This window comes from Anoplophora glabripennis, unplaced genomic scaffold (genome assembly GCF_000390285.2).
Source record: "Anoplophora glabripennis isolate ALB-LARVAE unplaced genomic scaffold, Agla_2.0 scaffold1, whole genome shotgun sequence".
In the NCBI taxonomy this organism is placed as follows: domain Eukaryota; kingdom Metazoa; phylum Arthropoda; class Insecta; order Coleoptera; family Cerambycidae; genus Anoplophora; species Anoplophora glabripennis.
This window is the reverse complement of record NW_019417028.1, coordinates 243,847-364,627: the sequence shown is the minus strand read 5'-3', so window position 1 is coordinate 364,627 and position 120,781 is coordinate 243,847. Positions and strand designations below refer to the sequence as shown.

Genomic DNA, 120,781 nt, shown 5'->3' with positions numbered 1-120,781 from the left:
AGAGTCACTTTTCGCTAAAATTGATGGTTTTCCCTGCAAAGTGAAAAAACTGTTTTCCTCACTTATTTGTTTAAATAGAAAAGTTAGCTAATAAAAGTTTTTGACTCACGAGACGAGAGATGTCTTGTATTATGTTCCTTTATACAATTTTACAATAATATAGCGGATAGGACTTTTTTCGAGTTTCTCTTTTATTTTCGCTAATTTTCCTGGTGTAATCCCTCAGATGTTTTTTCTTTGGAAAGGGTATTAATTACAGAAATTTGCTAATATCAATGTTCTAATTGGGTATAAATATTGTTTTGAGCCTTAGAACCATATACTACATGGAATTGCATGTTAAAAAGTGTAGACGCTATAGAGAAACAGGGCGATAATTTCGACACTCACTCTCTTTGAGGAAGAGTAGGGAGATCCCGCTTTTCGCATGAGCGTTAGCCAATCAAGTGTCTCCGCAAGATAGAAAAATAGTACCCAAACTATCTCTTTCTCTCTCTGTCACTCGTCTATACCCGTGTACCATAAAAATGAGCAGTGATTCATATCCAGCACTTAGACCAGTAAGGGAGGTGAGGGGTGCAGGGGACAAGATTGCATTGGCGTACTACGGTTCAAAGAAGAGAAAATTATAAAAAATAAGTTCATCTTCTCCACAATTGTTGAGTGCCGTCCTTTCGGGAGGCAATGGCCCACCTTCACCTACTTGCTGAACTAGGTATATACAAAGTGTCTCATAATTAGTGTCCAATAATTTACCACCTGGTTCTATTGTCAAAAATAAGAATATTTTTTCATATAAATATTTGTCGGGAAATGCCTCCTAAGGGAACGTTCACGATATCAAAATTCATAATTTTCCTTCAACCCATTTCAGAAATATTAAAAAAAATAATTTTTTGAGGCCCCATTTAAGGGGGGCGTAGCTCCCTTATTAAGCATTTCTCGACCCATGTTTATATGAAAACATATTCTTATTTTTGGCAATAGAATCAAGTGGTAAATTATTGGACACTAATTATGAGACACCCTGTATATACAGTATACACTACTGCCTACTATCACTTTACTATAATGGTCACTATCTCTATTACTATCACTGTCATCACTAGAACTGTCGTCTTCATCAATAGAGCTGCTATCATCTCCAAAGGGTATTATCAGTGGATCAACCAATACATCAACTGTCGCGTCGAGATCCCACATGCGTTGTTCCTCTTTGTGGACATGCATAATGCATTTACTCCATGTTTCTGCTGTAACCAGATTAATCTGTTTGTGCAAGAGTAATCTTATATCCTGCAATTTAAATGTCGTATTATTTCGTGCCACTCCATTTTTCATCTGGGTCCAGATTAACTCAATGGGATTTAGTTCACAGTGGTAGGGTGGCAAGCGAAGTACTGTAATCCCATGAGCTGCAGCATTTCATCCACTACATACTTAACGTATTGACCATTTTCTCTCTTCGTGATTTTCAGTTATTCGGGTTTAAGCATTGTTTCGTCGAATTCGATCATTTTCGATTTTAATCACTCTATAATTCCGCCTTTCTCTATGCTGATATTAGCAACTTCTCTAATCGTAGACTATGATACATTTCAACTGCACCACTTACACTCATATGTTGGTTTCGGGTTATAAGCTCTTCATACACGTTTTTTATCATCCGATATCCCTGCCTTGTTGGATGAGTGCGCTTGCCATTACGATAACACGCTGTAGAGCTTGAATTACTCTCCATTTTAAGAATACAAACACAAAATCTCTAATAAATTACAATCACAATTAAATTAACGGAAAGATATCGTCTGACTTCTCCTGCGCGTACGCCTATTTGCCTGTGCTGACAGAATTACCCGGATCCGAATGAATGCAACCCAATTGACTTCACACACCAAACGCCAATGAAAGTCTAGAATTTGATGCAGCAGAAGAATTCTTAAAACTGTGCAGTATCGACTGCTGTGGGAGAATGCGGCACACATAGTTTTATACGAAGAATTTACAAACGACTCGTACTTCTCTTTGTGTTGACTGCTAAAAATGATGAGCCGGTTTATATATGAAATCACTGCCTATTATTTTGACATACTTACACTGTCGCTGTAAGCATACTTCCTCTAAGTTTTGAGCATTTAATACTGACTCTTCCAAATGATAATTATTTTCTCCACTTCTGGACCAGAATTGGACGTCCAATGAATGTTGTGTGCTGTTTGGGTGTATTAAATGCATTGGGTGCAATAGCCATAGATACAGTGATGATGACAAACGCTATCTGCCAAATTTATATGATTTTCTGTACCTTTAATTAAAGGTTTTTGCGACGCATTATAATTATTAAACTTTCGGTGTGATCTTTAACTAATTTAACTTATTTTTAATAGAAATTACACACCGCACTTAATACAAATGCGATGATTCTCCAAACTTTACGTGCTCCACTGAGGTGACAGATAGATTAGTTGCACTCCTTGGATTAATTAAAACTAACTTTGAATATAGATATGTGTAGCCGGTTAACAGTGTTACTGCGGAAACTTACAGAACTTTGACGCGAATATTACACAACGGAGCATCGAAATAATTGGCACATCCCCAGGCCAATATTATCATTGCTCCGGTTCATTGTGTAACTGCGGTAGTTCTGTTCCTGCCTCACTGCAGTTCGTTACGGGAAAGAGGTGAGAAAATAAGGTAGAAATTGAAAAAAAGGATATTTCTGCTACCGTGCGTAAGATACAGACTACGCATTTTACAAATGTAAAAAGTCAATATTCGTTGGACGAAGGGTTTTGTTTTTAAAACCCATGTGGACCTTTGAGCATGTGTAACGTTTTGTTTCCCACTGCAAATTCTCATTAGTGGTCAATATTTCATGAATATTTGTAGAACTATATATTTTTCTGTGCACGCTAAGAATTGATCGTTTGTGTCGTTTCTGAACCGACATATTATTATTAATGTAATTTCAACAACAAATTATTTAACAATTACAATTATTTTTAAGCAGTATGCTGAAGATATTGAGCTGGGTGTGACGAAACCAGATATTTCAAAACAAAACTATTTTAAATGAATAATGGAAGAATTTAGATCGGTTAACGGCTAGAGGAAATGTTGAAACGGACGATGTAACAGATAGATGGAATATCCAACATAAATATTTAAATACTTAACTAGAACGTAAACAATAATGTGGTTAGAAATTAATAGAAAATCGCCTTAAGGAGTCTCGTACTGTATTTAATGAACTGTTTATTCATATAAATTTCAGTTATGCATAATTAATAACAATCCATTTACAAATCAATCTTATAGAGCTTGTTAGCGTCTCTAACAAGGCTAATGAATTGCTCGGAAACGCCGATTAGGATTTTTTGACATATGAAAATTGTATACAGGGTGTCTCAAAAAGAACATATGCAGTCATCATTGTTTTTTATGGAACACCCTATATATTATGCCATTTTTTAATTGTACGGTAAATTCTGAACACTTTTTGTATAACATATCATATCTCTAAAATCAGCGGTTTTCATAATAATGATGTTTGAAATGTGATAAATGGGAAAAAATAATATTTACTCATAAAACATTATTTAAATAACAATTGCTTTATAATAAATGTTCAATGTTTTGTCCGTTTACTTCAATACATTTTTGGAGTCGAAGGATTGTTTTCCGTTGAACGTTTTCAATTACCTCTGCTGGAATAAGTCTTATTTCCTGGCGTATTCTCTATTTCAGGTCATTAAGATTAGTTGGTCCATTTACGCAAACTTTAGGTTTCAAATAACCCCATAAGAAGAAATCTAAAGGGGTAAAATACGGTGACCTTGGGGGCCACTCAATAGGACTTCTGTGTCCAATCCATTTATTAGGGAAAGTTAAGTCGAGAAATTGTCGAATAGCAATTGCAAAATGAGGAGGTGCCCCATCGTGTTGGAACCATAATATATAATTATGGGGCATATCTGAATCTTGTGGATTAGGAAACACAACAGCTAAAGTGGGCAGACTTGTGTCTGTTGCCCAGTACCTACAGTTTTGTCTGTTTAGGTGTCCATTTAAAATAAAAGTAGCCTCATCAGAAAAAATCTAAGGTGAAATCTAAGTTTTGATTATTAATCTCAATATTCTCAATTATCTGCTCACAAAACTACGTTTTTCGGTCAAAATCGTCTTCTAATAGTTTATGTATCAAATGAACCTTATAAGGATGATATTTACTTTTTCAGAGTATTTGTGACACAGATCCCGATGACAAATTACAATTCCTGGAGATTGTCCTAACGGCTACATGGGGAAGCATTTGCCTGTGTATCACATAACATTCTAATTGACAAATTAAAATCATATGGGTTTACTGTAGACAGCTTAGAATTGATGAAATCTTATGTCACAAACCGTCAACAATATGTGGGGTATAAAAATGAAAAAGATGTCAAACATGGATTACCTCAAGGCTCTGTTCTTGGACCATTACTTTTTTTAATATATACAAATATTTTCATGAATTCGTTAAATGATGACGTCTTAAATATTTTATTTGCTGATGATACTAGCATATCAATAAGAAATAAAAACTTATTATACTTACTAGAAGATATTCCTAATTTACAGACTAATGTCCAGAAATGGTTTACTAGTAACAAACTCTCTTTAAATATAGCTAAGACTGATACCATGATATTTAGCTTACGAGAAATTGATAGCGATATAAACACACATTTTGTTAAAATCCTGGGTTATATTTGGATTCTAAATTGTTGTGGGAAAAACACACAATATATATTTGCAAAAAAATCTCTAAATATATATATTCATTACGGAACCTGGTGGGCAAAGTATCATTAAATACTTAAAAGTTACCTACTTATTATAGTTTTATTCATTCTAGTATATTTACGCTATTCTCATCTGGGGTCATGCAACTTCTTGTAAGAATGTATTTGCCTACCAGAGAAAAGCTGTTAGAATTATGACTGGATTGGGATATAGAGAAAAGTGTAAGGAAAAATTTATTAAATTAAATATACTTACCGTTCCATACATATACATATTACAGTGTCTCATGTACGTAAAAGAAAATCTGGGCTCATTTCAGACTAGAAGTGAATTCCATGCGTATAATATTAGATCACGAAACAATCTGGCCACAAATTTCTTGAGATTGAATTGGACGAAAAATGGCACAGAATACATATAAGAAATTATAAGAAATCTGAACAGTTTAAAAACAGAATAAACATGTTTCTTATGAATAATGTTTTTATGATATTGAACAGTTTTTTGTGCGTAATGTTAATCTAATTTAATTTATTGTATTACCCTGTATATATTTGTTATTATTTTATTCTATTTACGATTTTAATTATGTACATTTTTTTATTATTTTAATATGTTTTATAGAACTATTGTTCAGTCTATGATCTATTTTACTTTGTTTTAATATGTTTCTTTCTTTCTTTTTTTTTCTGTTTTGTAAACACTTTGTGTAATAACTTGAAATTAAATTAAATAAATGATTATTTACAGTTTCTAGTAAAACGTTTAATTTAGAATCTTCTGATATTTCTGCTGGTCTTCCTTTAGGTAAATCTCTAACGTAGTAGTAATTGGAGGTCGATCAGGATGAGTAAAATGAAATAAAATACACACTTCTTGTTGAGTACGCACTCTGTCTTCAAAAGCAATCATCATAACTACTTCAATACGTTCTTTCTCAGGTATTCCAAAATATCAATTTTCAAACGTCATTATTACGAAAATCGCTGATTTTAGAGATATGGTATGTTATAAAATAGGTGTTCAGAACCGTACAATTCGAAAATGGCATAATATACAATCAATCACGACTGTATATGTTCTTCTTGAGACACCCTCTATACAATTTTCTTATGTCAAAAAATCCGCAACTAAAAATACTAGTAGACGTGTCCGAGCGTTTTTCCACAAAATAATTACCTGAATCTTAAACGAATGAACGGACTGGATAGAAGAAATCTTGTCTTAGTTATTGATCTGTAGACCATCAGAGTCGACGTTCAGTCACACCGCTTGATGTCTCCGTCAGATTCCCATTTTGGACTCGCATGTCCGTGCTCCTAGAACGGAAGAATTGCTCACATTGTATTGTATTTTTGGTGGTCACTAAGCGGTTACCGCGAACTTCGATCTGATTTCCCTAGGAAATTTGAAACATCAGCGATTTTTGTCACAATCAGTAGCGGTCTTCGGAAACCGTGACTTGGTGTGTCTAAAACAGTTTTCAGTTCTCTGAACAACACCGCAAAATCAACGGTTAGATATCTGTTTGTGTATTTACATTTCTGGTATCTAAAAAAAATATTTGACTTCATTTGATAAGATATTTTTAGAAAAAACGTTTTAATTCGTTTAGATTAACTTAATACTTTTATAATAGGGTAAAAATACGGGAGCTGACTGAATATATACCTAACTAAAAAAAAATCAGTTGCAATGTATGTTCATTTTGGCAACATTTTCAGACAAATGCTTTTAATTCGGAACAATAACTAAATAAATATATGAAAATACTGTTGCGCGAATATCAAAATTTAATTGCAAATGAAAGCAACGCAATTGATTTATCTGTGCTTTTTGAATATGCAGCGGCTCATAATAATTTTTTTATTGTTCCTGTTATTCGTGCCGAAATTTTCCATGACCATGTTTAATTAAAAACAAAACGAGATTAAATTCTCTTCTCAATTTCAGCTGAATGTTTTCTACTGGGCGATTTATTAAACTTACACATCTTAAGAGAAGATGGCTGACGTCAAATTATTACAACTGAACTGCATACTTGTATGACTTATTCAAACATTGTTCCGTTTCGTTCTACAGGGCGTTAAAGTAATGAAAATATTTTTGATTTTTTGTAATATTTTGAGTATCTTACTAGTTACACTTTCCTGTTAGTATAAAAATCTGGAAGCAAATTATTAAACTGAATTCAAATGTAAATAAACCGTTTTAGAATTACACAATTAATATTTTGGAGACTATAGGCTGAAATGAACGACTTGTATCGAACTAGACAATTAAACATAAAATAAGTGTTCTTTTCCAAAGATAACCACTTTTTTTTAATCATAATCAAATGCGAACGAGTTGACTTGGCCCAGAAGGTGGTTCCCATTCGCTGCACCGTAAATCGGTCATATTAAGAAACATTTTCATTGTAACGTCTCAGCGAAACACACGGTATTGGTTAATAAATATGGGAAGTGGGTGCCCAGGTACTTTCTTTCTCATGCAATCTGATCTGTGAACGCACAGTGAATGTAAACATTTTTATTATGCAAAACCGCCCAAAATTAAGAAACAGGTCTCGAAATTTTAATAGCCTCGTCTCGACCGACGTGACTTTGAACGTGTTCATGAATCGCGATCTGTACCGAAACAAGTGAAAGGGTGAGCTTCGGATTTTTTTCTCGACGAAATTTTAAATAGGTACGGGTGAACCAAAAACTTTTTCTCTGTTTATTTGTGTATTTTAGGCAGATATAAAGAAATCAAGGTTAAATATAATAACATATACAGTAGGGTGGCCCAAAAATAAATGTTTTTTTTTTCGTGTCACTCGCGAAAATATGTTAGTTTATTATGTTTTAAGAGCCATTCAAGATTTTTAATAATTTTCGAAATCGTCAAAAATATAATTTTTTTAAATTTTTTTCTCGTTATATAATTTTCTAGATTGAAAAAAATCTCGATTCTGAAAATTTCAAATCGATATTTTAATTTCTAAAGGTCACTCATAATTATTTTAACTTTCAAAGGACCTATGTTTTCGAGCTACCTCTAAAGTTAAAATAATTTCAAATCGATATTTTAATTTCTAAAGGTCACTCATAATTATTTTAACTTTAAAAGTAGTGTACCTAAAATGTTTTCGGGCGACTTCTAAAAATAAATATGAACGAACTAATAATTTTTTTTATTGAATTTGATGAACAAAAAATAATAGAAATAAATCACGAGACAATTACAGTGTGTATCAGCCAAATGGAATGAATTCAATAATAAATAAATGGGGTCGTGTTCGAAAAAACGCTAGGATACGTCGATTGGTATTTTTAGTTGCGCATTTTTTTCAACAATAACTTTTTATAGAGAGTGTAACGGTGATCAATACCAACTTTTTTATTTTAAGTGCAACACCTTGTATATTATTCAATTTTTTGATTCTTCAGAAAATTCTAGACATATTTCATGTACCTACAATGTCCCATACCTATATTTATACTAATATTCCCTAAACAGTTGAAGATAGGTATAGGACATTATACATAAAATATGTCTAGAATTTTCTGATGAATCCAAAAATTGAATAATATACAGGGTGTTGCATTTAAAATAAGAAAGTTGGTATTGACCACTGCTACATGACACACCCTATATAAAAAGTTTGTGTTGAAAAAAATGCGCAACTGAAAATACCAATCGACGTGTCCGACCGTTTTTTCGAACATATATTCTTTATTATTGAATTTATTCCAATTAGCTGATATATGATATATAATAATTAAATAGACCCTTGCTCCAAAGGAATGTTTTTATGAAAAGGATACAAAAAACGAAGATAAATATAGTAATAGAAATGTAGGGTATATAATAATTTAATTAAATAAACCCTTTCTCCAAAGGAATGCTTTTATGAAACAACTTTTGGTCAACTAAATATCTCTCATGAAAAAGTAGACAAATAAATAATACGTATCAAGCACTTCACTTAGGTAAAGTTTCGATGATCAATCCGATTTCATTTACAAAATTGCAATCGTCTTTACGAAAAAATTGTTTCATAAAAACACCGTTGACTAATTTTTTTGAAACATTTTTAATTATTACGAATTTTAATCTTCTTTACACTTTAGACAATATTTGAAAATATATGAAAACTAAAAAGATATGGCGATTTAGTACTTATTTTAGAAGGAAATAATGTGGCAGAAATATCCAATTAAATACAAGCAGTAACAAAAAATGTCACAAATCAATAATTACAGTATTATTTCCGAATATGTATCTTCAAGTAAGCGTAATAATGGAGGTCAGGGAGTTATTTAGCTCGCCCTGTACATAAACTGTTTCGGTTGGTCTTATTTTAAACAAATAAGAATAATAAACTGGAGCTAAAGCAAAACTTTCGTTAATTTGATTTATGTAAGACCTAGTTTTTGTGTCAATCCGGAAATCTTTTCTTTATTATTTGTTTATTTAATTTAGGGATATTAGTCTTCATAATATTTAATTAAGTAAGTTAAATAGTGTGTATTGAAACATATTATGTAATTTGTATTCGTATGAAAAAAAAATAGAAATATTAACTTGGAAGGAATTGCGGTTCATTGATTTTAAAAATATGTTTCCAAATCAATATTTCAATTAAATTATATGGAAAGTTGAATACATTGAGTAGATTGTTCTTTTGCGTCAAAACTAATATAGACATTAAAGTGAATACTTACGTATTCATCTTATAACTAGTTGATTGACAGAGTGAGACAAATTAAATTTAGAAATTTAAATTCTAAGGATCAAATTTCTCCCAACAATAGAAATATGTATGACATTTTTACGTACCTAATTAATAGAGATGTATATTTTATGTAAAACGGGGCAAAACGAACACTTTTGCTACTATAAGCACAGAAAACATGTTTAAAATATTAAAATCACACTATTCTTCATGCTTTCGTAATCAATCTTCATTTTGTATAATTATTATAATTTTTTGATAGTATAATGAATTTTTATATTTGTAAGAATGCTGTTTTGGAAATTGTAAAAGAAATGGTTTATCTGAAGGAAAAATAAATAATTTCTTGGAAAAAAAGTAAAATTTCCAATAAATATTGCTTTTCCGAGCTCATATGAACAGCTAAGTACATTAATTTAATTTGCAGGCTTTCGGCAAAACTTCCAAAGCTGCGTTAAGAATGGCCCCCATGACAGTCAGGCCAAATAGCTTTTGAATACTCCAAAGGAAACTTTCCCCCTCCACTTAGCACCTTAGGCCAAGAGGATTCAATAAAAAAATTATAATTAGTTTAATTTATTAATACATTCTGTTCCTCACAAAACGAAAGATTACAACTTGACTGACTATTTAATGCTTTTATTAATTCTTGGTGATATAATAATCGAAAGTAATAAATTCTTAGCAAATTTAACACCATTGCGTATTATGCTAACATCGCAGGTATTATACACTCATTTAGAGCACAGAAATCCATAACCTGTGAAGTTAATAATTTAAATGTGTAAACGTATCGAGACTGTAACAATTTTAACATGCCTGGAACCCAATTTCACTTTCGAAGCAGGGAAAATATCTGAATAATTATATAAGGAGGATAACAACACAAACGAACAAAATCAGTCTTTATTAACTGGTTTAATTATGTCTTATTTAACGACGAATTAAATCAAATTGTTAAATAATACTTCTGTGAAGTATTGACAATATAGACCAGGGCGGATCTCTTTTGAGGTGGATGTGAGAAGGGGCAAGCAATTTTTTTCTGGATTACCTTCAGTCTTCAGTACAACTCACATAATAAAAGCGTAGATCCCTAGATCTGGGCGAGGTCCGGAACATTTTCAAAATTGTAAAAATGTTTAAAAAATTTTAAAAACTACCAATTTTATCTGGCAAAATAATCAAGTTTTTGGGATATTTTTCAAAAGTATTTTAATTGCTCCGAAGGCATTCTAATTTTGATAAAAAAAACTTTAGATTATAATAAATCAACACACCAAATTTCATTAAAATCGGTTTTATAGTTTTCGCAAAATAATTTTTTGAAAAAAAAATTGAAAAAAAATTTTCGAATTTTCAAAATGTCGCACAGCCTCAACTAAAGCATCTAGATACTTGAAAATTTTTTCACATAGAAAATACCGCTCAACCTTTCAAATGATTTTAGAAAAATTGACATCGGTTGATTAGAACGGCCACAATAAATTTTTAAAGTTAACACCCTTTTTTTAATTTTTAAACAATTAGATTACATTTATCAATTTGCAATTTAGTTTTTTTCAAAAATTATAATTTTAAAGTACTCAGAAAGACGCTTCCTTTTTTTAAATTCCGTTCATTGGTTCTCGAGCATCAATTTTCACGAAAAAAACAGCGAGAACTAATTCAACATCCCATTACAACTATTTACTTGTGTATTTCTTTACATTTTATTGTAAAGAAGTAAAGGTTACGACATTGCTCCGAATAATATAATACCAAATGATTCATTTAAAAATAAAAAGAAATAATCGGACCAATCAAGGATTAGTTGTAATAGAATTGACCAATTAAAATAATTAGGATGCCTTATAAATAGATTCCCACGAGCGCCTCCGCCAAAATCTCTCTACATGCGGTCTACCATACACTATAATAGAAACTTAGCCTACTTTGCTAATTATTTTTCAACTTGACGTTGCTTTCAGTTTTTCTCGATTGCGATAGACAATAAAATTCGACACTTTTAAATTAGTTAATTATAATTAATAGGTAGTAATTACTTAACAATAAATAAGAAAGGTGTTATAATTCTATTTTTTGTACAATTTATTCTATCTTCGATTAATAACGGAATATTTTAAGAAGAAATATTGCGGAAACTTTAAAAATTCTACTTAGATAAAGTAATATATTCGTATAAGATTAAATGATAAAGAGACAAAGAGAAATACTAAATTCTGCTCCTACTTAAAATAAAATTAATTATTCAACATTTTTAGCTTATTCCTACTTCCATTAATCTTCAGATAGCGCTTAGAAACAAATTTGAAATTAAATAGTTACGTACCTCTAGACTCTAGAGGGATTGTGTAAAATAATCTGAAATGAAAATTTAGCTGTAATTGATTCCGTTATAACTTCTGAGAAAAGTTTTCTTCGGCCCTTAAAAATTCAGAATAAGTTCATAATTTATACAGGTTAATAAAAAATATCTAGGAAAACGATATAACTTGTTAATACTGTACATTGTAATAATCATCCTATTAAGAGATGCGTTCAATACAGGGTGTTAATGAACTTATGTCAAATACCTTTGCCACATGTCCGTTATGTCAAAATGAGGTAAATACACGGATTTGTGTTGCGTAAAACGTAATTTTAGAATTCGACTTACCTCAACATTGCAAGGTGCCACCTTTTGAAAACTGTTGATTTTCGTAGAAGATGTTTGATTTGACCCACCATTTGCTTGCACACAAGCTTCAGCGCGACGTATCCAATTCGCTCGCACGCGTTGCAACATTGCCACGTCCTTTCGAATCGTATTACCAGTTCCAGCAATACCATGTCGCATTTGGTCGATGTCACGAACTTCCGTGAAATACACAACACTTTTCACATATTCCCATAAAAAGAAGTCTAAAGGTCCGGGGATGTGATAGTGTATTTTCCTGTAAAACTTTCCAACAGGTAGGACGACGTAGATCGTTTGTTATTTCCCTTTTGAGCAAATGTGACATTTCATTTATCCCTACGTTCTCCAACGCATCTTACAAATTTTAAATCATAATATAAATAAACGATTTGATTTTTCATCCTCTACATTTTATTATAACGACTTCCTTATTAAAAATTTGTATATTGTTTTTTTAGAAAAATATTTTACGTATCGAAATAAAACAAAAATAACTAGACATGCTAATAAAGCAGGAATTAATGCATCATGCTTTGCTTAGAAGTAAAGTCAGGAATCAACAGTTTGTCAGAAACTGCTAAATGAATGTAAAAAAGAGGACAAGCTTATGAAGGAGATAAAAATATCCTTTCAATGAATATCATTTGATATAGTTTTCAGTTTAAAATCTTCAGGGCGGTCAAGGTTCCCTTGAAACACCCTGTATGTAACTAAATTATAAATTTTCTTATCACTATTATATGACTTGTGGTATTAAAAGGTACTTTAGTTTACATCACAAACAAAAAATGAATGGATTCTTTTCAAGTTACAACAAATGATCGAAGAAAGCCGTGTACAGACGGACACCAATAAGTTTGCGTCTGAGATAGCTCCGCCCACAAAGCGCACTGGACGCAGTAAATGCTCCCATGCCAAATCGCGCAGGTCTGCCTGAGCCAAAAACGCAAACTTATTTGTGTCGTTCTTAAACTCCTTAGTGACTGGCATTGCACGTAAATGTCAAAGTGTAATAATAGTAACAAACTTGCATATGTGTAAATATCATTTCCTGAAGAATATATCCATGTACCATTCGGTTTACCAGATAGCTGTATTTTTATTTCCAGTATTATTTAAGTGTTATTAGTTTTTCTTTGAAAGTAAAACGTAACTCACTTCATAAATTCTATTATTTTCATTTTCATAGCAAGGAGAGAAATTAAATTTAGTATTTCATGAAAGCGCGACATATTGTATTAATAATTTAATTTCTCAAAGCACAGTGTTAATGTCTTTTAAGTAGATATTAATATTTATTGTATAACTAAAGTCCGTCATAAAGTCGTGTAAATAATACTTTATTTCATTCATAGATAACCTGATTACTTGAATTATTTAAAAAATAATTTATAGTGACAGTTTTAGGAATAATTGGTCTTATATTACATCATTTAACTGAAATGCATTCTATCAAAATTCAGCAAAAATACATTTTGTTAAACTTCTAGTATCTGAAATAGCTTGGAAGAAAAAATTAAAGCGAAAATGTGAACCTTTTCAGCGGTTTTTTACAATTAAATTGTTTAATTAAAAAAATTTAAAAATTGTAGTTCTTAACACTCTGTACCTCAAAAACGAAGTACTTCCGAATCTGTACAGAAACTTTTTTCATTTGTGACGTAGAATCAGTAATTAAAAAATGGTCAAATACTTTAGTTACACCCTGTGCATATAAAATTGAAAATTATTTGCATGAATTATTTTAATTACAAGCTAATATTCCTTAAAATGGTAAAGACTATGAAATGGAGTAGGTCTGAGGTGACATTTCTCAGCAAAAAATCCAGGATTGTTCACCGGCACGCTAGGCCAACAGGGCAGGCCTTAAGGTGGCGTTAGATACGTATCGAATAAATTGATCGATGCGATGCTTCAGATCTGAGGGAGACATCCACATGTTATTGTACAATGTCGCAGATACTGGGATTATTAAAATGCTAATCAGAATAATTTGAAACTGTCGCTACTGACAAAATAATCATTTAAACACAGGAACAAATCATGTAACTAATAATGACCAACAATGTAAACAAGTGAATTAATTGCCCGCTAATGCATACTTTTACGTGAACATGCCATTACCATTAAACATGCGGTAGTTCACGAAGCAATGAACTTGAATCGTCAGATACCCATTTGCAGCATCTTCATCGGTCGACAGCCAGCCTACGTCCTTCTAAAGGCAACGTCCTAGCGATAGACATGGAAGCTCCCGTAGCACCTTGTCTCTGTCGCAATATCACGTGCTGCCTCGTTCATAAAGCATCGTCATGGTTGACATTGCTCGATATACATAGTGCAGGTCTTCAGGAAGTACGTGTGGGGACTGCAACAGCGCGACGTTGTCAAGTTTGCAGAAGTTCTGTATACTTGCTACTGAGTTGATGTAATATAAAACAAATGTTTAATTTAAAAAATAATATACAATCATCAAAACATGTATAATTATTGTGTTGGCTGTAGTCTTTTCGGGGATTTAGAAATATATTTTTTATTTTTGAGATTTTTGATATTCTTAAAAACTTTATTGCAACTAGATACTTTTTGCAAAGAATTGTTTCTTATGGAAATCCATTATCTTTTTTCTTACGTATTTTCGGCACGTTATAAAATTTTTTTGGACTTGAACGTCATTCAAAAGCTTAAAGAATGCGTTTTTCGTTCAGCGTAATATTTAACCACAAGAAAATCAAAGTTGGTTGGTAAATCTGGATCACTAAGAATTTAAATAAACACCAATTACGGTTTCCATGTAAACGTGCAAGAAAGTGTCATTATAAACACTTACCTAGTGACAGAAAGTGACCTACTAACCTAAAGGGATCAACTATAAGATTTTGTTAATGGAATATTGCAATACCCTGTATACGCATTTAAATAATGAAGTTAGAGGGTATGTTTTAGTTATTCACGAAAGTTAAATAAGCTTAATCACTAATTAATTTTTAATCTGATAGCAGGTCCTCTCTTACAGAGTATAACCATGGAAAGGTGGAGCCTAGTATGGTTTACAGATGGCTCCAAAATGACCAGAGGGACGGGTGCAGGAATATATGGACTCAGACCCAGATGGCGTGCAAGCTACAGTTTGGGGGAGTTCCCTACCGTATTCCAAACAGAAATTTTCGCGATAATGACGTGTCTGGCAGAGAATGTACATAGATGTTATAAACGTAAACTCATATATATATTCTCTGATAGTCAAGCTGCAATTAAAGCTTTAGGCGAACACAAGATAAGTTCAAAACTGGTGTGGGATTGTTTACAAATGCTGACTGAACTGGCCACCAACAATACAGTCGAACTGTGTTGGCTGCCAGGACACAAAGGCATTTGTGGAAATGAGAAAGCGGATGAACTTGCTAGGAAGGGATCCGAGACAGAGTTCATTGGCCCGGAACCCTTCTGTGGCACATCTCCCAGTGTGGTCAGTCGGGACTCTGGGCAAATGGACTGAGACAGAACACAGGAAATACTGGACTTCAAGGCCAGGACATTCTAAGGAACTCATGGAGTATCCTTCGAAGGAAAGAGCGAATGATTTACTGAGCTTGAACAGAATCCGGCTCAGGAGAGTGACAGGACTCATAATGGGACACTGTCACTTTAGGAAACATCTACATAAGCTAAAGCTTGTAGACAGTCCGGTCTGCCGAGGATGTGAATCGGCGAAACTTCTCTGCACATCCTGGGCGAGTGCCCGGGGTTTGCACGTAGCAGAATGGCGCTCCTTGGGAGACCCTATTTGGAACCCAAGGAACTGAGAGAAATGTCAGCAAGGAAACTTTTGGACTTTGTAAAAAGGACAAATCTACTTGCTGAATAGGACTAGTAGTGGGACGCACAATAGGCCTAATTAGGCCGCAGTGCTATGGGATTTATTAGGACCAACCACTAGGAGAAGCAGAAGAAGATAACCCGAGAATAATAGAGGCAGGTAAAAGATTCTTTGCCAAGTCTGTAATTGGTGGCGACCAGATAGTTAGGCCACTGCGTAACCCAAAAAACCACGGTATTTTATATACCAGCACGAGTTGATAAAACCACTTAAAAAATCTCATATACTTTTTTTGTTGGTTTAGTCAACATGCTGCAAGTTTATTTTGGTTTTTAACAAATTGAATTTTCCATCAAACGGAACAAGTCTCTTTCCCAAAAGAATGCACTAGAAGGGAAATATGTCGGACAAGGATTTGATTACCTGTTGATCGCCTTAGTACCTAATAAGTGATTATTAGTATCCTGTAAGTGACCGATGAATCTGGCAACGTAGCGAGCGCAGTAGTACTTTTCGTTCTTCGCGGACGATGGTATATTATGGCAGGGAGTACTTTCCAAGAACGTTATGCTTTCCACTAAGATACCTCGGACACTAGTCTTTTATCACATGTCCCGAACACAATGCTAATAGCAAACTCCGACGAGCTATCTCTTCGCCTATTTGTGTGTTAGTAAACCAAGCGGTTTCTGTTTTATAACATTTTCACGAAGTTCGCTCCGATAAACATGTATGTGTGAGTTCGTCTGAATTTTGTTTGCTAACCGTCCTCAAGTTGGTGTAAATTAGGAAAATTCGCATCGTTATAAACATGTTTGTTTATTTCCTTTTCTACGTGTTGATTGGTAAGTTTTAATGTAATTTGCTTGGGAGCCGGTATTAAACTAGAACTTTTTAATGTAGTTGAAGTGCGACTGCCTTGAAGTTAATGCATTCAACATGTTATATTTGAATTTAATAATCAAATATTTTATAAATCTATTTTGTAAGCGTTTACGTCGATGACTCGGCAACTGAAAAGTTATTAAAACTGCTTTGTGACGCCCTTTGAAGCAAATTAGTCAAACTGATTTTTACATATAACGGAAGTTTACTAAATTAATGAAACAAGAATTTTTCACAGTACTCCTAAGTATTTCTGATAATTCATATTTCTGTTATTATAAATGTGAATTGGAATACGCATTATATTTAAGATACAGGATGTTATGCAACCTAAATACATTTAAATCTAAGGTTTAGCTCTGTCAATTCAATAATTATTTGTTTGCACTTTTCACAAACTTACTGTCCTGATTACAAAGGAAAGGATAGATTTAAAAAAGTCTTTTTTTATTTTGATATGAATCGTTTTGAAGCCAGTTCAGTCCCATACTTTGAAATTTTGACTTTAAAAGTTAAAAATTTTCAGTTTTGTATACAGGCTGTTACAAATTCGCTTCTCACTTCAGCTATCTCGGAAACGGTAAGAGATGCGAAGTAGCTTAAATGGAAGCAAAGTTGCAGAAGCGAATTTGTAACAGGCTGTATATGTGATCGTAGAATCAATCCTATCAATTTTTGATTCAATTGAATAACAAGAACTTTTCCAAAAGTTGCAGAAGTAAATGTGTTTTAAAGTTGTAATAACATAAACATCTGAAAAATTTAGAATTACTTAATTTTTGGGTGAGAGGAAATTCCTATTACAGAACAGTTTGTGTTTGATGTTGTATGTATATTTTTAATTTAATAATGTAAATGTATGCAACACACTGTATCGCTCGACCTGAACGCACAGAGGTGATCCCCACCACTGGTGGTATGCACGCGGTAGAGAGAGAGCGAGACAGCTATTAGTATTCGTAAAGCAGCAGTGGAGAGTAGATGTACGCTAGATCGAAGAATAAAGTTTATTTTTTTTTTTTTGAAGTTACACGAGTTTAAATCACACACACACACAAAGAACTCATACATAATTTTGGTCCATTCGAGCCGATGGTTAAACAAGAACATTAACAAAACAATAATATTTGGTTGTGAAGTTTACAGTCCCTTCGCAATTACATACAGTTTAACAATTCTACACAAGGAAAAGGAAAATAGTACTCAGCCAACGAGAACCTGATCGTCTTAACTACAAGTTTGAAAACAAAAAACGACGAAGCGAGGTTTTCGCAGACTCCTAGACAGAAGAGAAGCGGCGCTTGCTTACACGTGCACCGGGACCCAGGGCACCGGCACCGGTTATCAGTTACAGGCGGCAAGGTCGTGAGTCACACAATCCCTTTTTATTTCCTACGTTTTTTTTTACACAAACACACTGCTTCAATCTGTTTAAGGTTATTGCGATTATAATACCAACAACTTAATTTTAAGCATTTATTATTTTTTAACAAACATGTCTGAGTTAAAAAAGCTTATTGCACGCCGTGGACAACTGAAAGGTCAATTAACTAGGTTTAACACGTTTATTGAAAATCTTGATACAAGTAGCTCGGAAAAAATCATTGAACTAGAAAATAGGTTNAATCTTCCCCCGCTATATTGGAAGTTGGGTAGGATACTCCAAACACATCCTGGAACCGATAGTGTAGTGCGCGTCGTCACTATAAAGGTCGCAAGTGGTGTAGTGAAACGTGCCGTGAGAAGTATTTGTGTTTTGCCCATCGAATCTGCTTGATGAATGTCTTATTAATGAAAACTGTTATTTGACATATTTGTTATGTTGCCTAATGTATGAATATTTAGTTGAATTTATCTTTATTTCATTTATGTTGAAAGCCCAGCCTTTCAAGGGGCGCGGCATGTTTGATGTTGTATGTATATTTTTAATTTAATAATGTAAATGTATGCAACACACTGTATCGCTCGACCTGAACGCACAGAGGTGATCCCCACCACTGGTGGTATGCACGCGGTAGAGAGAGAGCGAGACAGCTATTAGTATTCGTAAAGCAGCAGTGGAGAGTAGATGTACGCTAGATCGAAGAATAAAGTTTATTTTTTTTTTTTTGAAGTTACACGAGTTTAAATCACACACACACACAAAGAACTCATACAGTTTGCAATAGATATTTTGTATGAATCATTATGTATATCCAAACAATAAATCTCATCGTAAACTAGTTCTTTATGTTAATTATAGTTGACTTCAACATTTATAATTGTATTTTTCTACACTGTAAAAAGGAATTTAGTAAAATTTCGAGAAGAGATTTCTTGTTGGCAGCAATCATAGACCAAAACAGCAATACACTTTGTGTGAACTGAAATGGAAACAGAATTCACAATAATTAAATACGCTGTGAAAATATTATGTAAATCTACTTTTGATCTCAATGGAATTTCTCATTTAAAATTAAAAACTGGTAAGTTTGCCAAAATAAAGATATGAATCATTATATTGAACTCCCACGAGTGTGTGAATAAATAGAAAAATACTGTAAAATATGATCGAGATTACATTAAAATACATTATTCTGTTTCATCGGCTGTGAATCAAATTAAAATTGGTATTTCTTAAAATTATACAATCCAGTTAAATAACAAGTTAAGGTTAAAAAGAACGTAGTTTTAGGTGACATTAATTTTTGTTCTAAGAACGAACAAATGGAATAAATGTTAGTTAAGTTAAAGTTAAAAAAAAAACTGAAAAATATTTATAAGTATACATATTCATGGTTCTTAATAAAATACTAATTACCTTCTCGGCAACATAATAATGTAATAATGTACATATTATTTAAATTAAGTAGATAATAAATTAATTATTTATTTTTATTTCTTTCTGTAGGATAATTGTAAAAAATCTACAAAATTTCAGGGCACAATCCTATTCGTTAGAATAAAAGTAAAAGGTTAACACTTTCGAGTTCTTAGTATTAACTTATTTAACTTAAAATTAATTTCTGTTCAATTAATATATTTTTATCGACAATCACCTTATAATCGGACTTTTATCCACACCATATGAACCGTCTAAAGTGATATTTTATCAACTAGTGAAATAAAGTAACTTTATTTCACTAGTAGAATAATGAAAAAATAATAAACCTATAATAAATCAAATTTAATTTATTTACTTATTAACATTAACATTTACATTTATAGTAATAGACATTTCGTTTTTGGTTTTATCACATTTAACTTCCTTTCCGTTAATAACAACTCTTGTAGCATTGTTGGTTGCCATCATTTTCGGAACGCATAACATCTGCCGAAGTTTGTGAAGAATTTGCACAAGTTTCGGATGTCTCTTCTTGTAAGGAACAGCTATATTTTCCTTGGATTTTCCTTGAAATATCAAGTTTGTTAGATATAGACTCCTCAACATAACTTTCTGCTACAAGGAAGCTTTTCCATTCACCATGCCGTTTGATGGTTGTAAGATCAGCACCTTTATTGGCCAATAAAGTTGTTGAAGTGCGCCTCATATAAAGGACAGTAAGCATTTTCGATTAATGTATCTTAAAAATAATCTGTCTTGTATTAGGCGAATTGGTCGCAGAGAAATATATTTTCTGCATATTTCAACAGCATTCACGCAAAATCCTTCTCCTATAATTGTAAATTTTCTTGAAATATCCGTCTTGGTGTCAGGTATTGAAACAAGTAGGTACCTGAAAACGACTTTTACGTAACTAATTTTCAAATTTGTCAATTCGCAGCATCGACAGGCACCAGGAATCCCCATTGTGCAAGTTAAAATAATTCAAAGTTCACTATATACCTAACAACATGTAAAAGGTAATGATATATTACCGTAAATATTCTTTATCGGAAGCCCCATTGAAAAATTCTTCAATATGTGCTCTTTCCAATACTGCAGCTTTTTTTGATTTGTATCCTCTCGATTCACTCTTCAAATAAGCAGTAAGCTTGATATTTTTCAATATTTATATTTTTATAGACCTTTATAGTAGCCTTCAACATCGAATACTTTGACCACAAAGATTAAATTGAATATTCTTTCTTCTAATTTAAAAAATACGACAGCATGACTTATTCATTTATTGTCATTACTCTCCGTTTTTCCCTCCATTCGTTAAATTCGGCGAACACTTTTTCGTAACGTTCCCTGGATTTCGCTAGCAATAAATGGAAAATTGCTTCTTGAGCTTCTTCAAAAACAGCCATAGGAACACAATTACTCTCTTGCATTTTTACCAAATTTAGATAGAATTATTTATTAAATAATTTATAATAAACAACGTACTATAGCAACCAGTAGGTATAACAAATCCTACCACGTTTCATTGAGTACTAGTAAGAAATATTAAGCGAATATTTTTTTATTAAATTTCAATAATTCCGAGTCCACAAATATGATTGTGATGTGATTATGGATAAAACGATGTATTGCATTCGTATTTTAATTGCCTTTTATCCACTTAAGAATATTAAACCCTCGAACTACGTTCTTGCGTTTAAACATTCTTGCGTAGATAAAATGCTACTTAAAACACTCATACAATAAATAAATTTAAATAAACAGCACCAACGTAAAAAATCTTAAAAAAAGTTAAAAGCCTCTATTAATTTTTATTTTGACATAACAGGGGTTACCCTTTCAAAGATTTAATATTTTCTGAAGAAATGATAAAAGTTATTGTCAATTTTTGCTTCAAATTAAATTTGCCTGCATCCGAAAATGGATATGTTTAAATTTTTTATTATAAATATTATAATTATATTGATATCTGAACACACGACGTTAAAATATCTTATGGAGTTTGTTCCAATATAGCATTTTTTGTTCAAATGCACAGATTTTTTATCAAGAAACTCTTTCACCGGAAAAGATTTATGCATAATACTCGAGGCTTGTTGTCTTGAAAATTTTAATCATTTTATTCCTAGCTGCATTTTATAATGAACTTGTAATTACTTAATTTAAATACAAAGTTGTTTACTTGGTAAATTTTAATAATCGAGAATTTTTTAATTATACCCATCCATATATACATCTACTTTATGAAACATATTTTAATTAAACCCCTTAGTGAAACTAAAGCTGCAAGCAAAGGACTGGAATAATAATGGATATTTAAAAGACTAGCTGCCTTGTCAAAGGATACTCTATTTGAACTTGAAATAATCTCGAGAATAAATTAGTTTAGTTTCACTTCACCTCCCATTTTAAATTAACGCTTCGGCTGCTCGGTTATACAGGGTACCTCAAAATTCGCTGCCAACGGGCCGCATTTTACCAACATATTCAAATAAGAAAACAGTTGTATAAACCAAGTAAAATATGACAATAATACGGATATCGAAGTTTATGATGTCCTACATTTTCCTGAATGTTGACGAGTCGAGGAAGATTTATGTACAAGAAATTGTACTGAAATCTGTGGTGTGAAAACAAAGGCAGAACATCTGTTTTAGGTATCACTGCAAAGTTTGCAGAGTAATTTGGCTCAATGAATATACAGTATGTTCCACCTAACAGGGATTCTTCTGTAACTCTGCAACTGTAAAATTTATAAAACATGGTTTTAATTAAAGTTAATCGTGTGGGCCATGTAAAAAAATATTTTTACCCTTACAGAGTGTTCCATTTCGCGTGGCCGCTACATAACTTTGTTATTTTAAATGAAACATCCTGTGTATTATTGCATTTTTGAATTCCTTGGTTAATATTAGGTAGAGTTTATTAAATGTACATAGTGCTTAAAACTTACCGTTTTCGAGATAATCAATTGTTTTTGAAAAAATCACAATTTCAGCTCTCTAAATGAGGCTAGATAGCGTCCAAATCGTAAGAGTTAGTAACCTGCAGTATACATATTTCGGTTTGGCATAATTACTCTATCTTGTCATCTGTGAGCAAAACGTGTATCTTATTCAGACTCGGAAATACTGAGACCTACATTTAATAATCTTATAAGCTGAAAAACTTTTTTTTTGTTAAAATGGGTGAATGCAAAATTGAATGCCCTTTCAACTGATATAAGATTGTCCATATCTACTTATCTCTAAGGTTCTTTTCTAAAGACCGAGCTATGTAACAGCGTCAAGAAGACATTGCAAAACCACTTTTCTCTCACTTTTATCAGGCCTGGGACTTACAGTGTCAATATTTACTGGCATGTTTAAAAAGTGGTTTGACGCAAAACGAAACAAACTGAAACTCGGAACACAATAAGGAGAATAATACTTAGACCGCTGATTTACATCCATTGCTCGAAGTTGCTCCATTTTGATTAATACACAAACGAATTCGGTTTTTAAAAGACTGTTCAACATTGGTCAGCATGTTTTTGTTGAATTTCTTGAAATTACGCCAGACACATATCTTCCGCTATAGTTGGTGGTGTAAAAGAAGAAAAATTTCGTGTAAAAACTGACGAACCGCAGCGGTATTGTGAGGTGGAGCACCATCATGTTGAATCCACATACTTCGAAGTGTAGCTAAAGGAATGTCGCCTAAAAAATCTTCTAGAGTGCTTGTTAAAAAGTATAACTGCTCCAGAAGATGCTGGTCCAAAAAGAATGGTCCAATGACATGGGTTCCCAAAATTGCTCCCCACACGTTCAAAGACGATCGTTGGCTATGAATTGTTCGAAATTGGTGAGGATTTACTGTGTCATAATAACGGCAATTATGACTATTAACGAAACCATTTTGATGAAAAGTAGCCTCATTGGAGAATATGATGAAAAATCTTCATCTTTTTTTAACATCTCACTGTGCCCACTGACAAAACTCCAGTCTCAGCTGAAAGTCTACTTTTAGTAACTCTTGGTGTAATTGGATGCGATAAGGATGTGCTGTGCTGCGCTTTTGTAAAATCCTATGTAGCGACTTTGTACTAATACAATTACAAGGCCTTCTTGACGCTGTTACATGGCTACTTTTCCGGACTTTAGAAAAGAACCTGATTTTTCTGGAAAACTGTTAGAGATAAGTATGGACAACATTATATCAGTCGAAAGAGCATTAAATTTTGCATTCATCCAAGACTACTAATATGGGTCATTCTATTTAACAAAAAAGTTTTTCAACTCGCAAGATTATTAAATGTAGGTCTCAGTATTTCCGAGTCTGAATAACGTACACGCTTTGCTCACAGATGACAAGATGACAAGAGTAATTTATGCCAACGAACCACGAACTGTGAAAACCGCAACTCTAACTTATTAATTCTATTTTTGTATCCTAATTCCCAATATTATGCATGTGAAGTGATGTTTCATAGTAGCTAGGTCACATATAGAGAAAGATCTTAGATCCACTCCTTAAGCGTCTTTATAGAAACCTTTACTTCTCAAGAATACTGTTGTAAGGAATGTGTACCACGAAAATGAGAGTTTTCTCCAGAGTTCTACAATAATACACAATATACTTTTTGAGCCTGCGTCACATAATAAAAAAATATGAACAAATTTATCAAGTGCGTGACGAAATAATTATTCTAGGCACTGCACCTAACCGTACTACTATCAGGTTACCCAACGTCACAGAATATGATACCACACGCAACCACATAAAACAACTTTATTGACACGAGAATTGCTTTTAAAATTAGTGCTATTCGAATAATTTGCATTCGAAAAAATAAATAATTAATATATATTCAAACAAATTCGTGCTCTGATGAACACGAGCAGCAAAAGCTATTGAGTAATCGACTGTATAATGCGCGCAACAAACTCCATTACATGTTTATAATAAATATGTTATTAATTCAGTACGCAGATCGCAGCATCGCATGGGTAAATGGATTCCGGGCGAATTTTTCGAGCATAATTTGTCCACCTCGCGTATTGATAATCGCGGCCTGCGGCTTCGACGGTTGCACCGATTGTTTTATAAAAAAAATATATTTTACAGTGAATGAAACTAAATAATTTCGCACGGCTCACCGGCGCCAAACGGAATTTAAATGCGCGAGGAAATTGTTTTAACGAATTAAATATGGGATGTTCGATTGTTTACTAAACGAAAATATTTTTTGTTTGATATCCATATCACATTCAGGTGAAGCTCTGGGTATTAGATATTTAAGCTGGAATACACTGGAGTACGTGCAAAATTTAGAATGCGGGTCAGCGACTGTCACTCTTAGAAACGAGATGTTTTAAGTGGTGTGCCCCAGGGTTCAGTGCTGGGTCCTATCTCATTTTTAGTTTATGTATCGGATCTTACAAAGAACTGCGCATCTGGATCGCTTTTCCATGCCGACAAATTGAAGTTTTTCCCATCACCTTCTTGGCTTTACAAAATTACCTTGATTTAGTCGTTGATTCTTGGAATGGTTACAACCTTTTAGTTGCTCTAAATGCTGTGTGATGCACATGATCAAAAACAACCCTAAATTAAATTACATATTGAAAACCGTATCCTATATAGTGTCACAGTAGACCTTGGCGTTACTATCACGTTAGATCATTGTCGTGGGGTGTCCAAAATTTGTATGATATTAACAAAATTACTTTTCTCAAGATTTGTCATACATACAGGGTGTTAATGAACTTATGTCAAAAATTTAAAGAGGTGAAAAGGGAGCAAAAACTGAGTTATCTGATGCTACAAACTTTTATCGGAAGGTCATAGAGAAAAAAGCTAATTAAAAATATGTTTAAAACTGTTTTGGAACTGCTGAAATACACGGATTTTATCGCGGCGAGTACTTACAAAAAATTGTGTAACACTTTTTACGAGTTTGTAGGTTTCTTATGAAGCCAAACTGTATTCAAAAATCAGTTTGTAATACATTGTTGTAGTGATTGCTGTGTTGTTTTTCGAGAGTACAGTTAATAGCCGTATTTCCAAGTTTTCTTTTGAAACTGGCGCATTTATTTAGCAATCGCGAATATTATGATGCTCATAATTTATGGCGAAGCAAACGAAAATGCCCACAGATATCCTGAACGACGTGCCTCCGCACCGCGAACATTTGTTGCTGTAGCGCAGAGTTTTGGACACCGGTGAAGTACAAGCGCGACGAGGTCGCGATGGTGGCCCAGGGTAACCATTAAGCATCTTAAATGTGGAGGAGACGATTTTAGATCTCGTCGAAGAAGATCCGCATCGTAGCACCTGAAATATCGCACAGCAAGTAAATATTTCACATCCTGTTGTGTGGCGGACATTGCGAGAAGCTCAGTTATACTCATTTCATATTCAACGTGTTCAAGCGCTTACTCCTGAGGATTTTCCACTACGTCGAGGTTATTGTGAATGGTTGCTTCAGGAACATGCAAGAAATCCTCAATTTACAGAGTAAATACTTGTTACAGATGAAGCATGTTTCAGTCGAAATGGTGTACGTAACGTCCACAATACTCACCACTGGACTATCGAAAATCCACACGAAATACGCCGCGATGCCTTTCAGCAACAGTTTTCAGTGAACATGTGGGCCGGTATCGTTAATGACACTTTAATAGGACCTTTTGAATTGCCTAGAAGCTTAGACGGTGCTTCATATCTAGATTTTTTGCAAAATCGCTTGCCGGAGTTATTGCCGAAGCTTATAATACGATTCGAGAGGACTTGGCAATGTTGCAACGCATGCCGAACGTATTGGATACATCGCGCTGAAGTTTGTGCGCAGGCAAATGGTGAGTACATCGAACATCTTCTATGAAAATCAGCAGTTCTCAAAGTGAGTAAGTAAGCCACATTTTAAAATTACATTTTACTTAACTCAAATCTGTTTATTTACCTCATTTTGACATAACGAACATGTGGCAAAAATATTTGACATAAGTTCATTAACACCTTGTATATTCGTCCGCATCTTGAGTTTGTTGTAACTATATGTATGATTTTCTACTCTGAAGCAAGACATTCTGCAATTAGAAGACGTCCAAAGACATGCTACTAACACCTCATTGGTTCAGGCCTCAGTCAACAAAAAAATTATAATAAATAAATAAATAAAATCATGGAGATCGTTTAAATATCGTACGTGTTTTTCAGTTTTCTTCATTTATACAAAAAAATTGTTATTTTTGTGTGTTGAATTAGTTCTATTTCCTATTTTCTCTCGTGGATCTTGCCACACCCGTAAAAATATTTTACGAAACTTAGGTTTCTCTAGCAATTTCTCGAGTGCGATGTTTGAGAACACACAAGACGAGTATCCATGTAGCCGTAACTTTTCCCAATTCAATTCACTAAATCTAAGGTTCGCGTGCTAGCCGAGTATTACGTTTTAGCCTTTTAGCCTAAAGAACTCTATAATTTAGGTGCAACAGACGGCAAATTTGGTGCGCGCTTTTGCCTCTGAATGAAATGTATTGTGGCTTTACGAAAATGTACGAACTATTTACCAACTGCGACACGCGAAAACCGGGCCATACTGTCAATTAAATCGGCAACGTCTGGCTGAAGTTGTAAACAACCATCAAAGGTGATAGAATGATTAGCATAAGAACCCTATCAAAGCAGTGTTACTGTCCCGCATAGTCTTAAAAGAAATACCACACTATATCTTTTCTAGGTGTGGTAAAATGAGTAGTGAAATGAAATTTATGTTCATCATAAAGTTATTTCAAGATTTAAGTGTAAAAAGATCACATCAATAATCAAATTGAATAAGTAGATGCAATGTCATTGTTTCCAATTAAAAGTAGGTATTTGAAATTATATTGAAATTGTAATATCATCTGCAAATGAAAAAACTTTCCCATCTTCCCGACATAATTTGGGAGATCATTACTAAACAATGCAAAGATAAAGAGTCCCAATACACTTCCTTGCGGTATTCCGATTTTTTTTTAAATGGTCTACCAATTAAAAAATATAAATTATTTCGTCCAAGTGTACCTACATAATATGCTTTATGGGAAACAGTATATTTGTTAATAGCAGTTAATGAATTTTATGTGAGTTTCGAGACATTTAATGAGTTTTTTATGTCAATTACCAAAAAATATATCAGTCCTTATTTTCCTTGACAACTGGACTACTTTAATAACTTCTGGCCGCTCGCTAAAGACAGACTCGTAGGAATGTGTATCAACTAAACGGGAGCCATTGGACTGTATCTCCCTCATTTTATAATAATTAGAACCTTGGATAGAGGAAACGTTCAGATAATTACAAAGTTTCTAATTCGCTGTTGTAGCTATACGTTTTACTTTCAGAGGAGCAGCACATATAATTGACCAAACACGCGGTTTTCCAAAAAAATAAGAGAATTAAATTCAGAAGAAGATTGTCGTCTGCTAATTGCTTACTTAAAATATTAATTAATGTTCACTTACTCAACACATGCAAAATGCAATTGAATTTAATATTAGAAATGAGGAAACGTTCCAATTTGTCGTATTTAAAAAATTGTAATTTAAAATTTGTTGCAGAGACCACGTACCCATATAAATGTAAATTAATTTGCTTATACCTACGAAAATGTTAATGTATTCTTCAGACTTTATTAGTCCACAGAAGGACAATAAACTTAAATGCTTTTGCTTAGAGGTGATTAAAATTTTATCCATTTATACAGGGTGTGGCGTGTATAATCTATAAAAATTACACAGCTTCCTAATATCCTCAATGTTTGAAAAAGAAACCCTGACAGAAGTTATCATATAACAGTATCGGAAATTGCTCTTACTCTGATTAAAATGCATAAGACAAGGGTGAAAGAAGAAGAAGACAAGGATTTGGAACTACTAAATGTGAGCGATTGGAAAAAGAAAGGATGTACGAAGATAGTCAAACAAGTCAAGGGCCTACTAGATTCGCTTTGATAATTTGTATATTTTATATATTCTTCTTGAATTTCTGTTTTTGTCCCAAAAGACTGAAGTTATACTTGGAAATCTTTCTATTTCTCTTATCTTTAATAAATCCTTGCTCAAAAGGACAATTGTTATGAAACATTTCTGTCAACTGAATTTTTCTCTAACATTGAAGCAAGTAGACCAAAGATATGAAAGGAAAATTACCGTTATTCTAGAAGTGACATATATAATCCTAATAGATGACGAGATGTAGGTGAACATGATATACAGGTAAAGAGAAATGAATGATAGGATAATTCTCCTTTTTTAACAACAGTGACATTATATACAGGGTGTTTCAGAAAGATTTCCCGTAAATACAGGGGGTGATAGTACTTTAAAAAATAAGAATTTTTTGTCTTATGAACTTGAGGGTTGCTTTCGCTGTACAGCAAGAAATAAACGCTCTCTCAACGGTACTAATAAAGAATTTTATTGAAAACTGGTGTACAGAAAACTTGTGTATGAAAAGACGTGTTAACAGGGTGAATGTTCGTTGGAGAGTAGTCTTCTCTGTGTGCATTCGGTTGTAGGTATCTTGGTAGTCGGTGGCAGAAGTCCCTGGTCCTGGCGCCACTCTACAGGGGTCGGCTTCCGGGAACCCTGTGGTGCGTCCGGCGGCGTTCTTGACGTAACGCCTAAAAATGGGTCACTTTCAACATGTGTACCCACAAACTATATATCCTCTTTTTTTAGAGATACAGAGCGACAAAATAAAATTTTTAAAATAGAATTTTTACGAAAATTTCCAAACGATGCGAAATATTTTTATGGAATTTGGTAGTCCGGGGATTTTAAGGACGCCAAATACGCTGGTCTAATTACTTTTTTGGATATTTCATAGAGGGCGCTAGTTATGTTACATTTCTATTACATTTTAAGTTCAAATTTTTTAGGGTTAAGTTTTTTACCATTCGGGCTCCAATTTCTAATGTATAATTTTATTTTCTAAAAGTAATGTACTCTTGTTAGAATTTTCTAATGTGGACGGTTTTCGAGAAAAAAGGCTTTTAATTGAACTATTACAATATTACGGTGTATAAAATAAGTGACTTTTCTTAAAGTAGGCTATTTACCGATACTTTGGTAGTTGTAGTAACAGATGGAACAAGAAAGTTTTTCGCTACATTTAAAAGATAGCCAAATGTTCCTTGCCATATGGCTTGTCGCCTTTGTCTTTGTTATTAAATAATTGGTGTAAAAATGAAAGACCTCGACCTGGTTTGAAATAAACACGCTGGTTTTATTACTACAATTATTCTCCCTGATTAGCTTAAAAGTTATAAAATATTACCTCACATGTTTATTTAACACTGCAAGGTAGAAACTGTACGTACTTATAAAAGTTTTTAAATATATTCAAGTCGTTTAACAGTATTCATCTTCTCTTTTACAACTTATGGCATTAGTTTAATATACAGACAGCTGTATCGCGATATTTAATCTGTAATCATGATTTTAAAAACCCTAAAATGTATTCCTATAGTTTTAATCTCTGTCCTATGTACTCAAGATAATTTATCAACAGCTAAGAGAAACTGTGATTCAAACGAAGGCAAGAAGTATTAGAAACTTAATTGGGGGGAAGGAGCAAAAACTGAGTTAACTGATGTCACAAACTTGTATCGGAAGTTTAAGGTCATAAAGAAAAAGGCTAATTAAAATGTGTTTGAAACTGTTTTGAAACTGCTGAAATACATGATATCGCGAGGAGTACTTACAAAAAACTATTTTTAGTAGTTTGTAAGTTTCTTATCAAGCCGGACTGTATTCAAAAGTTTCGGAAGTTTGTAATATATTGTTGTAGTGATTGCTGTGCTGTTTTTCGAGAGTACACTTAATAGCCGTATTTCCAAGTTTTCTTTTGAAGATGGGCATTTATTTAGCAATCGCGAATATTATGATATGCTCATAATGCGAAGCAAACGAAAACGCCCACAGAACTTGTTAACATTTGCAATTTCCTGAGGTACCCATTTCTAAAAAATGTTGATTCGAATTATTATGCGTGCAGCGCATACATTTCACTTGGATCCATGTACTCTGTGGTATAACCATGCCAACGTCCAAATTTGTTTGATGTTATTCCTGTATGCAGCACATTCATTTATCAGCTAGTTACAAATTACAAGAAAGTTAAATTGCCTGCTAATTAACCTCGTCCGACAGTCGGCTACGTAGTTTTCAATACTGAATGCGGGAGTTTGTAAATGCAACTGTGTTTCGCACAGCAACGAGTTAAATGGTCTCAGGACAACAATAAAATTGCATGGTTGCGATATTATTGTGTTCGGTAGGTACAAGGCTTCACATTCGGTTCGCCGAATTTCCATATCGTTAAGATAACAGAAATTAAGAAAATTAATAAAATAATAAAAATTGAGCAAAGTTTAAAATCTCCAACTATTTCATCAGTCGTGTAATTCTGTAATTCCCTTCGCTGACTATGATTCAATTAAACAAGGGGCGAACTTTGTGTAAAACTTTAGACTACTCTGGTTTTACTATTGTTTGCCATGGTACGGTTTTTGAAATTTCAAAGCTCAAGAGGCAGAAAACTTTGGCCTAGTTTAAATGTTCACAAGAATTTTCTTTCATGTTGCATTGTTTACTTTTCGACAGTTGAAATCTTCCAAATTCCTAATCTTAACGGTATGGATCAAATGTTATTCAAATTTTACAAGAAGTAAGTATCATTTATGAGAAAAATGCAACGCATGTTTATCACATTATGCCAGTCTAATAATTTCTAAGAGGTCTATATAATGCTTTGAATATTAAAGATGTTTTTATTAAAAACATACTTATAAATATCCTTCTCTAAACTTTCAAAACTCTACAGGGCGTCCTCCAAGCTCTATGACAAACTTTCACAGAACTGGGTTAATTTCAAAATTTTTTTCTTATATGAGCATAGGTCCGATGTCCGATTCGGTTTTGTTTAGAAATTGCAAGCATTTTAAAAAATAGCTTGTTGAACACCCTGTATATGTCAAAGACTATCACCACTTTGATGATGCATATAAAAATGTAGATATTTTTTTTATGAATAGACCAATACAGTTAAATTTCTTAATTTCTTCTTGAATATTTAAATTACTATTTATTTTAAGTGTGCAACAAAGATTTCAATTTATTTTTTATATTTTATTCATTTCCGAAACTATTGGCAAAAATAGAGGGGCATATTAAACTTAAACAAGGTATCATAGGATCATACAGGGTGTTAATGAACTTATGTCAAATGTTTTTGCCACATGTCCGTTATGTCAAAATGAGGTAAATACACGGATTTGTCTTGAGTAAAATCTGACTTACCTCAACATTGCAAGGAGTCACATTTTGAGAACTGCTGATTTCCATAGAAGATGTTCGATGTACCACCATTTGCTTGCACACAAGCTTCAGCCCTACCTATCCAATTCGCTCGCACGCGTTGCATCATTGCTTCGGCAATACGATGTCGCACATGTTTCACATATCCCCACAAAAAGAAGTCTAATGGGACGAGATCCGGCGACTGGAGGGGTCATCAAACTGAACATGAAAAGTGTTACAGAATTGTTTGTACGTACTCGCCGCGATAAAATACATGTATTTCAGCTTTTCCAAAACAGTTTTAAACACATTTTCAATTAGCTTTTTTCTCTATGACCTTAAACTTCCGATACAAGTTTGTGACATCACTTAACTCAGTTTTTGTCCCTTTTTCAACCTTTTAATTTATTGACATAAGTTCATTAACACCCTGTATTACTGTCCATACTTTTTTCATACTATACATTCATACACACCTAATGCGAAAATATCGTGAATATGTTCCAATCGATGTCGCACATGTCGCAATTAATGTTTACGATAACCTCCAGATAACTTTCCTTCTTGAAAATCCAACATCTGGCAGACGTTAAAAAAAAGCAAGGGTATATAGATATATGAAAATGAGGTAATACATTTACATGAGTGTAGACAAGACGACATACATCTTTCAAGAAAATTTACACTATTATTCGCAGTGCGAGGCATGTTGACACACTTTTAGTTGCAGCTGACGGGGTCGATTCGCTTTGGAGGATTTGTTTGGTCGTTATGCAAATGGTCATCAATTTAAATTTATTACTGTTTGAATGTCAGGGACAATACTATTAAATTATAGCATTTTTGTGTTTGTTCATTCTATTCTAAATTAAGTAACGGATACAGTGAGGGCGTAATCGCCTTCTCCCACACCGTTGAACTAAAAGGAAACGGTAAACTGGTTCTACAAAGGTCCAAAGCTGGTAGTTTACTTCGCTACGTATCGACGGAAGAAAAAAATTCAAACATTCGAGGTGGCACAGAATAACCTGGATCATATAGAACATATGTTGGTACTGCTCATGTCGAAAAGGAAAATGAAAATAAGTAGGAATGAGCTTAAAAAAGCGAAAACAAGAAGGAAGTGCAACGTAAAGATACTGGAAGCGCAAGAAACAAAAATGAAAAAGCAGAAAATAAGCTCAAAAATGTGAAAATAACACGGAAACAGAGTGGACAATTATAAAAAGTAGCATAATAGAAGCAGCAGAAGAAATATTAGCGGCACAAAAAAAAGAAAACAAAAAGAAAAGTTTGACGAAGAATGACAAAAGAGATTGAAGGAAAAAGCACAAGCCTTGAAGAGATGGTTGGAGATAGAAAGGGAAGAAGAGAGAATTAGATATAGAAAAAACCAACTATACAGAAAGGAAATATCAAATTGCATTATAGATCAGATACAGGAGCTGGAAGAAAATAGTGAAGATAACAGGCCACTCTTTTATTGAATGAGAAAGCAAAACAAACTGAATGAAGTAGGGGAATGGAACTTAAAGATAGATCAAAAAGAAGAGAAGAAACTGTAACCACACTTGACGACAGAAGGAAATAATTTATAGAAGAAGAAAAAGTACCTATACACTGGAGAATGGGATAAATTACACCGATCTTAAAAACGAGAGAACTAAATGCAAGAACTACAGCAGAATTACATTACTGAAGGCCACATACAAAGAACTAACAATAATAATAAATAGACTAAGTAGATATAGTGGGCAGAATATAGGGCAGTACCAACAACGGTTTATAAAAGAACTAACACATATCAATATTACGAGCATGACATAGAACTACATATCTTTGATACAGTAAACTGATGCCAATTAATAAAATAAATTCAGAGCATGAAAATACCGGCAAACAAATCAGATTGGTTATAAGATTGGTAATGCAGAATTCAGCAACAAAAGTTGCAACAATTGAGGGGATATAGAAAAGATTTAAATGAGATTAGGTATGCGGCAAGGAGACAATTTGTGAACTACACTCAAAAACTGATGGTGGTCCTAAAAGACGAAACGTCGCATTAGAAATTTTAAATTCGAAACAAACAGTTTCCGAGATAGAAATGTTATCGTATCCAATTTCAAACATCTTGTATAGCAAAACAAAACTGATAAATGCATTTAATTTTCAATATAAGATATTTGAGATAAAGTGCCATAAGGACTGAGTCCTGGTAATTTTTACAGCAAAATTCCTTTATCCAATTGAATATCGGCTTATCCAAGAACTTTCCTCTTTTCTTCTCACGAAATAGATACAGTGGTGTGGCATAATATTTAATCCATGCAAAAGTATTGTTTTAAATAAGACATTGTTGAATATTATTTATGTTGTACAGATATTTGATTATTTGATGAAAACTGTAACAGAAATGTATTTTATTTCATAAAAACTATGGTTCCGTTTAAAAATAAAAATATATTTACTTACTGGCATACGGATGTATACACATATTTTTTTGATATAACACTAATTAGTTCAGAGAGAATTTAATTAAAAAAAAAATTGTCGTTGCTTCTTTAGTATAGGTACTTGCATTCGATTTTCAATAAATAATGTAGGCGAATATAAATGTAGTTATTTTGGTATATTCCCTGATCCGGAGGCAATGCTATTTAAGCCACTATAAACTGTATTTATTTATTTTGAATTTATTTAATTTATTTATTTAATTAACAAAGTTGAATAAAAATTAATTATGTAGGCACATCTATTTTCTGCGGAATGATTAATGCTGTAACCCGTTTCGTGTTTGCATTGCGTTACATTTAAATAATTATTTATGGTTGGTGTCATTTGTTTTTTATTGTTATTCTACAAATAAATAACCAAACATGAAATAATTATTTGCGCTATGGGAGATCTAGTTTTTGTTTTTTCAGTAAATATATCCTAAAGAACCATAGAGCAATAATGGAATAAATAAATAATGGTTATAACTTAATAAATAAAATTATATAGCAGTAAAAAGCTTTGAAGCTTTGAATATTTTAGGAAAATATTAAATGGATACTAAGCTTTTTTTCATTTTAGTTATAAAAAGTATAGGCTGCGAAAAAATTAAATAATTATCTTGAAATACAAGGAAGTTTAAGGAAGCATAATTCCTTAAAAAATTATAAAAATTATTAAAAATTGAGTGATCGTCAAGTTCGAAATTGCTTTAATAAAATCTCAGATTGATCAGTTACCAGTACCTACAAGTTAAAAACAAATGCACGAAATATCGTTTTAATTATTAGAATAATTATTATACTAAGTGAACGTAAATTGTAGGACTGGTTTTAAAATTTTCCAAAAAATGTATCTCCAAATATCTTCTAAACAAATAATGATATTAAAACGAAATTTTGTACATTAAAAACATGAATACATGATAAAGAAATTATGGCTTATAGGTTAATGACTACATTTCCCCATTTTTGATATGTTATAACGTTATAATGAGAATTTAGGAACGCTAGAATAAATTATGATGCCTTCAAAGTAAAGTAAATATATCACTTTGCATTTCTAGATATCCTGCAATTTTATTGAAAATGGAACATCACGTATAAAATCCTCGTACAAGTAGGAGAAAGTATGCTAAAATGTGGTTTCAATCAAAAAACAAATTATTCAAGTTAGTAGAAGTTCCACGATCATAGGCAATTAATCAAATTGCTCAGCTCCAGTAAAACTGTTTTCACTGACAGTTGCAAAAAGAATCCGTTGTCCTTACAATTTCTCTCATAAATCCACTGCGTATCGATAAAATTAATTAATACTCGCACAGGGTCAATGCCATTAACAACTTGTCCGCTAGAACTTGCATGGGGAGTGTCTTGTGATCTTGTTATCATATGATTGAGAAATTGCATGTATCTAAGGGAAAAGGAGCAGAAAGTAGATAAATCTAACATGAAACTGAAAGTTGTATTTTTCTTTACGAAACCGCACTCTTCAACTAGTTTGATTTTTGTCTGAATGTGAAGAAAAGTATGTACTTTAATCACAGAATAGTCAAGACATATAGTCTGCAGAGTAGTTTATTTATTTTTTACTTCAACACTATTAACGTTAAACCAGATATACAAGGCAAATATGTAATGTTTTTTATGCTCATCCCCTGCATAGTCCCCTATTTTTTTGAGTCACCCTGAATAATGATTGTAGAAAAATATGTGTTAAATTGTCAATAATACGTAAAATCGATGAACAAACTGTATGTTTGCAAAAATGCTTGAATATATCAAGAGATTTACCTAATGTGCAATATTTTGAATATATTAACTTTTTTATGCAAATTTTAATGGGGATATATCGTCACCGACACTTCTTAATGTATCTACCTACTTTTTTATAGTCAAGGTCAAAGTTAATGGATTGGTTCCAAATACTTAATATATCTAAAAATAAAAATTCTTAAATATTCCATAATATTGTTTTCACTGTTATGAATCTCTTAATGCCAGTTTTAGCAAGTCACTCCGATTTAATTGGATTCAACTTGATTTTTATTTCCTGAATGTTATCTACGTTTACTTATAGTTTTTCCGAAGTCAATTGAAGAACCTATAATTTCAAGGTATGTACAAGGCTCGGTCGCTAAGCAGCAACTCGGCATTGAAATATTTGAAAAACTTGTTCCCATACTTATTTAGCCATACCCATATATAGATCTGGTCGAACTAAACGTGCTGGTGGTAGAAATGTATACGACCAGTTGAAGAGTGCGAGCGCGGCCAAAGAAAAATGAGCACAGTTGTATTGGGCTTCTGTGCAATTAATCACAACAGGCGACAAGTGGTTCATAAATTGACCAGCACTGCAGTGCAGGAGTGCGGAATTTGTTGTGATTCAAGCAATTTTAATTTATTATAGTCACCTTCTATCAATCATTCGTATTACAATTGCGAAAGGGAGAAATAAGAGGGATATTTTGTTTACTAATATTATCACAACATGGCATTTTGGACACCTTTTGAAACGGAACAAAACGAAATTTACCACCAATATAATAAAATTGTTTGATGACATAAATAATTAAAATATGTCGTTGGCCAAATGAACAGATAATAGAAATTTTCTACACATTATATACAAATTATTATAATTTATTACCTTTAGCAGAAAATTTTTTTAGGGACGCTTATGAAACTCATTAAATTTTATTACCAGACGTTTTTTTGCATATTCAACTGGCTTCGGAAGAACTATACCATTCAACTTAAAGATGGATTATTATTTTTTATAATCCTCTGAAAACTTCTAAACAACAATCAAATATGTACTCGTATTATAAAAATTACGGTGATGTTTAGAGTCATTATTAAGAGATTATTTTCAGAGGTGACCAAAAATTGAGATTTGGCTGTATAATATTCAGATATGACGACCACAGGAGAAAAAGAAGACTAAATGGAGTCAATATTTTATATTAGATTTAGTCGGTGGATAACATCAAATAGAGGTGAATTCTAAAGATGGTAAAAAATGCGTTTTAAACAGATAACGGACATTATGAATTCTTTGGAATTCCCTTCGGACTGAAAAGTGCTCCTTCAACGTTCTAAAGAACCACGAATCAAGTTTACATAGTATATATCTACATGGCCAGATTTTCCAGAGATCATGAAACAAAAAATAGTCTCTCAAATGATCAATTAAATATATAAAATCTAAAACATACCATTCCTTTCCAAATCACTTCCAGCAAAGCAATTTGGAATTACAAATATCGCTTAATTTCCTAGCTGATAAAAAGCATCCAAATTTACTGAATAGTTATTGAAATTATTGGTACTAACAATATGGAATGTTCGATGTAATACTAATTGGCAGATATTTTAATTAACAATTGTGCTAGCGTATAAAAATTTGCAACTATGCATCAATTAGTTGACATCGGAATAAAAATAAACATATTAAAAAGCCGTAATTGGTTGTGCAGCCACCAATTATTTACATATGGTACCTGAAATATTTCATCGAAAATCAATATGACTGTTGCAATCAAATAAAATAACTACAACTGCTATGGGATGACGGAAACTGTTTGTGCACGTATTAACAAATTTCAGATTTGAACTTTGTAGACAGTAAGAAAATGTCTTCATGTACAGGAACTGTTAATTTATTTAAATTACTTCGAACATTGAATGAATAGATCAGTAATGTCTTTTCCTTTTCTGTAGAGAAGATTTAAGCACTTTTTAAGGGCTATTTAAATTAAGCCTGTATTTGTTCAAGAATAGAATTACCTTAAAAGCATTCCTAACTATCTTAATGGCGGTTTATTTCGACCACGCCGCGAGCAACGGCACGACCCATCAAGGCTCTTCCGTTGGTTCTTCAGGAGGTCATCACTTTCTCCGAGACTCTTCCGTCAAGTGCGATGGCACGTCACGTAACCATTCCGCGCAAGGACGTCCTCAGTGTAATTTCGATTCAGAACAGTAATAATGGAACTATTACGATAATTGTAGAAACAGAGTGAATTTCTTTTTTTAGGCAGCGAAATCTTTCTTCGTATTGCAATTAACTTTGAAGAATGGTCTAAGTACGTTTATAATATTTCCGAGAACTCTACTATTTTCAAAGATAAAATTCAAAAATAAAATTGAGGCGTTATTTGCAAAAAAATATTTATTCTTTCTAACTGTAAATATTATAAAATTCGTTCTGACGTCTGTTGCAACAGTTGCCTCTGCTTTGTTCATAGAACAACCCCACCTAGATTGATTAGTCGAATTGCATTCGACACCAGAATACATTACAAGACCTGACAGCTCTTATTTTATATAGCATTTCCACTTGACATCCTTCATTATTATTTCACTGTTTAGAATTAATCAGGCACCGCAAAACCGCAGCCAAACCGTTTAATTCGATGCATTTAATGGAAATTACGTTGCTCCTAATCGATTTAATGTCTTAAACAATGTTGATCGAACGGAATTCTCTCTTGGATTTGAGATATGCGTTATAGAATGGTTCATTTTAGTCGGAAAGTTAGCTTTAGAACCAAACTCGTGCTTTTGCATAAATTAAAACAGAAAATTTTTAAACTTTCGTAGTATTAAACAGACCCTGTCGAGAACAAAAAAATTACACTCCATATCCCTAAGTGTTGCATTTGAAAGCTCTTGTCTCATGTCTTTTTCTGTGAGACGTTGGAAGTAATTTTGTTATGAAAAGTTGTTCAGAATTCCCATTTATTAGAATATTAATGGAAAATGTTTGCTAAAAATGTTTAAGTTAAACAATTTCATTTCGGAAACTAAACCCAGTGGAGAGTTTCTAACCTCTGCCTAGTTGGGCATTACTATTCTGTTATTCACCAGAATTTGATTGACAATGCAATGTTGGCATGTAGCATAACTTGCATTAACCAACAAATATCTAGGATTGTTCAAACTATCGAGATTAATGCTGCCACTAAATCCTCATTGAAACCGTAAAACAGGCAATAATTTATCCGTTACTTACCGGTACCGTTACAAAAACCGGTAGATGGCATCTTGTTTTATATTTTCTTATTAATTTTACTTACTTATTTTACTTATTTTTTCGTATTATTTGCAATATTCAAACTGGTTCTTTATGAAAAATGTCATTCAATCAGAAATTAAATTAAAAAATATATTTTCAATATACAAAGTGGTAATATTTACTTATACAATGGTATTACCTATCTAAAGAAAGGATTTATTTTCCACAATTAATCTTAATTACAATTTTTAGTTTCATCCTCGATCAAATTATGTATCTCTACTTTTATTTTTAATCCGCTGTTCCTGCTTTACCATTTACCACACATAACTTTTGTGTCTAAAATAATTGGGCATGACTAGAGTCTCATCCTACATACTACAAAATACTAGCATTATATGTTGTAATCTTAAAACGTTTTTGACATCTTCAACACCTCATAAAACAATCTCCTCTAATCATAAACCATTCTCTCGTGATGATTACATTGTAGTCGATAGAAACCTCAATCTGTCCACTGTTATTATTCGAAAGCAATTTATCCGGTTAAAAATCTAATGCAGATCGCCTAACTAATGTGTTATGAAATTTGACAGGTGCTTCTTGTAGAGAAAGAGAATACCAGTTTGCATAAATATCGTGTTCAGTAGAAATGTTCGTGATGATTCAATTAGTCCCAATTTCGTGCCATCTTTTTACTTTCATAACAGTACTTTATTCCGCAACCGCCTTCACCATTTCCTGCTGCTCTAATCAGAGGAAAAAAAAATTGTAGGATGTTAATTTGAATGTTACTTGCTTTTAGATTTTAGACCTTTTAAAATGTAATGAGAGGAATCTTTTAATTACTGACGGAAGCAACTCTTAGTAAGAGTTGTTTAATTTTCGTCGGGATCGGTTCATTTTATGTTATATATGTAGACAGGGTTCTTCATGGTAAGTGGTCTATTAGACGTTTCAGAGGAACCAAAGACAATATGACTCTGAAATTTTGTTTACTGGGGTTATCAGATATGTTCTCTTCAATGAAAATAATGCCATTAACGTAGCACTTCCGTTTATACCGAAAGTAACTGTCAACTTCGTTATTTTAAATGGAACACCCTATATATTATTGCATTATCTTCAAGATAAATTAAAAATAAGCCAAAAATGTTAAAGCTTCCTTGTACCTAAATCTGACCGTTTTCGAGATAATCGTCATTTTACAAAAAATTTGACAGATGCAAGCGTTTCGAAAATTCCTTATATCTTTCTTCGTTCTAGGAGTTTTCATTTGCTTTTTGGAATACACAAAGAACATAAGATGCACTACCTTCCGCTAACAAAATTACCTGAAGAAAATTATACTAAGTGTCTCATTTTTCACGTTACATTTTGAAAACTTAAAACCGACAAAACTTTTCAAATTCAAATGGAACTGTATTTTTCTGCGTCGTATTATAGAAAATCAAATTCTCTTTTCTCCGCTATAGGCATTGTAGGGGTTACAGTTCAATTTTCTTAGATATTTGCGGTTTACTTACATTTTCAAGAATATTACGTTAAAATATCATCAAATGTGCCTTGAAGGCATTCATTGAAGACATATCTGATAACCTCCGTAGACAAAATTTCAGTCATATTGTCCTTGGTTCCTCTAAACGTCTAATAGGCCACTTACCGTGAAGAACCCTGTATATATTTGAAAAATGTGGGTATTTTGCGGTCACACAAAATTAAAAATTGAGAGTTGATACCATGATATTCTTTGTGGTACCAAAAGAAAACAGTGAGTATTATGATTTTCTGGAAGGAGCTATTGACGGCATTGGTCCTCGTCAGCGGCGACTGTCATGGATAGGGCATATTGTATCCTTTTTGGGATACCCTGTACATGTGAACAATAGAAAGCTAGCTGAAAAATTACAGTCCGATCCCGCGCTTTTACGTTTGGAAACGTTTTTTTTTTCGTTACAGTGAACGAGATGTATCAACGGTAATCGTAAAAGGACAATCCTGTGTTAACTGATTTGTTAACAAAACAAATTAAACTAACCGAACCGCGCCGAATCAATTAAATAAATAATATCGCAGTTATTGTTCCTGGCTATAATCCTCACACCTAATTTCACCCATTAATTCGGGCATGTGAATCTGTACCGCAGCGCGTAGTTTTTGTTTATATAAATATTTATGTATTTGTCTATCTGTAAATTTCCAGCGGAATGTGCCGCAAGTCATGAGCGGCGGATTTGTTGGAATTCACCTGCATCCAGGGGACGCACGCTAATTACAATAGAAGGGATTAGGGCGCGGGCCCCTTTCATTGGCCGCCGTGATTGTTTGGCACCGTTTCATGTGTTTATGGCACGCGTCGGTGTTTGTTTTCGCGCCGAAAGTTGGACGAGCATACGTACGTTTGCGGTGCAACTGCGTGGAAATTGTCCGTGCGTAGATCAAGGTATTGTTTTGCGGTGGGCGGAAAATCCTTGTTCGGATCGCGTATATCGACGAAATATATAAAAAATACTGGTATTCAGTTCCATTAGTTCCAAAGAGTTGATGCATTTTCCAAATTTTATGTTCTAGATACACCAAAGGCTATTACTTACACTATTGGAAAAAATTAAAGGAAAAAAATTCATGAATTTTTTAGAGATTTTCAATAGGTTTTAATTCTTTCATTAGTCATCTCATAAATATTTGCAAATTAGCGGTAAATTTTCTAAAACAAAAAAAATAGTAAAATTTTTTTTGCACTACACTGATGTCAAAGATAAAAATTCTTCGAAAACCATGGCAGGTCTTTGCAGAGAATTTATTCAAGTTTTGAAAACTGCCCTTGGATTTACTGTGCAATAATTTCTTGCAAAGATATTATACAGGGTGTCCCGAAATTAATGGGACACAGAGCAAGAGTAGATTCCTTACAACAAGATAATGCGATTAAGCCAAACTTACCTTGGTCCATTTGTGGCTAATAAAAAAGTTACAGGGCGTTAAAATTCAAATTTAGAATTCGAAATTCTTAAAATTCTTAGAAAGTTTTCAAAGGATTCTTTTGAAAATTTGGATTAGGGGGATTTCTGGGACGAGAAAAACGAATCCGTACTTAATTTTGCTGTAGACGCTAGAGGGCGCTACGAAATATACTCTTGGTCGATAAAAACTGGTTATAACTTTTTTATCAGTGTGTGTACGAAAGTTTTAATACAAAAATATTGTTCTCCTATCTATTTTTCACAAATAAGGGACACTTGTTTTATGTCGATAAATTTAACCGTTTTTGATTTATTTCTTGTTTTTCTATTGGATGCAATAAAATAAAATACATAATTTATTAAAACTATTGAACTACTCAAGTGGTCACTTCTGCTAATTGATTACAGGATAAATGTTGTATCTTTTACTGATTGTTTTAAATTGAAAACGTGTTTTTTTCGTAAAAATCTAATCTTTTTCATAAAATAATGTTAAATAACGAAAAAAATAAAAAAGTGAAAGGAATATTTTTTTAATTATAAAAATTTAATGTAGCCACCTGAATGTAATTAAATTATTATTAAAAATAATCTTCAGTTTTTTACGTAAGTAACTACAAACTTTTATCTTATTTTATTTTATTGCATCCAATAGAAAAACAGAAATAAATCGAAAACGGTTAAATTTATCGACATAAAACAAGTATCCCTTATTTGTGAAAAATAGATAGGAGAACAATATTTTTCTTTTAAAACTTTCGTACACACACTGATAAAAAGTTATAACCAGTTTTTATCAACCAAGAGTACATTTCGTAGCGCCCTCTAGCGTCTACAGCAAAATTAAGTACGGATTCATTTTACTCGTCCCAGAAAAACCACTAATCCAAATTTTCAAAAGAATCCTTTGAAAACTTTCTAAGAATTTTAAGAATTTCGAATTCAAATTTTCAACTTTAACACCCTGTAACTTTTTTATTAGCCACAAATGTACCAAGGTAAGTTTAGCTTAATCGCATTATTTTGATGTAAGGAATCTACCCTTGCTCTGTGTTTTTATAAAGTAGTGAAACAGTCACCCCCAATGCAATATTTTATTAGAAATTTTTTATATGACGCAAATTATTTATTTAAAAATATTTATTGGGAAGACTGATTTACTGCGCAACTTTTTTACCTCTTGTAATTTTTCGATAAAACCGATAGTTTTCTAGTAAAAAAATTAGATGCGTCATCGTTCATTAAAGGTGTAATTGCGAAAATTTGTAAAAATAAAGTAGGCGGATGTCATAACAAATAAATTGTTATTTATCATATCAATAGATTGACACTTTCTGTCAATAAGCTGGTAATTTAATAATAACATTAAGAATGATTTGTTATTAATTAATGAAAAATGTTTAATTACATATGACTATGAGACATGTATTAGGTAAAGTTATTTATTTGAAATAAAATTTAATACAAACGAAAAACAAGAACTGATACGTTGTTTAAGCGCTCTTGTAACATCGTATTTCTAAGTCTTAATTCGCTTAAGACACAAAAAACTTCTTTCTACTGCGACACTTGTTGCAGGAATTGTATGTTTCCGGAAATACCATTTTAAATTCCTTGTATAATATTTCTATCGCTTTTTGAACTTCTAAATTACGAAATTGTTCGTCTCTGTACAAAATATTAAGATCGTTTTTTCGGCCTATGTTTAAAAAACTTTTGGATATATTTGTAATAAACATTTAAACGATTTTTCGCGAAATTTGCATATTCGTGAAATTTTGAGGAATCAATTAAAGCAAAAAAAAATAAATCATGTAAATACTTTCTTGTTTTGTTGTAAGGAAGTTGTTTTTTATTTACTTTAAATTAATACCTGCCTTGTCCTTATCCTTAAAGCCTTTGTACTATCCCTCACACTGACATCAGACCCTACTCTGTGTACTATGCGACGCGTACACTAACCTCGACGGCGCGAACTGAAACACTAAAACTATTTTTGATTTTTTATAAATGTAATAGGTAACTGGAAATTAGTTTACCTAACTGTTTATTCAGGTTAATAGTTGAATAGTAGATTTATATAAATTATTAGATCTTTTTTTGTGTACTTTAGTATTAGAATTTTCCATAGAAGGAACTAGGTACCTGGATAAAATTATTCCTTCATTAGAAAAATGTATATAGAAAAATATCCTTTGTTTAGAAAACAATATGCGAATTATGAATGTGAATGGATATGTTAATAAAAAAAACATATCTCCCTAAATAATTGTAATTTTGAAAAATGACGTACTGAATTATATCCGGCAGTTAAAATAGTTTCACCCTGTATTATAAGCAGTAAGAACACAAGTTGCAATATCATAAGACAGAACAACCCATCTGTGACGTTTAACCATTAACAAACAATTTATTCTGATCTGAATTACAAAAATATGTTTTGTCGGAAGTCCAGGATTATTTATCTTTGTGAGTAACCGAGAAAACGTAATGTATCTAATTATTACAGTTAACTCCAATTACTTGCGCTTAAGGAATACAAATTGTTTTATTTATCAACTTGGAAGACTAGGTGTATCTGCTTTCGTAACATCAGTGTAATAAATGGTAGAAATGAGGACAACATATTTATGCTGCACTGAGAAAAGCGTTTGAACATTGCATTTTGAAATTAGGGGTGAGTGGGGATAGCAGTCACTTAAGCGTGATGGTCTGTAACTTAAGAAGAGCTAATTATTACTATTTAGAGTGACGAAAGGTAAAGTCCAGTATTTCTCTTTCATTTTATTATTGCAGGCAAGTTGAAGAAACGACAAACAAGAAATACAGCCAGATATAAGGATTATGAGATTGACTGGCATTTCTGTGCTTTTTAGATAGAGATTATTTAATTAAAAGTAAAAATCCATTGAACTCGGTTTAAATAAATTGGACAGTGATGGAGAAATCGATCACTATAGTCCAGAAGGTAAAATACGGCGTTACTTTATAATTTTCCCAAACAGCACCAATTTGCACCAAAATTTGGATTTAGGTTCTACTTGCCCTCTACTTCAAAGTTGACCCAGTGCCGGGGGGTTGCTTTTTATTTTTTAGGGGTGAAAACTACCCCTATTCGAAAATAATTATAGAATTGGTAAATTCGAGCGTGTAATATGTTGAAATCATCTTTAAATAAGTAATTATGAGGAATTGAAAATTGTCAATCCCTAAAAACCACCCCCTATGACAGTATTATTCAGCAACTTGGAATAATTTAATCATATAGTGATATTAAATTGAGATTTCTTTACTGTTTTAATTTTTTATTATTTATCTATAAGTTAAGTAAGTCGATAAGTACTATTGACTTTCAGAAAAAACTTTATGGAACAAAAGTTGCTTAGAATTAGTCAATATATCCATTTCCGGAGTTATTTTCAATGAAACATTTTTCACCCCCGAGAAGGGGTGGCATCCACCCCCAGGGTAAAAGCAACCCTCGGTACAAGGTCAACTTTGAGGTAGAGGGTAAATAAAACCTAGAACTAAATTGTTTTTTACTAATAAAAATAATAATTATACATAATGGCAAAATAGATAGGGACCCTGATTTTTATTAATTAATTTGACGAAAAATGTTGCATTCTAACACAGATAACTGCAAGTATTAAAAGTTTAAAAGGATGTCCAATTTTTTATCAAACTAATTTCATTTCATGAAATCGGAATTGAATTCTTCGAGGAGATAAAAACATTTAATAAAACGGAACAGTTTTATAGCTACTGGTGGAATATAGAACAGGAAAAATATAAGTTTATGTATTACAGTTTTGTAACATTCCAGATTGAGCCGAAGCTTCGAGAAGGAAACGGTGCATTCCATATCCTCCTATGATATTAGCGAGTTATATATTTTTCCATTTTCTATGCACCTGATATTTTCAAATAGAATATAACTAAGGAAATATCCAGAAAATATTATATTGCGTTTAATATTTCTACGAAAATATGGAAAATTGTTTTTAATTAACAAAAATATTTCTGTTGAACCAAGAATCATAAACTGTAAAAGTAGATAAATTGACAAATGTACTTAAACACATACCTAATCGAAAATTGATCTATTTTCATTCATCGGTTGAATCATTAGCATCTAAAGCACCTAAAAAGGCTCTTAAATAAATGTGACATATGTATTTTTAAAATTTCAACAATTGATTTTGAAGTAGAATTCACCATTCAAGTTTGGCAGAGTATATTATTAACACTTTGTACAGTTTTTGGTATGGACACGCATTTTACAGCAGAGTAATCGAAATATATATATTTATAGGAAATTTAATAAATAGAGTCTTGCGGAGTATATCACTAACATCCTGTATATTGGTACTGTACTATAAAATTATTTAAAATGCCCCTCTAATAAAAAAGGTTTTTTCTTTGAGATCTAACTATATTATACATATTAGTTTTTTTTTGACAAATTATTCAATAATTATTGTTTCCTGTGAATGAAGTATTTGTGTCTAGGCTATCTTTCAATATAAATATTGAATCAAATTTCCGAAAATATGGAGAACTGATAAAAATCTGAACAATTGTTGAATTAGACTTATTAAAATATTATTAAGGAATTTTCCCAATAGTAAAAACTAAATCGTGGGATATTTTAGTGAAGTAATTGTGGAATTTATTTTCATTTTTATAAAATATTGCCCACAAAAATACATTAAAGAGAGTAACCATAACATTAAGCAATCAAATATACATTAGATACTGGGACCTGTAAATTTACTTTGTGAAACAGTTTCATAAAAAGTCCCGTTGTATGAAGTAATTACCTGCGATTATGTTTAAGTACATGAAATACCACGACATAAATTAATGTTTAGTAAACAAATTTATTACTTTTATCTACAGACTCCAGTTGCTTTACGGTTTTATTAGAAATATGAGAAAATTCGATAAAACTATAAATAGTAATTATTTCTCTGAGACATCATATTTTTTCAAAAGAGAAATACAGATTCTTTGGGATAATGTAATTCGGTGATTATTCTTGTTTGAGGATCATTAAATTTTATAAATTTAATAAGATATTACTGTTAATAACCTAACAGACTATACATTAGCAAGCAATGCAACAGACAAAACTGCAGGTACTGGGCAGCTGAAAATCCTCGTTGGACACAAGTCTGTCACACACAGCATCGTCAAAAAATAAACGTTTGGCTCGAAAACCGAATTTTTGGACCTTATTTAAAAAAAAAATTTAATGAAAAACGCTACTTAGACTTTCTTCAGATTGAACTCATCCCCGCTTTAGCTGTTGTATTTCCTAATCCACAAAATCCAGATATTCCTCATAATGACATATAGTCCAAGCATTATAGAGAAATGCTTACAGAAATTATTACCTGGACAAAAAAAATATGACCGTATAGAAAATTAAATTTTAAATTGAGTTTCTTGTTCTTTAAACTCGATCCAATATGGCGAACATGGTTAAAAAAAATCGCAAAGTTGAAAAAAACGGTTTTTCTAAAATAACTAAAAAAATATAGCACGGATTGAAAAATTTTAAATGAGAAAGTTGTAGGTTTTAAAAAGATCTATCGACTGATTTTTTGAAAGTATCGATTGCTTTGTTACTTTTCGAGATATATCGAAAAAACCGTTAAAAATCTTCTCTTTTCTCTTCTTCTATAACTCGTTTACATTTACGTGCCCATATTTGCTATTTACTGCAAGCATAGCCCGCGGCAAGCCAAAAAAGTACATTTTTGAAAAATTTAAAAATATTAATTATTTTTCGAGATATATCGATTTTTTGAAAAAAAGGCGCTCTCGAAAATTGGCTAGATCTTCTCAGCGGATAGCCCTACAGTAACGATTTTCGGTTTATTTTCTTCGTAAAGAGTTATATTATCATGCTGTTAAAAAATGTTGACGATTTTATTAATTTTAAGGATCAAAAAATGACTGAAAAAGTTGCACTTTTTTTGGGTATGTTTTTTTCAAATAACTATTTCAATTTTTATTATTTTTTTGTACTTAATCTGGGGTAGCTAAACACGAATATTATAGCATTTTCGCCTTAGAAGCAAAATAGACCCGTAAATGTTTAGTTTTCTTTCTTTAAAAGTCATTTTCATAAAATAAAAATTGAAATAGTAATTTGAAAAAAACATACCCAAAAAAGTGCAACTTATTCAAAGTCATTTTTTGATCCTTAAAATTAATAAAATCGTCAACATTTTTTAACAGCATGATAATATAACTCTTTACGAAGAAAATAAACCGAAAATCGTTACTGTAGGGCTATCCGCTGAGAAGATCTAGCCAATTTTCGAGAGCGCCTTTTTTTCAAAAAATCGATATATCTCGAAAAATAATTAATATTTTTAAATTTTTCAAAAATGTACTTTTTTGGCTTGCCGCGGGCTATGCTTGCAGTAAATAGCAAATATGGGCACGTAAATGTAAACGAGTTATAGAAGAAGAGAAAAGAGAAGATTTTTAACGGTTTTTTCGATATATCTCGAAAAGTAACAAAGCAATCGATACTTTCAAAAAATCAGTCGATAGATCTTTTTAAAACCTACAACTTTCTCATTTAAAATTTTTCAATCCGTGCTATATTTTTTTAGTTATTTTAGAAAAACCGTTTTTTTCAACTTTGCGATTTTTTTTAACCATGTTCGCCATATTGGATCGAGTTTAAAGAACAAGAAATTCAATTTAAAATTTAATTTTCTATACGGTCATATTTTTTTTGTCCAGGTAATAATTTCTGCAAATTTAACATTAATCCGTGACAGAATGCTTGGACTAATATGGTTTCAACACGATGGGGCACCTCCTCATTTGCAATTGCAGTTCGACAATTTCTTGACTTAACTTTCTCTAATAAATGGATGGACGCGGAGGTCCTATTGAGTGGCCACCAAGGTCACCGGATTTAACTCCTTTAGATTTCTTCTTATAGGGTTATTTTAAGTCTAAAGTTTATGTGAATAGACCAAATAATTTTGATGATCTGAAACAGATAATACGCCAGGAAATAAGACTAATTCCAGCAGAGGTAACTGAAAATGTTCAACGGGAAACAATCGGACTACAAAAATGTGTTGAAGTAAACGGACGAAACATTGAACATTTATTATAAAGCAATTTTTATTTAAAAAATGTTCTATGATTAAACATTAATTTTCTTTCCATTTACCACATTTCAAACGTCATTATTAGGAAAATCGCTGATTTTAGAGATATGGTATGTTATACAAGTGTTCAGAATTTACCGTACAATTCAAAAATGGCATAATATACAGGGTGTTCCATTAAAACAAATCAGTGATGAATGATATGTTCGTGAGACACCCTCTTATGTCAAAAAATCCGCAACTAAAAACAGTAATCGACATGTCCGAGCGTTTTTCCACAAAATAAATACCTGGATTTTAAACTAATTTGTTTCTTTCATCATGAGCGTACTGTATAAATGTATTTTATGAAGTCAATTAAATTAGATTTATATAAAAAATGTAACAAAATTTCAAGAAAAAAATGTGGATTTTTGTATGCGTTTCTATTTAACTCTTTAATTATCATCATATTTTTACCGATTGAACTTTATACTAGGAATTGCTACACTGAGAATTATATTTCGGACAGTTTTTTATATTTTGACTGTACAAATTGAAATTCCAAGTTTGACTAATCAGTTCCGAAACACCTTATATGATTTATTAAGCGCTTTATTATTCCACATCATTGATTTCATTTGCAGAAGCGGTAACGTAATAATAATAAGAAAGTTTGCACCTAGTAATAATATACTTGACAAAACTGTTACAGCACAACCCTATGCCAATCCTTTCACGTCATTAGTGGAGCACTGCGGTTGAGATTTATGAGCATTTTCCACCATTGCTTGTAATACAACGCCGGGCTTATGTGTAGGCGGCCTGCTTTTAACATGATCGGTTGCCGATACATTTCTCTCTGTTAATTATCAGTTAGTCAATTAATACATTGCCTGCACATTACGGTGCATGAATGTGCATGATATTTGACTTTAGCTATTTGTGAACTCAACCAACGGTTAGAGCGTAAGATTTTTCTTCAGATTGTACACATCAATTGCATAAAATAGTTTTTTTACCACCGAAAAACATATGTTATGAATAAAGTCCGCGGATGAACCGTACGTGACAGGGGCGGATTTAAGGCAACGTGTCAACTGGACAGTTCCCATAAAATAATGTTTTCTACAGAGACAAGTGATTTTAAACATTTAATAATCTGTGTTTAGTACATTGTGGCAAGTTATCATGGAAATATTTACAAATCAACAGCGAATTCATTTAATTCATTTCATAAAAAATTCGTGCTCTGTTTGCGCATCACGATTTATGGTCATCATAATCGACCAACCAAACGGTATCTTGCTCGTTCAGTTGAAAAATTGTAACAATGAATTTGTCCTCAGAAGGTCACCGTTTGGTGTGATTTTTGTGCTCAAGGCGTGATCGGACCTTATTTTTTGACGATGATGAAAATCGTATTATTGTTAATAGTCCAACCAAATTACACTTGGAGAAAAAAAAAATGTTTCCTGGATTTTTATAAGTGGAAATGGTAAAGGGACTTATAATAAACGTAAAAAAAATAAATGCGTGAGCAGGGGTGGCGGAGGGTTGATTTGGAGGCTTGAAAAGTTGTGAAAAATTGCATCATTGGGATTTCTGGCGAAAGTTGACGTCAAACAAAAAAGTATCCAACGCAAAAGTTGTAGATCATGCAAAAATCTACAACTTTTGTGGAAGTCACTTTTTACGATAACCTCAAAATTTCCGAGAAAAATTCGAATATCAGGGTTTTTCTGTTTTTTCGTTTTTTATTTCTCATTTCCGCAAAAATAACTTAATTTTGACGAAACTTGGTGAAAGTATATCTTTCTGTGTCTTAAATATCCTCAAATTTTTTTAGACAAAAAAATCAAGAAATTTCCGAGGTATTCATTTTTCCGGTCTGAAACACTTATTTCAAATAAAAATTCTACTTAGGAAAATCATCGTACAAAGTTCTGCCGGTGATAATTTTTTTCGTTTTGACATATACTTTTTGATGAAATAAAAAAATCTATAATCACAGTTCAAAAATGTGCTCAAAAATAAAAAAAAATTACTTGCAATAATGAATTTTTCAGTAATTGTTGATACCGTAGACTGGGTTACTTTGCTCCAATTTTGAAAATCATTTTGAGAACCATGGTGAAAATAAAATACAAAATCGGGAAAAATTACTTTGTTTTTAGTGGTACCCATTGTATGGGATCTACTGAATGTGTACATGGAAGTATTTACTTCAAAATTAATCTATACCACATATTTTTTTTTTGGTTAAAAAGTGGAGCAAAGTTTCCCATAGGTTGGGGCTACTTTGCTCCAATCCAAATTTTGCATTATAACTGCTGTATTTAAACAAGTGGGGCAAAGATAATAGGCTGTTTTATTGAGTTTGCTCCAGAGATCATATTTCTAGAAAAAAAAAAAATAACTTTTAATTTCTTATTACAAAAATACAGAACTAAATGCTTTATTCATAAATAAACTCAAAATACATTGTATAAAAGACATAAATGATAACAAACAAAGTCAGATTTCAATCAAAATATGGCTTTAATTCTGGGACGGAGAAAGCACCTCTTTTGGAAACTTGCTTTGGCGGCTTAATGGATCCTAAGACATCAGACCATGGATAAGTTAACTGATCACGATCAGAAATCAAGCACTCAACAAAACATTGTTCTTCATCGGAGGTAAATATAGGCTGTTTTCCTGATTTTCTTGGATCTCTTTTTTAGTTTATTTAAAATTGTTCTTCTAGGAATCTTATATTTTTGTTCCGCCTTTCTGTGTGAAATTTCGCCTCTTCTGATTTCATCCAAGCATTGTTGCAAGGTTTCGGCTGTGTAATCAGCATATCTTCTTGATCCCAGCTGTCTTTCATATTTTCTAGGCATCTCTGTAACAAAAAAATCACAAATGCATATTTTGGGGTTACTTTGCTCCGCGGAGCAATGTAACCCCAAAAGTCGTTAAAAAACCTGATGACGTAGGAAAAAAATTAAAATATTATTTATTATTTATGAAGGGTAAATCTATCTAGAATGTTAAAATAATAGGATATATTATCTAGTAAATAAATACTCACTTGGTAAATATGAAAAAGAACCACTGCATGCAACAAATTTTGTACACCAAAAAATGGCCGTTTTTTATCACACCATTTACCGGCACGTGAATTTTTCAGACTGGCGACTAGAAAGATTGTTGGTATCCTCGTTATACAAAATAGGTAACCCATAATACGTTGCGGCTTGTTCGGTTGCGTAAGCATTTACTGTTTACGCGTGAATGGAAAATTAAACTCTTTTTGACAATGGCGCAAAGTAACACCTATAGGTGCAAAGTAACCCCAGTTTACGGTAAATAATTTGTTTAAATTAAAAAAAATTCAAAAACTGATTACACAATTCAATTCTACGGAACAAAATACAATAAACTGTGTCTCATTGTTTGACCCAAAACTTTATTTTTGTACAGTATAAACATACAAGTCGAATTACAAATGCACAAATGATAAATTTGATTTGAGATTTCAACAATAGAAAGTATTAACTGCAGTCAACTGCTAACGCGAAACCCGAAAAAATTAAATTTTGCAAAATCGTTTTATTTTTTTCTGGCTTTATTTGAAAACGAATTTGAAAACAAATATTTTCATTGCCACTTTTTTCGCTCTTCCAATGGCGTCAACGTTTTTGCAATCCGACGTTTCGTCGTCATGGGGCCATCATCAGGTAAATTTTTTTAAATGATAGCTAAAAACCATTTTAAGGGATTACAATAGTAATATCATCTAATTCAGAATTACAAATGACTTTAGATTTGATCATAAAAATAGCAGCGGCATATTTAAAAAAAATAACCTGATGATGGCCTCTCGAAGATGAAACTTCGGATTGGAAAAATTTTAAGGCCACTGTATAGAGCGAAAAAAGTGGCATGTAAATATGCAATTTATTTTAAAATTCGGTTTCAAATAAAGCCAGAAATAAATTAAACAAGTTTGCAAAATCTCGAGTTTTTCCGGATATTTCCAGAACTACCGGGAATTTTAAAACTTTCGGCATATTGTTAGGTATAAAAAAACTCAACTTTTTCTAATCTGAACCATCCCTTATCTCTTACCGTTTCCTAGATCCTAATGCTATCCCATCCTTATCTTGGACACACTGTATATCTATAATTCATCAAAATTTTAAAAAATAAGTACACTACTCGATCCTACGGAAAAAATTATTATTTATTTTATTTCGTTAAGTTTTGGGTCAAACAATGAATCAGTTTTTTGTGTATTTTTTCCGTAGAATTGAATGGTGTAATCAGTTTTTGATTTTTTTAAATTTAAACAAATTATCAACAATTACTGAAAAATTCATTGTTGCAGGTCTTTCTTTATTTTTTTGCATTTTTGAGCATGTTTTTGAACTGTGATTACAGATTTTTTTATTTCACCAAAAAGTATGTCAAAACGAAAAAAATGATGACCGGCAGAACTCTGTACGATAATTTTCCTAAGTAGAATTTTTCTTTGAAAAAAAGTGTTTCAGACCGGAAAAAATGAATATCTCGGAAACTTCTTGATTTTTTTATCTAAAAAAAATTGCGGTTATTTAAGACACAGAAAAGTATACTTTCACCAAGTTTCGTCAAAATTCTTTTTGCGGAAATGAGAAACAAAAAACGAAAAGTTTTTCTCGGAAATTTTGAGGTTATCGTAAAAAGTGACGATCTACAACTTTTGTATTGGATACTTTTTTGTTTGACGTCAATTTTCGCCAGAAATCCCAATGATACAATTTTTCACAACTTTTCAACCCCCCAAATTCACCCGACACCACCCCTGCTCACGCATTTATTTATTTATTTTTTTTCGTTTATTATAAGTCCCTTTACCATTTCAACTTATCAACGTCCAGGTAAAAATTTTCTTTTTTTTCCTCTAAATGAATTATTTCGATTGGCCTATAATAGAAAACGTTGCTAACAGAATATCTTAGGCCTGAACAGACTCTATTGACGTAGACTATGTTTCTTCCAATAATATTATGCGACTTGTCAGACGTGTCGCCAGAGTATTTATTTATTGCAGCAATAGTTGTATTGCCACATCAGTCGAGAAAATTTAATGTCAACTGTCCATTAAAACCGTGTGATTTAACCCCCCTGGTCTTTTTTCTGTGGGATTAAGTGAAATTACCACGTGAAACGCATACAAAACAAATTTAAAAGTTAAAGCAAATGGTGATGGTTTGAGAATCCTTCACGAAATCACAAGCACCAAATTCCCAGTAAGAGTTTGAGATTTGCTCTGCAGAAATAGTAATTTGTTAATGCGCATGGTCTGGACAATTGGGAACCGTTGGATACTGCTGCAAAATCAAATCTAGTATCAATACTTTGCGACCGATACTTTGCTGTAAATGAGCTTCTTGTTGGAGCTTTCAAATTCAACTTATTTCAGATGGCTTTTCCGTTATCTATGGGATACCACAAAAATGTAACCAGCTTAGTTTGTCGCTTTCTACATCGCGTAAATACGAAAATTATCTTAAGAACACCATTTGTACTTATTTTTATCTCCGGAATGTTCCGTCAAAATTTACACTCTTCCTCGTGGGACATCTTGTATAGAAAACGATATGGAATGCCTATACCAATTCACTCTGTATCTTCGGGATCGAAACAGATTAATTATTTTTTATTTCAACAGCAGTAATGAAGCGCGAATGAAGAAGCAAGCGTAATTTATTTTCATATTTAATCTACGGTTACCGTGATTCTAGGACTATATCCATCAAGACTTACGGTAGTCTTTTTATTCACCGAACATTTCGGAGTTTCTTCTTACACTGCAAGGAATCTCTCGGAAGGATCAGTCAGCTTGGAATGTTGGCCGTAAACATAATGAACGTTATTAATAGTTCTTCTTTAATAAATCAGTTTGAGTGACGTGCCGCACAAGATACGCCGGTTTTTTGAGCGGAATAAAGCGACTTTGGACATGAGTAAGCGTTATTATGCCTGCATCCTGGAAACACGGGGGCGACTGAATAAGTTTCGATACATTTTGCACATGTCAGTCACCACCATGCAAGCGTCATACTAATCTGTCATTTTTAAAACTTCAGAACTATTTCATGTTTTCAATAGCACTCAGACAGCGCGGTACGTGTTACAATTACCAATCGAATTTGTAGGTAAGAAAAATATATTATTTCGTATCCCATCCTCTCCATCGGTTTTATCTGTAATACAATCTCTGTCTCCAACAATGCGCAAGGCTCATCCTGTCTGGACGCTGATTGGAATCTTTAACTGGCTAACCTAACTCTCTCTAGCTCAATATCTGAGCTTGGAATCTAGATCTGAACCTTGTTCTCAAGACCAGGTACGCCCTTTTTGTTGTTTGTAACTCTTTCGATGGCAATTTGCACGGAAACGTTCAACTGGACCTTTTTACTCTGTTTTATTTTTAACACATTGCGTTTTGGTACTTTTCGCACCTTTTGGGTTTAGCTAAAGAGCATTTTGTTTTGCGTTAAAGATCACGCTTGTATCTACCTCAGTCCATGGTTAATATTGGGCGATATGAACACTAAATTGATGGTCTAGATTCAGGTTCAGCCTGAGCTCGCAAGAATGTATAACAATTTTTTCTCTTTTATTAAATAAAATACACAGGGAGATATTCCATAAGAAATATCAATAAGAAGGTTCACATTGGAAACACAATTATTTTAATTTTAATTGTGGGTGAAACTAGACGTCGTTTATAAAATTGATCTTGAAGTTTAAATTCCATGAACACAGCTGACAAATTTGTCAGATTCATTTCATAGTGGAAACATAGGCAAAACAATTTTCTTCATCGACCTTTAAAAAGTTGTAAATGAATTTGAGCCGATTCACTGTGTATACTGAGATTATACTTGACACGTTGAAGCGGAGGCAATTTTTGCTTTTTATAATCTAGCTTTACATTAAGATGACATCTCTCCTTCATGTTAAAAACTGAGAAATCCTCGCTGAATGTACACGTGGAGCTGCGTTTCCGACGGAAATTTCAGTTTACTCCAGTCAAGGCTCCGGCTAAATGGTAGATTCATCGATTTACAGTGCAACGTCCAGTTTTTACCACCATTTAATTATGCAGAATAGTTTAAATCGTATCTTTCCTGCCTTAATTTGACAGGCGCTCGCTTTAGTTGCGAGGTAATTCCACATCTGTTACACATTAGGGGAAATAGGGGGAACAGATTCGAATTCGATATTACTGTTAAATAGTATATATTATATACAGGGTGTAACGTGTATAAGCTATAAAAATTAAACTACAGCTGCCTGATGATATTTGTAATAGAAAAGTCTTATACGAAAAAGTTCTATCTTTGCGTTTTTTTTTTTGTAAATTAAAGTTCATTTATTTAACGAAAAAAGGCCGACCCTGTATTATTTATTAAAAACTTTGGAAATGTTTTTATGCGACCCGAGATGCAACCTTATAATTTAAGTCGGTATAATCTGATGCTAGTAATACTAAAAGAAGGTTAGATTACATTGTCAAAAAATTTGTACAGTCAACTGACTGTATTTGTATTGAATTCATTATTCACTTAATTATTAAATATTAAGCATCGTCCATCGACCCATCAGTGTTAAAAAGTGAAAGATTCCAGACAAAAGTTTTTATTTTGTAATTCCACGATAGTGACAGTGTAATTTTTATAAGGAAGTAAAAAATAAGAATAGCGTGCCGATTACATTAAAAACGAGATTCTTATTTCTTACTTTGCTTAATTTTTTAGTTTATGCACAAACTAGTTTTACAATGAACAAAGAAAACAATGCATTTACTATTTTCGAACGCGTCGATATGGTGTTAGTGTACGGTGCAGTCGGAGAAAATGCGCTCGCGGCGACTAGGTTGTACCGGGAATGATGGCCACAACGTCACCCCCATGTGCAAATACAGTCCTACAGCGCGTTCAGCAGCTGTGAGATATGGGAAGTGTTATTCCTCGAGGAGAAGGACGTGGTCAGCAAGTGAACCTTAATGTTGAAGATGCAGTGTTGGAAATCTTGACGAAGACCCCACAATTAGTACTCGATGACTCGCACAGCAAGTAGGAACCTTATCTCGTACCGTACATCGCATCTTAAGGCGCCAGCTGTTGCATCCCTATCATCTGCAACCAGTTCAACAGATTTTACCCCCGGATTGTGATCAACGAATGCGTTATTGCAGATAGTTTTTACGGCAATGTGCCAGTCAATTTGATTTTCCTGCTTATATTTGTGTAAATGAGGCGACATTTACCCGTGATGAAGTGAATTTCTATAATATGCACATACGGGCCAATGAAAATCCTCACGCGATTGGGGAAATTCATTTTCAACATCGGTTCTCGGTAAATGTTTGGGCTGGCATAATATGCGATATACTTGTGGGCCCCTATTTCTTTGAAGGACGATTAAATGGACCAACATATGCTGACTTTTTGAAGAACAGGTTGCCTGAATTATTGGACGATGTAGCATTACAAGTTCGGGCACGCATGTTTTATCTTCGAGATGGGGCTCCTCCACACAGTACTCGAGAAGTAACGACACTTTTGAATGAAATGTTTCCTCAGCGATGGATTGGACGCTTTGGTCCTGTGCCGTGGCCAACTCGGTCACCCGATCTAACTCCAATGGACCTTTATCTTTGGAGTCGCTTGGTTTACAATACTCCAATTGCTACGGTGGAAGAATTGCGAAACCGTATACTTGAAGCTGCCGACACAATTAAGGGAATACCTGGAATTTGGGAAAATATTTGCTAAAATTGGGTGCGTCGGTGCCATGCCTGTATCCGCGCTAATGGGGATCAATTTCAACATTTTCTCTAGAAATGGTAAGTTTTATTTCATTTTGTTCCATATTTTAATGGAGTTTGTTTAGTGCACGCAGTTGGCAACTACATATTCTTACGGATGTGGTTTTATTCGCGAACTCTTGCAATAACAACAATGCATTTAAGATAGTAATTACTATTAATTATTATAATAAGAAAATATCAGATATTTTTAAATATCTATTTTTCTTAGTTTGTACTTTTGCAAATTCTCCAAAAATTGAGAAGTATCTTTCTATCTTTCAACGACGATTTGTTGCTGGTCTATAGCAAGTAACTCGTACAGCACACGGACAGGACCGTTCCAGAGAAAATATTTTGATCCATAATTGAACTTTAATTTACGAAAAAAAAAAAGCAAAAACAGAACTGTTTTGTATAAGACTTTTCTATTACAAATATCGTTAGGAAGCTGTAGTTTAATTTTTATAGATTATACACTCCACACCTTGTATTTTTAAGAAATAACGATGCATATTGATTTGTAAACTGGAATTACACGAAAAGGAACAAATATTTTACATTTTGTACTATTTTCACAGGAGAAACATAAACATAACTTTTTTGGTATGTGCTATTTACACAAGGTATAACTAAAATGCTACGCCAACCTTAGTGTTTATTCTACATCACAAATCATCGACACATTTTGAAAACGTTTCAGCAAAAATTTTGATATCATTTTCACAGTTATTTTAACGAAATGCCACATCCATGTTTCATCCTAAGTATTTCACTTGCCCCTACAAAGAAACAGTTACCGTTCAACTGTCCTGGTATGGCTCTTGGCAGTTAAATTCTTTAAGGAAAAACGTTACTTACAACAGAGGTCATTAGTTATTCTTTGGCAACTGCTCTCGATCCGTAATAGCTTAATAAATTTTTAGCGGCCGTAGAACCTCGACTGGAGCTGGAAGAAATGAATGTGACGCGATTCAAATGAATGTACCATGATCTGGGTCAGGAGAAGGCGCATTGTGTTACATTTTATGTCCCATTATGGCGTAATGGACGAATGGTACCCCTTTGTGTACTTTCATCGACAGTGATTATATTTGGCAGGTGACCCTGAGTTTAACATTAAAAATAGTAGAGACGTATTTATTTTTTTCATCCAATCATCTCCTATTCGCTCTGTTGTAAATATTAGTATAATGTAATTAAAGTATCGGTATCGATATTAATATTAAATTATATTAACAAATAGGTGTGTGGTCATAACAATTGTCATAAATTAACGATTAAGAAACAAATTGCCGTGTTTTTATAAACGTTCTCCAAAATTTATTTTGTAAAGTAAGAAAAATAGTTACCGTTTTAGAAAATATGTAAATTTAATACATCGTACTGCATTTAAACAAAAAGTCTACTATACTCATACATATTGTGGAAATTCACATATGCTATTTGCATACAGGTATGTGTTTTTACTATATTTGATATAAATTTACGATTAAAAATGTGAATTTACATGCAAATTTAGCTCAACAAATCAGATCACCATACACCCGGTGATGAACTGTGCAAGTTGTTCAGTAGACATTTCTATATTCACTTGTGACGTAATAATATAGCACTACCTAAATATAATGTTATAAATATACATACAATACTGATTTAAGTAAATAATTATAAATAGGTAAATTATCATGCAGGCTAAAACCAATTATCATACAACAGATTTATTGTATTTTAAAATTGAATGTAAATATTAATTAAGGTAGACTGGCTGGGTACCTTACTCGTGATTTACCTTGTGAGCCTCACACGCCAAGAAACTGCGTCGAAAATTGAATTATTTCACCAAGACTAATTCGAATTGTAACATATCCGGGAATAAACAAACCGAAGGTGTAGTTAAATGCCATTTGCAAAAACCTTGAATGGAATCAAGGAAACTAGTAAAAAATTGTAACATGATTACTTAATCGCTAATTGCAGCTTCAATGTATAGCCTTGCGAGGAATAATAAATAGGGGATTTATAAAAAATTTGCGTAACTTTAATTGTATTTGAAAAGGATATCGGATAAAAAAAGCAGTATTTTTGCAAATCATTTGGCGAGCGAGCGATCTAATTCTGATGACCGACAAGAAATATTGAATCCTGAAATGGTACGCTATAATCCTGTTTCTTCCGTCTCGATATCGCTTAGTGAATGACTTGTCTTACAGTAATGATGGTTATCATAAAAACACACAAGCTGTCCACCCTAGTCGACCTTTCTACAACCTGTGACCTTTACAACAAAATATCATTAAATGAATTTTATATGTATCTAGATATGAATGAAAACCTTATTTATAATGTAAACAGTGGTGTAGATAGCAATTAAAATAATATTTTAAAGGTATTTTCCTCAAATCTTATCAAATGCACTCAAATAATGTTTGTCGATAACAGAAATCTAGATATGCAAAATTTATCTACGTCACTATCTATTCAGATTACAGATATCTTCGTTTATAGCCCCAAAAAAAATTGATTTGTTTCTTCAATTCTTGTCGCCTATTTATATTGAATGTACACTGAAAGAAATGCGCTTTATTCTATATTAGAATTATTATAAATGCCATTATAAGAACATTGTGTATTGGGTATAAAACGTGTATTGCTAACACAGTTGTATAGTGACTATAAACCATATTCTTTATTAAATTATTGTGTAACTAAGTAACATACAACATCAGTGCCTGATTTACAGTGGTGGGGGCGTGTAGGCTGAAAATTGGTGGGGGCCTATTCTAGAAAAAAAATATCCTTTTTGGTAGGCCCCCCCAAAAAAAATTAATTAAATAAAAGTAAATTTTAACCCATTTTCCCTTTCCTTTCTTGTTCATGATGGGGAGGTCTTAAAAAAATCTTAAAAAAAATTAGTTTTCATAAAAAAAAATTTTGTTAATATGGTGGGGGCCCCTAGCTGGTGGGGGCCTGTAGGCTGCAGCCTACACCAGCCTATAGGTAAATCAGGCACTGTACAATATTGTTTATACTCTTTGAACTATAATTTTTCCATCTTAAGAATGAAGTATCCCCTGAAAGGTTAATATTATTTTATCATTCTATTTCCTCTGGTTGACAGACTTTACCCGTGCTCTTCTTTGTCTGTTCCTCCCTCTAATGTAAAGCTTAACATCGGCGGTTCTAATGGGGCATAGAAGATAATAATTTTTAAGATTTAGACAATTAAGAAAAAACCAAAACAATTACGAACTGTAAAGAAGTTAGATACTTACATAACTTCACACATCATGTATCCCACAAATTATGTGTCTGTAGTGTCTATTCTCATCCAACTAGAACAAACGTAATAGTAGATTCACAGCAGACTCTCAGCAATTTTACGATTCTGTTATTATAGCTGTTGTATACAGACACGGATATTGGTTTTTATACAACAAATCGACCCTACCATAATATATAAGCAATTATAACCTTTATAATGAGTATGAATATGAGTATTTCTTTACACAAAAGTTGCGTTGTGTATTTGTTATAAAAGTTTTAATATGCGCTATACACATTATTTTAGACAAACCCATTACTTTCAGTGTAATAAAACCTGAACCGACGAGTGATCTCAACTATTTACTTGATATTGCGGATGTAATTGAATGGTGCAACAACATTTAATTAAGGCATATTTGACTGAATCAACTTATTTTGTCTCAAGAATTTTCCACTCTTAATGTACTAAATCAAATTCACCCTATTGCGACCAAAACAAGTTATAAAATGAACAGAAAAAGAGAGAAGAAGCAAAGCAGTATTGTATAATTATTTTCAAATAGTACTTATATTTTTCAAAAGTACTTTTAATTTTCTCCAATGGAATATAGACCAATAATCTGAATAAACCAATATACCTACTGGTGTACGACTTTTACCTATTTCCTTAGAAACTGAAGTTACTTCTATAACTAAAAGCGAATGAACATGTCGATTATTGTGATATTTACCTCAATACTCGTATTTCAGTCCCTTAAATAAATGAACAACTATTCATGTTCCTAGCTATGACTGGCCATTCTACAAAATAAAATGCTAATTTTATACTTTCATTATTTATTATCGTATATAAACATTCCCGTCAGTTGGCGGTTCTCTTTCAGTTCTCGGACCACGTCGTTATGATAAAATTATGTGACTTTTACCATAAAAAAACTAGAATTCGTGCTCTAAATGTGTTACATGATCTGATATCCAGCGTCGTTATTGAAAGGTATCAGAATTCATCACGAAGCCTCTGAAGGACGTGAAAGTGTGGTGACTAAGTAAACAAAGCTCCGCTGACGGCCGTTTATCTTTTGTAAAACTGCAGGAACACGTCTTTGTGGTGTTTACTGCGGATTTCATACCGCTTTGCCATACGTCTATCTATGGATTACCACATCACACCGATTTCTTTAACTTATATCATTTTTCACATTTCTTTAGAGGTATTGAATTAATACACGTTTTTTCAGGTACTAAACAGCAAAAATAACAACGTAAATTCAAGGTTATTCATGAGTGACATTATTTCGCTGTTGAATTTTGAGTGAATTTAAGATTTTAATAAAGGAATGAGCTTATCAACACAACTTTAGTTAGAAGAACTAAAATATGCTAGAATGAGAACAAACTTTGTAAAATTACTTTCCACTTCCTTAACTTTCGCTAGGAATCTTTGATCTGCCCTTGTTGCTCTCGGTCTAGACTCTGTTTTGACTAAACAATATTTAGAGAGATTTGGAGAGTCTGTGACAGACGCAGTTCAATGTGAAAGCGCTCTAAATGTTCGGAAAATTAGCAGCGTACCAATTGAATGTCATCTCTTTTGTACTTAAACCTTCGTCATATCAACGAGGGCCCTTTTTATTTATCCCATCTCCCTATTCTTTCAGCTCAATTGAAAATCTCTTCCACAGTTCATGATTTTGCCTCTTTAAATGTGTTCTTCCTTCCATTCTTCCATTTATTTGACATTGGAATGGTGACCACCATTCTGGTCCTCTTTGTTTTTAACTCAACTATCATTAAATACGTACGATCATAGTCTAGTTTACTAATTAAATATGATCGTCTCACAAAAATTCTTAAGAAAATCTTCACATAAACACCAGTTATAAACAAAAACGCGCGTACTCACAGACGACCAATGTTTTTATTATGAAATGCAACATTGCAACTTACAACTGCGATCGCCAAGGTGGTGGAGAAGAAGGTCTATATTAAAAGATTCGCTTGTTAAAAAGAGATGGAAGGTGGCAACAAACCTCCGTGCTCGACTGGTTAAGCTCGAATGTAGATATCGTGACATAATTTCAAGGTCACGCACTGGTAAAGATTGGAGGCTTGAGAAAATTAGCTGCCAGCTACTATAACGCGAATTCGGAGGACGCGAAAAATAGTGACCATTTAAAAATCGTATATTTACGTACTCGAGATCTTCTTTAGTAGGTATCTAATAAGTTGCATACGAAAATAGATTTGTATGAAAATTTCTTAAATAATATTAATTATATGATGTAAAATAAAAAAACTAGAAGAAAACTTTTGCAATACTATCAAAAACTGAAGAGGAGGCTTAGACTCCCCAGCCTCTCTAACGAGCCACCACTGCTCTTACCCATTGCCCTTTTAATAATTCCGACTTTATAAAACATATCAACTTAGTCGGAAAAGTTTCCTGTGCTTCGGATATTCGAAATTAAAATTTCTTGTTCGTTTAGTTGCAAATGGGGATAGTTCGCGTCTTACCCAACAATACTTACACCTACGTATGCACATCACGGCGCCGAACAAACTGCGAATTCCTAGCTAACTAACCTCGAATTGTTACTTATAACAACCAAAGATTCTGTATCAAACTTTACAACAAAAGGCAACCCGAAGTTGAACATTACGTTGTTGCAGCTCGGATTCGGGTATCCGCAAAGCGAAATTAATTAAACCCTAATTAGTGACTAGCGCATAATGGCGCATTCAAATGCACTTTGCCATAAGTCCGCCAATTTTGGCCACTGGGATGCCGAATACTTTAGCTACAAAGGGAACGACTCACAATCGTTTCGACGTTTGAAATTTTGAAGGAAACAATGTAAATTAAAATTATAAACTGTAAATACTTTACTTCAAGGCAAAGTATAGAATTTAGAAGTCGGCAAAGTGGTCCAATGATACTCACTCGGAAGAAATGTGAGCAGAACAAATAAAGACACTACAGTATTGAAATTAGACATAAGAAGATCTACATGAAATTTCGGTGTATAGTTTGTAGAAACTACTGAAGCGACATATCTTGAAAACTAATTTCCATTTGATGTTTGTCGTTTGTTTAAAGTAATTCTGACATTAAATTTTCACCAAACTGTAACAAACTGACCAACTTATAAACTATCTTTGGAAGAGTTAATGGTATCCTCTGAGATAATCTTCTGTGATGTCAAAAATAGAAAGTGTCGAACCACAATAGGGATCTCGGTTATTATAAAATATGCGGTTAGATTAAGATAAGATTAATAATGTCATTAACATGTCCAAAAAAAAGAAAATTATCGGTGAAAAGGGAACATTTAGAAATTATTCTTCTTTAATTGAAAACCGAAAGTGTTTTTTATGTCCTGTATATTACCTATTTTAATTTTACTCTATGACACTATTATTTCTATTAAAGTCCTGTACTTGGGTTTGTTTTTATTGGAATTTCCTCCATCTATTAATTATTGTTAAAATCCGCAATTTTTTTTATTTAATTGCAACAGATATCAATAAAATTCAATTAAAAAAAATATATTTATTTATTAAAGCCATATAGAGAAAAATGCCTATTTTGTTTAGGGCTTTAACGATAAAATATGATTTATTCCTAATAAAATTGTTAAATTGCGTTATTGTTAAAAGTGGATACTGATTTCTCTAAGGCGTTCTACAGACTCGACCACGGAATTTTATTGGATAAATTAACAGCGTTTGATCTCATTATGATTAATTTGTTAAAGTCGTATCTGCAGAATAGATACCAATTTATTCAATTCAAGTTTTAGCAAAGGTCGGGTGTACCACAAGGATCTATTTTGGCACCGTTATTGTTCGTAATGTTTATTAACGATATAATTGCGAATATTAACTGGGTACACTGTTTGTCGTATGCTGATGATCTGAAATTATCACATAAATTACATCTGAATCTGATTGTGCTCTACTTCAAAAAGCAATAAACATGATAGCTGTTTGGTGCAACCAAAATAAATTACTTCTAAATGCAGATAAATGTAATGTAATGTCTTTTACACGTAAAATTAACTACATCAAATATAACTATAACATTGATAGTTCTATGTTGCAAAGACCTCAGTACATAAAAGATCTTGGTGTTGTTTTCGATGCTAAATTAAATTTTATAAAACACATTGACATGATTGCATCATCTGCTTATAAATCTTTATGTATTATTATACGTTCTTCTCAAGGATTCCGCAGCATACATACTATGAAATTACTTTATGAATCTTTTGTTAGGTCAAAATTGGAATATTCATCAATTGTCTGGAGTCATTTTTATAGTGCACACAATGAATCTTTGGAAAAAGTTCAAAGAAAATTTTTTAAATTTGTCGCATTTAAGCTTGACGGAATATATCCTGAAAGAGGATATCCACATGATGCTCTACTTGATCGTTTTCATTGTAATGAGTTAAAAACACGTAGAATTACTCATCAAATTGTCTTTTTACATAAAATACTAACCAACTTAATTGATTGCACATGGTTACTCAACAAAATTCAGATCAAAGTTCCTCGGTTTTGCTTCTCGTGAAAATAATATATTTAAGTTACTCACTGTAGGAACTAACATTATGAAAGCATCTCCTTTATATCAGATGATTGTCAACAATGCAATGTTGGGTTAGATATATTTTTTTGCACTATTAATGAAATTTAAAAGCGGATTATTTACTGTTAATTTATAGTTTTAATACTTTATTTTTGTTTTTACTATTTTATTGATTCGTGTTTATCTATATGTATAAGTGTATGTGCGTGCATATGTATCGATATTTTTATGTATTTATTTATGTGCAATGATTTTATATATTCTATATCTACTATAGTTTTGCTGGTCTATTATATATTTTTCTCCGTGTATATGTATGTATATTATATTATGTCTACTATATTTTGGGCTGTCATATTGCCATGTTCAATTATTATTATTATTAATTCTATTTATTGAGATATATTTTCGAATGCGTTGTGTGTTGTATTACTACATTGACTTTGTATCCTGTAACTGGGCATTTGCCTGTTGGATATGTAGTGAAATAAATAAATAAATATCGTTTTTGCTGAAAATAGGTTTATCCTATTTCTCGTCTCGAACAACTATTAGGTATCCCCTTTTTAATCTAGAAAAGGATAAAATTAAACTGGAGGTAATCTAGATCCTAACCTTTTCCGTGCAGTTATTTTTGTTTCGCGAAAATATCAGTGCTGTGACAGGAAAACAACTGAAAAATACGCTTAAACTTTTGAGTCTTACATTTTTTATCTCTTTCTGAGACAAGCCCTAGTTACTGACCTAATTTTATTGTGTAATATCTAAAAACATTGTCGGCAATAATAAAACTGGATAAGTCTAAATCGCGGTGTAAAGTATTACAAAATACGTACCCACACGGGAGACAAATGCCTTGCAATAAATTAAAATGGTAAGTAGATAAATACATCGTAATTGAATGCATAACAGATTTTATCAATTTCCCATGTCGGATTGGTTGTCTGACGTTGTTATAGTATTAACGAATTATTTACATAATGAGACAAACAGTTAACGTTCGCTTATTTTCTTCCGGGTGGTAGGTATACGATTTATGTAAAAATTATTGAAGCGGATCTTTAAATATTATTGGTTTATAATTACCATCAGTTGTTTGTAATACTTCACACAGAGCGGTCATTTTTATATTTATTTTCCATTGATTATGAAGTAACATCTTTAATAAATATACCTAAGTTTTGACTGTTTTTAACGATAGCAAAATGTATAATTTTACGTAGGGTCAAAACTTTTGAACCTTTTCAGAGTCAGTGAACTGTACCTATATTTATGGTTTTGCTATGTGTTTGTTAATAAATCGTTTACCATTTTATAATGCCTTTAATGGGGAGAAGAGCAGATTATATTATTCCTCTATTTGTGTAGAAAAAACAAGAGTGCTTTCCTTGATTTTTTTCTTAAATTATTCAAGTACCATTTTCTACACTTTTACCCACCATTTTATTCTATACAAAAGTAATGATCCTCGTTTTACCAAGTCTTCAACAACTTTTTTTGCTTCATCTCATCTGGCATCCTTATAAACAACACATTATTTTTGCAGAATATGCTGAAATGTTATTACTTTTATCTCTTCATGGAATTATACAATACGATTATTTTTTTAATACTCCCATGGCATATTCAGGTCAATGTCACCTTATAACGCTAATTTCAGTACTACAATTATAGGAATGAGTAAAAAACACTAAACAGATATAATTCTTGGAAAAATAAAAAATATGAAATGTGTTGTTAAATTGGATTTTCTAGAATTTCATCATTTTAAATATCGTAGATTCTACATAAAAAATTATGTAATTCACGAAATTCCTATCTCTGTTAGACACATCTCAAATATCAATGAAAAACATTTTTTAAAAATATATCGCAGACTTGCTTATGTCCAGTTAAATGGGCCTTTAAATCGAAATTTGGTCAACTTCCCTAAATTGTTGATATAAGTTTGAAGTATATAATAACAATAAGTGAGTAATTTTTTTTTCAGGGGTGAAAAACGATAAAATAAAGGGGGTTTTCAAGATAAAAAAAGTCAAAAGGGGTAAGAGCTAGAAGAAAAGTTGTAGAGCATAAAATTCTACATAAAAATGGTCTAATGACTTTTTCTTGTACTATTAAAATTAACAGAGTTAGGGTGGCTAGAAGCTAAGGGATGATTTCAGAAATTTAAAAAATCATAACAAGCAGAAAAATGAATGAATTTTATAATTTTCTATGATTTAACACTAAAATAATTTTTTTTCTATGCCATTCGATTGATTATTTAAAATAATCAAGTTTTTTTTTCTCGAAATTTTCTTTTATGACAAAGATAAAAAATCAAGTTCGCTTTGAGAAATTGTTATAACTTTTTTTATTAAAAATTAAAAAATATATTTATTTCTCTGGAAAGATAATTTACGTTTTTAGAGTAGATTGAAGAAAAACATATAAAATTAATTCATTTTTCTGCTTGTTATGATTTTTTAAATTTCTGAAATCATCCCTTAACTTCTAGTCTCCCTAACTCTGTTAATTTTCACAGTACAAGAAAAAGTTAATAGACCATTTTTATGTAGAATTATGCTCTACAACTTTTATAAGAAACTTTTTTTCTAGCTCTTATCCCTTTTAAGTTATCTTAAGAAACCCCTTCATTCTATCTTTTTTCACCCCTGACCGGGGGCGGGGGTTGAAAAAAGAATTCTGTCACTTATTGTTATTATATAAGTAACTTAAACTAACTTATAAAAAATTCAGGCAGCAAATAATAAAAATTTTATAATCGCACAAATCGGCTCATATGGCTTAACCCAATACCTTATCTCAGTGATGAAGAAAGAAAACAAAATTAACAAAAGAGCAGTCAATATTGTTAAGTGTTAAAAACTTTTGTAATTTTTCTGTTGTGTAACATACGAACTTTATTTGTTTTATTTTAATAGCCTTGAAAACAACTAAATCAGTCTAAATCAATTTGTTTTACAGAGAAAAATTCCAAAGAATTTTTTTATAGAAATGCAATGTAGACGAATTGACCAAAAATAATTAAAAAAAATCTGGAAATAAAATTATTTAAGAATCAATCAACTTAGGAAACACCATTTTGTTACAGATGCTTGGCTACAACAATTATAAAAATGAAAACTTTCAAAAATAAATGTTTATGTTGTACAATCAATGGAATGTAATTTAATCCATTGTCAGCTTTTAAAGTGAAATTGTCTAGTAATAAATAAACTGCAATATCAAAATAAACCTTTTAAATTAAAACTGACCACATGCTGCAACAGGTTTTCAATTAAATCGTGTACATATTTCTCCTTTTTTGGAGATCGACTAATATAAACAATCACTAATAAAAAAGTTAGGAGATTGTGATTTGACTGATTTGTTTTGTTATTATATTGTTAACGTTACCATTTGTATCGTTACATTTGATATTGATTAGTAGGTATGGCGGCGGTTGAGCCAGACGGACGCCCGAGACGCCGGGCGTCGGGACGCCCGCTTGTGGCCTTCGGTAGTGTGCGATCGCGGGTCGCTCGGTCCCGATCGGCAGGTAGGTAGGTACAAGCGAGTTATGGAACCTGAGACTGGGGTAAGGTAAAATAAACATTAGACAATTAATTCATTTCGCTCGATCATTATTAATATATATCCGGCGCTTGATTATTTATAATTAATGTAAAGATACAGGGGGTGGCAGAATAATATTTTAGGAATTGAAAATAGGTATTTATTCTTAATAATTGCATACCTACCTACTAACGTTATGTGGAACTATATATACGTTGACAATTATTTTTAGATAATTGAGTGTCAAAGTATGGTCATAATCCTGTTTACCAAGATCTCAGGTAACTATTGTAACTGTCTAGCTTACCTTCATGAAAATTTAAAATTTCTTCAAATAATTGCATAGAATGTTTCGATAATTGTTTGACTAGAAAAGTATAGTATATACAGATCTACAAATAAGGAAATTCGTTAAATTCGACAATTAAGTAGGTAATGCACAAAATGTAGAGTCGTGGAGGCCGAGGAGGTATTACAAGTATTTATGTGCCAAAGCCCGTGTACTCTGGGACGTTGTCATAATAATTGTTTTTATTAGTCTGTCTATATATTTTAATCATTACAGATTTAGTGTTCCTGAGACAGAAAAATGTTAAATACATTTGCAACGTTCTTCGCTTATAATATACAAGGGCAAGATATATTTTTATCACAAAACGGGTAAGGGTTAAGGTTTATAAAGACTGCACTCTAAGATTTGCTTACATTTAAGAAGTGTTTGTAGAGGCTTTAATAATTAAAAAATATTTATCTATAATTGACAAAGCCCCCGGAGGTATATTTTATATTACATGCTTAATTTTAACACATCGTTTTCATTATTAGCATACTTTAGAACTACAGCAGAAAACTGCAAGGTTCAAATAAGAAAATAAAATATATGAACCTAACAACACCTTAAAAATAATGGAAAAACAGGCATCGCCCAAACATAACTGTAGTCAAACGAAAAGACATTGGGATCATTTACCGGTCAAGTTGATTTTCCCTCTATAATCAGATCAAAATTTGGAACAAAATTATATCGGATATAAATAAATCTCTGTGGCTCTGTATATCGCGTGTATGATATCTTAGCTATATGTGTAGTGACAGTATATGCACATACAACTCTGAAACCGAAACGACAATCATTCTGTATGTTCTTTGTCTTGATCTATTAAAAATATGTAATGGAACAATATTTATTAGCTATCAATAACCATCTGGCAATTATCGCCGAGATCCCCAGTGTTAAAATAAAAATTCAAAATATGGGAATTGAAAATGTAATTTTAAATGATTATAAAGTAAATTTTTAGTTATCTTTATATTCATTACCTATAACTGGTGGTTAGCAGAATGTATCAAATTTATACAAAAATAAGCATCACTTGCAACTTCTATGATAAAACGTAGTGAGGTGTTAATATAATACTTTTAAGCGAATATCAAGTCAGCAGTAGTCTTGTGACATAACTGACAGCAGTATTTTTATTTTAATTGGAAAAAATACTTATTTGGTAGAAGTATTTTCACAGTTATTATAAAATATAATAGCGCACAAACATTTAAAAATACAATGTGTATAAATATTCCCGATATAACTATTACTGTATTCATAGCTTAACCTGAATATATTTGGGTGTATTAGCCCAATGTAAATACCTCTTTTAATATTATGTGTACCTACCTCCATAACTATTTACGGCTATTCAAAGTCTATTTTCAATTAATTAATTTTGTTATTTATATGTATAATGTTGACCAAAAATAAAAAATATGATGGAATATTTTTTATTTTTCACGAGGGATTTTATAGTACATCCAAAGTTTTAAAATAATACAAGCTAACGAGCAGAAAAGACAAGTACCGAGATATATTCATTCCGCTACTTTCTTTAATAATAGGGCTAATATTTTTACATACGTGAGCGTATAATAAAAGTATATTAATATAAGGAAAAATAAAATTAAAGTTTACACTGTACAATTAGACAGCCCTAGCAAACTTTTCTCTATAATCAAGATAAAAATTTGGCAACAAAATTATTTCGAACACAAATAAAAAATATGTTTTTATATATCATATGTAATGTCACAGTTTTAAAATAAATTACATTTTTAGACATTGCCATAACCATAAAGTCTCAAGTATAATTTTACCTAATGATTCGCTTACGACAAAATTTCCATCGTATATGTTAATGCTTCAGGCGTCCTTTTTATTAAAGAATGTAATGGAATTTCTATTATCCGACAACTAGCGCAAATGTCACTGCATTGAAGGTTATTAATTAAACCTATTCAAAACAAGAGAGTTTCAAACTATAAATATAATTAAATATATTTTCTATCAAGGGATAGTGAACGTTTTAATTATACCGAATTCCTGAGAAAAATTCTGTTTTACTAAAAATTGCTTGAGGCGCAAATATGTGTTACATATGTACAAGTGAAGGCATAGAAGGGTTCAAATTATGTATTTGTTTTTAGTAGTACTTGTAATATGTATACGAAAATAATAATATATTTCATAATATCCTTTCTGATAATGAAGCGAGATGCATGCGAACGTAGGGGGGGGGGGAAGGGGGGGATATATTTTGCTAGAAATATTATTTTAATGAGATTATTAGCTAACCGAAATAACATTCTTAATAAGTGGAAACAGACAAGACTTTAGTATACCTATCCATTTACATTTAGGTAGATATTCAAGTACAACGTGTGAATGAAGTATTTAATGTTTAAATTAGATTTAAATTAATTTTCTTTAAATAATCGAGAATTGTTTTGAAAATTCTATGACTCAAAGTATGCGAGCATTTAAATATTTGTAGTATTGCAATACTGAATGGTTTACTCTTAGCGTCGTTCTTTTTATATTTTATGTTTAACTTATCAATACCGTTTCGATTATTAGCATACTTTAGGCGCACAACAGTGAACTTCACTGTCAATAGATAAGTAAAAAGGAATACGACAAGATTTATTGTTTCAATAACCAAACAAGAAAAACAACTGTTGTACTGTGCCGATACAAAAAATTCAAACATCTCCGCTTTATTAAGAACGACGCAAAGGGAATAATACAAATTTATTATTTAACTAAAAATATCATTTTAAAATGCCTGAAATAAGAAAATTTCAAAACACATATACAAGATATCGCTGAAAGGGTAAAGAAAATTGACCTGAATTCGTTGTATTTATAATTATTAATTTATATAAAATCCAACTATAAAATTCATAAGAATGTTTAATTAAAAATAGATTTAGACTTTACAATAAAAAATAGTACTAGCTGTACTCTAAATATGACAAATTTATATAAAAGGAAGTATACTTGCCGCTTCTTTGAGAGGAAAGTAAAGAGGTGCTAATATTTGCTTATGGAATATTTATAGTATCTGCTGGCTATAATTTTTTAAAACGAGACAATGATAATGTATGTGAATAGCATAAGAAAACAGGATGTTAATGTAGAGAAGAAGAAAAGTTATTAATAAGTCAGTAAATTTTCTGTTAAACTCATTATGGTATTATTGGTAAGTATTGACTATAATAATAAAATATAAAATTTTCTATAATAATATTCCCAAAATGTGATTGTCGCTGCTACAAGTAACAATTTTAATTCATGTGTTTTTAGTGAAACTTGTATAAACTTGTTTCAAGTTACATCTGGGTGGTCTTGTAGAATATGAGTAGTCGCGATAAGAGGAGTGCACCCTGTCTGGATTTTCGAGACGGCCATATACTAGGAGAGTGGTCGTTGTTTTCTTTTCTGTTATACGTGGCTTAGTTTGAATTTACATCTTGTAGTTGATTAAGTGGGGGGAGGAGTGCACCCCAGTTGAATCCCGAGATTGTGGTCAAAGGAAGTTAGTGTTACGTTATTTACTTGTTCGTTCTGAAGAGGAAAGGACGCGTCTACGACTGAACTCTCAGTGTTTTAGTGCTTTTAATCTCAAAATATAATTGTGTTATTTTTTTTATTCCGAGTCCATTTGCACTTTTATACTTTACACAGGTAAGTCATTTTGCTGGTTAAACAAACTAAGGCACAAATAACTATTTTATTCCCCGCAATGAATCACACGCGTGTTGTTTCTAGTAATCTATATTATTTTTGCCTTCCACTGAATTTTAAAATTACTTTATCGAGTTATAGTAAATACATGCATTTTTAAAAACACTTGCTAATTCCACATTTAAAAGACCGTGCAAATTTTAGAAGAATATAATATATAATAATTACACATTTTTACATTTTGTAAATATCTCACATTTCTTGATATATTTAATGTTGTTATTTAGATCTTTAAAAAGTAAATTGTAGTTGGGATATTTTTATACCTAAAAATAATATAGTTAACTTTAAAGTAATAGTAATGAAAGATCGCAATAGGTTTTAGTATTAACAAGTAATTATACAACTATATTAATGTTTCGACGAACGTAGTATACATAGTATAGAATAGTATGTCAGATCAATTATGCCTTATTTGAGGATTTTGAGCATTTAATACGATTGTAACGGAAACCACTTTTATATTCTAGTTAATCAAACTTAATAACTTTGTATCAAGTCGTAAATCCTCCTTTTTATTATAATTAATATAAATGTCGCGTTTGTTTGTCTTAGAAAAGGTATCATGTGAAGGTTTGAGATAAAAACCATGGTAAATAATTATAAAGTTAAGTTATTAAAAAGAATTGAAAAGTATGTTTTTTTCAACAATCACATCATTCTAAAGACTACATAAAAATCACCAAGGTGAAAGGATTTATCTAAAATTAGGTACATTCTTAAGAATCTTACTTTTAGTAATTTATTTTAAAATAAATATCATAAACAAGAGTAAACATCACATGTCATACGTCATCGATATAAAATTAATTCTATCATACCATTCGTTTGAAAATATAGCTGTATTGTATTAACACAATAAACTTTATTCAATATTTTTGCAGAAATTGTATCGTAACTGTATACATCATACTGTTAATATTTATTTTGCGCTACAAAGACAGTCGCTGGTGTGTGGTGGTAAACAAATCTTTGTATAGCAGCCATTAAGTTAATCAGGTATTTACTTTTTGGTAATTTTATGTAATGTAAGCATTACATTTAAAGGTATAGCGATCTGCTGTATATATAAATCCCTTTTTTTTAAGTTTTTTCATAAGAATTCCATATACTCGTATGCTATAATAATAAAGAATCAGAATAAATATAACGTCAATAATTGCGCTGTTTATTCAAAGTATAGATATAAATTAATTATTTTCAATACGAATATGAATATGTTCTTTGACTGAGATGTCTATATCTGAATAAGATATATTAAATAAAAGTAAACAAAAGACTTGAGGTAAAATGAATTTCATATTACTTTGAAGAAATCAGATACCAAAATTTATGGCTTCACTATGGATAAAGTATGTGTAAAACTAACCACATCTGAGGTATAAAACGACAATAATATGAGATAAAGACTATTTTTAACTGCTAGAGAAATGCTAGAACGATTTTTAGCAACTGTCTCATTTAAAAATGTATAATAATTTTACACCTTGCTTGCATTCTACAGAATAATCTAAAAATACAATTTTTTGTGTCAGTTTATAGCTGCTTTCTGCTTTGTTTGTAGATCTCTACTTCCATAAAAGCTTAGTTATACCATTGATATCATAACGTGTTGACCCATGTATCAACACATATTAGAAATACAAAGTTTAGAACGTAACTTTTGAAGTAAATGTTTATGCCAATTATGTGGTGAATATATTTAATGTAAAATAATATAATGATCTTAAAATGAGTAATAACTTTTATGAACATTTTGAGATTTTATTTTTGAAGCCTTTTTAACTGCATTAACTTCTATTAAGATGGTGGATGATATATACGTATAATAGAACATCATAGGTAACTTTCAAATATAGGTAAAGGAATGTTTTACCCTCTAATAAGACCAATATCCATTTTACTTATGCAAATATATAGATATTTCAGAGGTTTATGTTAAAATAACGGACATGATGTATTTTGAATTTACTACATGTATATATGTATACTACATATAATATTTCCACCGGAAATATTTTGTTACGATTGTTTCTGTCATATGCTGAACAAGATCAATAAATTTATGAAAACTGCGTTTTAGGCGCTAGAAAAGAAATTACAAATGAGAAACAATTTTAAGTAGTTGTACAGTGAGTGTAATATTTATATTTATTTCTTGGAATAGAAGAAAAGAAAGATAACGAGATGAATGAACTTGGTAATAAGACAATTTAATTATACGTTAAAAGTTGAATTGTAAACGTAATCTTTGCAATTATTTAGGTCAAGTCACAAAAATATTCGATGACGTAGAACTGTAATAAATAAACATAACTGAAATATCCTGAATTAAAAAGGGATAACGAGTTAGAAAAGGAGGCAGGTATTTCAGTGAGTGACGATAAACAGGAATATTATTAAATACAATAAATATTTTAAATATTGATTATGTAAAAATCAGGAAGTAACCGCGAAAGCTGCGATTTTTTGTATTTATCCGACATTTTTCCAGCTGTGTATAGTTACTGTAAGTAAGTAAGTAAGTGTCACTTACCGGAAGAATCAAAAGGTTTTAACGATTTTTTCCTAACAAGATTTATTAATTTATCGTAGATAATAATAAAATGCAATAGGAAAAAAAAATAGCATTAAAAATAAAAAATAACATGTCTTCCCACATGTATGGCAAACAACTCCATCCGATTCTAAGAGGAAGTTTCATATCTCGCAATTTAAAAACTAATTAAAATTACTATTATACACCGTACAGTTTTCAATTATAACGAGGACGTGTTAGTTGGAGTCTATTATTTACCTGTTTTTGATCACCCCAACATAAATAGAGGTCCAATTTACATTTTGATTTTAAATTTATATTCATACTCTTAATGGTTTTATGAATGAAAACTAGCAATTTGTATTTCTTTATATAACTATCAATTTGTATGTGTTACTAAGGCAAGTCTCTTGATCGTTTGTGACGATTTCCAACAATAGTAAGACATAGTTTTATGTAAAAGACTTCAATAAACGCAAAAACACCACCTTCGTACACCTTTACTACTATTTACAAGTTTCGATTTGTTCCTTAAATGTATATATACTTATACCATCGACCTCAATTTAACCATAAATTTTTGGTTATTTTGAAAAAATAGTAGAACAAAAGAAATGGTTATATAATTTTATTTACTGTATTTTAACCATTTTTAAACCGAATAGAATTTCCAACTATAATTTTCATTAATCACCTATGGCTTTCAATTGGCAAATAATCACTTCATATCATACAATTTGGCTTGTAAATGTTTATAATAGACGTTTAATGTACATTGATTATCAATATATATAATATTAAAAAATGCATTGAAATAAATAAAGAAAGTCAAAAACTGCAGCAAACATATTTTCTCGGTAGATAATTAGGTTAAAAAATACGCATGCTAATAATATAGCCCCATTTAGCGAATATATTTTAGTAGAAGTATCTTTAAAAGCTATCTTAAAGTTGCTCCATATACATATAATTTCATCATAACTGAAGAACATCGATATAAAGCGTCCATATTCATTATTTTGTAATATGTTGAAAAATTCCCTAAATATTTACACGCTTTTGGATAATTTATATAAATATATAAAATATATAAAGCGTATGTGTTCCTCTATAAAAGGATATGTAAAATTATAACTATTAGTTTATAGTTGTTAATTCTTTTAATAGGGGGTATGACATCCCCTGCGTGTTAAGTTATATTAGGCTAGATGCAGTGGCGGTTCTTGACTTCCATACCAGGAAGGACGGAAAAATTTAGCTACAAATTATTGACAAAGAAATCAAATATAATTGAATAGTTTTATTTAAAGTACTTTTGAAATATAGGGGAAATGTTCTTAACATTATTTTTTATAGTTAAAATTCATTCCTCTCCTTTTGCCCGAAATAGAGTTACTTTTTCAGTAAAGTTCGGAATTTCCGCGCACCCTTAATTTTTCAATGGATAGCATTGCAAGTGCAGTTAGTATATCTTTAGTCTAATTTAAACTTTTACAATCTTTAAAACAAAACACAAGAAACAATACATAGGTAACAAAATTTTACACGGCTCTCATAAGCAAATTACGTTTAATAAGAAAAAAGCGGTGAAGAGCTATTATTTGGTTATGGACGAACTAAACGGAGTCTTTCATTGCTTGACCATGACCACTGCTGTAAACAGTTTACAGATTTAGAAGCGAGCGATGAGTGTATTCGGTGTTTTTGCAAAATGAATTTTACAGGGTGAATTGAATTGACTGCGCATTACAAATTTAACATTTCCTTTTAATGTGTTTCATGTGTATCATAAGGTCAATCTATTTAATTCTTTAGATAAAATTATTATTTCAGCTGAAAATGGGGATATACTGAAAACTGACTTCCAATTTAATAATATTTTTAATTGGTTGCACTATTTACAGTCTATTGATATAATATTAAATAGCAAAATAATCGTTTCATACCATCAAATTAAGCATGGAAATTGTAAATATTAAAGTAGATTAAAAGTATCCTGATGCCAGCGAAAAAGCAAAGAAACACTATATTTAAATAGAATAATGAGGGGTTCTCATTTGAAATTGTACGCTCTCCTATTATTAAAGAGAACATTATTTAAGAGTCTTTTAGACGGAACATAAATTTACATAAAATAAGAAATAGCAATAACTACATTCCAATTCCATTGTAAATAGAAAATTGTTTCAATTCTTCAAACTTGTATGAAAACAGATAACTTTTTGTGGAAGAGACAGATAAATTATTTATTTTAGGCTGTCTTTTTAAATACCTACTTGGAGTTTGAAAACATATTAAGATAACTTAAGAATCATTTCAATTTAAATTTGTGTGGGCATATAAATGCGTTTTAACTGTTGCAAACCACCTAAATTTGCGAAGAATGCATCGCCTTTATGTAAATAACGAACAAATTACAAGTACTAGGGGAGCTTTTTTGGATATGGGAAATATTGAAATAGTCTTTGAAATATTACTTGTTCACATAAAATTTGAGGCTCTTTATTCATGGAGAACTGTTTCACATCACCAAGATTGTAAAAATGCATTGTTTTTATGTAAATAAAGAAGAAATAATGAATTTCAGAGGGCCTTTTAGAAATATAAAATAGTTTCATGTTACTTCAGGATATAAATAGGAATTCGTGAATTGAAAATATTTAGTCTATTGGTGTACGTCATATGTATTATTACTAGTATTGTAATAGTGTAAAATATTTCTCTATTTAAGGAAAAGATACTTTTATTATTAATATTTGTCCCATTTTCCAAAAGCTTGTGCTCTTAGAATTACTATTTAAATTTTAAGTGGATAACCTGGTACTAGAGGTAATTACCTTTACATTCATGTTATATACTTAGCGAATCAATAATTTAAATTCATATTACTAATCAGCTTCTTTGCTTTCAGGTTTCATCGATACCTTATATCCAGAACATATAAATAAGGGAGTTGTATAGGCAGCCAATCAGTTTTCAACTTCGCTTTGTACTGTGAAGACGTCCTTTGCGTTACCCTTTACTTGATAAGCTGAGAAATATGGAAAAATTTATTATCATTAAAGATACGCTGAAAAAGGTACGCCGATTCAATTTGATGGGTCGTACTCTTGAATTTAAAATTAAACCCATAGCTGATGGTACTGAACCTGTAGGATGGATAAAGGATGCTGTTAACCAAATAATAGCTAAAGGTACAGATGCTCTGGATCCCCAGGATCAAGTAGCGTTTTCATTCTGTTCTAAGGATTTTCTACGGGGCGAGGGCTGGGTCCGTTTCAGACCAGTGAACGAGATTACTTATGACGACATATGGAGTATAATAAGCAGTGTGTACCAATCAAACTCGTCTGGAATCAACACGGAAACATTTTGCCTCGGTGTGACTACTGTGAAAATGCCTGTTGGTCGCGGGAAGAATCGGGCCCGTAAATACAATACGTTTGATGAAGAGTGCAGTATGCGTAGAGGGATTATTTCTATTAACAATAAAGACAACTTATGCCTACCTCGCGCATTAGTGGTTGCAAAAAGTTACGTTGACAAGGATCCTGAATATACAAAAGTGCGTAAAGATATCGCAAAAATCCAAACACAGAGAGCTTTGGAGCTTTGTCATAACGCTAGTGTCCCTATTCCTGATGAGGGAGCTGGTTTACCTGAGTTACAAATATTTCAGAGATACCTCACGGGCTACAGAATTGTTGTTTATGATTATGGACACAAAGGCCGCGAAGTAATATTCAGTGGTGCTGGTGAGGGACCTTCACTTAATTTACTCCATCATAAGGGTCATTACAACGTGATCACTTCGTTGACTGCTGCTTTTTGTTGTAGTTATTATTGCGAGATATGTTACACGCCATACGACCACAAAAATAAGCACAGATGTGGAGGTACATGCCCATGTTGTCAACAAACACCCACATGTCCCCCAGGGCTAAAATTAGTATGCGATTGTTGCAAAAGATCATTCAGAGGTCAAGATTGTTATGATAATCACAGAAAATCTGGTTCATTTGGACAAACCACAGTTTGCGAGCAAATTACATATTGTGATAAATGCTTGAAGACCGTAAAAGCCGACAGAAAGCACCATTGCGGTGAAATATTTTGTAAAATATGTAACGTTCATGTACCTCAAGATCATCTGTGCTTCATACAACCCGACTTAAGGAAACCTAAAACTAACGACCTGCTTTTTGTTTTTTACGACCTAGAAACAAAACAAGAAAAACAACAAGACAATGGATCGCACCTCCATGAACCTAACCTATGCGTGTACAAACAGTGTTGTGATACATGTATGAACTCACAACAAAATACCTGCACGAAGTGTGGCGTCCGCTTGCATGTACTGAAAGTAGACCCGATTACAAGATTCGTAGAATTTCTGCTAAATCAGAGAAAATTATTCAAGAAGGTGGTAGTCATGGCCCATAATGGAGGTAGCTTTGATCATCAATTTATTTTAAATCATATCCTGACTAAAACGAATCTTACTCCTGAATTAATTATGCGTGGCACAAAGCTGATTTTAATGGAATTGGATAACTTAAAATTTTTGGACTCTCTTAATTATTTTCCAATGGCGTTGTCTAAACTACCTAAAGCATTTGGGTTGACACAACTGAAAAAGGGGTATTTCCCCCATCTTTTTAATACATCCGCAAATGAAAATTATAAAGGATCATTGCCCGCTCTAGAATATTATAGTCCTGATAACTTAATAGGGAGCGAAAGAAGTAATTTAATAAAATGGCATTCAGAGAAGATCCGTGAAAAATATGTGTTCGACTTTCAGAAAGAGCTAATAGAATACTGTATATCCGATGTAGAAATACTTACTACGGCGTGTTTGAAATTTAGGCAGCAGCTTTTGGAAACAAGTAAAGTGTGCCCTTTTACCGAAGCCTGCACCATAGCATCAGCATGCAATAAAGTGTTTCGTCGCAACTTCCTCCAGGCAAACACCATAGGTATTATCCCTAAGAACGGGTACAGATGGCGTGATAACCAGAGTAGAATAGCCATACAGTGGTTGGTGTGGGAAGAAAGACAACGTGGTGTAAATATAATGCATGCTGCCAAAGGAAAGGAAACAGTGTTGGAGGGAGTAAAAGTCGATGGTTATTGCAATGAAACAAATCAAATCTTTGAGTTTTATGGGTGCTATTACCACGGTTGTGCACATTGCTTCAAATACAACAGAAACAATCCCACATATGAAGATCCGTCAGATACTTTAGAAAGACGCTTTGAAACCACTGCTGCCAAAACGGAACGTCTCAAAAATCTAGGATACGATATCATCGAAATGTGGGAATGCAACTTTCGTACGCTTATGAAAGACAATAAAGATATTAATTTGTATACTGAAAAGCATCCTCTACTTGTTAATGCTCCATTAAACCCTCGCGATGCATTTTATGGTGGAAGAACGGGTAATACCTTCGAATACTATAAAGTTAATCAAGGTGAAAAAATCAAGTATCTAGATGTGTGTTCCCTATACCCCTGGGTTTGTAAATATGGCAAATTTCCTGTAGGTCATCCGAAAATCTATCTCGGTGAAGAATGCAACACCTTAGATTTAAAAGAAATAGATGGTCTTATAAAATGCAAAATCTTACCGCCTCAGGATTTGTATCACCCTGTTTTACCACAGAAGATAAATAACAAACTTATGTTTGTACTTTGTCAGATATGTGGACAACAAATGCAAAGGAACACTTGCAGTCATGAAGAAGATGAAAGAGCTTTAAGTGGAACATGGGTTGTCGATGAAGTAGTGAAAGCTTTGGAGAAAGGGTATAGATTGATGGAGATCTATGAAGTCTGGAATTATGAGATGCAAAAATTTGACAAAATGACAAAAGCAGAAGGTTTGTTCACTACTATGATGAACAAATTTATAAAAGCAAAGCAGCAAGCTTCCGGATGGCCTAAAACGTGTGATACAACAGAAAAACGTAACCAATATATCGAAGAGTTTCTAGTCCGGGAAAACGTTCAATTAGAATTTAATGAAATATGTGAAAATCCTGGTCTTCGTTCTCTAGCTAAATTAATGCTTAATTCATTCTGGGGTAAGTTTGGCCAGAGAGAAAACCAAACAAAAACAACAATAGTCAATACACCTAAAGAATTCTTTGATATGTTAACAAACCCTTCCATTGATGTGTGCCACGCATTACCCGTAAATGAGAATACCCTAATAATAAACTGGCAATTCAAAGAAGAAGCTTGTGACTCTCTCGCCACCGTTAATGTGTGCATTGCAGCCTACACCACTACGCAAGCAAGGTTAAAACTATACAGTTACTTGGAGCAATTAGGAAAAAGGGTGTTATATTACGATACAGATTCGATTATCTTTACCCACCGAGAAGGAGAATTTGAACCAACAGTGGGCAAATTCATAGGCGACTTGACAGATGAATTGGAATCTTATGGTTCTGGGGCTTACATCACGGAATTTGCAAGTGGCGGTCCAAAAAATTACGCCTACAAAGTATTATCACCTAGCAATCAGCATGAAGAAATAGTGTGCAAAGTTAAAGGTATATCCTTGACACATGCAGCCTCACAAATTGTAAATTTCGAAACTATAAAGGATATGGTTCTCCGACCTTCAGAACCCGTATACATAACTTCAAACCATATAAGAAGAACAAATATACACGAAATTATAAATCGCGAGGAAACCAAAATATATCGTCCAAATTCTACAAAAAGGTGGTTCCACAAAGATCACGATTCGGTACCATATGGCTACAAAAAACAAAGGACTGAATAATTGTATTTTAAGTAACACAACAGGGATATATCACATAAAACATTGAGAATATATAAGTAACAATTTTTATTAGGCATTGCTATTGTTTGGTTTATATATTATAAAAAACAAAGAACTTAATAATTATGCTTAAATATATGTATTTAAGATGTTAGAATATTTGTTAGTATCATGTGATTAGTTAAGATTATTTAGCATTTATAATCCTGTTTTTTTTATTAAAACTGTCTTAAATATAGAATTTAATTAAACTGTATGTATTAATGTGTATTCTTTAATTACCTTTCTTTATTGCGTATTTATAAAAAAAGACTGAAAAATTGTATGTTAAAAATATGTGTATTTTCGATAGCACTATATTTTTACAATTATAATAATCATTATAGTAGTATCAGTTGTTTCCACTATTTATGTAATGTAATATTAATTAAATTATTTAAATGGCTTTGTTACTATTACCATATACTGTCATTTATTGCACAAAGGCGCACTATTTGAGTAATTTTTCAAGAAAAAGAAGTCAGTCACTTTCTGGTTATATATGTGGTTGTCGTAATATCTTCATATTTAAAATTTAAATATTTTACCAAAAGACTTCTGAAAAATATGATGCTATAATGTTTTCCTTTTAAAATATATATTTTTTATTACCAGCCATTGTAGATTTACTTTAATGTAAAGAGATAGATACTATAAATATTCCATAAGCAAATATTAGCACCTCTTTACTTTCCTCTCAAAGAAGCGGCAAGTATACTTCCTTTTATATAAATTTGTCATATTTAGAGTACAGCTAGTACTATTTTTTATTGTAAAGTCTAAATCTATTTTTAATTAAACATTCTTATGAATTTTATAGTTGGATTTTATATAAATTAATAATTATAAATACAACGAATTCAGGTCAATTTTCTTTACCCTTTCAGCGATATCTTGTATATGTGTTTTGAAATTTTCTTATTTCAGGCATTTTAAAATGATATTTTTAGTTAAATAATAAATTTGTATTATTCCCTTTGCGTCGTTCTTAATAAAGCGGAGATGTTTGAATTTTTTGTATCGGCACAGTACAACAGTTGTTTTTCTTGTTTGGTTATTGAAACAATAAATCTTGTCGTATTCCTTTTTACTTATCTATTGACAGTAAAGTTCACTGTTGTGCGCCTAAAGTATGCTAATAATCGAAACGGTATTGATAAGTTAAACATAAAATATAAAAAGAACGACGCTAAGAGTAAACCATTCAGTATTGCAATACTACAAATATTTAAATGCTCGCATACTTTGAGTCATAGAATTTTCAAAACAATTCTCGATTATTTAAAGAAAATTAATTTAAATCTAATTTAAACATTAAATACTTCATTCACACGTTGTACTTGAATATCTACCTAAATGTAAATGGATAGGTATACTAAAGTCTTGTCTGTTTCCACTTATTAAGAATGTTATTTCGGTTAGCTAATAATCTCATTAAAATAATATTTCTAGCAAAATATATCCCCCCCTTCCCCCCCCCCCTACGTTCGCATGCATCTCGCTTCATTATCAGAAAGGATATTATGAAATATATTATTATTTTCGTATACATATTACAAGTACTACTAAAAACAAATACATAATTTGAACCCTTCTATGCCTTCACTTGTACATATGTAACACATATTTGCGCCTCAAGCAATTTTTAGTAAAACAGAATTTTTCTCAGGAATTCGGTATAATTAAAACGTTCACTATCCCTTGATAGAAAATATATTTAATTATATTTATAGTTTGAAACTCTCTTGTTTTGAATAGGTTTAATTAATAACCTTCAATGCAGTGACATTTGCGCTAGTTGTCGGATAACAGAAATTCCATTACATTCTTTAATAAAAAGGACGCCTGAAGCATTAACATATACGATGGAAATTTTGTCGTAAGCGAATCATTAGGTAAAATTATACTTGAGACTTTATGGTTATGGCAATGTCTAAAAATGTAATTTATTTTAAAACTGTGACATTACATATGATATATAAAAACATATTTTTTATTTGTGTTCGAAATAATTTTGTTGCCAAATTTTTATCTTGATTATAGAGAAAAGTTTGCTAGGGCTGTCTAATTGTACAGTGTAAACTTTAATTTTATTTTTCCTTATATTAATATACTTTTATTATACGCTCACGTATGTAAAAATATTAGCCCTATTATTAAAGAAAGTAGCGGAATGAATATATCTCGGTACTTGTCTTTTCTGCTCGTTAGCTTGTATTATTTTAAAACTTTGGATGTACTATAAAATCCCTCGTGAAAAATAAAAAATATTCCATCATATTTTTTATTTTTGGTCAACATTATACATATAAATAACAAAATTAATTAATTGAAAATAGACTTTGAATAGCCGTAAATAGTTATGGAGGTAGGTACACATAATATTAAAAGAGGTATTTACATTGGGCTAATACACCCAAATATATTCAGGTTAAGCTATGAATACAGTAATAGTTATATCGGGAATATTTATACACATTGTATTTTTAAATATTTGTGCGCTATTATATTTTATAATAACTGTGAAAATACTTCTACCAAATAAGTATTTTTTCCAATTAAAATAAAAATACTGCTGTCAGTTATGTCACAAGACTACTGCTGACTTGATATTCGCTTAAAAGTATTATATTAACACCTCACTACGTTTTATCATAGAAGTTGCAAGTGATGCTTATTTTTGTATAAATTTGATACACTCTGCTAACCACCAGTTATAGGTAATGAATATAAAGATAACTAAAAATTTACTTTATAATCATTTAAAATTACATTTTCAATTCCCATATTTTGAATTTTTATTTTAACACTGGGGATCTCGGCGATAATTGCCAGATGGTTATTGATAGCTAATAAATATTGTTCCATTACATATTTTTAATAGATCAAGACAAAGAACATACAGAATGATTGTCGTTTCGGTTTCAGAGTTGTATGTGCATATACTGTCACTACACATATAGCTAAGATATCATACACGCGATATACAGAGCCACAGAGATTTATTTATATCCGATATAATTTTGTTCCAAATTTTGATCTGATTATAGAGGGAAAATCAACTTGACCGGTAAATGATCCCAATGTCTTTTCGTTTGACTACAGTTATGTTTGGGCGATGCCTGTTTTTCCATTATTTTTAAGGTGTTGTTAGGTTCATATATTTTATTTTCTTATTTGAACCTTGCAGTTTTCTGCTGTAGTTCTAAAGTATGCTAATAATGAAAACGATGTGTTAAAATTAAGCATGTAATATAAAATATACCTCCGGGGGCTTTGTCAATTATAGATAAATATTTTTTAATTATTAAAGCCTCTACAAACACTTCTTAAATGTAAGCAAATCTTAGAGTGCAGTCTTTATAAACCTTAACCCTTACCCGTTTTGTGATAAAAATATATCTTGCCCTTGTATATTATAAGCGAAGAACGTTGCAAATGTATTTAACATTTTTCTGTCTCAGGAACACTAAATCTGTAATGATTAAAATATATAGACAGACTAATAAAAACAATTATTATGACAACGTCCCAGAGTACACGGGCTTTGGCACATAAATACTTGTAATACCTCCTCGGCCTCCACGACTCTACATTTTGTGCATTACCTACTTAATTGTCGAATTTAACGAATTTCCTTATTTGTAGATCTGTATATACTATACTTTTCTAGTCAAACAATTATCGAAACATTCTATGCAATTATTTGAAGAAATTTTAAATTTTCATGAAGGTAAGCTAGACAGTTACAATAGTTACCTGAGATCTTGGTAAACAGGATTATGACCATACTTTGACACTCAATTATCTAAAAATAATTGTCAACGTACATATAGTTCCACATAACGTTAGTAGGTAGGTATGCAATTATTAAGAATAAATACCTATTTTCAATTCCTAAAATATTATTCTGCCACCCCCTGTATCTTTACATTAATTATAAATAATCAAGCGCCGGATATATATTAATAATGATCGAGCGAAATGAATTAATTGTCTAATGTTTATTTTACCTTACCCCAGTCTCAGGTTCCATAACTCGCTTGTACCTACCTACCTGCCGATCGGGACCGAGCGACCCGCGATCGCACACTACCGAAGGCCACAAGCGGGCGTCCCGACGCCCGGCGTCTCGGGCGTCCGTCTGGCTCAACCGCCGCCATACCTACTTTGATTAAATGAAAGATAGAGAATGACTCAAATTAAGTCATTCTTTAAGGGTTCTACACATGGAGCACCGTTAAAATTGTCGTCATAGTTCTTGCGTAGAAAAAAATACGACAGGAAAATTTTCTCGAGGGTTCTGTGCCGAAGCCTTTAAGGATACCTGTTTAGGTATCATCACCATTCACTTGTTTAATATTTGTTACACAACATTTTTAAATGGCATTTAAGGAAAATGTCATATAACAAAAAAGGTGGTTTGATATTATCCAAAATGTCGTGCCTCCAATTATTACTTCTCTTAAGGTGACAGCACTACAGATTTTGGCTAATGTATTCAAATTTTGTTCATTTAATATTCATGACTTGACATGTAAATAGTTTATATCAAAGTATTATTAATACAAAAACACATACCTGAAGTATATATATATTTGCCGTATACCTTTTTTTAACGACCAACTTCTGACATTTCAAATGTTATTTTTTTTTAATTTTCGTTTTCCAAAAAGTAATTGTAGATATTCATGAATTATACTATATACATATATTTGCAACATCGATGAACTAACAGAAAGTGTTTACCGTTTTCCGACCTTACAGTTTGTCGTTTATAGAAATGGTGACGTATTGTTTTAAGTCATTTTTATAACATTAAAAAAAATTGACATTTAAAATTCTAACTTAGTCATCTTAGATACTAAAATTTCTAAATTTGGGTCGGTATTAGGAAAATGTGCAATTTTTAGCTTAAAAATAAATTTAAATTAGTTATCATTTATTATATCAGGATTTTAAAGAGAAATCATTTTTCTTTACAAAAATCTATTATCGGCATGACAAATGTTTATATTTCTTATTTTAGAAAAAATAACAGAAAAAATATAAATATAAAGTTAAAACTTGGAACTTGGAACCTGAGGTTTAGATAGTAAGACACGCTCTGCTTATTCTTTCGATGGAATCTTTTAGTACTGTTTTGTTTTTCAGCACCTTTTGTTACGTGCTTGACACTTTTTTGTGACCTTTCGTTGTTTTTGAAATGATGATAGTCATATAAATTGAATTGGGTAGGCACTGGGTCCTGATTAATAGTCTACGGATAACCAAGGTCGACGTTCAATCGCACGTGTCGTCGGCTCCACCACATTGCCAGTGCGGATTTTCACTCTTGCCACGAAATAATTTGCCTGCCTTTCTTGGGACGATCTTGATCCATTGTCGGAGGTTGTTGGTTTCCGCATCTTGATCCATTGTCGGAGGTTGTTGGTTTCCGCTAAGTGCGTTTGGTGGTCGCCGAGTTGTTTCCGGGAATTTAGGGATGATTTCCCAAAAAATTAACACAATAGTGATTTTCTTGGTGATCTGCGGCGGACTTCGGCCGTTGTTTTACCTACAGGATCAATGGGTACTGTATGCGATGGCTTGGTGTGTTTGAAGCGGTTTTCAACTCCGTAGACAATTCCGGTGGCGGAATTCGAAAGTTTGGTGAAAATTTTGAGTCTCGATCTGCCTGCGTGGTTTGGGTGCCAGGCTCAATACTTTCGGATATTACTGCTCTATCTGAGTGATTTTGGAGCTTTTTCGAGCTCTATGTGTGACTTTTTTGTCCTGTCCTCTCTATTAGCATTCTCTCAGTAGCTCTCGTCAATGTAGCTTGGACTTCGAGGAACCGGTATACTTCAAACGATACAACAGTCTTACTGGTCGTTTTTTTATTGCGGTTACCTCTAGCTTATCCTCGTAACTTGGAAACTGGACCTCTCGATGAAACTTTGCACTTAGGCATTTTAATTATGCTTTTTCTCACCTATATATCGTTTTCAAATAGCTTTGATAGCAATATTGAATGCATTTGATAATCCTGGAGGAAAGTTTTCAGACTGGAAGTATATCTACCTATTAGTGTAATCTCATCTAATTTTATATCGCACGTAAACTGACGAAATTTTACTTGTGATGTAACAGGCGTTTAGCATACAGTTAAAGACGTAGAATGTGCGATTTCCTCTCAAGAGAACAATTGTTTGTACCCGTACATTATCCAACAGCATTCTGCGAGTCTTATAAACAAAGCGGAACACTTCCTGAAAGCGACTGAACAACAGCTCTCTTCCGTGACGCTGCTAACAACGAATTTAATAACTCAAAACCTTTAATAAATCTGCATTCTTAAAACGCACGACAATTTAATTAACCCAGCCAGCTCGATAAAAATACCGACTGCAGTTAGAGACTGGAACGCAATCCACTTATCTCACGAACGGAAATAGTTTAGCGCCCGCCTTCAAAGGGCACTAGAGACTCGTTTTGAAGTAATTTCCCCAGGAGGCATCCGTCTTGGAAAGATTTAGCTAATTCGAAATAATCGTGTACGGTATTTGGGTACGTTACGACGTCTGCGTCTTCCGGGTTATCCGTCTCTCTTTGCTTGCTTCACGCGACCATTTGCGTCCTATTAAAGCAAATTGTGAAGGCGGAAAATGTAGTTTATGTGTGAGGGAAACGAAGAACGGTTAATCTGTCAAATTGAACACCCACTCGGTCGTTAATTTCACAAAGTGAAAATGGACCAAAATTTTCTATGATGAAATCCAATTTTCAATTTAGAATTCATCAAATAATTGAGTGACAATTATACAAGGATACAAGGTGTTTTCAATCAAAGTTAAAATCTAATGATGACATTGAGAGTTCTGCAAATTTAATCAAAACTATTCTTAATCGTATATGAAAAAATCTCTTCTATTTTATTTGGAAACATATATTTTCTAATAACGAATCAATCAATCAATTATTTTACGATATGTCTGCACAGTTGAATAAGAGGTTTGTAAGAACTTGATTTTCAAGACATTTGAAGATTTAGCAATTGAAGATTGAAAAAAGTATTTAAAAATCACTTAAAACTCTGTGTATCTGTGTATGCACTAAGTTTTAGTTTTCTGTGAGACACATTCATGACAATGAGATTCTTACGAGACTAAGGACCAAGTTCATAGATCTCACTAAAGTTTCACTCATCAAAATCGTATTCATAAACAATTATACTTCAATAAGTCACTTAGATCGTACTCAAATCGCCCTCACAAATGAATTTTACGTTAGTGACATATTAGTGGTGTCTGACGTGTGCTTATATGTTCCTAATTTATTAATTTTTTGGTTTTATAATATTCTAGCAGTATATTTTACAAATACTTAAGTCCAGGTATTCAATAAAGGAATTCTGTACGTAAACGCTAAATAAATTATAATTATTTTTTAGAAATTAGTTCTGTTACATACGTTTTATGACGTATGTGCGTGTCACTCAGGCCCAAATTCATAGATCTCACTAAAGTTCCACTCACACTTATCTCATACTCAACTCACCCTAGTCGTATTCATAAACAATTCTACTTCAATGAGTCACTTAAATCATACTCAAATTGTCCTCACAAATGAGTACTGGGTGAGTGACATATTAGTGATGTTTGACATTTGCTTAAATGTCCCTAATTTATTAATTTTGTGGTTTCATAATAGTATAGCAGTATATTTTACAAACAATTAAGTCAAGGTATTCAATAAAGGATATTCTATACGTGAACGCTATATAAATTATAATTATTTTTTAAAAATTAGTTATGTTACATACATACATATCCTGTAAGATGGAAGATGATTTTTGGGAATTTTTCAATTATGTTGAAGATGTTGATGTTTTTTTACCTGTACCTAGGTAAGTAACTAAAAGTGTTTACCTATTGTAATTAGCAGTAATACTAATATTTCCATTTTATTTTCAGAATTTTATTGAGATAATACTAATCCTTTTGCAAGGTACACTAATAGTGAATTGATACAAGAGATACTATAGAAACTACAGTACTTCCAATGGTTTATCATAACATTAGAGATGGTGATAATCGTGGACTACCAGTTCCCCCTGCATTAAAGTTGTATGTGGCATTGCGGTTTTTTGCAACAGGGTCTTATCAGGTATTGATGACTTTTATTATTATTCATATCTTGATTTAAATGTAATTTAATTTCTTTTCAGCAAGTTTATGCTGATGTAGCCACAATCAGTCAGTCCTCGGTCTGCAGAATTGTCCGAGAAATTAGCGAGGAACTTGCAAGAAGTTTACCAAGACTAATTAAATTTCCAGCCCACACGGAAATATTGAAACGACAATTTTTTGAAATTGCGGGGTTTCCTAGATAATTAATTAGACTTTAATTTGATCTTGATTATTTATTATTTAAATGTAACTTATTATGTACCTATATATTTTCAACATTCAAATTCAAAATAAAGAAAAATGTGACATTAGGTCTTCATTGACGTCATTATATTTTTGGTAATATTTGAGTAGCCAACTATTCCCTTATCTAGTAATTTGTGGTTTGATGCACACTTAAGTTAGTCACTCATTTAGACACATTTCTGAATATCAGAATTGAGAATGAGATGAGGGCACCCTAAGTTGAGTGGAGAATAAGTTTGATATGAGTGAAAGGTTAGTATAGATTTAGGGAAGTCTCTGAATTTGGCCCTCATTCTACACTGTATCAAGTATATAGTAAGGAAAATGAACTAAATATGATTATTATTACTAGGGATATCATGGTTTATATGAGGATCGTTTTTACCTGAATAATTAACTAGACCTTCTGATTTTCATTATTTATCATTTAAATGTAATTTATTAAGTATATATTTTCAACGTGACTTATCCAAATTCAAAATAAAGAAATACCCTGACATTAGGTTTTCACTGATGACATATTTTTGGTAATATTTGAGTAGCCAACTGTTCCCTTATCTAGCAATTTGTGGTTTGAGCACACTCAAGTTAGTCACTCATTTATATACATTTCTGAATATCAGAATTGAGAAGGAGATGAGGGCACCCTAAGTTGAGTGAAGCATAAATTTGATATAAGTGAAAGGTAGTATAGATTTAGGCAAGTCTCTGAATTTGGCCCTAAGAATTGTTATGTAAGGCAATTATTAAATCTTAATATTTCTAAAAATCTTTATTTTCATCGTGCAAAAATATTTAAGAAATTAATAAAACATTTATTAGATCATTATCCAGCAGAAAAAACTTCAACCAAACCAAAAGTACCTATCTTGTAGTCACGATTGTAAATGTTTGTGAAATTAAAAACGAACCGAGAGATTCAGCAATTCATTTAATAAAAGTTTTACAAAGAAAATGTACGAACAAGACTTCCTCGCAGTCCTTGCGCCAGCAATGTAATAAACTGCTGTAATAAAGCGCACGTACTGTTAATAATACGGAATGAAAGTGAACTATTCAATTCTGAAAGTGAAGTAGGTATTTAATGAAATATTTAGAGGTATTACCTAGTTTTGAGAAGAAAACCAGACGGATGGGACTCCTATCCGTAAAATGTATGTCATCAACAAGAACGCTTAAGCGCATTACATCACAAGACGTGGTAATTATTCCATGATCTCCGCAGTTAGACTGCAGTTGTTGGAAATAAGTCGTTGGTACGTAATATACATATACCATTTATAATTTTACGCATCTTTTGTTTGCAACATTTCTTTAAAAAATAGGCAGTTGTCGAGTTATTTGAAATTGCTAATTTGGGGATTTGCTTAATTTTTATGACATGTACTTTTTTACATATTTCATTGCTACCGAAGAGTTTTGATCTTCATGAAATTGAACAATAGCTGATTTCAAAATCTACTACTCAGTACTATATATGCCACATTACGTTGATTTTGAGAATTATGAATGATCCAAAAATGAGATAATGTTGTTTTTAAAATAATTCAATACCTACACATTTTTGAAAAAAAAAAGATTTCAGCTTGCCGTTCATAAAATAAAGTTTAAAACTCTGTGAATGTCTTCTTCCCCCGGAGAAATGCTACAACTCATATTTAAAACATTTTTTATATAATTTATTGGTAATTATTAAGCTGTTTGGATTAAAATGGCACACCTGCTACAACAAATAACAGTAACATAAAGGATAATAAATTTATCCAAATCGGAACAGAAGAATTTGCGGCAATTGTCGATTTCCATATACATGAGGTTGCAGTGACATATTTCGTTTACAGATAATGCATTACCGCGTAATATAATTCACATCACCACCTACAGCCGTCCATCCAATTAGTGATGTACAACATCGGTATGTAATTCAATAGTTTTATAATACTGCAACTGCTATCACAAACAATTAGATCTACCGATTAAACTAAAGTTGTTTACATTATGCCAAATTACTATTAACAATTCGCAATTGCAGGTAAATTGAACTAACAGTAGAAACTTTAGATTCTCTGTCAGATTTTGAATAAATGAAGTAAACAACAAAGTGTAAATGAAACGTGTAAAGGTTATAAAAGTGCTCTTAAATAAATCATAAATAAACTTTAATTATAATATCCCTTATAAACAAATTTAATAAAGTTATGATTGTTAGTAAACAATTCTGTTCACATAAAACATGTTTCACTATACATATACAGGGTGGTCCGAATTTTATGCAGGAAACTTCCAGGGCTGATAGATCTCTTTAAAATAATAGGTGTTTGCCTTATAAACATAGGTCTGGAACGGTCTCGTTTTAGAGATACAGGGTGTTGAAGTTGTTAAAAAAAATTAATTTTTTGTTTATATCTCCGGAATCTATTAACCGATCTGAACAAAATTTGGTACAGATAATGGATGACAGTAGGCCTTGCATTCTCTAAAATATGAGCTCTAAAGGATCTACCAGTGGTGTACAACTGGACAGGGTCACCCTTTTTTTATAAAAAAAACCTACGCCACTGTATTTTTTACAATCTATTGTAACGGATTTATATTCTAATGTACAAAATACGTAAAAAAGGTAACGTGAATTTTTTCCCTAAAGTTCACCGTTCTCAAGTTATTCATACGAATACAATCTCCTTGTGGCGGATACTTCTAACCATAATATTACAAGAATATTTATGTTTATGCTTAAAAGTAAGTGCAATTTGTAAGCACATCAACAAAATTCTTTACACTCGTCGCTTTCATCTTTTGGATTAAAACGATATTTGGAAAATCACGACGGCTCAATGAAAGACACAGAAATGAAATTTTAAGAACATTGGGGTGAGTAAATCGAAAATTTGAAAAGTTCTACATAAGGATGGTAGAAATCCGTACTATTTACAACCTGTGCAAAATTTACTTCCGGGAGATGTAGACACACCTGAATTTTTGTTAGTGGTTGTTTTAAAGTCACAACATAATCCAGAATTCTTACTAGAAATACTTTGGACCGATGAGGCTACGTTCACAAGGCGAGGGGTAGTGAATTTTCACAATATTTGGTCACAAGAAAATCCTCGTGAAATTCGGATAAGATCTTTTCAACGAATTTTCTGGCTCGGAATAATTCGGACTTTATTTCTTGTCACCCCATCTAAATTCCCAGCATTTCTAAACTTTCTAGAAAACCATCTATTTGAATTATTAGAGGATGTTCCATTAAATATACCACAAAATAGCTGGATACAAATGGATGGTGCTCCTGCGCATTTTAGGAGAATAATACAATAATGGCTTAAAAATTATATGGGGCGATGGATAGGTTGAAGACCAAATGCCAATGTCAACCATAATGGTGCAGAGAATCCAGTCTCTTGGCCAGCCAAATCGCCAGATCTAAACCCCCTGGACTTCTACGTTTGGGGTTACCTATCTGAAAAGTAAAGTTTACTCTACTCCACCACAACTACTGCAGCGAATAGAAGAGGGGTGTAATGAATTAAAAGAAAACCACCACATGATATTAGTTAGGTAATTCCATTAATCATTAATAGAAATTGTCAGAAATGTATCGATGTGGATGGTTCGCATTTTGAACAATTGCTGCAAATACGTAACGTTAATTTCATTTCTTGTTTAATTGTCGTTGCTTGGTAAATGTATTTTTATTATTATTTTCATTTAAATTGTCCTTATTTGTAAAGATAGTGGATTAAGCCTCCAGGAGAAACTAAAATACACTAGGAACACTACCTCACAGGTGATGTGGAAATAATTTTGTTGATCTGCTTACAAATTGCACTTCCTTTTAAGTATAAACATAAATATTCTTGTAATATTATGGTTTGAAGTGTCTGCCACAAGGGGTTTGTATTTGTATGAATAACTTGAGAACGGTGAATCTTAGGGAAAAATTTCAAGTTACCTTTTTTACGTATTTAGTGCATTAGAATATAAATCCGTTACAATAACTTGCAAAAAATACAGTGGCGTAGTTTTTTTTATAAAAAGAGGGCGGCCCCTGTCCAGTTGTACACCACTGGTTGAACCTTTAGAGCTCATATTTTAGGAAATGTAAGGCTTACTGTCATACATTATCTATACCAAATTTTATTAATATCGGTTAATAGATTCCGGAGATATAAACAAAAAATCAAATTTTTTTAACAACTTCAACACCCTGTATCTCTAAAACGAGGCCGTTCCAGACCTATGTTTATAAGGCAAACACCTATTATTTTAAAGAGATCTATATGCCCTCGAAGTTTCCTGCATAAAATTCGGACCACCCTGTAAAGATGTTGATAGCACTGTATTAATACATCTTTCTCCTTTTTGTTACAGCTTGTACTTCCAGAACTGCTGGAATCACGACAATCCATCACGACAAACCATCAGAATCCACAATACCAAATATGGCCACCACGATGAACGAAAATCCAGAAGAAATCCTCAACATCACCCTGTCGCCGTCGGAACGCCAAAAACGCTTGCTACCCTACGAAAACTACTATCAGACTCAACCTATGGCCCAACCCCAGCTAGAGCCTCTGTACGAACATAGTGGGCCATCCCAACGTTTCCAATTCGACCGACCACCCCCTAAGAAAGTTTATTTGCAATACGACGACTTGAGCTACAATCAGAATCCACCCGACCACAACGACTTGTACCAAAGCAGCAAGTTCACGCCGTTCTTGGAAAGCAACGCAATACCTGGCCCATTCCGTCCGATAATTCCCAATCACCCACCGCAGAAGTTCAAAGTGCAATACGTAGCTGTACAGCGACCGCAACAATCCAAAGTCATCGATTACAGTACTATATACGACAAATTATCACAATTAAAACTTCAGAACTCCAGACGGCCAGCTTATACACAAAGTCGCCGTCCTATGGAACCGCCTCGGTATTTCTCAAAGCCACAAATCAGTTATGTTCCTGAAGGAGACGTGTATAAAACCATACAACCGACGAAAACAATTATAGAAACTTTTACCGCCACTAATATCGATATACCAAGCGCGGAAGGCATGCAATATAATGCCCAGGATGTCCCTCAACGTTTACAGGTAACCCCTGCAAACAGCTACGAAAACGAGGAAATGTTTTACAAGTCTTTCCAGCAAAACGCAAAACCTTACGTCAACCAACACATAGCCGTAGAAATACCACAGTCCAGCTATCCTCATCAAAACTATGAGCCCATAGTGATACAAAAAGTCTATCAAGGTCCTAAACAAGTCATCAGGAAGCCTTACATCGTGCTTCCCAGACCTTCAGGGCACCAAGAAGCTATCCTGCGCAAGCCCATAGTGATAATTCAAAGGAAACCAGTCTACCGCGTCAAACCTACCTTTCAGTACGTAACTGAAACTCCTGAGTATGAACCGATAACTCCGAACTACATCCCTCAGTACACAACTCCAAAATACGAAGAGTATCAAACTATAGTGCCAGTTACTGCACCCCCTGTTCAGACGTATACCGAGAATCCAAACGCTTTGGGTCAAATCCTGAAACACTTACAAGAAACAAACACATTACCGCAAACACTGACTCCGGACAACATCGACAATAGTATAAAGACATTGGTAAGGATCTTGGAGGCTTTGAAGAAGCAGCACAAGTTTTCCAAGCCCATAGTGGTCGCTGATGATAGTTCCGAAGACTATAATGGTAGTACAGAAAATGAACCAGGTGGAGTAAAAGGAGGACATATATCCGAGATTCCAGGAACTGTCACACAAAGTTTCCCCGCTGACACTCCTGATGGTGGGACTCCTGGAAAGCCGGGTGTTGATTATCCGGCTTTGTCCAGTATTCCTCAGACAAGTTTCAACTGCAAGACGCAAAGGTACAAGGGATTCTTCGGTGATCCAGACACTAATTGTCAGGTAATGAATTTTATTCTGTCAACGCGATCTGATCGTAATTACTCAAGGACGAATATTAAGAAACAGGCTTCATGCAAATACATGAAATTTATTAGCTTGGGATCTTTTTTCAAAATGTGATGGGGAAATAAATGCAACTTCTATTTTTTTGGAACATATAGTCTGTCCAAATTTAAGTAATGTTAAACCAAAAGTCAAAAATAACCACATGTAAATTAGGTAATCGTTAATGAATAGGGAAGTATTTGTTGCAACTACAAAACCAACGCCATCCTCCATTTTCGAGGGTGCTGAATCTGAATTTGAGGCTCGCCCAAAATTGGCCAAAACCAACACCTTTTTTCTGGCCGCAGCGATAAACCCCCTTGAGCCAAAACTATCCCAATCTAATTGTATAGATAAATTTTCATACCAAAAATTCTTGAACTTATTCAAGAAAAAAATTTTCAATTTTCTAAAAAAAAAAATTTTTTAGAAAATTGACGGCTAAATTAGAAATATTCATGAAATGATTAATGTTAAGCATGACTTTTACAGTTCGACATCCAGAAGAACCCTGTGAAGTTTCATCTCGATCTAGCGAACCGTTTCTTTGTTTCAAACAGTTAAATTTTTGATGAAAATTAAAGGGCCACGGTTTTTGAGCTTGAACATTTCATAATCATGATTAAAATGGAAAAAATAAAATTTTTTTGATGCCATTTTACCTCAAATAGGTGGGGACCGCCTAACCGGGTGTCTTGGCTGATGGATTTCGATCGGCCGAGATAAGCATCACGGATGCAGGCTGGAACTTGGATGGGTGACCTAAGGCAGGCTCGGGGACGTGGCTGTGACAGCCTACCAGAGACCTGGGTCGCTCAACACCTTCCGCTTGGAAGAAAAAAAAAGAAAAATGAAAAAAAAAGAAAATTTGTAAAATTTCTTAGTCGCGCTATTTCTTAGAATTCCATGATAACCGTAGCTCCTACAAAATTTCGATATAAAGATTAAAAAACTAGAGTCTTAGAGCTTCAAAATACTTTTTTTTAATTCCCGATACGACCATTTTTCACCTAAATCCAGTTTGTCAAAAATCACGGAAAAAATTCGGAAATTCTTTTGATCCTTTAATCTTTTACATTAGTGTATAAAAAATGTTACGTCCCTTAGAATTAAATGTAATGCACTCCAAAAATTAAAATAAAAACTGTGTTCCTAATCTACGAAATGCAAACGAATATTTTTTAAGACCGTTGCTAATATATGGCGATTTTTAAGAGGATTTTCCTGTTCCTATCCTATTACCTGCAAGTTTGTTAACTCAGTAAATCATAAGCGACGTCTGGCTCCTGTAACTTTAATACAACCGCAAATCTGGCACTTCTAGTTCGAACAAACAATATAATCGGCTATTCTAGAAATTACAGTGAATTCATTTTATATGATGTTTCCGGTGAACGAATTCAACAAAATTTCAATGCTTTCATTTAAAACAAGAGCGTTGTTTTGAGAGCTTTAACAAAAAGCGGGAATTATGTATTGAAATTTTACAAACTGTTGTTTTATTATGCGGCTTTGAAAGTTTTGTATTAATTATATTTTCTTGTGAACACGGGTTTACAATACAACTGTAAATGAAATAACTGGACGCGTTATTTTTGAGAATTTAATTAAACACATGTTTCGATATTTAGTATATAGTTTTGAGAGCATTATACATCTAATTGGAAGTAATGGCTTTTTTTATGAAATATTCTACATAGTGACGACCAAAATGGTCACAAATTCTGTCTATGACAAAAAATGATAATAATTTGGGCAATTATTTTATTTAAGAATAGAATGAAGTATATTATTTAGATTGTTTTCCTTCCCGAATAAATATTTTCATTAATTTTTAACCTGTAACTCGAAAACAAAACGTTTATAGGAACTTTTTTTGTTAATTTTCTTTTAGCTACATTTCACATTTTTTTTCTGTATCCAAATTTAACAGCTATTAGTGAATATATTTCATTAATTGCTAAATTAGATAATGGTGTTTAAATCAATTATTGGAGACCTTATTATCGAACAACATATCACTGCGTTCGACAGCATTTATTCATATTTTTCCCGTTGCGCCACAAAATAAATCTTTTAAGAAGCTTGATAAATAGAGGAGGATTTCGTTGGCATCAGTTCACGGTCGCTAGGGCTGTCGCCGCAAATTCAGGCGACATATCAAGTTGCATAAAATCATGTAACTACTGGCACAATAAAAGTTGCAATAAATATCTTAGTTCTAACAAGGAAAATCACTAAACAAACGCATTTGCGAATGCATCTAAGCTCAAAATACAGGATGATTCGCAAACGGTGATCAAAAATAAAAACCTCGTATTCTTTGGTGAATTTTAAGGCGAATCTTTCCTATAAAGTTTTTATCTAGGACGCTATTATTCAAAAAAATTAAAAATATTTTTTGAACGTCCTGTATCTTCTTAACGAAGCGTCTTAGATAAAAACTTTTTAGGAAAGGCTCCCCTTAAAATTCACCAAAGAATACGAGGTTTCATATTTGGTCACCATTTGTGAATCATTCTGTATATTGTGAGATTTTTTTGCATTATTTCGTGCTAAGGGTAGTTTTTGGTATGCATATACGAACTAGACCAAATTAAACTTTAGAACATTAGAAGAATTTATTTTTATTTAAAGTAATTTTGTCTTCCTCGTAAAATATTTTAGACTTACGGAAATTATTGTACTAACTTTATATAGAGGGCGATTCAAAAAACAGTTGACAGGTTGCTAAGGCAGGAAGCTAAAGTTTATTTAAAATTATACATTATCTTCGATAATTCCAAAATGCCTGTAGATTTTTATATCAAATTTTTCACCTAAAGATATTTTGCGGATAACAGTGACGTAGGGCCTTTTTTAATATTTTCTACGCAATATTAATTTTATGCATCCCTATATAATTTATATTACAACACCTGTACTAATTATTATTATTTGCCTCATCCTCAATAGTTTCTAAGTAGTTAAATACTGTTAAATGCTAAAGCTCAAAATGTTCTTGGTAAATAACCATATCGAATACAAAAAATTATTAATTATTGTTTCTAGGTATGGCACTATTGCGATTTAAATGGAGGCCAGGCGTCATTTTTGTGCCCCAATGGGACGATTTTCAGTCAGGTTGCTCTCACGTGCGATTGGTGGTATAATGTTAAGTGTTCCTCAACGGCCCAGCTTTATGTTCTTAATGAAAGATTGTATAAATACATCATCCCCCTCTCTCCCAAGTTCCCGGAAGATTACAGTGGACCTTTAGTTGACAAGTAAGTGATTATCTACCATCCACAGTAACGTAGGTATACTTCTGGTAGTTATAGTGGACTGTGTGTACATTTAAATATCTTGAGCATTTATAATTGCCCCATTGTACATTTAAGGATATTTTCCTGCGTTAAGGATATTTGTCGGTGTAATTAAATCGTCCCAGTCCATTAACAGCCCTAATCCGAGGATAATGACCGAAGACACTGGGCTTAGCAAAGCATCGAATAACATAGATTTACAAATACGCTTCTGAAGTATTTCCCTTGTCGTGTCCAGCGCTCATTTGTGGGTGGAACTATCTCAGAAGCAAACTTATTTGTGTCGGTGTATATTTTAACGCAATAGGGATGCGATTATATCCATTAATGTTACATCCCAGATAAAAATTGATTCAATGATCAGTATGATTCTCGGTATATAATCTTATTTAAAACATTTTGCAATAAACTTTAAATCGTTAATTTGTTAAACGAAATGTCATTTGGTATTCCTTGTCTATGAAGGGTGTTAACATTTGGGATGAAATTTTTACCATAAAGTATGCCTCAGGAAAAAATAAAGTGATGGATATACTAGACGATGAATAGCACTAAATATTTTTCTGACTTTTAGATATCTGGCCCTGAAGTTCCAGGAAATGGAAGAGAAAATGAGGAAAGAGAAGAAGGGCAAAGGAAACGCAGACAAGGAAAAAGAAAACGAAGAGCTTCAGAGCATCGAAACTGAGGATACGTCCAAAACGCCGATTATAGAACAATCAACGCTAAATACACAAAGAGAGACGTTAGAGACTATTGAAGACGATAACGACAAGAAATAACATATGAATACCTACACTTATACCGTTTGTTTAAAGTGGCAAGTACTTCTGATTTTTCCTCGGCCAGTTTCTATCCTAAGAAAAGTTGCCGATAGGCAGATGATTGATTGTATTCTCAAAGTTCCTGATAAAAATAGGTTTAAATACCACTTTAAAGAAGCGCTATAAACTTATCTAAGTTACTCGTAAACTGAAAACGACAATTCATTGCCATATGTAGCAAATGCTTTTTGACTCACCAGATTGTTGTAGAAGCTAAGGAACTTATTGTTTTCAGTAGCATAGTTTTAGTATTAAGTTATTTATTTCTAGTCATCTGCTGTCGAATAGATCTTTACTTTACATTAGTTGTGAAATAATATTATTTTTGTAATGTTTTATTTAACCGCTGTGGATATTTATAAACATAAGCTTTTCTTCATTCCTTTGATTTTCGGAATAATAATCATTTAGATTTACAAAATATACCATAAGTTCGAAGGAAAATGGAATTTTAAGACTTGGGAGATACACACTTCTTAAGTATACGGGGTGTCAAAAAACGTTGCAACGAACTTCAAGGACAGGTAATATTTGTGAAAATAAAGGATAGCCTTTATAATATAATAATAAAAAACCTATCCATGTGTTAGTACAGACAAGAGTTTTATCGTGGGAAAAAGAATTCGAGTTTTAAGTTATAGAAAACCAAGCAGTTGTCCATGGTTTGAGAACTAATTAATTCATACCCTCACATGCGTAGTATCTACAATATTGCTTCTATGATAAAAAAAAAGTAGGGTCAAATTTGTATAGAAATCGTCCCCTACAAATGTGTGTCATCATTTATGAGCTAAAGTTAACAATACACAAGATAATTCAATAATTTAATTTAATTTCTTTTTTATAACTTAGAAAAAGAGAATTGTCGTATTGAAGTAATGCAATTTCGGCGATTATTTTTAACAACAACAACAAGAATTATAATAAATAAAACAACTTGCAAAGTAAACAGTTTCTTAGTGTCGTTTGGATTGTTTGAGGAATTAAATCTTAGAAAGGCCCATGTTTGCGATATCATATATCAATATGGTATCAAATGCACTGTAATTCTAAATTTTATTTTTGCAATACGTAATTTTCACTAATTAAGCGTTTCGATTTTCTACAAAAATTTTAAAAATTATGACACAATTCATACACTTTGACTTACCAATAACCTGCTTAATTTAAAACAGTACGGCAAATTTATCTGCAAAGTGATTTATTTATCTCGTATGTGTTTTTAAATGCATCAAAGAGTCTTCTATCAATAAAATCCTTGCAGATAAATTTATTTATTGAATAATTATACTTTCAGGCACTATTGTAGGTAAAATTAAATCATTTTTTATATTTTTTTTACGATTCCTTAGTGATAGTGATAAGCAATTTAAAGTTTTATATGATATTTTTATTTATACGTTTCGTTTGATATTTTGTGTTGATTGTGTTTTTTCTAAAACTATTATTTAGTATCATTAAACAGTTGAATTTTATTAAACACATTTTCTAACACCCATGCTTTGCGTATGAAGATTGTTGAATATCCTGGATATTCAACTTGGGTTCTTCAAAGTGTTTTAAACTGATTTTTTCAATTTCTAGCTGAATTGAATTTATATATTATAATGTCTCCTAGCTTGTTCGATTTTGCATATCTATATTATAGTGGAAGGAGAAATGAAATCTTGACACCATATTTAGTTTTGGAATTACGTATTTGATATTTTCAAGGATGCTAAAAATGACATTTTTTTTCTTGTTTAGAAACATCAAATAAAACCAAAACAGTAGGTATGTTTCAGATCCTATATCCGTTCATTAAAGGCCTTAAAGAAGAAATTCAAATAATATGGTGTTCTGTTTGAAAAAATAAAGTTAAGAAACGTCCAGAATAAATGGGACGCCTTGTATAACTGGAAATATTGTTAAAATATGGAGAAGTTGATTTCATGCAACTTTTATTTAAAACACTCTTTTCGAAAACTGTAATCAAAAGTCGACATTTTCGTTAAATTTTCAGTTCTTTTTCATTCTATTACATAAAACAAATGTCAAAATAATTTGTCATTTTTTCAAAACTTATTTATGATTCTATTGATTAAACAATATACATTTTAAGTAATACCTACAACATTTCAATGCAAAATAGTAACCATTATAAACAGGACGATTACAATTTATTTTGCACTACATGTAAACTGAAATTGCCGATATTGCAATGAGTGCAATAGTTATGCCAGATCCAGTGCTGTCAGTTACCGTAGCTTTCAGTTCTAGGTGTTCAATGAGTCTGTTGCTGTAATTGTTTAAGTTTACTTGTATTATTGGCAATTTGCGTAGGCTCTGCTGAAGATGGTAACAATTTATTTGCGATTGAAATTTTACTTTGTACACAATCTCCGCTACCGTACTAGAACGCCACCCCCCATGTCGATTAATGGTGGTAATATCGGCCCCTGCGTTGGCTAACAGAGTGGCGGAAGAACATCTAAAGCAGTGCTGTATATAAGTTTCCGGATGTGGTAAATTGAGATAAGTTGCTATTTCTTTTGGCACATTCCTTATTTTGTTGACGCCAACTACTTGGTTAACACATTTTTCCCTGACAAACCTCACAAAAAAACTTTAATTTGTAGTAACTACTGCTCCTGGTAAATGCTCGTCTTCATTTTTCAAACTCATTTTGAATTAAACAGTTTTATAATATGAATTACAATATATAATTCTGACCTAAACCGTCTTGATTCAAACAGTTCAAACGATTTAAAAAAATATAGATTAAATTGTTGTATATAACACAATTGTCTTATTTTATCGTAGTTTTCGAAAAAATATTGTTTGTCGATCTCGAAATGCTTTTGCGTTCTCGAATGGATATTTTGCCTCGCTGAGCTCGACAAAATAACTTCCACTGTTGAACGCAAAAGAGCCATTTCGCGTTCTAGATACAAAAATAACTATTTTGTATTATTGACATTATCAGAGCTGTGGGAAAATCCATCTTAATTGGAACACCCTGTATAGTTGCAATACGGTAAGTATACAAACTTTACCTTAAATATATTAAAATAATTCAAATTAATTCTAAATAAAGCCTGAAATGGTCATCCTTTTCCAATTTGAATTAGCCTAATTCTTTGAAATTAAAAAAAAAGGTAAAACTAAGTAAAAATGCCTTTATGTTGCCATCGTTTGCAATTCAAAATATCCACACACTCGACCAGAAAACAGCAGTGGTTTGGTTACCACTTAAGCAAACATAAATATCTTTGACCGTGCTCCCTGGCATTTTTATGTGGCTTATATCTTTAAACTGCACTCCAGTATCGATCGTACTATTTTAACCATATTCAGAAGGTTGTTGCCAGGAGCAAGGAGCCGTACAATTTCCGGAAAGGTGCAGCGTGTAAGCAACCCCCCCGTCTTGCAATTCCTATGCATTTTCAAGGTCGCGAGGGTATCCCAGCATCAGCTTAGTAACGATTTTATCCTGATTAGATTCTGGTGGTGCAGCTTGAGCAACGCTTAAATTACCTGTCTTGGCGACGTCAAATTCATTTAAAAGTCGGTTGAGGACGTGGTTTATGCAGTGCGAACAGCAGAAGGTAGAAAGTAGGTTTAAAAAAAAGTTACGTCTTAGTATGTCTGTGGAAGGAAAAATCAATTAAACATTAAACACATCTGTTACCATAAATACAGGGTGTCCTGTTCATGTTTCAAAGAAACTTGCGTGCAAGTTCCTCATGGGAAAATAATAGAGATGGTTCATGTATAGTAACGTTTTTCTCTTGGACGCCCTATTTTCGAGATACAGTGTGTTGAAGTTATTACTTTCCAAATGGTTTTCTTTAATTATCTTTAAATCGGCTAGACATAAAAATGTTAAAATTGTACACGACTAAACATCAATTGTGCGTTAAGAATAATGTGCAAACGATTTCTTTCTGAAAAGCAGTGTCGCCGATACAGGTAATTGAAGGGGTACAATTGAAAAAATAAATGTTAAAAGTCAAAATTTATTACATTTCTAAACGGTTCTGTAAACTCTAAACCATACTACAAAAAAAGTTATAATTGTCGAAATTCGGTAGCATGTACTATTTTCGAGAAAAACTAAGTTGCATTTTTTTTGCTCACATAAGGCGGCACAAGTACATTAACAAAATATTAAATCGAAAGAGGACTTTACCATTGAATGAGGTGAAGACATTTAGCTACCAACAGTATTTGCATTTCGACAAGTATACCTTTTTTTGTAGCATGCTTTAGACTTTACAAAACCGTATAAGAATGTAATAATTTTTTTTTTTCGATTGTACCCCTCGAATTACCTGTATCGGCGACACTGCTTTTCAGAAAGAAACCGTTTGCACAATATTCTTAACGCACACTTGATGTTTACTCGTGTATAAATTTTGACATTTTTATCTTTAGCCGATTTAAAGATAATTAAGGAAAACCATTTGGAAAGTATCAACTTCAACACACTATATCTCGAAAACTATTATTTTTCCATGAGGAACTTGCACACAAGTTTTTTTGAAACATGAACGGGACACCCTGTATATTGGTAATGATTCTGATAAAACTGAAGATATTGATTTTAGAAAATGAAATTGCAATGCATTTTGCACTATACAGGATGTTTTGGAAAAAGTACCAAACATTCAGGTGATCATAGAACATTGAAAAATAAAATTTTATTCTGGAGTGTAGGCCTAGTGTCTTTTGTTTTTGAGATACAAGGTGTCAAAGATGATTTGTAGAAATAAAATATTTGCCATCATTTTTCAAAAAACGATGTAATCCAATGAAATTTAAATTTTTCAGGGTGCTAAATATGTCATTAGTGCTATTAGTATTTTACCATCTAGAGATAGCTAGATACAACCTTTCCTAATGACATGTCTTTTTAGTTTATGTTCTGCTGTCACATATCATTTTTAATAAAAAAATATTCTTGTTGCATTTGAAAACGCGCACATAACATTCTGCTCCCATTATCATTTTTACCTTTTATAGTATAGTATTTTTATTCTTAATAAAGTATTTCTGTTAGTAAATTTTATAGTTGGTTTCATGGCTATCTTGATTTTGTCCATTGTGTAAGGTCGGTAAATAAATCAAGATATTGTGCAAACTGTCAAAGCAAACATATAACATACATATATCACTTTAATCGGAAAAAGGAGAGGACTTCCAGTAAGTAAGCGACAAATATACAGGATGTTTCATTCAAAAATTTGGTTTATATATTCGAAACGCAACAGTCGTTTGTTTTTTTAATAAATATTTTTTGTTATGTTATTGACTATACAATTAATGATTCGTCTACAATGAACAATGAAAACCGTTACATCTACCCTCGAGATAAAGCAATCGTTAATTGGCTGAATAGAATTTCGTTAAAAATTACACCAATTTCCAGCCGGTGGAACAGAATGTTTTGTTTTAATGTAATTTTGATCTTATTGTTCTAATAATTTTTAATTTTACAGAAATTTAATTGCCAACATGGCTTGTAATCATTTATGAAAGCTTTGATATTAAAATTGATTGCATTTTTTTAGAGGCCGATAACTTTTTATTATACTAAGGTAACTTAATCTAAATGGATATATTTTTATCATCCAAGGAAGCCATCCTTATGGTGTGGCCCATTCGTTTCTGGATACCCTGTATAATAAACAATAAAAGTTAGTTAACTTTGGGACATCAATTATCTTTTTCTCGAAAATTTATCAGTACTAAATTTCAAGGGAGTCTTCTGTTTTTTGGAAAAAATATGGATAAAATTTAATTTAAAAGAAATCATAATCGGTGTTCTGTATTTGAAAAACAAAAGACAATAGGCCTATGGGCTAAAGGAAAAAAAATGATCTTATATCCGGAACATTGTACGCTTTTCCAAAACACCCTGTATATAAGAAAGTTAAAATTTTGGTATGTAAGGTCATAATTTGAATTAAAAAAACTAAAATGTATAGCTTTCATTACACTTGGAGAATTTTTCTAGTGGATCCTCCCAATTGGATGTCAGTACTTTTTATTTTTTCCAATATACCTACATTTTAAATAGTATTTTCACGCTTTCTGTACTTATCGTTGTAATTAGTTTAAATGGACATAGAAAGCATCTTGTAGATAATATGATTTGATAGAGAAAACTCAGGTATGTTGGCATCCTGACTGAAATAAAACCGCAAAAATTTATTTTATTTTTTTAGGAAATGTACCTAAATATTAATAAAAGCCAGTAAAAGTAATGTTATGTGGGTCTAAAATATTTTTCCGTAATAATCTCCTTCATAATTTTGTATATCCCTGCTGTTCATCATTTTCCCGTTATCAGAACCGTCCTATCTTTCACCACAGCAGATATTCGTCTTAGCAGCAGTGGCGGTTCGTGATGGTAATAAATATTAGGTCGGCAGATCACTGAGCGTCGATACAATATTTTGCAGTGGTTGAGTTTGTTAAACATAACCATTATGTCTATGTATTTAAAATATTTTACTATTTTCTGCTTCAAATTATACACATTTTGGAAACAGAAACTTGAATATATATTTCCGAAGGATTTAGGTGCGCTGAATCCGAATCTGGCAGCAGAATTGCTCTATCACGTCAGGTTTTTGAGATATCCTAACCTAAAAGTGCAAAAAACACTGTTTTTCGTCATATTTGAGGTTATCTAGTAATGTCATCTATTCTTTTCTAAAAAACTGATACATTGAATCTAAAAATACAAGGTTTCCTCCTTCGAATGCCGTTGAGTTTGCTGAAATATCTTTTTTGTTTAGTTTCTCTGTTTCTTAATATGCGAAAATCCACTAAGGATCCCTTAGACATCAAGCAGTCGATTGCAATTCAGAAACTTCATACCCCGTATGAGTTTGTGGGTTTGGAGTTGGTGGGCTTGGGGTTTGTAAGCTTGGCGTTTGTAGGTTCGGGTTTTGTGGGATTGGGGTTTATGGGGTTAAGGATTGTGGGTTTGAGGTTTGTGGGTTTGTGGATTTGGAGTTTGTGAGTTTGAGCTCGTATGTATTGAAGGTTTCTGAGTATGAAGTTTCTGAAATGCAATCAACTGTTTGACGTCTAAGGGATCCTTAGTGGATATCTCATCGAAAAAAAATAAAAGATATTTGAGCAAACTCAACGGTATTCGAAAGAGGGAGCCTTGCACTTTTAAATTATATGTATTTTTTTTGGAAAAAGAATAATGGCATTACTACATAACCTCAAATATGACGAAAATCAGTGTTTTTTGTACTTTTAGGTTAGGAAATCTCAAAAACCTGACGTGATAGAGCAATTCTGGAATGCATATTAGTGTCTGCTTCTTCACCCTTGTTGACCTGTGTTATTATTTTCCCCTGCACCTGCCACTGAATTATTATTTGACGAATTAGAAAGGAAAAATATCTCATCTTGAATAGTAATACGAAAGTATATTTAATTTTAAAAAGTTCTGGACGCACTACAGTATTATTTTTAAATTCGTCCGAAAATTTATACTCGCGGTGTCAATATAAGTTTCATTTTAATCAAATGCTAATAACGTTATATTCAACCTGACTCGCAATTAAAGCTTCAAATAACATTTTAATTGTAGGTATGTAGTTTTCCAATTCCCTCAAAACAATTTAAAACGTATTTGTGAAATTACTCTTTCCCATTTATTAAAAGTGCGAGACAACTTCGTCCGGGAACATATTTAAAGCGGCTTTCGAATTATCTTTTAAAAATTGCGTTTGCAGTTAAACAAAAAATTACAATACATATTAAAATAAGATTCTAATTGTGTAACCAGCTACGACCATAAAATAAGACTTAAAACGCTTACAATTGTTGTTGTCGCCAGTTAAAATATATTTCAGTGAATCAAAGCGTTTCTCATTTCATCATTTTTGGTCGCCATTGCAGATGCTGCCGTCCCGGAAGAGCCGCCTCTGCTTAGCAGTTCTAAGTACCACACATAATTTACCAGGTAACTTAGCGAAAGACATATGCAACCGGCATGTGTGCTGCGCCAGTCAAATAAGGTTGATACGGTACGTGATTCAGCTAGACAAAAATAAATTGCTCCACATGCCAATCGAGGACGCAACCTGTTTGCAAGATGTGCTGCTACCAGATAACTGAATCTAACAAATTTAATAATACATATAAATTCCATCTAGGTTTAGAATCCAATGGCTTTATTAAATTTTATTGGGCGGCTATAAATCGAAACTTCCTTTTCGCAGGAAACTTGTGTAATATAGCAAATGTCTGAAGGTCTGATATACAACAATCAGGGATGGCTGGTGGTGAAATGCGACCCAGCAGAAAATCTAGCCATCCAATGTAACAAAAATGGAGAAGCAGGTAGAAAAACTGTTAAGGAATTAAAATAATAAGTGGAAAGTGGCGCAAAAACCGTATAAGAGTCTATCAAATCCGGTAAATATTAACAATTGTAAGGTGGTAATGGACTTATTGGATAACAGTTTAAATAATTGGGGGACATGGTTACTATGATGATAATTGCAATGATGCTATTCTAAGGCAAGGTTTTATCATTAGATACTGTCGCAGTTTTACTTAATATATTGGCAAGTTCAATTAAAGGGGTGCTATATAATGCAACTATGTGATTTAAAGTTGGAATTATCAAACAATTAGAGAAAAGGCATGCTTCAATTTGGATAGTCCCGCTCTGGTTACAACTGCGAGATCCCAGAGTCGACGTTCGGTCACACTTAGGGGAAGCTCCGCGAATTTTCGTGGACTGTTGTTCGGTATGTACTCTCCGGATTGCGAGGGTTGTCGGTAATCGCTCTGCTAATAGTATCGGTCTCTCCTGATGTCGTCTAATGCAGGTTGAGGTGTTTGAAGTCGTTTGTAGCCTTGTGGATAGTTTCAGCGGTTCAATTCGAAACATAGGTAAAAATGTCGATCCCCGTTCAGAATATTATGCTTTACGGAGAAGAAAACGCTGAATTAAAAAATCAATGCCTGCTTATATTGCGCGATATATAGTGATGTGTATTTGTCTGTTTTTTCGGTGTAAACATTTTTATTAAGCAAATATATTCTCATAAAAAATAACCCTTGACTTATCCCTCTGGTGCAAGGGTTTATATTTTTTCGCAGATGGCAAAATTCCAAATAAATAAATTAATTAAACTAGGGCATAAATAAATAACTTGTTGACTTGCTCGTTTTGTATTTTGCGTTTTATTCATTACGCGTTTTATTATTTTTAATTATTTAACACATTGACATATTAAGAACATACAGGTATACATATACAGGGTGTATCACGAAGAGGGCCCAGTAGGATTATCTCAAAAAGTACTCAGAATTGAAATCTGGAAATTTGTATACAGGGGTTTGTCAAAAAGATCTGTTAAATGAAAATAGTTCAACTTCCTCGCATTTCCGGTTATACCAGAAGTCATCATCAGCTCTGTTACTTCAAATGGAACACTATGTATATTTATGCATTTTTCAATTATTCTACGGCAAATTCTACACTATTTTCATATAAGGTACTATGAGCCAAAACGTGACAGTTTTCAAGTTATTATTAATTTTCGAAAAAAATTGAGGGGTGTCAGTGATTTTTGAAAATATAATAACTCCGACATTTTGCTTTATTTATTAATGAAATTTGGCATGGATAATTTAAAAGCAATTGAATTCAACCAGTTTAAGTCAAATTTGCAAAAATTCATACATGTGGCCAACATTATGACGTTGAAGTTGAATTTACTCAAAAATTTCAAATGATACACCCTGTATATTATTACATTAATAGATGCAGAATTAAATTTACTTTAAAATGATACTATAGTTCCCTATACCCAAAGTTAACAGTTCTTGTGTAAATTGGAAATTATTAATTTCAACACAGAAAAATCTACGAGTATGGTGGGTTTATTTAAATCATCGCCCTTTTTAATTTAATATATAGAATTATTGTTTTTGATGAAGGTATAACAATAAAAAAAATTACAGTTTATTAATCAGACACATCATTATTCAATTCTTGTGCATCAGATCCACCGTACATTTTTCTGTGTTGAAATCAATAATTTCCAATTTACACAAGAACTGTTACCTTTGGGTATAGTATCACTTTAAACTTTAAAGTAAATTTAATTGTGCATCCATTAATGTAATAATATAAAGGGTGTACCATTTGAAATATTTGAGTAAATTCAATTTTAACGTCACAATATTGGTCACACGCTCTTAAACACTCTGTATGAATTTTTGCAAATTTGACGTAAACTGGTTGAATTTCAGTGCTTTTAAATTATCCATGCCAAATTTCATTAATAAATAAAGCTAAATGTCGGAGTTATTCTGTTTTCAAAAATCACTTGCATCACTCAATTTTTTTCGAAAATTGATAATAACTTGAAAACATCATTTTGTCCTATAACATCTTATATGAAATTAGTCTAGATTTTACCGTAGAATTAAAAAAAGCAAACATATATAGTGTTCCATTTGAAATAACAGAGTTGATAATGACTTCCGATATAACCAGAAGTGCGAGGAAGTTGACACTATTTTCATTGAATAGATTATTTTGATAAACCCCTGTATACAAATTTTCAGATTTCAATTTTGACTACTTTTTGAGATAATCCTACTGGCCCCTCTTCGTGATACATCCTGTATATATCATTATTGTTTACTGAACATTTATTTCGAATTATTTAAGGAAGTTGAAATGGTTTAATATGTTTTCTTCTTGCACAAATTGTAACATCCACACGTATAAAATAAAATGACATTATTAGAACAGGAAGTAACTAGTTCTTTGTAAATCCTTTATATCGATTTTGATCAAGTTCAAGGACGATTCGAACAAAACGCTTTGTATTTGAACAATAGAATTCTACTCTATTCTACGGCAAGCGTCAGAACAATTATTAAGTTTCGCAAGCTAAAAGAACAGATTTATGTAGAAGAATTTATTATTGCTAGCAACATTCTGTCAAAAAGTTCATTAGATTTAAATTTAGGTATTTAAAAGTTATCATTATTTTAATCCTTGTCTTTTTTCATGCAGTTTGAAAGCTGCTTTTTAACACTCCACACAAGTTATCAATACAATAATGCTTGACTTTTAATTTGAATGTATGATAGCTTTACACAGTTTTAAATCTAAGTCAGATTCGGTTGACATATGTAGGTGTTCCTCAGGGGTCAGTTCTGTATCCTGTACTTTTTATTCTATAAATAAATTCATTGGAGCGTTCGATAGATCATTTTTTTTACAATGTTTGCTGATTATTTCAAATAGGCCAACCAAAACATTGACAATTAATTTAAAACATACTATGCTCGACGCAGCACTTGAGTAGTAGTACCTAAACCGATTAGATTCCATAAAAGACAAAATAAATTTTCAAAGTCCCCCACAGTGTTGCTGACAATACCCTAATCGGTAATAAAAAGTATTCCGAACATTTTGTAACACTTCCGGCGGTATTTGCCTAATGTCATCCCTGATTCTTTGTTGAAGCCTGGCGATGTCGTTAGGTTTAGTAGAATAAACCATAATAGCATATAAAGCATAAGCATTTAGTAAGCATTTAGTAGCATAGTGTTTTCCAGATAGCCCCATAAAAAAATCTAATGGGGTAAGATCGGGTGATCTTGCTGGCCATTCAATTAGGTCTCTTGTTCCAATCCACTTATTCGGAAACACTTCGTTGAAATAGGCCGTATATTTTGAGCAAAATGTGGTGGTGCCCCGTATTGTTGAAATCATATCCGTTGGTCAAATAAATCGGGATCCAAATTATTGAGTAATAAAACCGCTAAAGCGGGAACCAGTTCAACCCCACATAATTAAAAAAATAAATGAACCTCTTTGTAATATACCCCATTGAAAATAAAAATTGAGGTGATTCAGGCATTTTGCGATAAACCTTTTTTATTAAATTGATTTTTTTACTTTTTTGCTTCTAGTTTTTTTTGAGTAAAGATAGGTATAGGCATCGCTTCATAAAAAAACAAAGTAAATAAAATTTCCTTCGAAAAAAATGGTTGTATAATATTTTTGGATGGGAATTGGCCGCTCAAACTTAGCCAATTTTTCGATTTCCGTCGCGTTTACCCTTATACGTTTCAATTTTTAGTTTCTGCAAAAAGGAAAGGATTCGTTCAAGGATTTTCATCACATGACTTGTTCGAAGGGTCATTAAAAATGGAAAAACCGTGGGGTGCTATTAAATTAGAGGGTTGAAATTGAAGAAGGGGTGAAAATGCGCTTTTAGTTTTTTTAATATAGCAAGAAAACGAAGCAAAATTTCGGTATAGTTCGTAGGAAAAATTTTGTAGAGAATTGAATTTCCCATCGAAATGGCTTATTTAAAAAATTTAATACAAAAGTTTTATGCAAAAAATCGTTAAAAAATAAAATAAAAATTTAAATTTTTTGATTTTTTTTTACTTTTTTGACTCTAATTTATGTTAAAACCAACGAAAATCTATTTAAGTTTGATCGGTTATAACTCAGTCAATATTAGTCTAAAAACTTTTGAAAACGCATCATTTAGTTTTTTGTAGAGCAATTTTCTTTGCCTACTTCTACTAAAAGAAAAATTAGTCAAACAATTTAAAAAAATAAAAAATCTTATTTTTTACTTTTTTAAATTGTTTATTAACGAATTTTTCTTTTATTTTTTTTAAATAAGTCATTTCGATGGAAAATTCAATTCTCTACCAAATTTCTCCCATGAACTATACCGAAATTTTGCTTCGTTTTCGTGCTATATTTAAAAAACTTCAAAAGTGCATTTTCACCCCTATCTTCAATGTCAACCCTCTAATTTAATAACACCCCGCAGTTTTTTCATTTTTAATGACCCTTCAAACAAGTCGTGATGAAAATTCTTGAACGAATCCTTCATTTTTTTGCAGAAAAAGATAGTTAAAACGTATAAGGTTAAACGCGACGAAAATCGAAAAATTGACTAAGTTTGAACGGCCATATATCAGTTAATTCTCATCCAAAAATACTGTGAAACCGATTTTTTAAAAGGAAATATTTTATCTATTTTGTTTTTTATGAAGCCTATACCTATCTTTAATCAAAAAAACTAGAGGCAAAACGGTAAAAAAATATAAAAAACCGATATTTTTTGCTTCTTTCAAATTGTTTATTAACGATTTTTTGCATAAAATTATCCTTTTCAATTTTTTAAAAAAGCCATTTCGATGGAAAATTCAATTCTCTAAATAATTTTTCCTATGAACTATAGCGAAATTTTGCTTCGTTTTCGAGCTACAATTAAAAAATTGAAAGGGGAGCATTTTCACCCCTATCTCCAATTTCCACCCTTTAATTTAATTGCACTCCGCGGTTTTTTCATCTAAAATTACCCTTTGAACGATTCAATAAAATTGCTTGAACGTCATAGTTCCTTTAAATCTTTTTTTTCCATATAATCGGTAGGTAGCCTATTAGTTGACTTTTGTGTTCAATATTAAGTAGTATAAAATGAGTACTTAAAAAATCGAAACTGACGCAAAAATTTTAATATCCGTTTATATTCTATAAATAAAGGCAAAATTGGTTATTTGGATTACATTGCAGTTTTCTTCCTGGAAACAGCGTCAAAAATGCGTTTCCAGATGCCATTGTATTCGTTGCATTTGCACGTCGGAACAACCGTTCGACTGCGTACCTACCACGTCAAACCAATCACATAAGGGGTGAAAAGGGTGCATCCGCAGCCCATATCCGCTTTTAATTTACTTCACACTTTAGCAAGTGCAGCGCCCCAATGTATCCGGAGAAAGGTGGGCGCATGTACGAAATCCCTGCGCGTCTATCAATTCCCAAAGCGAAAAACGCGGAAAATGCTAAGCCGAATCAAACGTTGATTCCGTAGCAACAATCACGTGTCAAAACCCCGGAAAGGGGTAGAGGAAACGCGAGCGGCTCCACCTCACGCAACGTCTCATTGAAGGGGTGGCAACAATAACTACTAGATTAAACGAAAACGAGAAAAGGATCCCGCTGCACGGGGTGGCAGTAGGTACGATACGTCATTGCACATGCTCCTGAACTACCGGGGGATGACACAATCTAAACTTGCAAAATAATTAGATTAGTTTCGCGGTGATTGAGTACGTGGAAGCGTGGACACAGCTCTGCTATGTACACAACAGCCCGGTGTTAAACTCGACCATAAACCGTCCCTAAACTTGAACCCTATGCGTAGTGAAATAACCCCCAAGTTTTAAAACTATTTTAAAATCTAGTTGCCTCTGTCGCTTCCCCTTGTTCGACTGGGTGGCTAGATTGAACCCGTATAACTGTAGTTTGTTCAAATACCGACAGTTTAACAAACGCTGAAAAGCTGCAGGCCGTTCTCCACGTGCCTATTCAACAGGTTAAGGCTCAGAGTCAAGTTCAAGGTAACTGTGACATCGATTTTGCGGAAATTTAAGGTAATTCCTCATTGTGTTTAATGGAGAGTCTAGACGGCGGCAGACGGAAGACTGCAGGAATTTGATAGTTATGTAATGCATGTCGTACAGCTCTCTCTGCAGAAAAATGTGTAATGCATGAATAATTACCATTATTTATTTGAATACAGTCATTTAATGCATGCGAATTTGTATTTTCGATGAACGAGAAGAACGAAGAAAGAAGAGTTTCTGGATAAAAACGATATTATGAAGATTTTTCTTTGTTTTTAATTTCAGTACCTACCAGTTGTGTTATAGTTTTAGTTTCAAATTAAACAGTAATTAATTTAGCGCAGATTTTCAAATGAAGAATTTATATACTGTCTATAAAATATTATATAGTAGATATTTAGTAGAAAACATTTAATTCGAAGATTCGGCATTTGATACATGTTTTTTCATATCCCAATTTTAAAAAATATTTCGTGTCTTTAAAAATGCACACGTGGTTTGCGAATACAAAAATCCTGTCTTTCTTTTTCTGATTTAATTAAACACACAATAGGTTTGTCCTGTTTTTAAAATACTTCTTGCTACATACCTTTGACAATTATTTTTGAAAAGAATAGGGACAATTCTTTAAAAAGATATAAATGATGGGAACAAGTTATCAAAAAAACTGACACAATTGCTTTTGATAGATATAAACTTTGCTAATAGTCAATGGAATACAAGGAAATTAATTATTTTCCATTGCATCCAATATATTAACAGTTTAGTTAAATACAGTTAATTCTAATGGATGTAGTTCCTTCAAATGGTACATTAATTCAGCTTACTTTTTAATAGAATATAAGTATGATTTTCAAAAAATTCTTGCTTAATATATATAAGAATTATAAATTTAGTCGCTTTAATATTTATTTCTGCATATAAGATCCAACTAAATTCGATTTATGTAACAGCAAAACCAATTTTATACTTTTATAATTGTTTTAAAATGTATTATTCCTAACAATAATATGTATAACCACATGTCTGGGTGATTTTTGCCAGTATGTCCGTCATTTCTCATAAAATAACACTGTTGTACATAAAATTTTATTAAAGCCTATCTATTTCCAAGGTTTTCTTTTTTTTTCATTTTTTTCGCAATTGTACCTAAGCAAACAAGTAATCTAACATACATAAACAATGAAACTACTCCAATTAGAATTAACAAAGCCTTTAGACATTTTATTAATGACTATAAAAACTTAGAATCGTTTCTGGAAGACATGGAACAAGCTAGGATGCTACTAACAAAGATTAAAATAATCAACTTACTTTTGACTGCTGTTTTTGTGGAAACCATTGATAAATGATCTTAAAAATGAGCTAATCAGAAAAACGCAAAGCTCTTAAATTCCCTGTCTCACCAGACTGAACAAATAAACTATCGACGAAAAATTCTGTTGACATTAATGAGGTCCCTGATGTTCCGAAGTGGTTTATTTGTCCTGTCTTTGGAAACAAAGACGGTTTTCAAAAATGTCCTACATAAAACTTGAAGACTTAATAAATAAAATTGAATATACTCAAAAATATTTCTACAACAATGGTTATTAGACACAATTCACAATTCCATATGTGGTCTTTTTTACACAAAGTAAACTAAAGAAATATTTTTTATCTGGAACTGGAAAACATTAAAGGAACAAAAAAATTTCTTAATTTTTTTAGTGATCTTTGAACGGCTGTATCTCAGTGAAAAATTGTCGTATCGAGTTAAAAAAAATAACCGTTTTGAAGCGTTATGTCTCTAGTTTCAAGATATTTTGACAACCAATTTTTTTGAGCTGTAATTATCGAGGAATCAAAGAAAGAAAAAGAGAAAAAAATATATTTTTTTTGGAGTGTCCTCGGACTGAGGAAAATTGTTTTGAACTCAATCAATATAGAGGTCAGCTAGCTTGTTTAATAATCTTCAATTTGCTTTTTGAAAGATCTTCGTATGATTATTGGTTACCGAGATATTGATGGTTGAATGAAAAATTATACTTTTGTCTTTAATCATCGATATCTCAGCAACAAAGTAAAGCACAGTAAAGCCAAGAGTGGTTTTGAAAACTTGAATAAGTTCTTTATAAGGATCTATCATTGTTTTCGACGAAAAAATTTTGTTTCATCCTTGACGTTAATTTGGAAGAGATGCAACCTTTCAAAAATCAATAAAAAATTAATTAATATTTTTGTTCTTTTAATTTTTTCCAGTAGTGTATATTATTAATCAAATCTCACATGTTCTGTAAGGAATAGTTTTTTGAAATAACTTTTCACCACTATTTCATCTACACCTTTTTTATTTTTAGCCCATTGTCACTCGGATTTCTAGAATAAACAAAAAAAGTATTCATGTTTAATTTTAATAAATTGAATCATTGTTCAAAATTAAAACACATTGTCTGCGAGCCATCGATTTTTTTAAATTTATTATCATTATTGTTACTATTATTATTACACCACCGATGCACTCCTATAATTAAACTCGCATTTTTTCAAAAACAGTTCGATGTATCAAAACAAAAAACTGGGCTAAAAATGAAAAAGTTAAGGATGGAACAGTGTCGATTATCCCTTAAAATTATGGCTTGCACAACCTATGAGATTTGAATAATACTAACTTTAATGTATGAATAAGATATCTCGAAAAACCTGTACGATATCTAAAAAAATATGCTATCTATGGGTCCCTTACTGTATGTTTTCGAAAATAAAGTTTACATAAAAGTTACACTGTTTTATGTATTTTAAAAACTACCACTGACTCATAGATAATCGTTCGGCAAATACTGCAAATATATCATCGACTTTACAGGAAAGAAAATAAGTGACAAGTGCAGCAATTTAAAACATAATAATGATAAAGGAAACAATCACCTTTCAATTTGTTTAAAAAAGCATCAGCTCAACTAAAAATCTATATCATTATCATTTTCAAAAAAATATATGTTTGTTATGAGATAACGTAACTATTAACGCATAAAAAAATGTACTAGCTATAAAAATCAACTTTTTACAGCCATTTAAACATTAAATTTGTTAATAACACTTAAACTGATCACTTTCAGGCATTGCGACATGTTTTTTGGATTCAGTAGGTCAAAATACTTATGAATAAGTTGTTTGCAGCCGTGGCACTCTGACTGGCCACGGAACCCTATCTGGCTCCTAGACTAAAGAGTAAACCAGCCAAATTTAGCGTAGCAAAATAAGTATAGCATCATAAGCATCCATTATTTATTTAAATGAAATATACATATTCTTAATAAATTATCAATTAGCAAATGATAACATTTTGCTGCAAACTAGGATGTAATTTTCGCACATTTTACATTTTATACAAATTTCTCCACTTACATACCTACCCACCTAGTACAAAAATAGGCCGTTCGAAATTAGGATATTTCATGGAAATGGTGACAGACTTATTTTGATCGCAATGGGCCTCAAGCCAGCCGCGTAAATCATAACATAACAAATAAGCGTTTGAGACAGCTACATTTTTTTAGTTGCAATTACCTACGTTACATATGAAGTAACAAAAAATATGAAAAAATAAATAAGCTCTTATAAATAGTTACAAACATTCATTTAACATTATTTTTGTTTAATTTAGCAGATTTATAGAGGATGACAATGTTATATGTGTACAATTACATGTTGTTAGAGTAGTTTCAAAATCTCATGAGCCGCGAAATGCGCGAAAGGCGTGGCGTATCCGCATAATTCTTCTAATAAGCACGTTGTGAAAACATTGACTTAGAATTAGACCACGTGTCTCATTACAACCAGAAATGAACTAAGGCGCTCGAGCATCAATAAAGTCAACTGGCGAATGTTCGTTATATATATTTTTAGTGCCTAAATTAAAATAATAAAGAATATAGGCATTTTATTATGATTGTAATCGGATCAAAGGCTTGTTTACGCTACGAGAGCTCGAGGTAGACTGTGAATAATGGATGTAATGTTTCTGCGCATATGAAGGTCAAAACTCATAAGATTTTGAAACAACTCTAACATAGACGCGTATATTCGGAAATTATAATTCTTCTATTTTTTTTCTGAATTAATGAATCGAAAAAAGGCAATCTGTACTGTTACCTGAATAATATTTAAAAATGTCGCTAGATAAGAGGTAAATATAGGGTGCATAAACTTTAAAGGGACGTACCTTGGGTAAAAATAAGCAAAAAGGATCATAGAAGCCTTTGAAGAAATATTTGGAATTATTCAATTTTCGTGGCTGAAAACATACATAGTCAAACCAAGACAGTTGCACGAACAAAATTTGGACAGGACATAGCCAATACAATGCGAAACATCGCCATAATGTTAAAAATGCTGTCACCGCCAAACATGAGTTAAACAGAAAAACGTAAACCTAGTTCTTCATTATTATTATTCGAATAAAAAATGAAAAAATAACGTAA

At 32.2% G+C, this 120,781-nt stretch overlaps 1 protein-coding gene across 1 annotated transcript; it reads left to right on the top strand.

The window, feature by feature from the left end:
* The first annotated feature begins 16,628 nt into the window (after nt 1-16,628).
* Nucleotides 16,629-103,257, top strand: LOC108916936. The gene is made up of 4 exons (XM_018723281.1): nt 16,629-16,859; nt 96,171-97,723; nt 100,820-101,034; nt 101,648-103,257. The coding sequence occupies exons 1-4, from the start codon at nt 16,826-16,828 to the stop codon at nt 101,853-101,855; spliced, it is 2,010 nt and encodes a 669-aa protein (XP_018578797.1). The 5' UTR covers nt 16,629-16,825; the 3' UTR covers nt 101,856-103,257.
* Nucleotides 103,258-120,781: the final 17,524 nt, after the last annotated feature.

Bases quoted from the DNA above. Each gene is read 5' to 3' on its own strand.
- LOC108916936 (XM_018723281.1), top strand. From the start codon at position 16,826: ATGTTTGTTTATTTCCTTTTCTACGTGTTGATTG. The intron at 16,860-96,170 runs GTAAGTTTTAAT...TTTTTGTTACAG, and splicing joins CCTTTTCTACGTGTTGATTG to CTTGTACTTCCAGAACTGCT. The intron at 97,724-100,819 runs GTAATGAATTTT...TATTGTTTCTAG, and splicing joins ATCCAGACACTAATTGTCAG to GTATGGCACTATTGCGATTT.